Below are 138778 nucleotides of genomic sequence, written 5' to 3' on the forward strand. Positions count from 1 at the left end.
GTATCAAAAGGATAGAGGAGGTAACAAATAAGCTACAAAAACCATCAAAGGAGGTCGAAGATGCATTTATAAACCAATTGAATATATCATAGCACATCTATTAGAAACTATTTACGCATTGTACTAATTATTTGTGTTTTCCATAATAAATTAGCTTCATAATCCATTTTTATGATAGCTACAATTTTGCAATCTCATGCACGTAAGAATTAATGGCCAATCTTAATTTACTTAAACATAATCCTCAAATTCAGAATAATTAATTCATAATATCAAGAATCTATCTACAAATTAAGAGATCTAAAAAGCATATAATTGAAGAAAACTTGAAAGAAAAATGCTATTAGTACAAACAAATGATATCATATGCTATTAATTGATGCACCAAGTGACAAATAATGAATTGTGGATCTCATAAATATTAATAATTCATTAAGCTTTGATGAGGTGCTAAAAATTCAAGTAGTCTAGAAACAGGACTCCTGGATTAGATAATTGGTTAATCAATTGATCCTAACAATCTCATTCATTTTTTCTAATAAGATGGTTGATAGCTTATATTTAATGCTTGGTAGGTCAAGGTGGTTCGTGGTTAGTACCTACGAAAAGTTCTCTTTGGTGGAGGTAAGGATTTTCTGATGCTTAAATAAGTATTTTTTTAGAGAGAAAATACAATAATATTATAAAGAGAAATGCTCTAAAATATATGCAATAGAGAATGAAGATTGTGAACCTTTATTTTGAAGGTTTCATGATAGCGCTCCTTAATCAGATACCCTCCCCTCAAGGGCATGAAATCCAACACCCGGATAGAGTCGAGTCTAAGGTAGAGTGATAGGGCCGTATCCACTCATACTACAATGGATGTCAGAGCACCTCCATTCGCAAGAAGAAGCATTTCTGCTGGCTATAGATTTTATTTCAAAAAGATTTGATTTTTCAATAGTAGCCCTCTCCAATCTTAAAAGAGAGAAGGACTCGTCGGGACGGATGAAAAGCTTTTTTCACATTCACAGGCCCAATAGACTACTTGAAAAAAAAAAACCTATGAGTTTTGTCCTTTTGTGAAGAAATGATATTCAAGTGTAACTTCATCTTCGTGATATTTTGAGTTGTACTGTGAGCTGTATTTCACTTATTTTATCCAGTTAAAAGATGGTGTTATGGCTGACCATAAAAGACTTTACCACATCTAATAATCTTGGTTAGTATAGACTTGTTTAATTAAGTCTATTTGTTGATAAATAATTCATATACGATTTTATATAAAAAAATTTATAGAATTGATAGTGTTAGATTCAATTATCTCTCGGGTCTGGCCAGTGTCGGACCCATCATTGTTATGGCTTGGTATACTGCCAAGCCTAGCACGCCTTCACCAGGACATGCTTATTTTTTTGGAAATTTATACTTGTAAGTCTTTCTTGATCTGGTGTTTTTTAATAAAAATATACTAATAAAAACTTACTAATCAAGCATAAACCGAGTGCTAATCATATAAATTTTTGTATGATTTAATTGTGTATATAACATTGTCAAACTTGAAAACTCCCATGTATACGTACGTGAACCATAAATTGCCAAGTTTCTTACTTCATCAAGGTTCAAAGTAAGTACAAGAATTAATTTTTGCAACCAAAGAAGGTGAAGAATACGAGGAGAAGGAATGAACGCAGGAGGTAATTAGAACTTGGGAGAGAAAAGGAGGGTTTTCACATGGATACAGAAATTTACGGAGAATGTCATTCCTCCAAGCTAGGCCAATCCCAAGCCCAATGGTTATTGACAAATAAAAACTTTTAACCCACCATTATGGAAAACTATGCAAACCCAGCTCATCAAGCACCCATTTTACAAGTGCAGTGACGTGCATTCATTTCAAACTTTCTTCGCAAAAACAAACGAAACGTCACTTCAAGCTCAAAGATCATACCATGTGAAGATCGATAAAGAAATTTCCAAACCATGTGAAGATCATTCTACAACAAAATATTAGTTATGTTTCTAGATTTGTAGGACCAGAGAAAAAAAAACATTTATGCCATGCAAGCACATTTTTTTTATAAAAAATAACTCGGGATATATATATCTGACCAAGAAAAAAAATGTGGTATATAGACTAATTTTATTGAAAACAAAATAGAACTATGGGAATATGAAAAACAAAACAGTTAAAAAACGATGATGAAACTCAGCCAATCAAATATTAAAGAAAATATATAAAAAAAAAAACTCGAGACAACTCGATTTTTTTTAAAAATAAGTGAAAAATCATAAAAAAAATAAAAAAAAATAATGAAGTTCAATTTTCAATTAAATAAATACTGCATAATTAAATTTAAAAAAAAACATGACTTAAAGAAACAAGTAAAGAAAAAATAAAACAAACTCGAGCGAACATCCTTAATCTGGGTTAATTTCGGTCACGAAACTCATTTCTCAATTAATCTAGTGTTGAAAGATTAAATAAAATAAAAACATTAATCTAAAAAAAATTTCAAAGTAAAAAAAAAACAATAAAATTTGATAAAAAAAAATATGAGGATGAAATTGTAAAAATAAAAATAAAAATAAAAATTGATATCAAATAAAATAAATAACAATAAAAACAATGGGGCTATATTTGATAAGTTAAAAAAATAAAAGGGGATGAAGTTGAAAAGGAATTCTAAATTTATAAATTATAAAATAATTTCAAATATCAAAAGATAGAATCAGGAAAAAGTATCAATTTAAAAAATTAGCCAAAGAAAACTCAACAAAAAAATAAAAAATAAAAAGACTTGACATAGTCAGGGTTGTTTAAAAAATGAGTGAGAAATTGTACAAAAAGCAAATAAAAAAAAATGGAGTTCAATCTCTAATTGAATAAATACTAAAGAATAAACTGGAAAAAAAAAATATGAAGTTAAAGAAAGGAAAAAGAAAAACAAAGCAAACCCGGATTACCCTCTAAAACCCATAATCCGTGAAATCTTAAACTTGAGCGCAACCAAAATGCTCAACCTCCAACAAATTTAATGTTGAAGGATAAAACCAGAAAAAAAAATTATCAATTTAAAAGATTTTTCAAAGTAAAAAAAAAATAGCGATAAAAGAATATAGAAAAGATCTGATAGAAAAAAAAAAGAATGATAAAAGTATATTAAAAAAATCAATTTAGAAATTAATCTCAAATAAAATAAATAGCAATAAAAAAAATATGCACCAAATTTGAAAAACTAAAAAATAAAAGGAGGATAAAATTGAAAAAGTATTCCAATTTTATAAATTATCCAAGATTTAAAAAAATTATAATAAAAATGGACCAAGAATGAAGGATTAACAAATTAAAGGGTTGTTCTATAATTTTTAAGGGGCTAGTGCGAAAAGCTAGGAGGAAAGAGAGAAGAAGGAAAAAAAATGATTACTTGTATTTTGAAACACGCGTTGTCATCCCATCACGAAGAAAATTCCTAGAAGATTCAAAAGCCGCCACAGAAAAAGGCTTTTGGTGGCCGAACGACTCTCACTTACTACTCAAAAGGCACAAAGGCTATGTATACACGAACAACTTTTTTTTCATATTTAACATTTATTAAAATATAAAAACACCTCAGAGTTAACTTAATATTACAAAGCAAAAAAAAAATAGTAAAAAAATCAAAAAGCTCTTGTAAGAGAGTTTATTTGATTTTGTTTTTTTAGGGAAATAAAGTTATTTATTTATTCCAAAAAAATAGAAAGATCAAAACACTGATGAGTGAAAGATAATCTATTTTTTTATTTTATGGTTAAATTAATAATTTTATTGTGAAAAAATAAAATGACTAGTCTAACCTTGTATAATTTATAAAAAAAAAACAATTATATCATAGTGAAAATATCACCTTGTTTTTAATGTTTAATTCAAAGATTTCATGGCTTAAGAGCAATTTTATCATTAAGCGAATAGTTTTTTTTTTTTTTTTTTTTGTGTCTTGATGCATTGGTGCATAGTAATTCCCCTTTCCCTCTAGGTATTTTTTAATGTATGATCCACTATAAATTATTGAAATAAAAGAATCTGTGATTTGGTCTTCCGGCTGCTTCCTTTTTCCATTTCAAAAGTTTCCAATCAAGTCGCTCTATTTTTTTCTTCAGGTGGGGATCACTTGCCTAAAAGTTGATTCTAGACGATGAGATGCCACTACCCATAATAATAATAATAATAATTAATAATAATAGTGAGATTAATTAAGATTTACACAAATTAAACTAAACATTCACGTATATTAATAAAAATAATAATAATAATTAGTAGTAGTAGTAGTTGATTGTAGATGATGTTAATTATGTAAACATCTGTTTGGCATGTATCTTCTAATTCCTTGAGTATACCTAATTAAATCGTTTAATTTATACATATTTTCGTGTGTGCTTTACGCAACATTGCATATAAAGGGTGAACATAGGAGAAAAATCCATCCTTCAGTACGTAAAGCATGAAATCATACAATATAGTTTTCTAATGATCGAGATTAAACATTGAATATAGAGCCTGCGTACGTAGATTAATACATTTAATACGTGGAATTAGTTCTTAATTAATGAGATTGGTTTAAGGACTAATTAATTGTAAAAGGAAAAGGAGTTTAATTATGGCAAGACATTTATATTTTATATTATCATATGACAAGGCAGGGTTTGTTCCACATTACATTAAAGTCAAAAGAGCATGTGGGAATCCTTGAGACTTTGATCTTGATCTTAAGACCAAGAATTATTGAAACGTGACCCAAAATGCAACCCTCCTAGAAGTAGTTCGTTAAGCAACTGACCAAACTAGGATTAAAAACAACAAAAACAATAGACTGTAGGTTTACCTGCATGGTAATTAAATACTATGTGTCGTTTTACGTAGAGTTCAAATTCTAGGTATACCATGATAATATTAACTGGGATCGAGTTTGGTAATTTTTATTTTTATATTTTTAAAAAATATAATATTAAATTGATATTTTTTAATATCTTTTATTATTATTATGATGTATTGATATGAAAAATAAAAAAATTATCTAAAAAACTTATTTTAATATATTCTTAAAAGAAAAGTATTTTTTGAAAAGCATGGTGGATCACGTGATAACAAAAGCTAGTCCTAATGTTATTTATATTAATTTCTTTTTTATTTTTGAAAGTAAAGGATATTTTCAAATTTGTTTGTATGTGAATGGAGATAGATAAAGATTCAACATTACTTGTATCCTTAAAAAAAAAAAAAAGGAAAAACAAGGAAGAAGAGGCAAGTGGAAGAGAAGCTGACAAAATATGGAATGTGAAATTATTGATTGATATTATGATAATGATTATTTTTTAAAATATTTTTTTATTTAAAAATATATTAAAATATTATTTTTTAAAATTTATTTTTAATATCATTCTATTAAAATAATTTAAAAATATAAAAAATTAAATAAGAAATGCCGTTTGGTTGGCGATGGAAATGCATAAAGAGAAAAGTCAACAAACAAGCGAAATGGTCAAATAAAGTAACTTCAAACCGTACTGAAACATTTTTTTCCCACGGTTCTCCCTGTCTTAAGCTTTTTAAAAGGACCAGTGAAGGCATAACCAGAAATCATTGAAGCTACTTATAATTATATCTCTTTGAATTTCATCTTTTGCCTATCCCCCCCCCCCCCCCCCTCTCCTCTCACCTCTGTTGATAACAGGTGACTCTCTCTTTCTAAAAGTCTTTTTTTTTATCTTTCTTTGTATGTGCTCTCGTGGTTTATTTTGTTTGACTTTAATTTACAGCCTTTGATGTTTTTTCTTTTTTCTTTTCATGCAAAGTTTTGGATTTTGATATGTTTTTGTTGATGGGTTTTGGGTTTTTGGTGCTTTGTTGGCATTGGTTTGGTGGTTAAGTGAGAAGCAGCAAGGTGTTTAAGTTTTAGCTTAATCTGTATGGTTTTTTATGTCTTTGATAAGTTGATAGATGGAAAGTTCTTCCTTTAGTTGGATAGGCGATGTGGAGATATAGATTTCGGGTTAGTCTTGTGGGAAAAATCGGGTTTATAATTAAGAAGAAGAGAGAAATATGATTATGATGGAAATTATGTGTGTAGTGCTCTTGGCAATTCTGAGTTGAATCTAATCTATTTGTTTGTGATAATTGGTTTGGTGAAATTAGCTATATAATTAGTGTTAGTTTGGTGAACTTTCTAGTTTTGAATTTAGAATTTGGTCACACTCCCACCACTGAGTTGCTGAAATGGTGGTACATGAAACAAATTATGTTGTACTAACTTGAGTTGATGCAAAACCATCTGGAGTATGCAATTCTTTGCAAGTTGTTCTGTTCTTTTTAAAGGACCTGTTCTTGCAGCTTCAGAATGCTGATGTCTCTGTGACATAACTAAAATTAACCTCATCTTTGAGGGTTTTTCTTTTTTTGGTAATATAGGTAAAGAAGTTGTTAAGCATGGGGAACGGGGAATCAACTTTTGATGATCATCAATATGATTTTCAGCAACAATCCCCTTCTTACTCGGAAAGATCGATTGACGATAACTATCAACCTAGGCAGCATCCGGCTTATATAGCTGATAATTTCAACTCGATAGACGATAACTATCAACCTAGGCAGCATCCGGCTTATATAGCTGATAATTTCAACTCGTTGGATCAGGTATGGTTCTTGGTTCATTTATTGAATTGTAGAAGACAACGGATATCATTAAATATTGTTATAAGATTATACGCTACACAACAAAATATGACTGGAACTTTGATAGTGCATGATAGTTCGTGATCAAAACATCTGCTTCTAAAGGTGTTATAAGCAATGATTTTCATTTAACTACGAAAAGTGTGTGAAATTTGTATATTGATTTCATATATTGCTTTGGTGGATAAGGGAATATAAACTTCTGGGGATGGTTTTAACAGCAAGCCAAGTATTTCTTTGTTTATGAGCGTTATTGTCCAAATAGAACATGAATGAAGCCTAATTTCAGCACCTAGCTCAGCACATAACAATGAGTGGCGACATCAGCCTGGGTACTCTCTTATTGAGAGTATTGCACGAAATATAGGACTTTAGCTGACCGATGTTTGGCAATTCATATCAACACAAGCAAGATGACCATTGACCACTGGACAATCTCATCATCAATCTGCTAAAGCTGACAGGTTTTGAAATATCCAGTCTTGCAGCCATTGGGACGTATTTTACTAAGAACTTTCCACAGTCGAATAGTTATAAGTTATTGAAGTCTTTAATCCAAAGCAGATTATATGACAAGCTGATCATTGCTACTGTACAGTACATGACAATGCAGCTATCTTTTTGTACAGTAAACATACTCTTCACTGGTTTACAAGGAGCTTGAAGAAAAAGTTATATAAATAACAAATCAGTAAAAAATCAAGGATATCAGATAGCTGAAAGATGTCATGATAATTGGTGGGAAAATTGTCACACAAACATCTTCGTAGTTGCACATGGCTAAGTATAAATCTTAAGAAAAAGGGTTAAAAAAATAGAGACCGAGTAGCATACCGCTCAGCTTATTTATTACCTGTCTCAATGGAAAAAAAATTAAGCAAAACAAGTTCTGTGTATTCTCAGGTTATTTCTTCCCTGAGAGAAGCTGGTCTTGAATCATCCAATCTAATACTTGGTATTGATTTCACCAAGAGTAATGAGTGGACAGGTGATTCTTCCATTCCATCGAGATCTATTTAATTTCCAATTTCATCATATCTGATAAGTGCAGAAAATATGCCTTTTCCTGATGATATTAGGTAGGCATTCATTTCACCGGAAAAGCCTCCATGCAATCGGTAGCACACTGAATCCCTATGAGCAAGCCATCTCTATCATTGGCCGTACTCTGTCTCCTTTTGATGAAGATAACTTGATACCTTGTTTTGGATTTGGCGATGGTTAGTCTCTCTTTATAGCTTCACTATATGTACCCCTATGTACTAGAGTTTTCATGGATTGGTTATTGATTTATTTCTTATTTACTTTTGGTAGCATCAACACATGATAAGCATGTATTCAGCTTTTATCCTGATAATCGACCTTGTAATGGTCTTGAGGAAGCTCTTACACGATACAGAGAGATTGTTCCACACTTGAAGTTGTCAGGTTCGACATTTTCCTGTTTCCTTCTTGCTTATTTCAAAGTGTGATTTGCATCTTTCTCATTTCTTTCCTTTCGACACCTTGGCTTTAGAGAATGTCATTCATTTTTCTAGTATTGTTAATTCCTCCTTTAAGCTGCTAAGAGGCAATGGAGTCTTGTGAATGAATAAGAAATGGACAATTCCTTATGCATGAGAAGTCTATTTGTTAAATTGTCAAAGGACAAGGACTGAGAATAGCAACCTTCACCCACTTCTGTAGGTCCAACTTCATTTGCTCCAATCATTGATGCAGCGATTGACATTGTGGAGAAAAGTGGTGGACAGTATCATGTTCTCGTTGTTATTGCAGATGGACAGGTTCTTAAATCTCGGTTATATTCATCCCCTTTCTCATCTGCTACTGTGAAATGTGAATGCATTTTGACTTTGTGTTCTTTACAATGCTTGCTGGGTTTTTTTCCCTATATTTAGGTTACCCGGGGTCCTGATACTCCTCCAGGAAGGTTCAGTCCTCAAGAACATGCAACTGTAAACTCCATAGTTGCTGCTAGGTAAAGTAATGGCATCAGTAAGATTGTATGGACATTGTGCTTTCCTCACTGTATTGATGCTTGGCAATTTTATATACAGTAAGTATCCTATCTCAATTATATTGGTTGGAGTGGGGGATGGACCGTGGGATGCTATGCAGCAATTTGATGATAACATTCCTCAACGCGCGTTTGACAACTTTCAGGTACATTTGATATGGCATGTGTCAGGAGAGAGACCCTGAACCTCTTCTTCTCTGCGAACTAATCTTAGGGCATGCTTAGGATTGAGTTTTCTGAAATATATTTTTAAGTGTCTTGGAATTTCAAAACCCGTGGTTTAAAATTGACAAGACAAACCACATGGGATACCAAACTTGCTTTTGTCTTGAAACCTGCTGTGAGTCAAAACCTCACGTGTGCCGACGCATTTTTCTTTTATCCTCGTGCAGTTTGTGAACTTCACAAAAATAATGTCAGACAACACCGAAGCATCAAAGAAAGAAACAGCCTTTGCACTTGCTGCCCTCATGGAAATTCCACTTCAGTACAGAGCCACACAAACTCTTCAGCGTGCAAAGTAAGACAGAAGGTTCGATTTTTAGTTATTGTCGGAAATCAAACCAGGGCGTTCAAGTCTTGAGCTATTTTTCACTTGTGCAGCTACAATTCAGTTGGTGGTCCACACACAAGGCTACTTCCACCTCCTCGTGAAGTGATTGATCATGATAATGCAGTCAAATCAATCCCGCACATGACAAACTTCAAACCAGTTCAACCAACCGCTCCAACAGCTTCAGTGGAACCGGTACCTTTTCCCCTCGATTTTTACCTCCTTCGGATTCATATCTGTACCAGGATTTCGTTTTGATATACAAGTTATACTGTTCTAGGTCTGCCCCATTTGCTTGGCAAACCCGAAAGACCTGGCTTTCGGATGCGGTCATATGGTGAGTGCATTTCCCTTACAATTACACGCCAAATGAACTTATGACTATGGAGATATTGTGTTCACTTTCCTCTTGTTTCTGCAATGAAGACTTGCAGGGATTGTGGAGCAAGCATTTCAGCCTGCCCTCTATGTCGACAGCCCATAACAACACGTCTGAGATTGTTTACTTGAGCCAAACAAGACTCCCTGCGCTCTGTTTACTCCAGAGAGAATGGCAAAGCTTCCACGACAGGGTGAGGTTAGTTGGCAAAGCCGTTAAACATTAGCAGTTCGTTAGATTTAACGTGTAAAATTTTTCTGCAAAATGACCTTTGAGATTAAAGTCTGTACAAAAGTCGCAAACGAAAAAAATAAATAAATAAAACCTAACATTTTCTTGATCAATTATTTATGATACATGTGTAAAATATCAACAAATTTCATTAATTTTTTTCATCATGGTTAATCTGTTCTTTCAGCCTAGTCTTTTGATTGGGCTTGAATTGGAAAGGCGTAGTATTAAAGAACTTGGATGGTAGCTGTAGAAGTAGAACAGCCTCTAGGCCCTAAACAAAAGATGAAGAACAAGGAGAGCTAAGAAGATGTCCCTTGAGGATTGACCTATACAAACACATCGGGCGTTTGCCTTTCTCGCAGAAGAACAATCATTTATCATTCATGGAATCTGAACTTTACTACAATATTGTAATTTTGGAGCAAATAATTTGTTTGCAGATTTGAAATAAACCCATCCTAGTTTGTATGATGTTTTGTCCTCTATTATTATAAGCATCGTCCTAGACAATTATCAGCATTGCTTTCACCCCCAGATTTGTCAATAGTTTCCACTTAACATTTTACTTTCACCACTGAATCCATGCGTTTGTCTGGGAGTGAGAAAGAAAATAAAGTCAATTAATAAAAATGAAGACCAATACAAAATATACATGCCCTACTTCCACTTGTATACAAAATCACTGATATTAATTAATACAAACAGGATTAGAAGGCTATGCCTGTCATACTTGATTGAACCCCCAACAACCGATCACATCTTTCCCTTGTATCCAGCAAAATTGAACCTCGTCATACTCAGATCTTGTTCTTTATGGTGAACGGGAAAACTGATAACAGCTTATCCAGGGACTCTGCACCAAAAGAGTTTCCACGAGTGCAAAACCATGTTGCCAAATTGCCGTCTTGCCCATGAACTTCGGAAAACACCTCTGAGAAGTGAAGTTCCTCATTTTCTTGTGTTATCCTCGTTAAGTTGAGAAACATTCCCGGCACATCTATGATTTTTTAGCAATATTTGACTTTGTTAGGAGTATAAGGTACTAACCTTGTTAGAATGTTAGAAGCTCCATCGATCTAATTGCGTCTTGGCTCCAGCCATATCTTTCTGTGCCTTTTTCCTACGATAAAATATTGGGCAATCCCGGCTGGGTCCAAAAGGGAAAAATTACTTAGAAATAGAATAAAGAAAATACACACACACAAAAAAAACACATTTTCTCTTCTTTTTTAATTTTTCCTGCGGTTTGAAAAAAGAACCAACATACCACAAGGCAATCCTTACTAAAAGTAAAGAGTATGTAATAGTTTTAGAAAGGGAGGAGATGATAAACCTAGTGCAAAGAACATCCTGGTGAAGAGAGCCTTGGCACTCTTGGCACTGTGTCCACAGCCTCCCAAAAAGTTGCTCTAGTTCAGATACTGTAAACAATCCATAATTTCAATTAACAAACACTTTCCTTCAAATCTACAGAGTCATCTCACGCAAAATTAAAGACAATTCAAATGAGATGCTTGCCTTGAGAAACTGATTTGCAGTACAGCTCTGCTTCTCTCCCTTTGCAGTTTGAGCAGAGAGTTCGATCTGAATTGCTGGTCAGCAACACAATTAATTGCATTAGGACTTTCATAGAACCCCAATCACATAATTAGTAGACGCCAAAAACAAAGCATCGGAGAAAATTCTTAAAAAATAAAGGAAAATGATATGATGGGCGTCATTTACATTCACTATGGGACTTGAATTGAGAAGGCGTGTTTTCCTGAAGTTACAAGAATGCCTTCGATAGAAAAATAAAAATGCATCACTGCCTTTCTCCTCCTAGCTTGACAAACAGAATTACTCGAGACCCTTAAATCAGTAACATCTGGGAAATAAATAATGGGCTCCTCAATTTCTTCTGCTAAATGCAAGTTGGTTTATATAAACTCTTTGAATGCCTGGTCCATTGAAGACCGAAATACAAAAGACCCCCTGAATTTTAATTCATTACAGAAGCAAGTCATGTGCTGAAGCACCCATAGCTCCATGAGTGGAATAACAGAAACTTTAGAGACTAGGAAGTACTCCAGGGCCACGCCCATAACAGGAGACTAAGGACATGCATCAACCATGAATTTATGCCAATAGTATAGGCCTTGTGGCGACATAAGGCAGCCAGCTAGTATACTTTTGCAGTCATCAATTCTTAGACATTGAGCTCAATGGAGGTTTGGTTTACTTGGGATTGGGAATGGAATGCGAGTCATTTTCCATTCTTTGTGAGATTCTGTTCAGGTCACCACTTAAAAATTAAAATTCCACACAAGATGAGACATTTTATATCAAATGTGATAAGTTATTCCTTTCTTCCATTGTACTAAAACTCTATTACTAGCAGAATTAGTTTTAAATTGAAGAGCAATATTATTTAGAATTGAATCAGAATCCTATTCCCAATCCATTCCTAATTCAAGAGAAAACCAAACATGGCCCATGGACCTTCCCAAAGTAATCAGGTAGAATTCCCATTGTTAAATCTTTGGGATACACTTTTCTGACAAAATGCTAGACATTCCACTGCCCTATCCTTAATATATGTTCCCAGCTATCATCTTGCACTCTTCACAAAATCAGGCTGACACAAAGAAAAAGGCCACCACCATGTGTAGACCCTGCTAAGTTTAAAATGAAGAACTAAGTTTGCTCCCAACACTTAGATGTGGCTTCAACCCTACCCTCAACAAAATAAAAAAAAAATCTCTGATGGGAAAATAATGGAATGCAAAACTGGATTCCTGTTTTTTATGAAATTATACATACTAGAAGAGCTCTTAGCTCCTGCTATGCATCCAATACACTTGAAAATTGTTCTTACACTGATATGTTTAAGGTTAAAGTGCCAATAGAAAAATGCTCATCACATGCAGAAGATGGGGGGGGATAAATAACAGAGAAGATATAGAAAATGCAAAAAGAAGAGCAATTCAAACATACCTAAGAAGGGTTTTGCAGCCAATGCATGTGAGCTGTTTCTTTGCAAATTTCATAATGCCACCTGTTGAAGGAGTAGATATGGAAATAGATCTTGTGTGACTTCCCTGAAGAAGCTCCTTGCTGGCATTCTTCAAAATGGGCTCAAAAATTCTTAAAAGTGGCTGCAAAGTCAACCCTACTGTTAACATGTAATCTAAACAGATGACCAAAACATAACTTGACTTTAGACTTCAATACACTAATCTAACCTTGCTAATTTGGTTTTCCAGATAGTATTGGGGGTCTATTGGTATGTTATTTTCTAGAACATAGATGGGATCCTCTGATTTCTCAAAAGCCTGATCACCAACGGAGATTAAATTTCATAAACCAGGAAAGTAAAAAGAATTATCTTCCACTGGAAGAAATAGAATACGATAATACAAAGCCACCAGATCAATTACCTTGGCACCTTTTGCACCTTTTATAATGACATAAGGCACTCGATCCCCAACATTTGGAGCAGTGGCAGCATCTCTCTATCAATCACATGCAACATTATGACAGGGTTAAATACAGATGAAACATTTAATTATTAAAAATTTCAAGAACCATAATCTATTTCTTTTTCTAAAGACCAGGATTTGCGATAAATATTAAATAGAGACAGGACACCTACAAAGTTATGTCAGCTGAATGCAAACTTCAGTAACTATGGGACACTACTGTGAGTTAGTAACTCGATTTTTTGAGATATTCATGCATATTTAATAAGTGCGGATTCAATTTGAACAAATAATGAAAGTCCAAAGTTTGGAACCAGATGGAATTTGAAAACTTGTCCGAATCTGGAAACTTTGAACTCAAAACGAGGAAGTGTAAAAAGTTCAGCAGACCCAAAAAGCTGGGTACTTGGAGTTTAGGTTTGCATTGAAAATCCACAACTTCAAACTCATGGATTGGAGAAATTTTGGCCAAAACACTTTGAAAAAACATTTTATCCCATAAATTAGTTTAAAAATATACTCAATTCAACAAAATTTCATAAAAGTGTATCATCTGTAATATGTCCATAATTACACAAGAAAAAGCACCAGCTGCATCAATACACATTCTGATGAAGTAGATAACGGAATCATTAAAGCACCTTGCGCATGCGTTCAGCTAGTTCAACATGAGCTGCCTTTACTTCATAATCATCTCCTGTCTTTGTCAGACCCTGTTAAGCTAAATGCTTTAGTACAAATACAGAATATTGATGTCTTTGATGTTTGATGCTTGATGCTTTAGTAAGGATACAGAAATTCTTAAACACACGTAAAGGCAGTTTAAGGATAACATCAAAAGCCAATAGATGGCACCATAGCACCAAAACAATTCCCCACCTTAGTAATAACCAGAAGTGACAAATCCATGCGATTCATGAGAAGATCTGAAATTGTGTTCTTTACAAATTGAACCGCGCCAGGCACATCTCTGTCTATTAGTATCTTGTGAAGACACTCAGTTACCAGATTTTTTACCAATAGACAGTTGTCCCTTCGAACTGTTTCAATGCCTGTGCATGACATATGACAAATTAAGAGACATGCTATAAACACTTCAAAAGCTTGAACGTTTAGAAGTTCCAATATTCACCTTTAGTATCCATTTTGTCAAATTTGTCTGGATTTGTCCAGAATAAACCAGCATATCGCTTCTTGCTAATCAATAGATATGGATAATAAACCTTCTCAAACTCTAGCTTGATGGGCTTCGCCACACAAATATCCAATAAATAAACAGAAGGCATTAATTACAAAAACAACCCAAAGAAAGAAAAAAAGTTCAATTAAAAGTGCACATGAAATCAGGTCAACAGTTGACTTTAAAAGAAAAAATAAACATGAAAGTTTTCACAACAAACCATCTAAAATAGTAGTAAAGGCACTTCAACATTACAAGCTTATTAGGGAAATCAAAATGCCAACAAAATATAAATCGCCGACAAGAATAATAATTACAAATCCTAAATAGTAAATTCACCAGCTAATCATAGAATACTGAAATCAATAAATTACAAAGAAATAGATAATAACCCTCTTCTTGCACCATATCACCATGAAAATAGGATAACTTACTTTGATGAAAGTTCCACTAATACACTCAGCAGCTTCACGGCCCAACTTCATCGCTGCTTCTACAGTAGGAACTCCAAATTGCACCATAACTGAATCAGTGTCACCATAAATAACCTGAAATTATTAACTTGATCAGATCAGGCTATTACAATAATAAGGTACAGCTAAGGCGCTGGACCCAAATTGAGGCTTAAGAATATACATAAATAGTTCTAATGGTATCAAATGGGGTAAAGAGAAAGTTGGGACAGATAGGGATAAAATCACATATGCAATGATTAAGCATAATTCTTCAAGGAAAATTTATATATCCTTGGTACGTGCTTCATAGGAGTCTCAATATGAATTTAGCTCATTAGAAGATGGATCTTCAATAAAAGAGATGCTAGAAGCTTTGGCATGCCAAAGGTCATGGGCAGCATACAGAAGTGCTACAGGACCAAATATCAAACCCTTAAATTGCAGCAACAACCTGTTGCAATTAAGGTTTGATCAACAACTTGAATGTATATTGCATCAGTGCCCATCACTACATTGGTTTTCAGAGACACCATGGTATTCCCGCCACTTCTAGAGGTAGTATAGGGCAACTCTAGGAGAGAAGATAAGTCTTTTAATCTCAAGCCATGCACATAGTAACATGTCTGTAATCTCAAAGCTTGAAGAACTTTGAGAGAGCCAATCCATACACGTGAATGCATAAACAGGATAAGCTACATGTATATTTGTTTTTTTTTTTTTGCTAAGAAACACGGCAAAAGAACTGATAAAGGCAGGCATTGACCAGTTGAGAGGTGCAGATAAATCTGAGGGAAATCTCTCTACCTATCACAAACCAGCTCATATCTAGCCTGCCATTGTCTAATATAGTTTATCACATTATACACACTGAAGTTCGTGATGGCATACCTCTGCATTGTGTTCGTAGCCCCCTAGTATAGTAAACTTGTCTTCCACAAGTTTTTTTGTGTGTTCAATCATCTGTCGACCTTCAAAAAGCAAACAACTAGTTAAACTGAGTAGAACTAGTAAGCAGTATGCTACTGTTTTTAATCCCAAAAAAAATATGATTTGGAAACACATTTTGTTAGAGTACCATAGCTTGTAACACTTGAGGATATTTCTAGACATGGCAATTGGGCAACTGTAGCTCCTGTAAACCCATAAACAGAATTTGCACTAATCTGAAAGAGGAAAAGATGTCAAAGACTTCAAATTAATTGAAAATAGGTACAGGCTACGGAAGATGCCAATCATCTAATTAATTTGGAGCTTTGTAAACTTACCTTCAATGCCAGTTGGCGACCATCTAGAACAGCCTTCTCAAAGGGATCCTTTGCTTCCTAAAATCATAAAAAATTGTAATAAGCAATAAAAAGTCTGAGTACGTGGTTATTGAAAATCTAGGGACTGTGCAATGGGATAGAAATATATAGTAAAAACTTCTAGCTGCAAGCTAATGCAATTAGAAAGGTGATCACCTTCAAATCTGCTTTTGCTCTTTTTCGAGCAGTTAATAGTTCTTCAAGAATTTCAGGTAGAATTCCCTGAAAGTATATTGTATAACATTCTCATCAATAACAAATTTGGATTCACCAATTTCACTCTTTTTTCATGAGAAAACAAATGCCAGCAACAACAAAAATTCTTGTTTAAATAACTAGTTACCTTCTGTAAATTTGACTTCACAAAAGTTTCACCAGATGGAGTTTTATTGATACATTCAGGTGGAAGGTTCAGTTTGCGAACATCTTCAGGTGTTACCTTCACGAAAACCAATAAAGATTTAAAAAAATTGGCAGAAAACTTGTCATTTAGAATCAATTTTTGGACAAGTTAAACATTTAAAGAAAACAGCTACTGGAAAAAGGTCCAAATGTTCACCAGAGTGCAGTAACATAGATTGTATGCCATCATTATTGATGGATATAGGGATGCAAAATCCAGTGTTGCAATTGGCTTTTCATAGAATCCTGCTTTTGGCTCCAAAACCTGATTTTTTTAACATCCCAAACATTAGCAGAGATATTAAATTCCAAAAGGAGAAGTAAATCACTAAAGTTGGAATACAATACATATACGAAGAACTTAATCTTGTCATGCTAATCTTTCAAAATGGATTGCCATTCTTACAAAAACATCAAAAGCACCATTTCAGATCTAACATGGAATCAGCACCAAAAACTCCAGAGATACACCCAACAAATATTTCTTCAGACTTAAAACAGTTACCCGCCAGCATACCATGAGCTTAACATTATAAATAATAACAGATTGGCAATAGAAATTAAATTATATCAAGCAAGAATGCAAAACAGAACCATAGCCTACCATGATTCACATTTTGCTACAGGCATAGCAAAGTTTTTGAGTCAACTAGTCAAGAACTACAGAAGCAATATAAAGAAAACACACCGGGGTTTCAGGCCTCCAATTCATTGTGAACTGGGAATTTTTCAAATAAGAGTATGTATTCTTCTTCACACAAGCACTGTTAGTCGATACAGCAGCACCAAAGTAACCTATTAATTAGCTTTCAGTCCTTCCATGAATGGAAAGGGAATAAAGAAGGGGGAAGACAAAATTGCATATCCACAGATGAGCATGCGAGGACATCCCAAACACAAGTGAGCCAAGAAGAATATTAAATAGGTTGAAACAACATCAATTATTACACTTTCATAGTTTCAATTAGCCAGAAATTCTATATTAAGCTTTCCTCCTTCACACATTTGAAGTCTTTCTGAGTCAGTTAAATTCATGGCAATACAAGAACAGCAAATAAAGCCCAGGATTAAAAAAAAATTAAAAAACTAGGCAATGTAGATGTTGACTCACAGTTGCGCCTTCATATTTTCCTTGTTCAGATCCTGCCTGCTTGACATTCGGAATAACTAGGTTTTTTTCCTTGGCCTTCCTCAACAGTTGAGAAAGCACCTGAAAACAATAGTTTAAAATTAGCCTGATTAACTTGATGTCAATTAGCAACCCAAAAAAAATCTAACCAACCTAAGGCAGCACAAAATTTTAGTTTGGAGAGGATGATAGGGATAAACAGAGCCATAGCTCAACCAAACTCATAGTGTATGCATGCCTATATAAAAAGGTCTTTCCTAACAGAATCTCGAATTCTTATTCAATGAGCACTGATCAAATTGCAGCATGGTCACCGTGAAACAGAGCTTTTCTCTCCACTTCAATTATAGATTCAAACTTTTATCGTACAAAAGATCTTCATGTGTGATTTTGTAGTGGAAAGTTCTGTTATGAGGTTCTCTTTTTTATACACATCTAGATCAAAGTCCTATGTGCTGAAAATTGCAAATGCATGTACTCTTTTCTTTTTGTATAAAAAATTGAGTATAAATAACATACTCATCTTCCATCTAAGATCCTGCATTCACAAGCCGCATAGCTAAAAATGATCATTAAGAAGTTGTTGTAGCACTGTAATGTTTATCGTAACATGAAATCACCTGCCAATCAAATCATAGTTTTTTACCTTCCCTATGCTACTAATGATATTCATAACTAATAGCATAATAACATATCTCATCAATTCTAACCAGTTTGTAACCATGTTTATGACTACAAAACCATAATGATATTGAAAGTCTATATTGATTTTAAACATGCATTGCATTTAAATTCTGCAGCTGAATTCCTTCTAGCTCATTTTGATGTCCAGTGAAATTATTTATTTTCAATTCTGGAAATTAATTTATAAAAATTACATCATAGAAAAACTGTTCTAACTCCAGTGTGGCAATGCATCAAAATAGCACTACCCTGGTCTAACCTTGATGCTTTGTCCCCTGGCAAGAAGAAAAGAGAGAGGGACACCAGTTACACGGGCCATTTCCACATAGTTGTAAATGAGCATCAGTTTGTCCAAGAGACGCTGTGGGAGATATGCATCCTGAAATTCCAACAAGAAGACGTTAATTATGCAGCGAATGAGAAAAAAAAGGCTTTTTACTTCAAACATGCATAATGTACTAGTCAAGAAAACCACTTAATAACATTCATCAACACTGAGTCCTCCAAAGATTGAGAGAAGGTTGGTTAATGCAGACATAAATATCTTTAGGAAAAGGGAGCTCTTTCTGAATTACTTCTATTCATGACCCATAATGTATTTCAAACCACTTAATAACATTCGTCAACACTGAGTCCTCCAAAGATTGAGAGAAGGTTGGTTAATGCAGACATAAATATCTTTAGGAAAAGGGAGCTCTTTCTGAATTACTTCTATTCATGACCCATAATGTATTTCAAACCACATTAAAGACTACTACCATCACCAGTTTCCCCTAAAAGTTAAATTTAAATCAGTTTTGAAGAATAACATTCACAGAATGCGACTGCAAATATAATTCCTTAAAGTTAACACTGCTCTCAATGATAGAATGCTTTTATGCAATAATAGATCTTTGGAATAGGATGACTTTTATTTAAAACTAGAATTTACAGGAGGAAGAATTACTCTTCATAATGAATGACTTTATTTCATTGGAAGATGGACATCTAAGAATATACCTGTTCACACCTGAAATTTAAATTATCAGCAACTATCTAGAATCTAAAAGAAGATAAAGCTTCATCCTAAATAGTTGAGAAGCTAAGTCCACATGTTGAGTTAAGTTATAGTAATGATGAAAGACAAGAAAATACAAGCTCTCTTGCCCACTTGATGAAAATTATCTCTTCAGTGGGTTTGTAAAAAGATTCACCAACTCCTCAACTGCAGGTAATCTCTAATGTGAATGCTTGTTGTGCAGAACAAAGAAAAACCCAAAAAATGGAAATCCATCATTCAACTGCAATATGACAATCATCTGAATCCATCTCTCAATCACTCAGCATTTGATACAAGCATTTCAATAGGTTAAATGCAATTAATAATGAAGCCAATATGGCTAATACGCCAGAGATTCCGAGTAGAAAGATGGGAAAGAAGAAGTTGTCAAGCCAAACCATGCACCTTTAAACAATATACAGCAAGCCGCCTCCTAGTTTCTGCATTCCCATTCTGAAGATCAGATATTATTGAATGGTGAACATCCTCTTTCTGCATGAGACAAAGTGACATCAGCAAGCTCAACCCCAGATGTACATTTAATTCAATAGAAAGCAAACAAGAAAAAGTTTCATTGAAAGGATCAAATGGATAATGTGTTAAAGGGAAGTAAACTGACACCTTATACAGACTCGGGATAAAAAAAATTGTAAATGAGAATAGGTTTCGTTTTTTTCCAATCCATGCCCGTGTCAGAATCTCGGAAAGAAACATGAACAGCTAAATACCAAAATTAAGGCAGAAATGCTTAGAAAGAGCAAATGGGAAAGGGGGAAAAGGTCAAAAGGTGGAAACAAAACTGATTTTCAGAAAGACAGATTATTCCTGGATGTGTGTACATAATCAAGACAAAATATTGATAACCAAGACAAATCAGTTATAGAAAATCCATATCGAAATGATATCAAGACAAAGATTGACAACCAAGACAAATTCTGTTGAGCTTTATTGAAACAATATCTCAAAAACTTACCTGCTCAGAGAGAAAGTGTGCTGAAACAGAGTTTAATGAATAAGAACTTAGTTTATAATCTCGTTGCATGACCTGGAAAAATGAAGAACAAACATAATTAATTATGTGAGAAAATATGGATAAACTTCTCTATCATACAAACAAGGAAATGGTTCATGAAACAAATATGCTATATAGACAAGACCTGAAGCAAATCAAATTGAACTCTGCCTTCAACTGTAACTTCTTTACTTTCCCTTGTCCCATATTGTCTGTAATACCAGCATGTATAAGCATACCAATCTTTTCATATATGGAAAGAAGAAAGAGATGTAATGACCAGGAGAGTGTAAAGGAGCCATGTGACAGAAACTATAGAAAACGAAAATCACTTTCTCTTTTGAATTTTTCAGCAATCAGTGATAAATGCCAGCAGAATTTACAATCCAACAAAAAAGTTAGAGGCATATATGAGATGGGTATTATTTTCTACCTCTTCCATGCTGAATATATGAGAGAAATTGTTTAGCCTTGCTACTGAGCCCAGGAACAGTTTCTATACACTACTTAAATATCAAGGTGCTATAGTGGAATTAGAAACAAGGGATGACAAGGCTCTCGACATAAAAGATTAAGACCTATTTTTATGTTTCAAAAACAGAGAAAAGGTGTTTCCATTTTCAAAGATTAGTCGTGCCTCATTACTAATATCACTACTGGAGTTGACTTTAAATATTGTTTTCAATTAGATTTAAGAAACCATGCTGTCTGTGTAGTGGCCATTCCAATCAATTAACCAATTCTCATTAAACAAATTATAAAACATGGTAATTATTATAGTGAGTGTTACCTGGATGAAAAGGTCGCATCTTTGATCCGAACCCTGCTGTTCCTGATGCGGCCCAAGACAGGAAATTCTGATATTCCCAAGGTTGCAGCTCTCTATAGATCAGAAAAAAACTACATATTAAATTTAGACAACTGTAGATATTTTAGCAAACATAAACATTAGCATTTGTAACCACAAAAAAAAATCCACAAGTGATCTTTGCATTATGATACAAAATTAGGAAAACCTCCAACCATGAAAATGTGCAAAGAGAGTACAAGGAACATCTAAAATACCTCAATGAGATATGGCAGATCAAATTTGCAGATATTATACCCAATTATAATATCTGGATCAACTTCACGAATAAATTCCTGCGAACAAAACCAGCTTTATTATCATAAATGCATAAACAAAGGATAGCAGAATTACTAGTTATGCTCTTCTTGCAGCAGGTCTAATCATTAAACTGTCACTTGGTATTGTACAAACAGGGCTACACTGATATAGTAGGGTATCATTGGCCATGAAATAGTTTAAGAATGGGTATGGATTGCCAGAGTATCAATCATTAACAGTAGAATGAAAGCTAGCTAGCAATAAACAGCAGAATTAACACCTTCCAAGCTATCAGGACTTCTCTCTCTGTATCAAAAGACATAACATCCACACCAACTATCGGAGAACATGAGTTCAGGGTCATGATATTACGAACAAATGGCTGGTCCTCCCCCTGCAAAGTTACTAGATTTGCCACCTAGAAAAATATAAACAAGTCAGAAACAGTGAAGAAAGTAATCCAATTCAGCAACCAGACTGCTTTACTGAAATAATTAATAAGACAAAGCTAGGAATAAACCTGAATAACAGGATCATGCGTAGGCTCAGGAAAATGGCCTTTGCGACCAGCACACTCTATATCAAAACTCAAAATGCGAAACGGGGCCATTTTTGAGAATTCCCCTTCAGCAGCATGGCTGATCAATTCTGAATATCTGGGAGCATCTATTAAGGAAAGAGTTTTCCATCTTGAAGAGCATAATACAGAAAAAAATACTCAAAATTAGAATATTCTGCAATAAAGGATACAAGCAATCAAACTCCAATTGACAATTTGATAAGCTCTTTGAAGTCTTTTTGTATTTTCCAGCAGGTACTTCAATCCAATTTCCACCAACAACATTGCAGTCAATCATGAAACGGAGAGCAAAGAGGACATTGCTTTCATATGTCATGAAGCTCCTCATACCGAGTCCATCAATCTGTATGCCTTTATCAAGGATACCTGCAAATGATAGGAAAATTTTAACAAGATTGTATCTCCAAATACAAGAAAAACATTAAAGGATCAATGATGCTGTCCATGTATTCTTTCAGAAAAATTTAAGCAACCATCGTATCATAGTTAAGATGTTTACCCCGGCAGCCAGAGACCATCGTTGGCAATGCAACTACAATCTTAAGAAAGGGATGAGATTGCTGCTGCTGATAATACATTATGCTCCTTTTATGCACCAATTCAATTCGTCGCACAAATTTGGGTACTTTAGTGTTCCTATTCACCTCCCTCATCTTCCCCTAAACCACAAACAAAAATGATAACTGGGTGAATCAAAACAACCAAATTCAAACAGAACATACATGATCCAATCAACTGATAAAACAAATTACCTCAAGAATCTTATGAAAATGGGAGATATCATCTGGGTTCATTCCAGGAGGACAGCTGACGTAGAAATAGGGCTCAAATCCATGAACAAGACAGCAAACACTATGTCCTAACAAATACCCAACATATCAACTAAATAATAAATCCAAACAAGCCATAAGTTCACATCAAACATTCTTTTCATGCAGATCTAAATATTCAAGATTTTCCCACTTTCCACATAAACCAGCATTATGCATCTAAATCCCTTCTCTTAAAAATGCTTAACCCTGAGACTCCGAAAAACTAACACATTATCATTATGGCTTCGGCTAAAGCACACTTTTTGACAATTCTACTACATTAAGAACTCAAATAGAATTAAACTTTCGCATTTTTATCATAATTCTTAGAAACAATAAGCAGGAAAAACACAAATTTATGAGCATTAACTTATTTACCTTCTCCAGTAACCCCAAAAATTCTAAGAATAGCAGCAGAACCTGACCTATCAGGCAAAAGTTCTTTATGTGTCTCTCCGATCACGTAATCAATCTCGAGTTGCTGAAATACTAAACAAATCACAGAAACACGAACAAAAACCATAAAACTTTCAACAAATTAAAGAGAAAAACCGTAGTAATCAACTACAACTAGTCACACAACAATCAAACACCAAAATCACTCACTGATACTCTGCGATTGCGACACGTAGCCATCTGATAACTTCGGGCGGGCCCATTTTGAGAGACGAGAAGTAAGGACTTGACGTTCTTTATTGAGATTCTCTTCGTCTTCTGCAATGAGGGTTTCGTCAAGGAAGACGTCTTCATCGAGGAATTCTTCGTCGACGGTGGGAGTGATGGCTTGGTGCTTCACCGCCGGTGATGGGTTCGGTGGCTGTGGCGTTGGCGGTGGGCGTTTTCTGGTGGAGCCGTTTCGGTTCATGGTGGTGTCCTTTTGGGTTTTGGGGTTTTGAGAGAGAGTGAAAATGGAGGGATCGTGACATGAGATTCCCGCCAGTTTTGGATTGGGAGTCTTAATAGAGGATGGCACGTGCAATGCACGTGATTTCGGCTCCATTGAAAGATAAACTATATTTCTGCCCTCGTAGATTCATCAGTGTTACCCTTTCATCCTCGTATGTTAGAATTCCCCAATTACCCATAAAGATTCAATTTTGCTCGTCGCTACAAATATAGCCATGGACAATTCCTTTTCTTAGATCGCTTTTTCTTTTTTTATCTCTCAAATCCGGTGCATTACCTTGTATATCTTAAAAATTCTCATCTAATTTAATTTAAAACGTAATTAAACTAAAAATTAAATTAACAAATTAATTTATTAACAATTTGCTTTTCAACGTTTTCTTTAAATTTGTGTTCAGTTCGGTACAATTTGCTTTAGTTTTCAGCATAATTTATCACAAACAAGAATAGCAAGTTTTCAATTTACATCTTGAATCAAAATTCCACAACTATCATTAGGATATTCAGTTTTTGTAGTGCTTTTAGATATTCTTCTCCAGTATTTGAATGTGGAAACCATTTGGAAAGATAACTGCTGGGAGTCTGCTGATATCTCCTCCCTTGATCACTCTCCACCTAAAATTAGAAGATTGGATCATGTCAATCGGCTTAATTTTTAATTTATTATATGAAGACAGGTAAAGAGAAGAAAAGCCATCGATATATAAAAGAATAAACCGTTCTGATCGACTGGCAACTTCTTTTTATATGTTCTCTAATGCTACCTGTATATATTTTGTGACCAGATGGTGGAGAAAAATGGCCATCTGCAATTTCGAAAATTCAGCTCCAGCACAGAGTCTTTTTAAAGTCCTCGACTATAGATGTTTGAGATGGTGCAGGCTAGATCTGTAAATATTTCCAGCAAGCAGTTCCAGGAATGCTGAGGGGAAATGAAAGTAAGCCATGCAGGAAATCTGCATAAGCTTGTCTCAGGTTCTTTGATGACTTTGATTCACTGTGACTAAACAACATTTTGCTACCAAAACTAAATTCCATCTGTGAAAACAAACCATTTAATATTAAGATCAAAATATTATAAAATTCAATAAATTAGAAAAACCACTTTTTTTTGTTGGAAATTTTTGTCAAATCCAAAACTCAGTGGATCTGATATGTCTGTTAGATCTAAAACACCTGGACTTGGTGGGCTACCAAGTCTTACTTGAATATTAAAACGTTCACAAATCTAACTTTCAATTTTCATTATAATAAACATTTATATTATTTATGAATTGATCCACAGCAATGCGCAGGCCATCTATCTACCAGACTAAAAGAGATGGAATCTGGAATAAATTTACCTTTGCCAGAGCTTCTTTCAGCTCAACACTAGCCTGGCCGCACCAGTAATTCAGATATCATTTTTTCACCATCTGGAAGAAGTTTTACTGTCATACTTCATTACCAACAAGGTTCATAACCAAGTTTCTTAGATACCTGTGTAAAGATCCTTCAGCAAAAAGCATATTTTCACTTCCCAAAATCTCACCAAAGCTCTCTGGGTAACAACATTGAAATAACTTTCCTTCTTGCTGGAAAATGAAACGATTGAACTCCATGATTTATAAAGAAAAATATGATATTATTAATTCTCACTCCATGATTTATTATTTTCATTGCTTGATGTTACATAACTATGGAGAAATATTTTAAATTATTTAATTTTTATTCGTCATAGTATTTTTTCCAGAAAATCATTACAACTCTTTAAATAAAAAATTAAAAAATCCTAATAATATTGGATAGGAAAAAAATAGAATAAAATTAAAATCCTAGAGTTATTACTATTTTTTTAATAAAATAATTATTTGATTAAATAAAAATAACAAATACTAACAAAATCTTAACAGTTAAGAAAGTAATACAATAAATATATTTGTGCAATAAATTGAATCATATATTCAAAGGAATAAATACTTTGAATATATATAACATTGTTATTAATTTATGCATAGAATAGCTTGCTTCAAAGAACTTAAATCCAATTTTAAAAGGGAAAGATTTACGTAAAATTTATAAATTTAGACAAAACTTCTCGAGACTTGGAAAACCAACTTACTATGATACCAATTAACACAACAAAAAATAAAATTTATTATAAGTCAGAACCATTAGTTACCACTAACATTATAACTATAAATAAATACTTCAAATAAAAAAAAACTGACAACCACCATGTTTGAAGCATCAAGTGATCCAATAGGGCGGCGCAGGTGAAGTGATATACAATAATTTTTGTTCTTTGACAAATGTTCTTTTTTACATGTCATTGTCATCATTTTTTATCTTAAAATTCAATATATATATATATATATATATATATATATATTAAATTGACCTATCTAATTCGACCCATTATAGTTTATAATTTAGTAACTTGATTTTTTTTCTCAAAATACGCCAGCAGCCCTTAAAATTTGTTTGTTTTAAGTCACGGGGAAAAAATCAACTAGCCTACAGCGAACCGCATGCCACCTAATATATTAGGTCGAAGGAATCTGCGATGTCTTGTCTCCAAATCTGATCTTGTTTGAAAGGATCCTCCTTGGATAATCATGGACCAGGCATCCCAACGTTTCAAGAAAAATGAAAAACAACCTCTAAACAAAAAGTTTTATGCAATTGCATCATTGAAATATCTCATCATAATCCATGGATTCTCGAATCAAAGCAATTATATCATCAGGATTGAAGATTGAGCACCTAGAGTTTCCTGTTGAATTTAAATTCAGAAAAAGGCCCCTTTGAATGCTCACTTTCAGACCCTTTCAGTGACTCATATTTCAGACAAGTTTTTGAACTACCTCCATCTTTTTTTTTTGTTTGTCTAGTAAAGTAAGGTGGCTGAGGAATTTTGCTTTCGAGCTCCATGGATTGCTTTCAACCTCGAGAAATTGATATGATCCATGTCTATGGATCCCTTCCAAAGTCCAGATAACTATTTTGTTTGTGTGTTTTCCATGCTAGAAAGGCAGCCAAACACGAATATTTTTTGTTTACGTGATCAAAATGTCTCGTTTTCCCTACCTTATTATTACACAGAGTAGGTTTTAGTCTTTCCATGGATGTAAAAATTGGGCAACATCATCATTCTCTTTGCACGCCCATTTTCAAACACTCGAGTGCATCTTTATGAAAAATATATAGTATATACAGGTAGTTTTCGAATAGACCTCAATGGGGTCATCATCTCTATAGGAATATTTGACGAAGATGACCTAGCAAATTGATGGAACTCGGCTAAACTCAAACGTGGGCGGTTTTAAGAAATTGGAAGTGGGTTTCTTGAATCGTTGAGATTAAATCTTGTTTTAGCTAGTAACAAATTAACCATGAATCCCTTAAAATCAAATTAATTTTGAATGGAAATAAAAATGTGAATTTCATCTTGATTAGCATGCATAACTTGAACTAGATATACTATCTAAACCCTAAAGAATATAACTTTATTAGCTACATCCTGAGTTTATTATTTAAAGATTACCGGTTTAAGTCTTATAAACATCAAGGTTACTAGAGATTTATATAGTTTTTAACTTCAAGACCCGTAGAATTAATTAAAGTGTGTACAAGCTGACTCGAAAATTTATTAATAAAACAAGAGAGAGAGATATCATCATCTACCATAAATTTAAAATGAAAAAAGACAATTAATTATTTGGCAATTGTATTTCTATCTCTTGTTATCATCTGTAATTGTTAACTTTGACTGGGACTCGGTGGCTAAGATTTCGCTTTCGTTGCCTTAATTTTCCACAATCATTAATCACCCTCCTAGCAAGAAAGCTTACCTGCCCCTTTATCATCATCACTCCTCCGCCACCGCCACCGCCACCATTAACGAGTCTTGTGTTCCTAGTCGATCATAGCTGAAAAAAAAACAAAATAGGTAGACAGCCACCAGTGCACCTTTATTTTTTAAGGGTATCAAAACTCCACCAGACAGTGCTTGAATTCCTCGAAAGTACTAATTGGAGGCATCTAGATAGGTTGTACCGGTCATGCCCGAAACAGGTTAATTTTTTTCTAATATAAAAAGAAATGTTAAAGTAGTATTAACTTGAGTTAAAATGAATTAATTTGATTAGCATGGTAATTGAGATATAAAATTGAGATAATTGTATATATAAAAATAAAAATAAAAATTACAAAATTGAATGCTCCGTCGTAACCTAATGTCAGATGATAAAATTGAAAAAAAAAATTCTATTTTTTAAAAAATAACGACTAATAAAAAAACCCGAGTCAACACGGGTTAATTAACTTAATTTGTCACCTGCTATATGAAACCGAGATTAAAAAAAAGTTTTTAAAAAAAAACTGGCAAAAAAAGACCGGAGTTACTTAAAAAACACGAAAAAAAAATCAAGTTAAACCAGGTTAACTTGATTAACTCACACTCAAGATGACTCCACATAAAGAAAATTAAAAAAAAAATCACAAAGCTCCAGGGTTAATGATTTAATGTCAGATGATGAAATTGAAAAAAAAATCAATTTCATAAAAAAAACATCAAGAAGAAAAAATCAAGTTAATTCAGGTTGACTCGACTAACTCGCTACTTGTGATATAAGATGAGGATAAACTTATAAAAAGGGAAGTGAAACAAATAACGAAACTTAAGGCCCGATAACACAATGTCAAATGATAAAATTAGAAAAAAATTAATACAGGACCTAAAAAATGCCTAACTTAAACGGGGCTAATATTCAAAATCAATGACTCAGGTCATGAGATCAAGATTATCTTATAGAAAGGCAAACACAAAAAAAATTCACATTGTAAGATTTTCAATCATAAAAAAAATTAAAAATAAAACAAATAGTAATTAAAACAACGAGAACCAAATATGGTATAAAAACCATATAAAAAAATAATTAAGGATTATATTGAAAAACAAAATAAATTAAGAATATGACAATAAAAAAATAGCAATAAAAAAAATAAAAACCATAATTTGACAGAAATTAAATGTCTAGGGAAAAAATGAAAAAAAAATAAATCAAAAAATGATAAGAAGATATAGCAATCAAAACTCAAAAGAACGATCACTAAAATTGGATGAAAAAATTAAAATAAATAAAATGATGAGGAATGAAAATGAAAAAAAAATTAAAAAAAGGGTAAAACACAAAAAAGATAAATAAGAAAAATGATGATTAATTTGGATGCAAAAACTAAATGAAATAAAATATTTAGGGTTGAAACTGGAAAAAAAAAACTTTAAAAAATAATAAAACAAAATAAATAATAATTAAAAGAATAATGATAAAAATAAATGAAAATAGAAACTAGAGGATATGATCAGTTTTTTAAAGGGCTGTCATGAATTTTAATTTTTAAAGCTAATATAAAGGAATAAAAAAGTTATTAGAGCCCGACACACCTCTACCGTGAACATGTGCCTCACAAACACAAAGAGGATAGCACATTGCTCCAAACACTGTCATGGACAACTCATTTTGATCATTAAATAATATTGCACACGTCGTTAGAGAGCGAGGGGTCATCAAGTGCAACTTTTTTGAATAATATTTATTTTTAAAAAATTACCAAACAACCCTTAGACCAACCTAAAAATAACCAAAAAAATAATAATATAAGGAAAATATAAAAATAGCCCTTGAACCAAGCTTAAATTAACTCTATCACCTCACTATTCTTTTTTTTTAGTTTTTTTTTTATAAAAAAAATCAATTCACCATGCGCAAATAGATGGAAAGGACTTCCTGTGCAAGTTTTAATGATTTCTTTCTTTCAAGATACCACCGTAGTTTTACTACGCAAGTAGTTTGAAAAGACAAAATACCCCTTGGACCAAAGTTATTGATTTTTTTGAAGGGCAACAAAATCAATTCACCATGCGTAAAAAATACATGAATCAATAATTTTTTATTAATCAATTTTATAATATCTAGTGAATGCTGAAAAGAACAATTTTACTCCCACTTGTAATTTTTCCTGAAAACAGCAAAATCGTGAATATATTGTTCCGATGAACAATGTATCCTGGATCATACAGAGCTCTTAATGATGGCTTTTAATTATTGTTTTTTTTAATGATCAAGTAGAAAAGTAGGATATCACTGCTGATAAAATTAAGCTAGTAATTAAGTACTCGCCTGTTAGATTTGCTAGATTACGGATTATTTAACTACATCTTCCAAATCCCTTTCTTGAACAGCTCCCACCGATCATACATGGCGTGCAAATCCTAAAAGGATCAATATGCCTCAAATTGCTTGCCCGCCGTGAAAAAGAGTTTAATGATTAGGGAAAGCAGAGGCATAAATTCACAAATTAATAATATATGTGTATATACAAAGCAAAAAAACATATATACAAATGCATTACAAGTAAAAACGGATTCATAATCAAGTCGGTGATATTTACATTAAAGGGAAACAACTGCCGTTTTACTTTTCCGACAAGCAATTCCCAACATATAGCACATGAAGTATTTACATCAGCAGCAGCAGCAGCAGCAGCAGCCGCCGCCCATGATTAATCTTCTTCTTTCACTTTTTTCTCCGATGATGAGGAGTTAGACGAAGAGAATCGGAACGCTGCCTGTATAATCTTCTTCTTGACTGGCCACCGTGCCGGCGGAAGATCAGCAAAGGACGAGGAGGGGTGGCCGTGGCCCTTGTTGGGCCAGGGGACCTGCTTGTTTGGATCACTCATGTCCTCTCTGTCAGTGAGTGTTTTTAATTTTCTTCAGTGTGAAGGAAAGAGTTGTGAGATGTGCGCGCGCGCGTGTATATATAAGAGAGAAACGAGGGAGGTCCAAACTCCATACCGCGCGTGAAAAATATTGTGTCCCTTGATCAAGAAGATACAATGGCTGCAGTGCAGGTGTGTGTACACTTTCCTTCCAATTTACAAGAAAGTGTGTTTCTAGCTTCTAGAATCTAGATGCCTCCAAAAAAAAAGAAACTTAACGTAACAGTTAAGGTTTGAAATTCCTATATCAAAATTTCAAGTTAAAACCTAACAAGCAATAGGAGTGAGGATGGACTATCCTAATCATATAACTCGAGACCATTGAAGTCAAAGATTCAATTTACGTTACAAATTCACATAATTATCTTAATTTTTTTTAGTTTAAGGTGGATGTTCGAGTCAGCTTGCGCGTACCTCGGATGATCCTACAGGCCCTAAAGTTAATAACCATGTAAGCCTCTAGTGGCTATCATATAAGCAACCACATGACTCGAACCTGAGACCACAGAGAAAGCAAACCTCTGAGTCTCAAGTTCTTATCACTGAGTCACCACCTAGATAATTTTTAATTTTTATTTTATTTTTTTTTACCACTGGCCACCGCCTAGTATAAAATATGTTTTTCCAACAACTTTAAACTTAAATGCAATTTGGCATTGAAATTCAATTATTAATTTTTTTTTTTAATTTTTTTTTTTTTAATATTATGATATGAAAAATATTTTTAAAAAAATATTTAGGGTACCCGGTCCAGTTAGTACCCTAAATAATTAATTAATTGTATAATATTACAAGAGTAAAGCCACAAAATTAAACAAGACGAGTGGCCGACTGGGGACCCCTGGCCTTCGCAAGTCAGGTGGGGAGCAGGTGGTGGTCCAAGCCCACAATTAAGATGTACATCAAATCCAAAAAACATGGTGAAAAGATCATTTTGAGATTGGGCACGGTCGAACCGCTTGCCAAGCCATTTGGGCTGCCGCTTGGTGCGGCGGTTCGGTCCTGGCCCCAACGGCTTGGCTGTGGCGGTTAGATTTACTAGCATCATGATTATAAACCGAAGACCCTTGGCCTTGCATGGTTAGGTGATGCACAATCCTAAACCATGAACCAAGTTTCAAGCTTTGGTAGCAGCAGCACTGGCAACGGAATCTCATATACCTGAAATTGACTAGTCCACCCAAGAACATTAAGAAATTACTCATCCAGTAAGGAAAGATTATAACCTTTCCTTTTCTTTTTTGATTAAGATCGGAGAGACAACAAATTCAAAAAGAAAAGAAAGAAAAGCAACCAAAATCTAGGATCGGAAGACAAACTAGATCGTAATCAAAGAGGTGATGACGAAAGAAAAGAAAGAAAAGCAACCAAAATGTAAACTAGATCGTTTACATTTTCCCTTCGTAGTTAGCAAAATCCATAGACAAACACCTAAAATTTTACAATTCACAGTGTGAGCAAGGGCTTTTCAATCATCGAAAGAAGAAGGGGCGCGCCCACCCGGCCCTTTCTTCCCATAAATCCAAAGCCTTCACTTTTTGCCTGGTAAGATGCTTGGTGACGAGAATAAACTCTTGAGTACTAGATTGTTCTTGGTTGTCCCCCTTGGCTGCGGGAGGTTAGCAAAGGAGGAGATGCCATAGCGTTGTCCTGGACCAGAGGTTGGCTTGCTCGGTTCACTCATTTCTTCATAGCGTTGTACGGGACCAGAAGTTCGCTTGCTTGGTTCACTCATTTCTTCGCTCTCTCTACTTTCCTCTCCTTCAGAGTGTTGCAAGAGGGTGATGGACTGAGGTGGGCACTTATTTGAGCAGAAAAGCTTGGCTAAAAAAACAAAAAAAAAACATAAATCGATAAAGAAAGGACCAAGTTGGTGACTGCATTTTATCTAAAAGAACCGACTTTTTTAGTGCCAGATTGGCGGTAGAAAGTCCACATCGCTGACGTCAATATGGTGACGTAAGATAATCAGGAAGAAACTAAGAGGGGGTGGAACTGATTTTAGGTTTGTTTTTTTAAAAGTAACGTGTTAGAGTTTTATATATTTTAGAGCTATTAAAAATTTATTAATTTTAATATTTGTAAAATTAGTTAAAAATATGTATAAATTGGTCCAAATATCTATATTAATAAAAATAATAATTAAAAAGGTTCTGTTTGGTGTCCAAAATCTTGGATGCACATGAAGGAGCATTTTTTTTCTAAAATCAGTCCAATGATAGCCTGCCTTCAAGTTTCAAATGCCCAGCAAAACTCAACTTTCGAGGTTTCTTTTTTTCCCTGCTCTGCTGTAGCAAGGATCAGCCCTTTGAATAAGCGAGGGATTGATAGCTTTCTTTTACTATCTTCTGACTGATTAATAAAAGACCATTCCAGGAGAGCAAACAAGAGGAAGGGGAGTAAAAGTAGCACCGGGATTTCACTCCTCCCTTGGAGTTGCCGCCCGTGGGAACACGTACCGGAGAAGAGGATAATCGCAAAAATCAACGTGGGAATAGCGGTCAAGATAAGTCGTCTATTTTTTTATAGCACGTGATTCGGTCTTATTCGCCGTGATTCGATTAGTTAAGAAAACCCGTAGAATTGATAGAGGCAATCTTGCCATTTAGAATAGAATCTTTTTGCCTACCGGATCCAATTAATTTTTATTTTATTTTATTGTATTGCTTGATAAAAAAAATATAAATATAAATTAAAAAATAAAAAATTCAATTAAAACCCAATATTAAAAAAAAAAATCATACAATCCAGAAAAAAACCCAAAGGGTGAAAAAATTAAAAGACATGTATCAATGATCATGGAGAGAATTATGGATTATCATGAGAGGATTTTGGGATATCCTCAAAAACCCTTTTTGTTTTTCTCTTTCTTTTTGCAATTAAAATGGATACGAGGAAGGAATTGAACTTAAATTTTTCTTATGATACCCACCCAAGACACAAACAGTAATCAAAATGAACAACATGCATCAATGATCGAAGGCCTTTGGATCACACAGAAAAACGTAAATATATAGGAGAATGTATGATCAGTGTGTTTCTTTGCGTGGCTATATTTTTAAACAAGTTGTTGGCTTCTGAAACTATGGCTAATGATGCAAGGGGATCGCCATAGTGTGATTTTGATATTCTCTCTTCAATTATTGAAGATTGCTTTAAGAAATTGTGGCTACAATCTCCATGCTTTAATGAATGCCAAAGGCGGTGAGAGACCAATATTCTCTATATAGTAAACCGGGCTTAGGCCGTGCTTAATTGGATCTAAACCATTTTCTTTTGATGACGATGAGCTCAGACAGGTAGCAAGCTTGACACGATTGTCAATTGAAATAGAATATACAACTCGGCTGGCAGCGGATAAGGATAGAAAGAAGAAGATTCTATCGTGTTGGTGGAAAATGAAACTTGAGCCATAGTAATTTTGCTTAGCCATGGAGTCTTCCATCGGAAAATGTGGCGTAGAACTGTATTTAAATTTGATTTATGTGGAAGATTATCCATGCATATATCATCCTATCTCCTCACTAAAGAAGAGGAAAGATGGATAGAATATTGAAAATGCAGAGTTATTTTCATTTTCCAACTCGCTATGCACAATGAGTGTAAGCCCTCGTAAAACTCAAGGGTAAGATTCTCAATTCATGGACATGCGGAGAAGAAGCAACCCTAATATCTAAAATATTAATTATAAGAAAACAGAGTAGAAACAAAAAGCTGTGCATGATGAATCCTAAGAGAATTACTACGACCTAAAAATGTCTAAAATAACACATCATTAAATTAAATTAAATTAAATTAAATTGGCCCTCCTTCTCAATATCTGCTTATGAAGATTTGAATGCTTGTTCTGGTCAAAAGAGGGGCTTGCAGCCGGCCGATACTCCGGGAGTAACCTCCCTGTATTGTACCTCACACCACAAGCGTTACACAGTGTTTTCGGACCCAGTGGGCCAATCCTCCATTGCGGCGTTTTGTCAATTTGACAATGGGTGCAAATTCTCTTTCGGAATTCATGATTTTCGAGTGCAGAAAACACAAAATCTTTCATCGGCCACGCACGCTGCTTTAATCTCCGTTTACTTCTTGGTTTCTTTTTAGTCATACCAAATTTAAAATCTCTCGATGGAGTAGTTTTTATCTCCTCTTCGGATTTTCCCAAAAAATCCCCAAAATCTTCCAAGAAGCTTAACTCATTGGTTGATATAAACCCATCGAAGACATCAGTAACACACTCTATGGGATCCTGAGGGGCGCTAAGTTCACTGCCTATCCAATCGAAATCATCACTGACATTGCAAACATCATCAGAAGCTGGAAAAAAAAAGGTCAAGGCATATATAAAGAGAGACACCATCGTACAAGTTAATTGTAACAAATTAAAAGGCTTAGGCACATACAGAGAGAGGCAAAGGGATGAATTAGGTTTTAAGGTGTATTTTGTATATATAGGAGAAGAAGAGAAGGGTTTTGAGTGAAGTCCATAAGTATTATGGATATTCATGAACTGCGTGAGAAATTATCTCTACAGAGGTACGTAGACCAACCAATAAAACCTAGAACATATAGTTTTCTAGCAAATACACGAATACGGCTGTGTTAGGCAATTTTGTTTTTGACGAGGTTTTGTCCTTCAAACACTCAACGAGATTTGGATGAAGGAAGAAGTAAAGGAAATCTTCGATTTTGGTGTTTCATTAGCCTGAGAATTCAATTAAAATAAAATTTCAGTCTGTGCACAAAAAGGGTAGTCTTGAGATTCTAAGAATATATATGACGACTATGAAGCTTATAAAGAAAAACAATATAGGAAAAATATGTTAATTATGATTATAAATTCTTAATCTCATGTAATTAACTATGTAAAATTTTCTCTTAGCTCTCATTTGTTTTTAGTGCTGATTGTTGTTATGCATTTTTTAAATGATTAAATCATGGAGTTCCATGCTTTCTCCCATGAGTATATTTATATATATATATATATATATAAAGTAATCGTGTAGCAGATTATTTAGCCAAATATAAAGTTCATATAGAAACAAATTTTGTTGCATATAGCTATAATACTTTTTTATAAATTTATATTTTACTTGATTTATCTACATCTATTGAGTAAACAAGTAAGGTAATTAAGTTTGCATGATATTTGTTTTGTTTTGTATTTTTTTTTCCTCTCTCATGTTATTTTACCTCTTCTATTTAACCATACTCTTCACTACTAAATTTATTAATTAATAAAATTCCCATATTTCATTAAAAAAATCACTACTGGAACTAATTAATATGCGACTACGTAATATGTAACTACTATCTCAGATTCTTTTGTTACACATTATTACAGGGTTATTAACTATTTATGTGAATTGTGCTATGCTATGGGCTTTATTTTTTTAATGTACATTATGGATATTTAAGTGATGATAGTATTTGTAAAAAATAAAAGAAAAAATCAAGTTATTAACTTGATTGGATTCAATAAGATCCATATTGTAATAATTTAATTTAAATCATAGACAATAATAACAGACAAATCTTAAAAAAATATTTGATAATAATTAATTAAAACAAATAAGTTGTCAACTCAAAAAAATAATCACTGAAATTCACTGTTATTTAATAAAATTTTATTGAGATGGTCCAAATCCCACTGTAAAATAAAAATATCACATTGACATTAAATATGACACCACGCTAACTCAAAAGCATAAGACGAAAGCTATTGCGTTCATTTTATATATAAGCAGCTTAAACTTGTAATTACTAATCGATGTGGGATTCTCCATTCATACAGATATGAGATTCTCTATTTATACGTGCAACTCTACAACAAATGCGAGGTAGGCAAATATGCTGGTATCAACCATTACAAATTCACAATCAATGTTTCCCAGCTAGCATAAAAGCTTTGTGGCCGACAGATATAGCCAGTCAGTCTCGCTTCTACAACACTTCAACAAAACTCGCAGGCAATTTATCCACACTTGGTCCTTCGTGTAATTGTTGTCCAAAATCAACAAATAAAATTACAACTCGTTTATGAGCAGGAGTTCCCATCGGTACATAGCTATATGTTCAGTTTATAATCATTTAATTTATGATAAATTTATTATCATAACAAAAGGAAGATTCTAGCTAATATGCAAATTAAGTATATATCACATTTGTAATTGATATCAAAATAAGATACTAGTCTAATAATATATTTTTGAATATATTAAAACAAAATTAAAGAAAAGTACTTACCTTGATTGAGGTTGGCCGGAGCTAAGGGATCTGGCTCTATTGAGGTTTAGCATTTCAGTCTTGGGTGGCATCTCCAATGATGTTCGGCATGCTGTCAACTTGATCTCGCCGTGAAAGCTTCAGGGTTAGACCAAAGGAAGAGAAGGCGTCAGGACAGACAAAATTAGGCCTAAAAGCTTACAAAAAAAGAGCACTAATGGCCCCTTTTCGGAAAGAGTTTTTATTTTACCATTATTCCCTTTTTCTATCTTCTATTGTTTTTCATGTAACTGGGAAGACTAGCGAGACAGACTCAACAAAGGGGAGAAAGGAAATAGATTCAATAAATACCTTAGCCACTCCCTAATAAGACAGAAGGTGGCAGCTATATAGAGCTCCATCTCTGCGCTTGAATGCCCGGCCCTGCAGCAAAGGAAAAGTTCTTTCTCTAAATCGGGCATCCCCTGATTCGACGAGAAAGGATGACCCGATGTTTTGCCCTTCCTCGGCTTAGTGCTGTAGCTGCAAGGGTCTTCAAGTCAAGACTTGCGATTGAAGTGAGCGTTGAGGCCCACGGTCTCAAAGATTGAGGTGAATCATGAAAGCGGCGGGCCCAATAAACTCTCCAATCGTGCACCGAAATGGAGCCCACGGTTCGATAACTCGCTCTGATTTGTCACAAGCAAAGAGTTTTGATTTTAGGAATTAAAAGTTGATAGAATTCCTCTGATAACAGTTTTGATTATCCTCTTTAAAATAAAAATTAAATCTGAATATTTTTAAATTTAAATTAGATAATTTTTTAGCTTAAAAATCTGTTCAAGTGTTATTGAAGAAATTATAAAAAACTGATTTGAACAGGAAAAAATAGTGAAATGAGCTAAAAGAATAATTATTCATGAACTATTGGCAAAAAATATTTTGATGTGAAATATTATTTTACAATGAACCTAGAATTCAAGTTTGAAGACAATTCATGATATTTAAAACTTTTTTTTTCTAAAAACTTTGGTGTTATATTTAATTTTAATTTTTCACTAAATATATCATAAGAAAAACTTATTTCGTTTCGGTAAAATTTTAAAAAAATTTAAGTTTCATCAAAATATTCTAACTAAGAGTTTTTTAAGATTAATTTTTTATTTATCTATAATTTATTTAAATAATATTAATATTTTATATTAAATAACTTATGTTGATATTGGAGATAAAATTTCAATAAAATTTTAATTCAAAAAATAATCGGATTTCACTTTTAATTTTACTTCAAATATGCGCATTAGCCTTGTTTTAAACATATTTTCCAACAGTAATGATTGGAACTTACCATCTGTAAGAATCTCTAAATTGACAGCTACTTTGTTAAGCACACTTGGTGGTTTCGCTTAGGAACCTAAACCTACAGTCTCAAAAGGAGGTTCATATAGCCACGAAGTAAGTACTGGACACTTGAGAAACTTTATTTGGTATTGTGATAGTTTTTATAGTTGTGATTTGAAAAAAATTATTTTATAAAAAATATTTTTGGTTGAGATTGATTTGATACTTATATATGTTTGGTTAAAACTGTGGTTGAAATTGAGGTTAAACAAAAAAAATTTAATGGGTTTGGTGATATATATTAATATTGATGGTTTTTAATTTAACTATTGTAGATTTAACTACTGCTATTATATCATGAAATAAATAATACTTTATATAAAATTTTTTTATTGTTCCATTAAACTGTCTATAATTTCATTACGTACGAAACTCATCCGAGAAGAACTATAGTTTCCATGGTTTTTTGAGCATACAATAAAATTAGGTAAAATATCATTAGGAATAAAATTGGGATTACGATCAAATTCTGCAAAGGCTACGCTATCATGCGATCTTCTTCTAATTTATGTAGTGTCATTGAATAATGTTTAACATTAATTGTTTTTAATAAAACACATTTAAAAAAAAATAGATTTTTTACTCTTCACATGAACAGTGCAAGTGAATAAATTCACTGCACTGTTACGTGTTAACAAATGTCCAGAGTGAATTAATTTACTCTGCACTGTTTACTTAACAAAAGTGAACAGTGTTAGCAAAGTAGGTGTATCTGGCTTCTCCCCGATCTGTGTTTTTGTGCGATTTTCGATGGGTCCCATGAACTAAAAATACTGCTAATCACTTTAACCAAACAATATAAAATTATGGTTTCTTCAAAACATAACCGCTGCCGCATAGACAAACACGGAAAAGTTGTGTCATGATTCATGAAAGCACTTCATAACAAGTTCAAATTCAGGACTAACTACAATGCAATCGTAGCACCAAACAGCAGTCCACCTAAACAAACAGCAATAAGAACTTCAGGAGACGGCAAGAGTGCTATGTTTTGAACTCTGCAATGTATGATTAATTTCAATTGAGTGCTACATCTTGAAATCTGCAATGCATTGCAGCAGAAAAACGAACTTATTCTGAGTCTTCCACGAAGAGCCCTGATGAATTATTTCTGGAGTAAAGAGTGAGTAACTCAACTGACATTTTTTATACACTCCACAGTGGAATCGGTAAAATACTACTGCAAAAACTATTAAGTTATGAACGTTTAACGAGGAGATAATTCAAAACTTAGAGCTTGACTTTTCCTGCAAGCATATATGATTTGTAGTTGACAGTTCTAACCAATTCAGGTCCACCCCAAGCACTCCCAAGCTCCCTCACAACCTCTTCAGACAATAAATTCACACCTTGTTCCTTTGCTGTATTCACAGCAGAAGCTGAACTCAACAACTTCAAAAGTCTCTCAAACGACATCTCCCTTGGCATGTCTAATTCCAGAGGCTGCCCCTCACAACCTACGCCTACACTTTCAAAAGGAAATGGAAGTGTCTTGTAACACTCAAATGCGTACATGGCTTTTGGGTTTTGAAAAGGAAAAGTTCCCTCGTAGAATTTCCTTAATAGAGGATCCATTTCTGGGCTAACTTGGATGATATTGTAACTCCAAACAGCAACCACACCTCCAGGCTTTTTTAACACACGATTGACGACAGGGTAGAATTTTTCTAGATCAAACCAATGCACAGCTGTAGCCACAACAACTAAATCAACTGAATTTTCACCCCCAATTAAGTTCACTAGTTCATCATCAGACATTGATGATGGAGAGTGAAAGTATTGAACTTGGGGATGTTGTATAGCATGCTTTAACTGCTCTTCACTTATGTCAGTTGCAATCACTTGTTTGTAATGCTCTGAGACCTGCAGTGCATTTACAAGGTTGTAAGATACATCATTTATATCAATTTCTATTTTTTCTCAACCAAAAAGTGATGTTTCTATAGAGATAAAAAATCAGGAAGCACATTATTTGGCTAAGTTGAACCCTTCTATAGTGATGAACCCTGTATTAGGATGAAGTTCCTCATCAGAGCCAAACATTGGTAGAATCTGATTTTAGCAATTTCTTTTCAAGGAAATAAACTAACGTTAGTAATTCATATAAAAGAAAAATAAGACAAAAGGTGATGAACTCAAGATTCAAGTGTTGATTTACATCAGAACTTCAAATTAAACCTTGTCACTCCTCAGTCATCACCATCATGAGCACTGCTAGGTTTTCAGAATAATATCATCCTTGATTTACCATCATTAATTCCTCTCAAGCTAGCATTTGATAACTTGGATTGAATAAGATGGGACAACTTTTGCTGCTATGTTTGGCATATATGCAAATGGAACAAGTAAAATGAGCTGAAGTTATTGTGCAACATAAAAGGGTGTTTCTAAGTGGCTGCAAAGAATCAACATAGATCAGATCTCAATATATTTAGAAAGTTTGAGGGAGAAAATACTAACATCAATAGCAGCTTGACCATTGCCTGTGCCAGCATCCCAAGCTAAAGAGTGGTCAGGGGTTAGAGAAGCCAGCATTGAAAACCATTCGCTTGGATATCTTGGCCTCGCATCCAAATATATTGCTGCCTGCTTGTCAAACAACTCTGCCATCTTAATTCTTGAGGATTCTGATAGTATAATTTCTTGTGAATGTTTTAGGGTCTGTTTGAAGGATTTGCCGAATTTATAAGAAAAAACTGATCCTTCTTTTCTGCTGATATATTTATTGTTTAAAGAGAGCAAATTTGACCTGCATTATAGGTCTAGTGCTGATGCATGAATCTGAATAGCAGACTAAAGAAGTGGCCCCGATTTATTCTTGGCTCGATAAAAATAAGCATGTCTTATCATTCTCTGGTAAACGTGGGCCAAATTCCTTGGGATGGGCCATTGTGAGAAACGTGACAAGACCATAACCCCAGGCTAATTTCTCACAATCTTAAATATATTTTTTGCCATCTCACACATATTTCCTGTTCTTTTTTGTCTGTTCTTTCGTTTTATGTATCATCGATGGTTAGGCTCTAGCTCAGAGGAGTTTACTTTCTTTAATAATCCTCTTTATATCAGGTATGAGTGAATCTTGGTCCGATGGTGACTTGAACACAATCAAATAGTTCTATCGACTGACTTGCATGCAAACTTCCTTTGGTGGATTTGAAAAAGAAGAAGCTATCAAGTAGTTATGGTTCACGGAATTGGAGTCATAGCCTGCAATATTCTTGCATGAAGTTGTTGCAGAAACCTTCTGATGGTAAAATTGATGAAAACGTACATGTTTTTGGAGCATGAAGACAAGTCATCTAAAGGGAGGAGGTAAATCTGCTGGCATTCATTGTTTCAGTAAATTCTTCAGCTCATTGAAGCCTGGAAAGAAAAACTCACAGCTTAACTTTTCCAGCAAGCGTAAAAGCCTTGTAGACGACAGACCTAACCTGTTTAGATCCACCCCAAACAGTCTCCAACTCTTCAACAACAGTCTCATGATAGGTTCTCCAAAAAGAATACTTACTAGTATAATATAATGTTAGTAAAAAAGCCAAATAATGATAGCAACATGTTTTTCCAAGTATTTTTCCTTGTTCTTGGGTCTTAAGAAATTTTAAAAAAATCAGAGCAAATAATGATAGCAATTTTGCAGTCCTTTATTTAACATACGAGCAAACAATTGTAAATGTGTAAATGTGTTCTCTATGTAAGCCATTTTATATTTATCCATGTAAGGCAAAGCAATAAAAATACGCTTATCCCATGTGAAATATCAAATATTGCACTAACATGAATCTTATTATTATTTTTTTAACCGTGAGTATCTAATCCAATTTACATGTATCTCGACTAATTTTTCAAGGTCTTGAAATTAATAACTAGTTAAACCTCCAATGATTCTGAGATTTGTGATATTCGACTCCGAGATTTGTGATACAATGATCCTGAGGTTTGAGATATTTAACCCCGAGATTTGTGATACTCGAATTAATAATTTCTGAAGATCAAATTTAAAACCTGACCAGTTAAATTACACCTCCTTAAAGTTAACATGAATTTTTTTTTTTTTTTTTCAGAATACATGTGAATTTTTATATTAATAATAATATTTGTCAAATCATTCATGATTATTTAAAATATAAATCCTTGAATGTCATAGTTTTGAGATTTTAATAATCATCATCACACTCATAAATTTCTTATATTTTTTATTTTATTTGAAATTTTCACAATTGCAAAAAAAATAAATCACTTGATTTGAGAAATTGACAATGACTTATACAAAATGTAAGAGTATAAGTATTTGAATGTAAGGAATAAAATAAAACAAGGACCAAATTGCACAATAAATATTGTTTTTTTGGTCCTTTTGGCTTGGACCCAACTCCTCCTCCAATTCTTTCTTCTACTCTCCCTCATCTTTATATTTTTCCACAACACCACAAATTGAACCCCCAAAAAATGGCAACTCTCTCTCTCCATCTCTCCCGCCTCGCCCGCCACCACTTCCATTTATCTCCCCTTCTCTTCACACCCAAACACCTTTCCATCTCCTTCCCCCGCCGTCGCCACACCCCCGCTGCTTTCTTCCCTCTTTGCTCCTCCACCACCTCCTCCTCCTCCAGCCGCTTCTCAGTTTCAGCCACCACTCCCGCTTCTACAGGTTCTGGAATAACTCAATTTTCCTTTTACCTTACCAAATAATCCTAAAACGTTTTGTTTACAAAGTTTGAACTTGTTATGGGTGAAATGTATGTATTAGTTTGAAGGTTTTAAGCTTCATTTCTTGTGAATTGAAAGCAAAGGCACATGGTTTCTTTTTTTTTTTTGTTTTGTTTGCAGAGAGCTGTAGTGATGGTGGTGGAGTGATCAGTGATGAAAAATATGATGTGATTGTGGTTGGAGGAGGGCATGCTGGCTGTGAAGCAGCGCTTGCTTCTGCTCGTTTAGGGGCGAAAACGCTTCTTCTAACGCTAAATATTGATCGAATAGCATGGCAGGTTTTTCCTTTTAACTTGTGCAACCCCTGTTATTGAATGCCTTACATAATCTCGTTAGTTTTTAGTCAAATGTAACTGAAAGAATCTTGAAAAGAAGAGTTTTTTTTTTAATTCTTTTTTCTTTCTCAGCCTTGCAATCCAGCAGTAGGTGGGCCGGCGAAATCACAACTAGTTCATGAAGTAGATGCTCTTGGTGGTGAAATTGGGAAGGTCGCTGATCGGTAATGCATAAAAATAGTATGTTTACTTGAGAGCTACTTGCCAGATTGTGCGCAACTCTGCAAGTGTTATTCTTTCTTGTTGATGGCGTGACTCACAGTTTAGAGAAATTTAGCTCTATAGGATTAGGGAACTGGAATCATGGGCTTTGATATCTCATATAACTTATAGGGAAGGACAACCTACATATTAGCGGGACTTGATGGGATGCTAGTAGGGGATTACGGTGGGGGAACCCTATTGGTGAATTGGCGGCTATATTTGGTTTCTTTCATGCTGAGTCCTATATCGCAGTGCCAAGTCATTCTAGACTCCTTGGTCATGGTAGAAACCAACCACCTCTCCTTCTTACAAACTTTTCAGTATTGCAACTCTTGATTAATCTTTTTAAGTTCTGCAGATAAGTGACTGTGCCCCTTAATCAAGGTTGAAACTGAATTTAGGCACTGGGAAGGGTAGTTGGTTGGGGAAACATTGTTTTGTTAGCATGAAAAGGTCAAGAAGTGAACAAAGATATTTCAATGAGCCAAGTAAGAAAATGACAGGCACCATATCAGGAAAAAATGAATTATGAGTCTCAGGTTAACACAGGTTATTATTTTCATCATTTTGATGTATTGCTTGTTTTTTTTCCCTTAGGTTATGTTTATTCTCAAAAGTCCTTCATTAATTTGTTTAAAGTGAACTGCCTTAGTGTTAAATATCTGTTTTCTAGCTTCACCTATGAGAGCTTTGTATAACATGCTTCAGGTGCTATTTACAAAAGCGTGTGCTCAACACGTCGAGGGGTCCTGCTGTTCGAGCTTTGCGTGCACAAACTGACAAAAGGGAGTATGCTATGGAAATGAAAAAAATAGTGGAGAGGTATCTTAACAGACTTAGCTTTTCTTATTAGCTATTTGTGCTTACATTTAATAGCTCAAATGTGCCTATACAAAACTTATTCAACCTCATATTGCTAAAATTGCAATGCTGGAAAACCACATCCAATTTTCTATCAATGCACAGAAGTTATCATAGTCTTTATTTCATACTTCCATAAATAGGCTTTGACCAAACCATGGTCAAAATAACTCTTACAATCATGTTCATGATTGCAATGTCACAGAAGCAAGCCATAGCAGGCAATCCATAATAGCCATGGATTCTTAATTTTTTTTTCAATCCAATGATTTGGCTACCATGGGAGTATACTAATACTTTCAATTTTTTATAGTAACTGCTGAAAATAAAATACTAAATTTATTACATTTGTCACTCTATAATGAGTGTGATGGAGGGTCTCGTAGTCATAATAACTTTCAATGAAGATGTACGAATACCTTTGTGCATTTGAATCCAAAATTTTTTTTCACTACAAATCTGCATTTTTCATTTTTTTCAATAATGGATTTATTTTTCAGCACTCTTGCAAATAACTGAATTTTTGGATGCCTCAGCATCTATCTACTGATCTGAGCGATTTGCTTCCATTTCAGCACTCCAAACCTTTCTATCAGAGAGGCAATGGCGATTGATATATTATTAGGAAAGAATGACAATGTGGAAGGTGTTCACACTTTTTTCGGGATGAATTTCTATGCTCCGTCAGTTGTTCTTACAACCGGAACTTTCATGAGTGGTAAAATTTGGGTTGGTAGAACTTCTATGCCTGCTGGAAGAGCTGGGGAGTCAGCTTCAGAGGGACTGACTGAGAACTTGCAATGCCTTGGTTTTGAAACTGATCGATTAAAAACTGGAACCCCTGCACGTGTGGATATTCGTACAGTAGATTTTACTGGATTAGAACCCCAGCCTGGAGACAAAGAGGTCCTTCCATCTAATCTTATGTGTAGGTTCAGTAGATTGCATTCAGCATAATTCGAGATTGCAAATTACCCCTCAAAATTTGGTTTAGAAAACAGATTACAATTGTATAGGTTGTCTTTTTTTACAAATGTACATGGATACGTGTGGTGACTGGTGAAGATGTTTCATTTATTACCAGCATCCTGCCATTGATTCCCACATTCTCTTTTATCAAACTTTGATTCGTATGTATGCAATGCTCACTGCCACATCAACTACATTCATGATACAGCACTTACAGAGGTGCTAGTGAATTGGCTACTTTTGCATGCAGTAAACTGATCGGCAGGTTTTTGATGACGCATAGGGTTCATGTCTCACTCTTTGACACAGACTTCCTCTACCTGAAACAGAACTTTTATCTAAATATAATGGGCCCTGTGAAATCAAAACCTTGTTTGGAAAATGATGATATTATGCCTACTATGTGGTTATCAAGTGTTTAAAGTCATGTTCTGATTGTAAGTTAATGATTGACAGGTACATTGGTTTAGTTTTGATCCAGATGTACAAATTGAAAGGGAACAAATGTGTTGCTACCTAACACGCACAACAAAAATTACCCATCAGCTTATTAAGGAGAACTTGCATGAAACTCCCACTTATGGAGGGTGGGTTGAAGCAAAGGGTCCTCGATACTGCCCTTCCATAGAAGATAAGGTATACATCTGCAGTTAATGTATCCTTCTATATGGTTGCTCTATGTGTCTTTGTTTTTCTTTTCTTTTTCTTTTTCTTTTTCTTTTTTTGGGGGGTGGGGGTGGGGGAGGGGGGGTTGGAAGGTGAAGGAAAAAGTTCTTCTGTCATGGTAGTTCAGTGTCATTGCCTGAGAAAACATTACAATTTTGATCCATTCTTTTTCTATAGAAAAGGAGAAGAGGTTGTCCCTATCTTAGCTCTTAAGATGCATGCATATATTTTATAGAACTTACAGGAGCTGGATTTTAAAATCTGTACAGTTTCTGGACACCAACGACTGTCCTAATTGTATAAAATAAATCAAGATAAATAATTTCTTGTCCTCTGTCATTTTAAATAATCTGAAGTGCCCTGCATATTCTTATTCCTAGGTGTGTCCCCCACCCACCGTGGTGTGGAAAGGGGGGCAAAAAAAGAGATCCTGTAGACAATGAGTGGGACCAATTCGTTGTCAACAGTTTTGTGTATATGACCCCCCTATTCAAATTCACGTGCCTTCTTACATTAATTTAGTGCAGGAGAGTACATGAACACATTTCCTTCTTTGAGGTTTTAATAATTGCAGCTAAACTTTTTCTCTGTTCTGATAGATTATTTTAATATTATTTAAGATGGTTTGTTGGTAAGGTGATTATTTTTGGAAAGTAATTTTTTTTTTACTTTACTTCATTTTGGAGTATAGTTTAAGCATGTGCGAATTTGATTTAAGTTCCTAATGCAATATGCATGTCTATTATCTTTCCCCCAGATTGTTAGATTTCATGATAAAGAGTCCCATCAGATTTTTCTTGAACCTGAGGGTAGAAGTGTGCCTGAGCTGTATGTGCAGGTCTGTACCTATCAACTCTGTTCTTCTGTACTATTACTTTGATGAACAGTTGCCTCTTTGTGATTGAGAAGGATTTAACATTTGGACACGATTTGCAATCAAGTAATTGCAAATTGTGTCTGCATTCTCTAGTGTCATTTTGTGACCTGTTGAGCTTCTGGATTAGCATGATCCTGAAAATGCAACATTCAGGGGAAGATGCAAAAATTTCCCTTGTGGTTTCAACCTGAACTTTGGTGACGAAGTTTTGTTATCTTGCGCCTTAGTATAATTTGGTGTACTCTATTATAAGGACCTTAACACCATTACTTAAGTCACAAGATTGCATAAAAGTTAAACATCTAGTTCAGTTTGCCACCTTATTACCAAATTATGGAAACTAAGGTAAACTACATTGATCCTTGTGTGCAAAAGAAATAAACATTTATCACTGGGGTTCATGTGGCCAAATCCACAGGGTACTGTTTTGCACTTCGCTCATAATGATACCTATTTTACCATTTTGACATCAATTGACTATTTACTTGCTTACAGGGGTTCTCAACTGGTTTACCAGAGAGACTGCAGTTACCACTCTTGAGAACTTTGCCTGGACTTGAAAACTGTTCAATGCTGAGGCCTGCATATGCTGTGGAGTATGATTTCCTGCCTGCATATCAATGCTCAAGGTCTCTAATGACGAAGAAAATTGATGGTCTTTTCTTCTCTGGTCAGATTAATGGGACAACAGGGTATGAAGAGGCTGCAGCGCAGGTGATCTGTCAATAGAGTCAGCTTCTGTCTGTATATTGCTGATGTTATTTATTTCTTGTCACTTGTTGGTAATATATTTTTTATTGTTCCTGGCATAAAATGCAACATTGTTTTTTTCCTCGGGTGAATAATTATATGAGGGTTTTGATTTTTTTTCCTTTTGCTTTCTGTAGGGAATTATTTCTGGTATTAATGCTGCAAGACATTCAGATGGTAAGCCCCTCATTGTTCTCGAGAGGGAAAGCAGTTACATAGGGACGTTGATTGATGATCTGGTCACTAAGGACCTTCGAGAGCCTTACCGAATGTTGACAAGGTAGATTGCCTCTGGAGACTAATTATTCAATTTCTTACAATCATTCCTTTAATGTTGCTTGACGCTTATCTTTGGTAGTATACTATGATATGAAATGCTCATATCTCTGAAAAGCTAATTTCGTAAGTATTTCTCAACCATGGTATAATTATCAGATCATGTTGTCTTGTGCACAAAGATGAAAAGTAGAGATGGTTTTAGTACTATTTGACACCAGGCTATCTCCTTCCAAAAGCCACTTCCTGTACCCATGCTTAACATTCAAGATATAGTTGTTTTTCTATGTAATCAATGAAATAAAAGTGATGGTCTTGAATGTTTAATTTGCAAATACGGTCTTCTATCTATGAACTGCAAATTAATTTCAAGTATGCATTGTTGTCATTTTGTTATACCAAAAATACTGTATTGATTTTTCTCCCTCCTCTTAGCCGTTCAGAACACCGATTGCTTCTTCGATCTGATAATGCTGATAGTCGTCTAACACCTCTGGGGCGTGAAATTGGGTTGATAGATGATAGACGGTGGAAATTATACCAGGATAAGCAAGCTCGAATCTTGGAAGAGAAAAAGCGGTTGAAAACAGTCAGGATTTCAGGTTTGTATTCTTTCATTCCAACAAAGCTGGAAGTAGACAAATATTTTAATTGTGAAATAGAAATATAAATCATACATATTCAAGAATTTCCTAAATGTCCTGTTAATTGATATTAACCTTGAAAATGCTCTCTTGGATAAAAGAGGGGGTGGTAGATGGAGACAGAGAAGCAACCAATATGGAGAAATGGGAGCAAGATACATGACCTTTATTTGTTTCTGGCCAAATGCATTTTTGTGCCTATATTGAATAATTATTCATCCACTAGATTGCAATATTATTGCTTCAAATCAATCTTTAATAACAGTGGACAAGAATCTACACCACGGGGATTTTGGGATTACTGCTGTTCTCTTGTTCAAATTTGGGGATCCAAAACTAATCCGAGACAGAGAGAGGAAACACAGGGTTGTATGAGGATCCAAGTTGACTGCTGTTTCCAATATTACTTTTAGGAGGAGATTTGGCTGCTGACATTACCCGTGTGTCCGGACAGCCTGTGAGGGACTCTTCAACACTGGAGAGCCTTCTAAAGAAACCACATGTGCAATATGAAGTTTTTGATAAGCATGGTTTTGGGAATGAACAATTATCCAGAGCGGAGAAAGAGTGTGTAGAGATTGATATCAAGTATGAGGGCTTCATTATGCGCCAGCAAATTCAACTCCAACAGGTGAGTAATCACTGTTCTCATGTAGGATTAAAGAGGGAATAAATTTTTTTTCTCACTTTTAAATTATTTAGCATGTCTATATACATTTGGTGTGTGTTAATTACTTCATCTTCGCATGTTTCTTATATCTTGTCATATAAATCAAGTGCTTATTCTACTTGTAGATGGCCCATCAACAAAATAGACCACTTCCTGAGGATTTGGATTACCATGCAATGATAACTTTGTCTCTTGAAGCTCGTGAGAAACTCTCCAAGGTTTGTAGCATAAATAATGTCTGTGGACTTCTGACAGGATTTTCTGTATTCACTCAAACTCCTATAGCTTAGTGGATTAAAACTACTCCTGTTAACTTTTTGCTGTGCATTTGGTATTCCGTACACTTTGCCATTTCAATGCCAAGTTCAAATTTAAGTGTTTGTGAATAATAACAAGTTACAATGATATCCTTTTGGTTGTTCCTATGAGAGTGAGAATTGAGATGACGCTCTTGTTTGAAATTGTCCTATATATTCCCACTGCTAGACATAATTTTTTTTTTTGAAATTCTTTAAAAATATGGTTCTGGTCAAATGTAATTTTCAGGTCAGGCCACAAACCATCGGTCAAGCAAGTAGAGTGGGTGGGGTGAGCCCTGCTGACATTACGGCTCTTCTCATCATCATTGAAACCAGCCGAAGGAAAGCTCAGGCACAGAGAAGACACGAGATGCTGACTTCTGTCATGACAGAAACCGATCGTGAGGCCAGTGCCCCTTCACCAAAAACAATAACCTTGTGATGTGTTTGAACAGAGGAGACACGAGACGCTGACTTCTGTCATGACAGAAACCGATCGTGAGTCCAGTGCCGCTTCACCAAAAACAATAACCTTGTGATGTGTTTGAACAGAGGAGACACGAGATGCTGACTTCTGTCATGACAGAAACCGATCGTGAGTCCAGTGTCCCTTCACCAAAAACAATAACCTTGTGATGTGTTTCTGATTACTCAGTGGTTCAGTGCTTATATTCTCTGCCAGTCAGTTATGCCATATATCACACTGCCATTTTTTTAGAGTAGTTCAACAATAGTTGGCTAAAGACCGGGTCTTACTCTTAATGGAGGCCTTCAGAATGATGCAGTGGCAATTTTGATGAACTTGTTTGGTGGCAGGACCTGTGATAACTCGCTTCTCCCCTTCGCTGATGTTGTCAAAATCCAGTGACAGTTGTCCTGCTTCCATTGGCTATTACAGAGTGAAGTCTTGTACCGAAGTTCACTTTTATGAGTTACTCCCATAAGCTGTGCGTGGAAATAACTTTCTAACAGAATATTCATCATTTAAGTTTTCCTTATTCATAGTGTTGTCATCTTAGCAGGCTAGATTTGTTTTGTTATAAATTAATCATACCCCATGTAATTAGTCTGTATTTATTTCTTTATTTTCATCATGGAGGTCCCTCTGAATTGGGAGCTCTCACTCTCATGAACCCGTTTTCCTATGAATTTGGACATTGAACCATTGACAGGGACGAGTGAAGGTAACCGTCTGAGTAGATTACAAGTCCCTCTACAGTCTGCTGGCAGTATATTTGAAAAGTGGACCATGTGAATCACAACTATTCAGTGATGCCCTGTACTGCAAGAAATAGAGGTGAAAAGATGCTAATACAAATGAAACAAAACATCGCATGACAAAAAGAAGCTCCAAGGTATTCCAAGGTATGTTTTTGAGTCGCTTTAATGCACAGGTGATGTATCGAAAGGTTGATGGAGAAGTGAAACCCAGAGTGCTATCTCTGTTTGATTCAAGTCGGACTTGGGAATCTGGGATTGTCTTGTTATTTGGAAAATGATTTACAAACAAATAAATTTTACAAAAATTTCATACAAAATGTCGAGGCAATAGGATGGACATGTTAGCTGAAGTTTTTGTGCAGGTGAGAGGGAATGCTGGGAATAATATGAGGTGATGGAGCATATTGTTGGTGGTGCTAGGTGAACATGATGGTTGAGAATGGAAATTTGGATTGCCTCCAATCGTTGTCGATCATACTTCATTTATGGAGCAGGCAAAGGGGAAGAAGATCTTGAGTTCAAGGTGTGTTCCTATCACCTCAAAAAAGATTAAAAAAACAGAAAAGAAAAGATGGCTAAAAATAGAAATGCTATCAAGTGAAAAAATTAACGAGCCATTTCATCTTGTAAGTAGCACAAATTTTGGGAATTCACAAGCGTGCTCTCATGTAACAACAAGTCCTACCCGATTTTCACTCTCTCGTCTCCCTGTCTTTGGTGTCAATTTTGAATATGTCCACCCTGTGAAAAATCAGACGAAACATCCTCGTTATGCGTGCAATTAACAAGAAGAAACATCAGTGTTCTTCATCATCATCATCTGTCATGAATTCTTCCTTATCCCTGCAAAATCAAAACCATATTCTCTCATTGATCACACATACACCAACATCCCAATGAACAAAAATGGACGAGGATAAAGAGGAAATACTAATCATTTGATCTTCCTGTCCTGTCCGTCAAGTTTCAACATACAAATGCCTGTAGAAGACCCCACTTCCGGGCGCTTATTGATATGGTTCATCTCTTTCTTCATGTTTATTACTGTAGCTGCTGGAGGCAGCTTATTGCTTTTGTATCTTGTCCTCCCTTCAGACCCATCTAGGGCTTGGCTTCCTGTTGCGGGTATAGCCCTGGTTTGCCTGCCTTGGCTTTTTTGGTTTCTTACATGCATCTATCGGTTTCTTTCGCGATTCTTCGGATTTCGGGTTGCTATTGGTTCTGGTGGCGGTGGTGGAGGAGGTGGTCGTGCTCGTGCAAATGTTTTTAATACGACAGGAAATGCAGCAACTAATGGCCAGTCTGGTAACATCGAAACTCAGGGCGATGGAACGCAGGATGAGTTTGAAGGGCCCACGATAACGGTAGAGCAAAATGATAGTGGTGGCAATGGAAATACTGCAATAAAGAGGAATTTATCCTCAAGCAATTCAATCAACAACATGTCTTTTAGATCACATGAGAGTGAATTGCCATTGACCTCATCCATGGCATCTTGATCAATTCATTGAGCTCAGGTGGATTGATCTTATCTTTGGCATGGGATATTGATGAAACCTTCTCAATTCAGTCTCTCTCTTAATCATGGATGCAATATAGGCAATTTACTCATCAATCTTTCATTATAATTGTCTTGAGATTGTTTCAAGAGTTTTGCTGCTTCTTCCCAGATTAATTACTAGGGCATTTTCTTTTTCATCCACTGATTTTCTAGGTGTAGGCATTGCTTCTCTTGCTCACTTCATCTATTGATTTCCTGTCAGAAAAACTCAAACACATGTAAATCTTTCTGCGTTTTGCTATTTTATATTCTGGTTTTTAAACTGTGAATAATTAAGTAATGTTAATACAATTTGTCCATGTTTCACGTCCAGTAATGATATCTTAAGACCAAAACAATTCCATGTTCACTATCTGGCATTTGAAGCTAGAACTTCTTGCATGTCTTGTCAAGCTGTTGAACAAGACATATGCAGGGGTTGGCTACCAAAAGACTCTTCCCTCTGTCTGATGATTAGTTCTAGAAATCCATTCGTAGTCGTAGACATACATTGTGCACAGCTTCTTTCATTTTTTCCCTCTTCAATTATGCCTTCAAAAGATCTGATTTGAGATTATATAATTTTATTGTGTTTTTGGTTTCTTAGGAGGTCATAGGACAGGATCCGAACTCAAGATAGGCTGATAGTTAAAGAAAAGAGTCGGTTTCAAGGCATCTATAATCAATAGATAGCAGACTATGAACAACCGCATCCCTGACCTTATCATTGATGATCATGTATATTTCCCTGGATATATATATAAGACTCAACCTTTAGACATGTGGGTCAAATCCAATGACCCGCTGACCTAGAGCTTAGCCTGAATCAGATCAGTGAAAAAACACGATCCTCTTTTTATTATAACAAACATTGATGATCATGTATGATTGTGTTAGCCCAGATTAAAGACTAATTATGCAGGTCAACCCTCGATCCAGAAAATATATATCTTCTCAAGATACTCTTTTCATGGAGCTCAAGTTTCTGGATAACCTTATGGCAACCTTTTTATCTACATCACCAATAGCTTCAATATAGTGTTTGGTACTGTGTTTTGAAAATATTTTTAAAAAAAATTAAAAGTTTTTTTTTATTTTAAATTAATATATTTTTTATATTTTCAAATTATTTTGATGTATTGATGTTAAAAATAATTTTTTAAAAATAAAAAATAATTTTTTAATATATTTTAAAATAAAACATTATTTAAAAAATAATCGAAATTATACTATCAAAGACACTTTAGGCCATGTTTGTTTCCCGGAAAATAGTTTCCAGGAAACCATTTTCCAAACTTTCCTGTGTTTGTTTGTCATTAGGAAAGTTGGTCAACGGAAAACACTTTTCGGTCAACGGAAAACACTTTTCAGTCAAAGAAAAATTTGGTTTGGTTTCCAGGAAAGTGTTTTCCCTTTTGACTATGTTTGTTTTCTGGAAATCACTTTCCAAACTTTCCTGTGTTTGTTTGCTATTAGAAAAGTTGGTCAACGAAAAACACTTTCTAGTCAAAGAAAAATTTGACTTGGTTTTCAAGAAAGTGTTTTCCTAAAAAATTTGGGCGGAAAACACTTTCCGGAAGTTGTGAAAAATTTAGAAATGTCATTATATGCTGATTATATCAAATTTGATCCTCAAACTCTTGATTGCTATATATAATTTGTTTTAAATATTTATTTTTCAATTTCATTTCCTAAAATTTAATTTTTATATTAACTTTGATCCTTATTTTTAAAATTACTATTTGCTTTTTCCTTATCATTTTTTTATTGAAATTTTTTTATCTATCAAATTTGGTACTCATTCTTTTGATTGTTACTTATTTTATTTGAAATAATTTATGAAATGTTAATTATTATTATTTTAATTTCTTCATCTTTTATTTTTTTTTAATGTTTTAGATTTGATCTCTATTATTTTGATTATTATTTATTTTATTTTAGATAATTTATGAAATTATATTTTTTTTCAATTTCATTCTCATTCAACTTTTTAATTTGTAAGATTTGTTCCTCATTATTTTAATAAACTTGAGAAAAATAAAACATCAATAAGTTATTTTCCAGCTCATTTTCCATGACATAACCAAATACTAGAAAATGTTTTCCAACTTATTTTTCATTACAATACCAAACATCGAAAAATACTTTCCCGGAATTCACTTTCCATCGAATTCACTTTGCAAAAAAAAAAATATTTTTCAACAAACAAACAGGACTTATTAGAAAACATCATTTCATCCTTCATGGATAGCCATCTTCATAGCTCTGGCTGTAATATACCTTGGTTCCAACGCTAAGAATCAAAGCAAACCCAGCATTTGACCTGCATCTATGATCATCAGCGGTACTTGGCTGGATGGATACAAACCCAATAGAACGATCATCATCATCTAAGCATCTATATAGACCTGAAGTACAAGTGAAATATAGAATACTTCTCTACTAAGGAAACAACATCATCCTTGGATGTAAATGCTCTCGTCGATGCAAAAAAATCTTCATTCTTTTACTTTGATACTCGGCTTTCTATGTATATATAAAAAATATTAAATCACTTAAAAAAAATTAAAAAAAAAACATTAAAATAGACTTTAAAAGACATCAATTTTGTGTTTTTTTCTAATAAAAAGATCTTTTAAAAAGCACTTGAATCACAATATTATATAATATTACCATTTAGGAGAGACAAGTTGTCTTATATATTATGGTATTGTAAGATAAAACGAGCTATCTTTATTGTCCAATTATTATAAAAAGCACTTTTTATTTTTATTTTGAAGTTCTTATTTCTTCTTTTGATTTATTGGATGATTCATTTTTATGATTGGATCTTTTGTCTAATGTTTTTATAACATAAAATGTTAAATTCTCTTTAAAATAAATATTTTAGATGGATTTTTTCTTTTATTTTTTGGATTTGGATCTCTTAACTAATACCAATAAATTGAATTCTTAAAATTATTCAAAACAAAACTTAGTTTTAAATGATATATAAACTCATTTTTCTAAAATCACTTAAAAATAAAATCTAATCTCCATCGAGGTATAAATAAATTTAAAAATAATAATGTATTTTTTTTTGTTCTTATCTAGGTATCCTCATACTCTTTTAAAGAATGAGACTAGTTCCGTTTGGAGTTCGTGGTTGTCATTTCTAATAAGTGCGCTTCCTGGAGATTGAACTTGTATTCTCATTCTTGTACGGATATAGCAGTACCTTAACCGCTAGAACAACACTTCACTTACAAAAATAATAATACATTTGAATATCAAGGAAAAAAATATCAAAATTAAATTAATACATCATAAATTAAAAATAACTGATTCCATGCTTTATGTAGAAGTGCTTTGTTTTCCAAAGCCCTAAGAAGCAAGAAAATTAAATCTTAAAAAATCCCAACCTAAGCGGGAAAACCAATTCAAATTTAATTAAATTTATTTTAAACCCAACGGATTCTTTTCTTTCTCTCTTCCTTCCTTCCTTTATACAAATAAATTTCTCCTCCTTCCACTTCTAAAAAACACCCTCCTTTTTCTCCCTCTTCCACTTCCGCTCCTCTCTCTCTCTCTAAACTAAAAATGGCGGATCTTTCAAAAAGCACCAACAAAAAACCAGTTAGTCTGAACCACCGCCACCACCGCCTGCTCCAAGACCTCTCCGCTCCTCCCAAACAACCACAGTCAGCCACACCCTCAGGTCTCTCTCTTCAACTCTTTTTTGTTTTAATTTTACAAGTTTTGATTTATCGGGTTTTGAAATCTTGAATTGATTTGTTTGGTGTACAGAGGAGGACGAGGAAGAAGAGAGTGTATTCAATGTGAAGCTCGAAGGACGACGTCGTTTTTGCAAAGCTGAAGCAGAGGATGATAGCATCCCTAATTTCTGTGGAATCACTGATTTTGATTCTTCTCCTGGTAATATCCCTAAATCCCTATCTTGATTGCCCTAATTATCTTATTTTTAGTTGATTAGCAAAACCCTAAAAAAAGTTTTGGTTTTTGATGTGGGGAAATTGATTTTTTCCAGAAGAGGAGAAGCCTACGAAGGTTAAGATCGAAGGAAGACGGAGACTTTGCAAAGTCTCTTTTGGAGATAATGGGGATGGTGAGAGTAGAGAAGAAGTGAAAACTGATTCTAGTTTTGATGGTATTGCTGATTTTGATTCGCCCATACCGTCCAAAAATGTTGGTGATTGTGACAATAATAGGGGGGTTAATGAGATAAAAGATATTCTTAATGATTTGACCTCAAGGCTTGATCTTTTGTCGATTGAGAAAAGGAGAATGCCTGAAAATGGTAACGTGGTTAAGAAAGTTGATGTGGTTGAATATGCGAGTGCTGAGTCTTCGTTTTCTTCATCTTCTGGCCCATCTGATTCCTCATCGAATGTGAATAAGAATTTTGTGGAGGCGTATGAAGATGGTCATTTGCTGAGCGAGTCTTTCGCTGATGAGGTTGATAGTAAGGGCAATGACATTTGTAAAGGGCTAAAGAAGAACGAATATGGAAGGGTGGATGAAAAGTTAGTCCCTGTGGGAAAATCTATTGCGTCCAATGTTGTAGAAGAGGAAGGCGATGTGCAGATTGTCTCTGACCGTGATGACTATGTCACTAGGGTGGAGAAAACTAATAAAGTTGCTCTAAAAGTGAAGAAAAATGAACCCACAAGGTTCCATGAGAAATTGAGATCTGTAGGACGGTCTTCTTTGCTTAGTCTTCGAGATGAACCAGAGGACAAGGGAGATGACTGTGAGGTTTTGACCAGCAAAAAGGTGGTCAAGAAAGTTGGGAGACCTGATGCCATTGCTAAGTACAATTTATTATCTGATGAATCTAGTGTGACTGATGTGTTGGACAATCATGCAGATTCAGAGGATGATAGTTGCATTACATTACCTGGACCAAAATCTACATACAAATTATCTGGTACAATTGCAAAAATGCTGTATCCTCATCAGCGTGAAGGTTTAAGATGGCTCTGGTCTTTGCATTGTCAGGGTAAGGGTGGAATCTTAGGAGATGACATGGGCTTGGGGAAAACGATGCAGGTAAGGAAGTGTGTGCAATAATTTATGAAGATAGTTACAATGTTAATACTCCACTGCTATATGGATTAAATTTTATTTGTTTTGTTCTGCAGATTTGCAGCTTTCTAGCAGGTCTCTTCCATTCCAAATTGATTAAGAGGGCATTGGTTGTGGCCCCTAAAACACTGCTCTCCCATTGGATTAAAGAACTGTCTGTTGTGGGGCTTTCTGCGAAGACTAGAGAGTGAGGCTGTTTGACTCAAGTCTTTTGAAAGTTCAAATGTTTCTCTTTTACCATTGAAGAAAAGAGGTCTGTTAATGAATACTAATCACCTTTTGCACTTACATGTAGATATTTTGGGACATCTTTAAAAGCTCGGGACTATGAGCTGCAATATATACTTCAGGTTTTACATGTGCTCTCATTGTTTATATTTTTTGTACTTCCAAGTGTAACTCATAACATCCAGACAGTTAATATTTGATACCTGCAGCCAAATAGGAGGAAAGAACACAACTATGTTTTATATTTTAATCTGACTTGTGGACTTGAAGCAAGTTAAATTCTGCTGAAGTTTAAGTTGAAATATGGTACTGACTAATTCAGACATGAGTTCTGTCCAGTTTTAGGGCTGAACTGATTTGTTTGGTTTCTTGGAAGTTTAAATCATATCTACTTCTCTTCAATCTCTTATATGCATCTACCATAACCTTGTTTTTCGAGAGAAATCTTAATGCAATTTTTGGCAGGGTTTCCTGTTATTGTTGATTATCATGGCAAAATTTAACATTTTATTTTTGTCTGGATTCATCTTCTCATTTCAGGACAAAGGAATTCTCCTTACAACATATGATATTGTGCGGAACAACTCAAAATCCTTACGAGGGGATCATTACTTTATCGATGATGAAAGCGAGGATAGTTACATATGGGACTATATGATTCTTGATGAGGTAAACTCTGAAGTTTCAAATTTGGTTTGTATTACACCTGATGTTTTTACATATCGGAATCATGTAGGCATCAATTGGATATTAGGAATCTTTTAATTTTTCTTTGAGGTTTCAACTTTAAAGAGATTGTTAAATTTGTGCTATGTTTCTCCAGGGACATCTCATAAAAAATCCTAGTACTCAGAGGGCTAAAAGTTTGCTAGAGATACCAAGTGCTCATTGTATTGTCATTAGTGGCACTCCCATTCAAAACAATCTTAAGGTATTATCTTTAGGATTCATACTTTTTTTTGCTCTTTCTATAAACTAACACGTGACAGAAAAATGTGGATATTTAACGCTTTAGTCCTGTTACTTGAAATACTTGAAACAGGAATTGTGGGCCTTGTTCAACTTCTGTTGTCCTGGTCTACTTGGTGACAACAAATGGTAATTATTCTCTTAATACTTCAGACTGCTTCAATAAGTTCATGCTCACCTATGGCATCAAATATCGTTTTTTCAGGTTTAAGGAAACATATGAGCATCCCATACTTCGTGGAAATGAAAAAAATGCTTCTGATAGGGAGAAGCGTATTGGTTCAACGGTTGCAAAGGTGCATTTTGTGGGATGTACTGGATTGTGCTTTCTGCATCCTTGATTATTTTCTTTCATTTTTCTTTCACATTATGGTGTTGCATATGAATTGTTGTGGTTATTTTCCCGTGCCATTTTTGCTATATTCTTCTGGTATAGCTAAAATGAAAAACTGTAGAAGTGTGAATAAATGTTTCTGTTGATCCAATTTAGAAATCAGTACAGTTAGGCCTGTAATGAACCATGTTTCCTACTCTAGAGGTTCTTATTTTTGCACTGGTTTCTTAGGCTTTGACTCTCATTCTAGTATTCAGGATGTGTTTGTTAGTAGGGTAACTTTTCTCCTTCTCTACTTATGTTTGGTAGAGTTCTTTGGAGGGAGGGAAGTGCTAAGTTGCCTCTTTGTTTACTCATGAAGGCAACATTTCTATATTGGCCTTTGATTTTGCTCCTTTCAAATGAGCATTGAAACAATACATGACACAAGTTGTGATTGCATTACTTATTGATGAAATTTACTATATGTCTGCACTGTTTTTTGTTGCGGAATAAAATATCTGGAAGTGTTGAAATTGACATGATACTGAAAAATTAACATTGAAGGGTTATCCATGCTTGCTTATATGGATTCTTTAGACCTAAAGATCTTCAAAATGTTGTCATTGTCTTATGTTGTCTGATGAATAGGTTTTATAAGATTCCAAAAGTAATGCACAAAGGTTTTGCCAAGGTACATCAATGATGAGACTGCAGCCTTCTGAATCTTGTTTCTCTAATATTTTTTAATTGATACTTTTTTCAAGAAATGTCTTTATCTTGAACTGCTGTAATGTTCTTTATGTTCATTTGGTGACATAAGTTTTAATGATCCTAAGATATTAAACTAAATGGATTTGTATTAACATTTATTTATTCCATTTTAGTTACTAGGCTGACCATTGGGTTTCGTACTTTGCAACAAACTTGGTTCCTCGTGTCCTTGTGAAAGATTACAGATTATCTAAAATCCAGAAATAGTCAGTCATATTGTTTACTTTACAGGAATTGAGAGAACGCATTCAACCTTACTTTTTGCGCCGTATGAAGAATGAAGTATTCAAGGAAGATGATGCTACAACTGCTAAACTTTCCCGAAAGAATGAGATCATTGTGTGGCTCAGACTAACTGCTTGTCAGGTGTGGTTTGCTGCACATGCCTGAGTTTGTGTTCATATATCATGCATCCAATTAATCATGCAATTGTTTTGCTTGTTGTGCAGCGGCAACTATATGAAGCCTTTCTGCGGAGTGAAATTGTTCTTTCAGCTTTCGATGGCTCGCCATTGGCTGCCCTAACGGTTTTTACTCTTCAACTTTTTTGCTTATGTTTGTTTGAGATGTGCAAAAAGACAATGATTTTCAGTAGAAAGGTGGCACTTAATTCTTATTATTGTTAACCATCATAGGTGTGTGTACTTTGTTGGTTTTGATCAAGGGAGTGTATACATTTAACTCTAGTTCTCATGAACAATTTGTAGTTGAGTTGAGCTGCGGCTTGACTGATTCTATACAAAGAAAAATTTTAATTTTCTCCTGCATTAAAGTGGAAATCTTTTATTATCGTATTGTGAGAAGCTCTGAATTTTTTCCTCAATTACTGTTTCTTTAATTCTATTTGGTCTGTCCATTGTTTTTTGTTCTTGGTTCATATTTGGAAGATTTTTGGTAGCGAATCAATTAGTAAGTTTTAATGAATAGTTTGAATCTTGTTGAAGAATTATATCCTGTGTCACTTCGATATTTTGGTTGCCCTTCTGTAATCAAATAGCTTTTTCCCTGGAGCAGATTCTGAAGAAAATATGTGATCACCCGCTTCTCTTGACAAAAAGAGCAGCCGAGGATTTGTTGGAGGGAATGGAGTCAATGCTAAATCCAGAAGATGCAGCTGTAGCAGAGAAATTGGCAATGCATCTAGCTGATGTTGCTGACAGAACTGACACTGACTTTCAAGAGAAGCATGACAACATCTCTTGCAAGATCTCTTTTATATTGTCACTTCTGGTTAGATATGTCTCAGAATTACTGTTGATGCTTTTGATTTAGTATTTGATCATTCATGCTTAATGCATATGCTGATCTTCCACAGGATAATTTAATTCCAGAAGGGCACAATGTTCTTATATTCTCTCAAACTCGCAAGATGCTTAATCTCATCCAGGTTTGTAACCATGAATCTTTGTTGCTGAGAATGCAATATGGATTGGTTAATTTTCTGATTTTTCACAAATGTAGCTGATTGGATGAGAAAAAACTTAAGGTGTAAGCAAGTAAATAAGTGGGGTGTCCTTGGTATCAGACAAAATTTAGTAACAACATCTTCATTAGCATATATTATTAATTCGAGAAGATCAGCAGATATCAAAAGTTACAAAAAGTTTTCATGGTGTGTATACCCAGGAATTTAGCTTTTCTGTCAATTGCTCATTTCTTATATGTGCCATCCGTTGGAAACTGCAATTACACTCAGTGTGTAGTATTACATGTTTCCTTCTAATTGTGTTTGTTGAAGTATTTTCTAGTTTGGAAAGTAAATTTAAGCCCACATGTAACATGCAAGCTGATGAATTAATTCAATTTAGTATTGCAGGGGAACGTGGTAAATTGTTTCTGTGATTGTTCTGGCTAGATGAACCTAACATATCTAAATCAAAGTTGTGAAACTCCGTCATCATTAATTATGCATGAAAATATCTTTTGGATACATGGACATGTGATTTGTTTTTGCCTTGGATATGCATCGTTGTTGCTTTCTTGCATTATATTTTATTTGAATCATCTATTTATATTTTTCTGTCCTTGTAGCTAGATGAATATTTATGTTTAAAGTAATTCCTGGCCTATTCAAAACTCTGATTTCTAGAGTATTTATATATTAAATTCAAGGATTTTGTAAGTTTTTGTATCTTTTCTTCTTTAATGTTTACGCTTTGGCAGAAGGTGATACATGGCTTATCTTTTTGCTGTGATAGGAATCCCTGGTATCCAATGGTTATGAGTTCATACGCATAGATGGTACAACAAAAGCTACTGACAGAACAAAAATTGTTAGTGTAAGTTTTCTAAAAAGTCAAAACCATTAGACTTTAGTTATTGCATATGAAATATTTATTCAAAATCTTTGTTTTCCTGAACCCAAAAAATAAAAATAAATAAATAACATTTCAGGACTTCCAAGAAGGCAATGGGGCTCCTATATTTCTCCTAACATCTCAAGTTGGTGGTCTTGGTCTTACACTTACAAAAGCAGACCGTGTGATTGTGGTTGATCCTGCTTGGAATCCTAGGTGCTTCCTTAAGTTTATTTCTTTCATTCACTCAGATTCAGCAAACATGAACTGACGATAGGCAAATTTGCTGGTGATTACAAATGGATTTGCCAAAAAATTCAGATATTTTAGGATATATCTTTTACTTTTGCAAACATCAATAATTGTCTTTATCCTTGACGTAAAATGTCCACTACATGGATTACATTTATTTTTCTTTATCTATCATTTTTACTGGCAGCTTGTGGAGTTTATGAATTTTGCATGTTGAAAAATATGTTAAAATGTTTGTGACATCCAGAAATGGCACGATGGTTGCCCTTCTACACACTAAACTTTGGCCTCTAAACTACCCAAAGAACTTTTCAACTTCAACGCGTTTCTGATGTTTCACATACTTTTCTATCATTTTCTATTAAACAGCTGTCCCTTTCTTGCTGCTTCAGTTTTTTCTGTCCCTGTCAGGCTATGTTAAGAATTTTCTTGGTGTAATTCATCGGTCAATTAATATATCTCTCTTTGTAGCACGGATAACCAGAGTGTTGATCGTGCATATCGAATTGGGCAAATGAAGGATGTTGTCGTATACAGGCTAATGACTTGTGGAACTGTTGAAGAGAAAATTTATAGGAAGCAGGTTCAATGCTCATCTCCCTTATTATTTATGGTTGTCATATGGTATGTACATGAGATGTAGTAGCTGTTTTTGAATTGCAAATATTGTTATTGTTTTCATGGTATTTAAAGATTTTAGAGCTGTTTCTGAGTCAGTTCACCAGGTTTCAATACATTTCTTCAAGTGGTTGAAAAACTATATTGCATGTAATTTGTCTGACAGATTGCTTTGGGGAAGGGTTTATTTAGTAGGAAAAGCCTGAAAAAAATTTAAATGTTCCTCTGTTGCAGATTGCAATTTATTTGTAGAATTTTTTTTTAATCTGCTAAGCCAACATTGCATGGTTTCTTTCCAATTGTCCTCTGTATCCATAATAAATGTTTACTTTGGATGTTAGTTAGATGCATGGGTTGAATCATGAATCTTTAAAATTGAAACATTAGTACAATGGGATGAAGTTGACTCCTAAAAATTTCTGTTGTAGATATTCAAGGGGGGATTATTTAGAACAGCAACTGAAAACAAAGAACAAATTCGATACTTTAGCCAGCAGGTATGAGGTTTTATTTGTTGATTTACTGGGATAAATTCCTGGCATCTTTTTTAAGCATATGTACATGTCTTTTAAAGTTAAATTAATTTTTTCAGGATCTTCGGGAGCTATTCAGCCTCCCAAAGCAGGGGTTTAATATTTCCCTCACACAGCAACAGTTACATGAAGAGCATGACAGCCAGCACAAAATGTACTGAGGCCTATTAGTGGCAACTTCATTTCTGCCTACTTATTTTTCTCTCTAATTAGCGAAGTTGGACTGTGTTTAGTTAATATTTGCTTTTGTAGGATCTTTAGTTTTGGAGATCTCTCATCTTTGATCTTCCTCTCACCAAGAAACCCATTACTATTAGTAGTGTTTTTTAAAATTCCTAATAATGTGTTTTTGCACAAGCCTTTTTTTTTCTCTTAAAGAGTAGAAGCTAGCAATTCATTGGCCTGGATCCAAGATAATTAGCAGTCCAGCACCTTTCATCCATTATGATTATGCATCTATGATCCATGCAAAAAAAAATGCAACTTTTGTGGAATTGTTTGGTTATGAATTATTAAATTCCAATGACTTTCTATATGAATTCCATGCCATCTTATCTCTTAATTTGTGTTTTTGTTTCTGTAGGGATGAATTTCTGGAATCCCACATAAAATTCTTAGAGACTCAAGGTATAGCAGGAGTAAGTCACCACAGCCTATTATTCTCAAAGACAGCAACTGTACAAGTTGCACAAGAAGAAGAAGATGAGATAAGGTGAAACTCTGCTCCGTTTTTTCTGCTTTTGGGTACAAAACAATGATACCTCTATTTTTTTCTTTTTATAAACACGCAGTTCCTTGTTTTTATATGTGTGCTTCTTTGCATGCTGTTCTTGCATATTTTGAACTAAGGTAAAATGGAATAAAATTACGTGAATTCTAAACCCCTCTTAGTTTGCATGAATTCTCCTTTGATTCTACTCCAAACAATTCATTGGTTCAAATTATGGAGCTACCAGCTGGTTTATGCATTGTGATAAAAGGCCTGCCATTTTCTTTGCTATAAAATTGGTATCCTGAATTCCACTGATAGTATAACTACTTGGTTCAAATTATTAGTCCAAAAATAGCATAAAACGTTTACTCTTTTTGCCCTTAATTGTAAATCACGCATTCAAACCTCAGGAGTATAAAGGTAGTATTTGTATTTGAAAGCTTTATTCGTGCAAAGCATACTAATCACTATCCTCATTCCATACCTTTTAAATCTGGTGTGGTTTGGTACTCTATTTGTGGGTTCAGGAAAAAGGTATCCACAATGGTGGGAAATTCATCATCAAGTTATTCACTTGAACGTGATGTTGATGGGTATGATCTTTACATTTGATTATGTATTTTAAAAAAGAAACCATCATATTCTTTTAAAGCTATTTAGTGCATGTTATTTAGTTTCTAATATTTGACAGGGCTGTGCATGCTTTCAATCCCAAGGATGTAAATCTGAAGAAGAAAAGCTCTTCCCCAGATAGTGTGGGTAAATTGACAGAATCTGAAATCAAAGAGAGAATCAATCGGCTGTCACAAATACTTGGAAATAAGGTATGATTTAAATGACATGTGAAAAGGCAGATAAAACTATTGCTTCAGAGTAACTGCTCGAATTACAAACATTGAAGGTCGAGAATTGCCATCCAAAACCATATTGAGTAAATAAAATTGAAGGCTGGTATTGGCTTGACCTTTCGTTTTATTTTTCCTTGCTTGGGAGCAGTCGGGTTTTATTCTAACGCTGATTCAATAGCCCAAATTGTTGAATACATTATTTGTTCGTGTTAAATGGATTCAACCCTCCATGCCATCTTCATTTTATGTTACTTTTAAGGAACCATTTCAAGCTGGTTGTGCCTGAATTAAAGTAGAAGCTCTTTAATCGCTTCTTCTTTTCTCAGTTCTGCTTTTCTGTTTACAGGTTACCATTTCAAGGTTACCAGACCAAGGAGCGAAACTACAAAAGCAGATTGGCGAATTAAATTCAGAGCTCAACAAGCTGAGAATGGAGACAGCAACAGAGAGAGAAGGGATCATCAGTCTGGATGATTTAACTGGGGAATTTGAAAGACGATTGAATGTATAGATCATTTTTACTGAAGCAAATGGAGGCAACGAAAGTTGAAAGAATATAATTTTGTTGGCCATACTGAGAATGGCCATATATATATCTTCAACATACAATGCTTTCTGGGCTGGGGCACGTACTTTCTGCTTGCTGTATATTGAATCAAGTGTAATTAATCCATGTCAAATTACGATATAAATTCTGTTTGGGGCCTTGCATGTTATTTTAAGATAACAATGGTGCCCAAAAAAGCGTTGATATTGTTTATAGAACATCTGAAGAGATTGATAAAAATTTCAGTTTGATTATATTATAAAAACTTCAATAAGTAAATACTCATCTTATTTTTAATTTAAACATATATATTTTATTTATTAACATGCATAATAGGAATTTGATTTGAAATTAATTATAAATTTAAATATATATTTAGTATATATGCTATAATCAAAGGCGGAATCAAGGGTTGGCAAGCAAAATACCCCTAAAAAATATTTTAATTTTTTTTTAGTATTTAAATATAACAAGTAATGAGCTTTCCAATAATAAATTATTATTTTACTACTTATCTTTAAATTTAAAATTGTCTCTCCAAAAATAAACAAATAATTTTTTTTAATTTAATTATCTTTTTTTACTGTTTATCTGTCTTTCTTTTCTAGAATCCTAACAAAAAAATATAATAATACAAGCAATGCGGAAAGGTCAAAACAAAGCTGTTAATTAATTCATTGTTTATCAAAACAATGTAATTTGTGATCCAAATTTAAATCTTTTGTTTTTTTTTATGTTTGTTAAGAATTTGATGTGGTTTATATATATATATATATATATATATATATATATAAAATTCTACTATTTTTTTTATATAGATTTACTAGTTTTATCATTTTTTTATTTTCTTGTTATAGTGAATATTGTTTTTTCTAATAAATTGGATATATTTATGGATTTGTTTCGATTATGCTTGAATTTTTTTATGTTTTGTTTTTAATAGAACCGTTAAAATTATCAATTTTTTTTTTCACAAGTACCTTATTATCACAAGGTCCCATATATAATTAGACACGATTTTTCTAGCCAAATTTAATTATTTGAAGAGCACATACTCAATTTGAATTCAGTGTAAGTTTTTTTTTTTAGGAACCAATAATCTCATTTTTTATGTTAGATTTGCTTTTATATATCAGTTTTTTTACATGTAAAAAGTTATACCTTGTTATATTAGTTTTAGCCCCTTCTATTAAATAATCTCAACTCCGCTCTTGCTATAATTTTACTATTTGTTTTTAAGCTTGTAATCTAAATCTGTATATTTTTTAATCTTGATAACGTGATCAAGGTTTTGTATAGACACTCAGGTTGAAAAATAAAAATTGGAGATATAGATTAGTGATATTTACAATTTTACATAGGAAAAGATAAATAAAAGTATAATATCAAAGCAAATTAATTAGCTGCTATAATATTAAAAATATTTGAATCATCATTTGATTATGAACATGTTTAATTAAAAATAATTTTATTTCAAAAAGTACTTTTTTTTCTTTTCTCAGACTTTTCATCCTAATAACTTATTTTTTTTACCTTTTACATTTTTTGAAATAAAAAAAATCAAATTAAATCAAAAACTAAAATGAAATGAATGAAGATTAATTTATAAATAAATGTATAAACACAGGGAGTAAATAACAATTTGTGAAACCACAATGACTAATTAATTATTTTTACTAAACTACAAAGACTAAATTATAATTAACTAATATTTAATTAAAAAAGTTAGATAAGTAGGGGCACCAAATTTTTCATTCTCTATACCCCCCTCCCCCCTCAGTCCTCCAAAATACACTGCATAAATCAAAGAAACATGGCAGTTAGATTACTCTACCACCAACCAACCCTACTCACCTCCTCCACTTCTCTCCTCTCTCTCCGCCTCTTCTCCTCCATCCAAAACCATAACTTCTCTTCAGATAACGATGCTTTCTCTCCTCGAAACGATACCCTTCTCCCTACCCTCCAACCTTCAAACGACGCCGATTTACTCTCCCAAATCCTCCTCCACCACCACAACCCATTCCATGCCATGGAATCATCTCTTCAATTACCCGGAATTTCTCTCACCCCTTCCCTCCTCCACCAAACCCTCCTCCGCCTCCGCCACAGCTCCAAAATCGCCCTTTCCCTTTTCCACCACTCCCTCTCCCTCCCTCCCACCTCAACCGACACTCCATCCACCTCGACCGGCACTTCTACTACCTCAGCCGACAGTTCAGCTGCAACCACTGTCACTTACAATCTTATGATCGACATTCTCGCCAAAGTCCGACAATTTGATGTCTGTTGGCAACTTATAGTTGAAATGGACCAACGTAACGTAAAACCCACTTCAGAAACTTTCTTTGTTCTCATTAGGAGATTGGTTGCTGCGGGACTTACTCGTCAGGCAATTCGTGCTTTTGATGATATGGAAAGTTTTGTTTCTGAGCCTGTGAATGAGACCCATTTTTGTTTCCTGCTTGATACTTTGTGTAAATATGGGTATGTGAAAGTGGGTGTTGAGATTTTTAATAAAAGGAAGCATAGGTTTAGTCCTAATGTCAAAATGTATACAGTTTTGATATATGGGTGGTGTAAGATTGGTAGAATTGATATGGCCGAGAGGTTTTTGAAGGAAACGGGTGAGAGAGGGATTGAGGCTACTGTTGTTACATATAATGTTTTGTTAAATGGGATTTGTAGGAGGGCTAGTTTGCACCCGGAGAGTAGGTTTGAGAGGACGATAACATTGGCAGAGAATTTGTTTGATGAAATGCGTGAGAGAGGGATTGAACCCGATGTCACAAGTTTTTCTATTGTTCTTCATGTGTATAGTCGGGCGCATAAGCCTGAATTGACGCTTGATAAGTTGAAGTTGATGAAGGAGAAGGGGATTTGTCCGAGTGTGGTGACTTATACTTCGGTGGTTAAGTGTCTTTGTTCGTGTGGGAGGATTGAGGATGCGGAGGAGTTGCTTGGTGAGATGGTGAGGAATGGTGTTAGTCGTACTGCGGTTACTTATAATTGTTTCTTTAAGGAGTATATGGGAAGGAAGGATGCAGAGAGTGCGTTGAAATTGTATAAGAAGATGAGGGAGGATGGTTTGGGGTCTTTGGGTTTGCATTCATATAATATATTGTTGAGGATGTTTATGATGTTGAATCGATTGGATATTGTGAACGAGATATGGGAGGATTTAAAATCTAGTGGTTTAGGGCCAGATTTAGATTCATATACAATGTTGATTCATGGGTTATGTGAGAAAGAAAAGTGGAGGGAGGCTTGTAAGTTTTTTGTTGAGATGATAGAAAAGGGATTGCTTCCCCAAAAGGTTACTTTCGAGACACTGTACAAGGGTTTAATACAGTCTGATATGTTGAGAACTTGGAGAAGGTTGAAGAAGAAGCTTGATGAAGAGTCAATAACATTCGGTTCAGAGTTTCAAAATTATCAGTTAAAGCCATACAGGAGATGATGTGCTATTTCCGCACTATGACAGACTTTAATCATTTACTTCTAGAGGTACTCTATTTTAACTACTGACTTCTTTTTTAAGTTTATTATAAGAGTACTGGTTGAGTTATGCTGAGTCATATGAATCTGAATAGTTTGGTTTTAGAATGGTGATTGATTTGCAACACAACATTTTTATACATGGTTGGTGTTGTTACCATATTTATTTAGTATCACTAATTGATGAAAAACATGTAATGTTAGCCATTGGCATTGTTTTTTAATCAGTTTATGTCAATTGATCCTGCTGAACTAATGGATATGTTTTTTTCTCCCCTGAAAATCCTTTTCTGGCCTTTGATTTCTTGAGAAAATTCCTTTCCCTCTCTCCTGCTGTTGCAGAATTGTATCACCGTTTCCATCCCCGTGGTTCTCTTACTGATTTACCCTGCTTATGGACATAATTGGTTTCTCGATTTGAGCTTGAAAATGGAAGGAGTGCTTGGCATACATTTCTCCAGGCTGCTTACTGCATCGGTTTTCAAAGCCTCAGAGCTTAAGCCTCGCCATTTGACAATTGGTAATGTCCATGAAGACAGAAATGGCATGGCAAGGTGCGTGCCACCAGACAAGTCCCGAGAAAAAAATCTTAGCATGTATGAACGAGACAGGATTTGCAAGATAAGTTCTGGTTGATTTCTAGAAGATGACTATCAAAGGCAACAAAGCTAGCAAATCTGGCCGGGGAGTCACCTGAGCTAAGAAAATGCTGTGATATGATTTACTACTGCAAAAGCGCCACGTAGGAGCGCACATGATTTGCATTGAAGGTGCATCTAAGTTCAACAACCTCAACCAGTATCATGAAAAGATGTGATAGTTTGAATAGTTCGTGGTAGTTAGGCTGTATGCTGTTGCAGGAAATATTAATAAATACTTGTACTTTCATCCTGTCTTTGTTTTGCTACAAATATTTACTCCTGTTGATAGCTTTTATTCTGATTCGCAATGATTGATCTTTACATCTATGTGAAGGAAAGAGTTTTGACATAATGAGAAAATACCCCCAATTTTCCTTTTGGTCACTTGATGTTTGATAGCATGCTACTGATATCGAGCAAGAGCAATGGCAAGAACAGCAGGCATGCTAAATAGGAGCCCGAGTTTGAAGAACAAAAGAGCCTATCTAAAGAGGATGTTTGAAGTTGAAGAAACAATCCCACGAAACTATATTAATTTATGGTGTCAAAGTCCGGTCAGAACAAAACTCTTTCCTTTACATAGCTGTAAACGCAGGATTGAAGATTTCAGGAGATTGGGCACTGTAAACTTCTCTAAACTTCCTGTCAAGTATATCCGTTGAAGAAACTGAGGAGAAGAAGATAAGTAGTGCGTGTCAATGACCTCGCCCATTCTTATTGCGCTAACAGACAATGGGCGAAGGTTATCAACTTTTCAATGGAGGAACAAGGAGCTCTTCCAGCTCTTTTCCTGAACTTTACAATGTCCAATCTCCTGAGCTGATTCAATCTTCCCAATTCTCTCATAAGAATATTTCTCTGATTTTCCTCCAAGAAGCAAAGCTTTTGTAGGGACTCGTGTAAACATCTGATTTGCTCAGGTGCCTTAAAACCACATTTGGTGGGAGTCTGGTCGTCAGAATCAATTTCATAACGATACACTAGAAGGTGCCGTAGTCTTTGAAGCATCAGAATCGCCACTGGCAATGGAGTTGCATGGGCATGTTTCAGATCCCGAACAACTGTGAAATCTGAAAATAGAGGAAAAATAATAAAACTATAGTTGATTACAAGCCCATCCCTTTTATAGAACTGGGCTATAGAACCTCTTGATAAAACTTAAGCATAATTCAATCCAATGATCGGATCGAAATTTATAGGTCAGATCTATCACCCTGCAACCCAAGCCTCTTCTTGGGAATCAGTCCATAAACATCATTGAAAGACTATCCATGTAACCTAGTTGTGGTAGATTTACAACTGACTGATCAAACCACCTGCATCAAATTTGTGATGTTCGAAAAACTGTTGATGTGTCTGGTCTGGTTTAGGTAATGATTTGTATTTCTTGAGATGCTTTGAAGACCGAGAAGCCCAATAGGGGAAAGGTTTCACAGAGATGTCATCACCACAAACACAATCACCATTGCAGGATATGTAACATTGTCCAAAGCCTGCATCAATGTCATAAAATGATTTGTCAGAAATAGATCAAACATATATATTAGATATACATACATGGTTAAGTTGATGAAATTATCCACTACATATACCTGTACATCTCGGCCGATGCCAATAACAATCAGAGCCAAAAGGCCTTTTGTATTCATAAGAACTCCAAGAGGAATAGCATCCCGAGCAGAGATACCAAAGGCCTTACAGGCGAGGAAAGAGCTCCAAACCTTGGCCGAGCAAGCCAAGACAACAATCACCACCAACATGAATACATTAGTTTGAGACATCATAAATACTAAGTCAATTCTACCAAGTTGATGAAATATTTTTAAGAATATATATATATATATATATTCCCTCTTTGTTACTATGTGATATTTCACTCGGAACTAAGAGTGTATTTGAGATTAATGCGTGGTTAAGTTTTTTTTTTAGTATAATCTAAAAGAAAAACATGTATTTTACCATATTTTATTTTTAAATTTTATTTTCAAATGTTTGTTTTTACGGTCCAATTAAGTTTTTTAAAAAAGTTAAATTTTTTTACTTCAAATTATTTTCAAATTATTTTTTTATGTATGTTTTAGATTATCTAATGTTAAAAATGAATTGTAAAAAAAATAAAAATAAAAATATTATTTTAATATATTTCCCAACAAAATACAAAATAATTTTTACTATAATATCAAATAAACTCTTAGCTTTCAGTGAGATGTATTTTATATTTTAAGAAGATTGTATTTAAAAAAATAAATTCACCTCACCTTACTTCATTCCCAAACACTAAAATGTTCACTAATCAAATGTTCACTGATCAAAACCAAAACCATTCTGAACTGCAATGCAATTTTTAAGTAGTTCATGCACAGGCACTAATTTTTTATTTTTTTTTATTTGTTTTTAAATTAATTTATTTTTTATATTTTTAATTTATTTTAATATATTAATATCAAATAAAATTTAAAAAATAAAAAATATTATTTTGTTGCCCTTAAAAAAAATATCCTTGCTAAACAGCTCTAAAAAAAGGCAAGATTCAGAAAACAAGTGCTACAGTCAAAAAGAAAAAAAAAGTTTTGTGGTCGATAGAGTAGAATAGTAAAAATTTCAAAAATTGTAAAAAACTGAAACTAATGACAACTGGTAAAGAGAACGTATAGACATTAAACAGTTCAACCAGATATGTATCATTTCATCCAGCTCTCTGTTCAGGCCGTGAATTAACACAGAATAATCACCTCCATACACAAAAATTGTAGAGGTTGGTGGATTTCACCGCTTCTAAGAAATTGACAAGAGAAATTTCATGGGGAATGCACAATTCTTCGCTCTGTTTATCCAAAAATAGTATTTGCACTTTTGCCCATTTGAGATTTTCATCAACTCTTGCAAACATATTCCAAGCTAATATGTTTCAAAACTAGTATAGGAAAAGCCTGGATAGAAATAGCTGATGGCTATTTGGTTGTTTTATCAGCGGATGATGGAGCCTTTTCAACAGACCTGGCGGAGCTGGCACCCTCTTGAGTTTCGACAAGTTTGCGTAGCCTCTCTTGAAGGGCTCGCACTCTGTCCTCGGTTTTGCGAAGCTTTCTCCATCTATAGGTGGCCCATAGGCCTAAACCGCCATATACAACGATGTATGAAGCCCACACATAGGGATAAGTTTCTGCATGCTCTCTGATTTTTCGATATCGTTCTACTGCCATCTGCCCAAAACCAGCAGCAGGGGGGCTGGAAGTTGGCTGATCTTCTTCTCCTTTTTGCTGACTAGCCATTTCTTTATATTGTTTTCTACTACACACCAACCAACATGAAAAACCTCAGCCAACGATGAAAATCTCACCAAGTATTGCTCCATAGAAGAAAATAAACCTAAAATACGTGCAAGTATTGTCAAAGAAGTAAAGCCATCACCTAGAAATGGAATGACAAGGTCAGAAACTGAACAAGTATCATGTCAACGAAAAACAAGAAACAATTTCTAAAACAACCTCCATCACTTTAAACCACAAGAAGGTCATTCTGCTCTTTGTCGCCTTTCTTGCAAAATTCCAGTTAATAACGCTGCTAATTATCTTATGGCATTTCCCGACCTTCACTCAACCATGAAGAAAAATAATTTGAACTTGAAATCTTGAATCGATTTCAATTTTGACAGACTGTAATTTGCTTTTAACCTCAGAAGCACGCACATCTCATCTTGCATGTTGCTCAAGCTAATCCCAAGCTTTGCAAGGCAAGGTCTCATAGCCCCCACTCAACTAATCTATGCAAAAGGGGACGCCAAACCCAAATTTCTTAAATACCAAAAAACAACATAAATAGAAAAAAAAAGTATGTAACCGATTAAAGGGTTTCAGTTAAATAACATCACAATCTGAGCTGAGAGATTATCATACTAAACAGGGATTGTTGAATTTAAAGGAGAACCCAGAAAAGACAGAGATCATTGAAAGGTTGTGATGTGTGTGAGAGAGACTTAGAGGTAAGAAAAGAAGAAGATACCTGGTACTTTCTCTGCGTTTGTATATGATTGAGGGACAGACACCAAATTGCAGAGAAATGGGCTTGTGTTGAGTGAGAGAGATGGAGAGACGGCGAGGCAATCAGGTAAACCCCAACCAGCTGCTGGAGTCGGGCGAGAGGGTTTTAACTTTTACCTTTTGTTTGTTTTTTTATCCTTTTCCTCACATGGACGGGGACATATTTGTAAAATTCAGCTCGGTTTAATGTAAATTCGGATCTTGCTTGATTCAAGTTTTTAATTAAATTTAATTGGTAAAATTTAATTAGCTTGATGAGGTTGTTAATTATTTTGTTCACCAAGCTAAGCCCATCAACAACAAAAAAATCATTTTAATAGAAATGATTGACCTAATAATTACGAGCTAATAAAGTCCATCTAGAATTGATATTTAAATTAGGTTTAATAACTATATATATATATATATATATATATATATATGGATAAATGAGTAAATTATAAATTAGTATTTATCATTTATAAAATCATAAATAATTAAATATTTGTTTGACCAGCTTTGATTATGCTTTATTCATTAGGGTTTGTTTTTTTAAAATATTTAAAAATATATTTCATCTATTAATAAATATTTTCAACTCATTAAAACTTATAAAATATTTTATAAAAATTATATATTCACAATATTATCTAAGAATTTCAACCATCATCACTACCTTCACGCTAATTCATCATCACCCCACCATGATCACGATTTCCAACTCCACCGTTATCTTCTTCAACGCCGCACTACTATACAACCATTATAATTTCACCACTATAATCGCCATCATCATTGTTGTCTCATTTATTGCTACATTGTTTTTCTATCATCACTACCACATCACCATGACCTATGTTACTACAATTGTTCTTATCACTTTCAACATCGTATAATATTCATCATCATTGTTGTTGCCATCATCATCCCCATCCTCACTCACATCATCATCATCGATGTAATTTATTATCATCCTTCTATATTATTCTACTTTTCTCATATTATTATTTATCAAACAATGTAAAATATTTTTAATGTAAAATATTTTTATCTATAAATTATTTTATACAAAACAAACACCACCTTCTTTAAAAAGACAAAATGCCTTCTTTCCTAACCAAAATTTTCAAAATAATTGTCTTTTATTTTATTTTATTTTTCAAGAAACATAAAAACAAATAAAATTTGAAAAATAACATAAATTGAAGCACATTTGTTCTCCCTTCATAAATAATGTATCTAATTGATTATTTTTTCTTAAATACTCATAAAGAAACCCAAATAAGAAAAGAACATAAAAGAAAAGAACTCAATTTATAATTCTAATAAAATATAAATAGTAAAATGAAGGTTATTAGAAAGAAAAAGGAAACCAGTGCTTGGTGTCCATAAAGGAAAATTGGTAGTCATTAAAACACAGCTTAGAGAACACCATCATGTCTTGTGGGTATCCCTCTCCCCTCTCCCCTGTGCCTGTTTTGTTTTTTTTTTTCTCTTCGCAGTAGTTAATGGAGGCTTGACAGTCCTTGACCATCTACTTTAAAGTGAAAGACGCGCAACCTGAATCGCAAGTGATAACATAGCCATATTTCTCTGTCTATCCATGTAGACTGGCTGTGGGCAATTTGCTTTCATCGCCTTCAAAATGGAATCATCACCCAGTGACGGTGAAGTAGCTGTTTTCGCAGACACGGACATGGACACTCACATTTCCATGGGCGTCTCGCTTGATATCACTGTTACTGATTTCAAGAGTAACTTTCTTTCTATATTTTTTCCCTGCCTCTCTTTTTTTATTACTAACATCCTCTCTTGATTTTCAAGAACTCCTTTTTTTTTTGTTGCCTTTCCTTGTTTGGTGCTTAACTTGATAGGTTTTACTGGGTTTTGTTTACCTTTGAATTCTAAAGCACCCCCTTGTGATTTTGCTGTATTGAATTGCGATTGCTCACATGTTTTATTTATAGCTCTTTTTTTTTTTTGGGGGGGGGGGGGGGGGGGGGGGAAGCTGCTGCTATTTCTTATTAATTGTAAAAGAAACAGATTTGTCAGGTGATATCATAGGACTACAGGAGGTTAGATGGTGTTTGATTAGAGTAAATTTCAATAGCTTTTTGTTTCATTAATGCTGAAGGTGAAGAAAGTTATGAATTGCTGAATCAATAAGAATGGCACACTAGAGGGTTCTGAACATGCTAATTCAAGGAGGTTGCTGGGAATATTCTTTTTTTTTTTTGACATATCTGCAACACTGACGAGTGGTCCCAAAGTGGTGATGGCACACTAGAGGGTTCTCTGGTTTACTAACACCTAGAAATGAAGATGATCATGCAACAAGTCAACAACAGCAGAAGCACTTCAAAAAACTCTTCCTCGTTTCAAGAAAAAGAGCAAGGAAAAGAAGAGAATATTTGGTCTCGGTAAGGAATTTGATAGAAGAAGAAGAAAAAGCTCCAAATCTTACTGCCAAAGAGGTCTCTGGTTTACTGACACCTAGAAATCAAGTTAATCCTGCAACCCTTTCCCGCCGAATGGAGACCCACACAGAGAGGCCACAAGAAATAATCTGCTAAAATTAATGATTTCTCAAATACGCAAGTTTATGCCTTGCTACAGTTTGACATTAGAACGCCCCCAGGAACACTGACCTCTCCATTGCTAACAGATCTTCAACTTGGAAGTTCAGGGAACAAGCTAGAAACAACTTCTGCATTTGGAAAACGCATGATGACAGCTGCAAATAAGCTCAGAATTTCCGTCAATAAAATGCAGTTCCAAATGACCCTTAATGGACTGTGCCAGCCATAATCCTTTCCAATACTGCTTGCCCCACCTCGAACCTTTAATCTGCACTTTGCAGGCAGGCCGAATTTGGGTACAGTTTGTTCGTAGGACTGGCTGCTTGAAGCATCAATTTCAAGTCTGCATTCTGATAACTAAAAAGATATATATTTGATAGCAGAAGAATATTTACTTTATCATTCCTTGTTCCTTTAACCTTGATCAGATTAAATGAAAAGCTTGACCCAACCAAATTGGATAATGTTGAATGCCTAATCATCGGGTGAAATTATCATTCCTAATTCTAGTGACTGATAATGGCGTCTCCAAGGGTCCTCGGTTTTTTGAGCTTTTAAGGGGTGTGTGGAAATATTATCATTCCTTTAACTTTTCTCTAGCTTTTCAATAGTTCAAATATTTCGATCTCATTTTTTTAACCATATTTTAGCTCCATTTTTACTAAATATAATATTTAAGTTATTGGAGGAAATTAAATATTTGTTGAGATTCCAAAACTTATCCAATTCACTAGAGATGCTTGCAAATCAATACCCTTTTCTTTTTTTTTTAATCAAAGAAGTGATCTCAAGTGAGAATGAGAGATGTCAAGCGAGTGAAGCGTTAAGGTATTATTGCATGATGTCTACAATATGGCCTCTAGTGTACAGTTTTATCCAGGTGTTTTAAGTAATTGTATAATATTTCTAGTGTGGTCCATTGTATTATTACTCTATGTCTCTAGTGCCAGCATAATAATCTTACCACACATTTTGAGTTATAGTATTAATACATTTACCCGTGCTCCGCAATAAATCAATATTATTTTTTTAAATATAAAAAAATTATTAAAAATATAGATAATGTTTTAAGCTTTTGGATCTAACAACCATACCAGATTTAAGAATTTTAGATATGTGAAATAACAGTTATACTACACCCAAAAAATTTAGATCTAGATCTAAACGATTATATCAGACCCAACAACTTTTCAAATAAAAAATAAAAAATACCAACAGAATGATTTCCTATGATCTTTTTAACATTTACAGCGTGGTTTATAGTATAAATCCTTTATATATACAATATCAACAGAATGATTTCCCGACACTTGGTGAACCTCTTAACATCTACCTACCGTGTGCTCCACAGTGTTTGCAGTTTGCACTGTTATAGTATAATAAAATTATCACCACTGATATCTACAGTGTGGTGGCATGGTGCAGAAGGGCAAGTTTCAGGCATCTTCTTTTCAGCGGCTTCTTTGATTACAAAAAATAAGTTTGAAAAAAAAGAAACATCTTTTTCCTTATTTATTCTTACAATCTCAGAGACCAGAGTTTTCGTGTGCAGAACAATAAGGTACTTTCTGTCCAGTAGCTTGTTTGTTTTCTCAAAGTTTGAGGACAGTGACGCTCCAAGAATCCAGGTACATGATGCTTGAACAAATAGCAAAGGAACATCATATACAACAAAGCAAATAATAAAGGTTAAGCTTTTTCATCCTCAAGGGACAACACCAGCCAACCCAAACAAGTGTTTCAGAGTAAGAAGAACAGAAGGAATCTCGGCTGCACTTCCATACAAATAATGAAGTCCTGCAGAAGATATTTTTAGCACCACTATGTGATGCAAGAAAGCAAAGACACTCGTCTTCGGGTACAGCTTATAATTGAAGAGAGGCTTTACTGTCCATATTCACCCCTAATATTCAGGTGGGAGTTTTGCTATATGCTAAATCATTTTCTAAACTACATTAAGCAATGACCAAGGATTGGAGACAAAACCAGTCCATACACGGTAAAATAACTTTTTAGCCTAGGCGGAGGCAAACCTCTTGCACAAAACCTCTCTTCCAAGACCTCACCAGTGGATTGAACCAAGAAAAGAATCTGAAAAGATGAACCAATACAAGCCCTTGTACATTGAAAAGTTGGCACAAAATGAGATATACTTGCACATTGCTTTCCACTGGTCTATGGTTAGTGGAAGCTTGATGTGCGGCTCCATCTCCCTTGCAAGTAATCTTCTATTGAGACACCTTGCTCGGTGCTGCTAATAGAAAGGGAATCATCCTCTAAATCTAGTAATGCAAGATTAAGATGGGATTGGATATTGCTAGGAAATGTTTCCCCGTCCATGGCATCATGTTCTTCTGATGCACAAACTTGATGCCTTGCCCAATTCTTGACTTCCTCATCCCCTTGGAGGAGCTTCAGAACCTGTAGTCAAACGAAATATTCATGACCACATATTCAATTCATAGAAAGGAGAAAAGGAAATTACAATCAAAGCATTCGGTGAAATTTAACTTACAAGGCTCATTTGTGGTCTCCATTTAGGTGAACGTCTGAGGCAAAGGGTTGCAGCTAATACCATTCTTTCGATGTGATCATCATCATATTCACTACCTAGACGCGGAAGCAATTGGGAAACTTTACCACCCTCAAGAATTGGCTTCGCCTGGAAGCCAGCATCATGCAATAATTAATTACAAAATATAACATCAAGGGCTAATATTAACAAACTGTGAAATAGATTCCTCGGAGAAGGACAGCTACAGATCCTGAGGTTTCTTTAGAAAACCAAAAACAGAAAATACAAAATCATGCATTCAGTTTATCCAATAAGAATCATGTAACTTATAGGAACGAATTATAAATTCATCCCCAACCAACTTGAGAATTCCTGACTTGTTCAACATAAACATATCCATATTGAAAACACAATCTTCTTTGCATTTTCTTTGTGCGCACATTGTCCTGACTTGTTGGTATGGCAATGGATTTTCAAATAGTCCTTTTCTCCCCCATTCATATTAAGAAAAACAAAAACCGTCTCATTACTAGATACTCTTCAGTTCTGATTAAACAAGTATATGAGGGACCTTACCCACATGACAAGGCTCTCCTGGCCTTTTGGATGTTCACTGTTAATTGGCTTTCTACCGGAAAGAAGCTCGAGGAGCACAACTCCAAATGCAAATACATCAACTTTATCACTTACTTTGCCATGCATGAAATACTCTGGAGCCAAGTAGCTGCCACAAAGGGAATACATAAGATATTCAAACTCTAAAATAACTTTGAAAATAGGTACAAAAGATGACTTGCTGATCAAATACTCACCCAAAGGTTCCTGCAACATCAGTGCATGTTGTATGGCAAGAAGTAGAAGCCCAGCAAGCCAGTCCAAAATCTGACAGCTGAAAAGACAAATCAAATTATAGTAAACATAATAAACTGCCAAGAATGAAAGAAAACCTCAAATAAAACCACTGAAAAAGCTTAAGAATACAGCACCTGTGGCTCAAAATCATCTGATAAAAGTATGTTTGAAGATTTTACATCCTTGTGGATCACAGGCTGATCACAGCAATTATGTAAGTAATCAAGTGCCTCTGCTACACCCACAGCCACCTTGTATCTCTCTTGCCAACCAAGCGTGTTCACATCTTTCCTATTACCTAGTCAGGAAGTAGCAATCATGAGTTAAGGGTCACTTCAATGGAGAAAAATGAAATAATCTCATCCGATCCCAAGCAGAGAAAACTTGTACCATGTAGATTCTCTTCCAGGCTTCCTCTTGATAAAAGGTCATAAACCAAGAGTAATTTGTTTTGCTCAAAACAGAATCCAAATAGAGAGATTATGTTCTTGTGATGTAAAGTTGTAATTATCTCAATTTCCGCAATAAACTCTTTTAATACATCTTCAGATGGCTTTAAGATTTTCACTGCCAATTCCTTTCCGTCAGGAAGGCAACCTTTGTAAACATGACTGCTACCACCCTTGCCTATCATATTCTCTGAAAGTTAAAAGTTACAGAACAAGTTAGGGGAGGAAAGACAGAATGTGCTCAAGTCAAAATTAGTGAAGGGAAATTTGGATAAAAAATGAACCAGGAATGAAGTTTGAGGTGGCCATTGCAAGTTCCTCATAGCTGAATAATCTACATGATGATGAGTATCTCTCGCGTAGATTTTTCAACTCTTCCGGGATGCCATTCAAGTCATGGCATGGTGAAATGGGAGTCCAAGCAACCTCAGGCCCCACTGGCACGATTGCATAATTCTCGACTTCTAAATTGGAGTTCTGATCTGCATCTGCTAGTGAAATATTCTGTTTTTGATCTGGATGTACCACAGATGAAGAATTTCGGGTGGGTATCCTAAATACCCATTTAACCACAGACAGCCTTTTCACATGAGCTTTCTCCGAGTGCTGCTGCTTAGGGAAAAGTACCCGGCGAAGAAATGACCAGCCCTGTTTTGACTCCAATGCTTCACTCACATTGGAATCTGAATCCGACGGTGTCTTACTCGTTTGAATTGGTACCAAAGCCCATGAGTTATCATCATTGCCATCCCAACATGACTCCTCCAATACGTGTGTTCCAGAATCATCCGGCAATAGCAATGGCGGAGTACGATTTAGAGAATTCTCATTCTGAGATTTTTGTGAGCATTTTCGACTTTCTTGGTTCAATTTCTCTGCCACCAAAAAATCATTTGCGTCAGTTTCTCAAGAGGGAAAAACTAAGCAAACAAGAACCATTATTTTACTAGAGCACAAGAAAACAAAACTAAGAATTCTCATATGAGCATCATTCTCATTATTGAAACAAATCAAGAACATGAAAACTCCAAAAGACTAAACAATTAAAACCTTGTAAAGGATCATTACTTGCAACTGTTGCTTCTCTCTGGAACAAAATTTTGCCACTCCTAACTGCGTAGACAGAACAACCTTTCGACAATTTTTTAGCACAATACTTTGCTGTTGAGGTTGAAGAGTTGAGCTTCTGACGTGTCTTGGAAGTTCCCACAATCAGCTTAGCAACATTACTTGCTTTTGCTTCCTTTACCAGAGTTTTCCTCACCGATTCACCTCTACACACTTTTAGCTTCAAATCTACCTGAAAAAACACCTCACCCAATTCAATAATCATCCTCTCAATCTCAACAGTAAATATATAATAAAAAAACCCTCCATTTTCCTTGGTGAAAATCAGAATTTCCACCAACGTTCCAAAATTCAACAACAAAAAACATAATTTTCCTCAATTTTCTTGGAAACCAAGCAGGAAAACATCCCATTCCCAAAACATTAAAATTGAGAGAGAAAAATGCTAATTTTGGAAACAAAAGTGAAGGTATGGAACCTGCTTTAAGTTGCAAAAACCTTCATAGACAGCCAACAATGAATCAAATATCTTCACTAATGACAAAACTGATCCAGTCCCTGCCACACATTCTACACCACAACCACCAAAAACCATACAAAAAGATCAACATTTGACAAGAAATAAAAAGAACTCATCAAAGAGAAACACCCAAGGTAGAGACCTTTACCACTGTTACCATTACCAGTTCCAGAATCAAGAACATGAAGCGCAATTACACGGTCACCAGGCTGTGCCATTTTCACAAGTGACCATGTCAAAAGTTCTCTACTTTGTCCATCAAGTTTCACTCCCACCACCAACACTACACCTTCATCACCACCACCGTCGTCTCCACATCCACCGGGGACAGTTTTGTCAGTGCCCATGACAAAGATTCCCACTTTTACTCACTAAAAAATTATTGCTATGGCTTCTCTGTGTGTGTGTCTCTCTCTCTTTCTCTCTCTGTATGGAAATCAGAAAATGAAAATGATCGTGGGCGTCATGTATCTTCTTTCTTATAAAGACTTTTATTATTTTTAACGGTCTGTAAGGGATGTTATTCTGTGCTTCTTAGTGCATGCTTATCAACTCTGTTTTGCAGCCTCAGCCGTTGGATGGAACAAATGGCTTTTTAATGGCTATGATGCTTGTAATCATTGGGATATTCTCGAATCAATTTATTAACTGTATGCTTATATGAAAAATTTTATTTTTGACTTGAACTGTGAGAGAGAGAGATATGAAAAAAAAATTATATATTTTGTTTTCTATGAGATGGATGTGGATGTGACTTTTTCTATCTTGTTTTTTTTACATGTTTATCTTTTCTAACATTATAAATATTAGTAGTTATAAATTGAGTATTACCATAGTTTATATTATATTTTATTTTTATGGATTTTATTAGGGTGGAATTTAATTGTGATAAAAAATAGAGATTTTTTTATTATAAAAGTTTTTTTGTAAGGATATTGATAGATAAATATATTTTATATAGATTGCATTTGCTTAAAGAACCTATGAATAGAAAGGTTAAAACTAAGATGATAACCCAATATGTATAAGCTTGATAGAATATCAAGCTCAGACGATGTCGGTCTACTTTTATTTCAGGCCTAACATATTTAGATTCAGTCATGCACTAGGCCCAAGAGCACATATATCTGGCAAGGCGTCAAACTCAACTCTCTTATGCTCGGCTACATGCTGAGCCCAGACGCATGTAGGTCTGACAAGATATCAGACCCAACTTTCTTGAGCTCGACTATACACGGAGCCCAAACGCTTGAAGATCTGGCAAGGTGCCACACTCAACTTTCTTGGATTCAGCTACTCGCCAAGGCCATGCACTTGTGGGTCTGATAAGGTGTCAAACTCAACTCCCTTCGACTCAGCTAACAACGATCATGCTCAGTAAAAGATACGAGGAGATTAGGTGCTAGGCCCAAGCTCAAACAATACGTGAGAATGAGCACTAGCCACGACCCTTAGGTCCAAAGGGTGTTGGAGGTTGGCACCGAGCGCAGGGAGTTGGGCACTAGAAAATGCCCGAGACTGGGCCCAGGCCACAACACCTCAGCCCTAGAGGTGTAGGGCGGGGTGTCGTATAATGCCCAAGACTAGCTCAGGCTGCAACGCCTAGGCCTAAAGGGCGTCAAGTGTTGGGCCCATAACACAAGCCCGGGGCCAACCAATGCACTAGATTGGGCATAGGGGCGATGCCGAGGCCCTAAGAATGTCGGGCGTGGTGAGTCGGGCACACCGAATGGCTTGGCGAGAGGCCTACACATGCATATATTGTAAACATGGGTTCGGACTAGTAAAAAATTATTAAAAAATACCAAGAAATCCTGTTACATCACATGATAGAAAAAAAAAATATTTGAATTTTTCAAATTTGGATTACATCTATTGGAATTTGCTCCATTGTTCATTGAAAATGAGTCTAAGCCAGCATGAATTAACATGGAAACATATCACACTACCAGACTCCATTATAGAATATCCAAAACCATTAATCAAAGTCAATTTCTTTCATCTAGTAAAAAAATAATAATCACCAATCATTTTTAATAAATGGAAACAATCATGATGAGTGAGGATAGTCGAAAAATGACAATACAGATCTAACCACGAGATTTAAACCTTTAAACACATAAACTGATATGAATTAAAAGTATGGAGGGAAAAAAAAGCTGCCGCCAGAAGAGGCTCTCATGGCAATTAAAAAGTTGCTTTTATGGAAGGTTGGGTTTTTTTTTTTTAGATTTCTTTTTTGTTTTAAAGATAAAATATAAGAGATTTTAGAGAGTATATTTAGGAGGTGTCTGATAATGAGTTTTATTATTTTTTTTTTAAAATTAATATTTTTAGTATTTTTGAATCGTTTTGATGTATTAGTATAAAAAATAATAATCTAAAAACACTAAAAATATTATTTTAATATTTTTTAAATAAAAAATACTTTTAAAAACAGCTATTATTACATTTTAACGAGTAGACTTAATCATGTTTTGTTTGATTTATTCTGTCATAATGTTATGATGTTTGTGAAATTAAACACGTCAAATTATTTGATGCATTAAGTAGAAAGGAGGGTCATTATGCGTAGGCAGCTAGCTAGCTATAATTAAGGCACTTCAAAATTCTAAAAGGATGGAGTGGACTGTGAATTCAAGGAAAGGATCGCACAATATTTACAATACAACCATCAAAATTGCTTGCTTGATAAGGCTTCCATGTTAACCATTTCTTTTCTGTTTTTTTTATTTTTTTACATTTTAAAAATATTTTAAAAAAAATTAAATTTTTTTTATTTACTTTAAACTAATATTTTTTAGTATTTTTTTGTTATACTAGTATCAAAAATTATTTTTAAAAAATAAAAAATATTATTTTAATATATTTTAAAATAAAAAATATTTTAAAAAACAATTACGCTCGTCCGCTGCTCCTTTTCTTATTATTTCTAGCGAATTGATTTTTTTTTTTTCATCAGCAAGCTCTTGTCCATGCAATTGTACGAACCATTCTAGTCCTTTTGCTGACGGGAGAAATTAATTTTATACAATAAATTATCCCTGAAATCAATCAAGATTTGACCATTAATTCAAGAAAATTGAAGAGGGGCATGCATGCAATAAAATGTATTTCGTCACTAAAGAGTATTTATAATTAAAAGAGTACATGTGGTTGTCGATCAAGATGAGACCCATAATACTCTCTTGTTCTTGAATTTATATTAAAAAAAGGATTGGTTTTTTTTTTTTTAATTTGGAGGGTTCCCTGCGTAATAAATGTGGTTTATGCTGGATGCTTGTCACTTTCTGGTAATTTATTTAGGGTTTGTTTCAAAGTTTGTAATTATTATTTTTTAAAGTAATTTTTATTTAGAAATATATTAATATAATGTTGTTTTTTTTTTTTTTTGCTAGTGTTTTTGACACTAGCTAGCAAATTAAAACAATTAAAAAACAAAAAAAAAATAATTTTAGCAAACATCCATATGGGAAAAAGAGATGTTATTCATATGGATTGCAAAATGTTAATTAATATATTGTTAATAATTAAATTGACACTCTTGAATATATCCTAAGGCAAAACAAGTGGAATCAGCAATACGAAGGAGGAGAGGATATGCTCTGATACACTCCCAAAGGAGCCATCTTCTTTTGACCACTACGTACAAGATAAAACAACACTCTTCTTCTTCAACGGTGGAAACATGAGTGGCTCTGCCTTGAAATAATAATCAATGAAGTAGCTCGATCTACAGTTGATATTATTCAGTCAAACGGAATATTTATTTATTTATTTTAAGCAAAAGGAGAAAGAAGCAGTGCCGTGGTGTGTTAAGGAAAAAAAAACGGGAAGAAATGTGGTCTCGTCATGCATTGACTGACCTAACAGGCAACAGACTGGCTGGGAGAAGAGAGCTTCAACGTGCAAGAAGAATAAACCTAATAACCATAGACTACGTTTCGGTGGCAAGAGTTTATTAAATGGCTGTTTGTTTTTGTGGTTGTTTTTACGTTTAAAGCCAACCATGAAAAATAAATATTTGGGATCCCAACAATTCCTACGTTAAAAACACAGGCTCACCATTGTGCTGTTTTCAGGATAAAGAGCTCAATTGTTTACTTATTTAAAAATATATTAAACTAATATTTTTTTATTTTTTAAAATTTATTTTTTATATCAAAAAATACTTTTAAAACACAAAAATAAACAGGATTTATTTCATAATTTGTTGCATTTATAGCGTTTTAATTAAACTTTAATTAATTTAATTATTTGTATTTTTTTGTCATTCCATTAAACATTTTTATATAAAAACCCAAAACTTTTATGGAATTTTTCTATCTCATTTTCAACTGGACATTTCAAGACGTTGTTGAATTTCTTAAATACAGTTGAAAGTGTCCATGAAAATACAAATCATTTTTCATTGTCGTGGTTATGATCTTGACTGCTACTTAATAGACTAATAACATGTTTCCTATTGTGATCCAGCACCGTGCTTTTAAATTTTTTAAAAAAATTTAGTTTTAAATTAATTTTTTAATGTTTTTGGATCGTTTTGATATGTTAATATTAAAAACGAGTTTTAAAAAATTAAAAAATATATAATTTTGATATATTTTTAATTAAAAAACACTTTAAATTTAAAAAAAAATATTTACTACATTCTTAAACAGGCTTTAAATCTAGAAATTTTATGTTAAGAATTCTCTCTCTTGTTAAAAAACTATTTTTAAATTTTTTTTTATGTTCATCTTCCTTATATACTGTAAGTATCTATAATTATAATTTGAGCAGTACCATTATAACTAATTCTATTTAGTCATGGTCACAGTAGACAACTCAAAATTACTAATAACTCAAGCTGGAAAGGTTGGAAAGATGATAATCATACCTCGTTATAACTCTCATATCATATATATCTTCAGTGTTTATTATGTTTCAGCCCGAAGAAAAAATTATTATCAATAGCACATTAATTAACATCAACATGCCACTATATATGTCTCATGAATTGGTCTACATGATGTTAAAATGTAATCTTAATATATTATAACAGAATTATAATTAAAGGGGCTAAGAATGGAGTCAATGATCTACTTAATGTCGGCAGAGATTACAGATGTAAACAAAATAAGAAAGAAAATTAATCCATACTGTCTCTCTGTTCTGTGGATCGACCTAATGCTCCAATTCTGAACATGGAAGAGGCTGTCGAACAAAATATGGAAGAAACTCTATTGTAAGTGACTTCCTTGTGTTTTATGGACCTGAAGCTGCAAAAGTGTTGGTTGCTATGCAGTAGAAGAGTAATTAGGTCAACAGAAGTCTGGTACTAAACAAAACCAAATGAAAGAAATGGCTACTGTTCTTAAAGATAAAGGTCTTAATGAAAGCAATTTAGAAAATGCTTATAAGAGGGATGATAATAAAGTTCAAGTCGAAGTTTGATTCTTTTGTGAATGAGATGAAGGTAAATGGAGAGAATATACAGGAAAGGTATGCAAATCTCCTGGAGAAATTATTCGAAATCAGCGTGAACAGAATTCCATAGCAGTCTTCAAACCAGAAAAAATGGAAGATGGTGGTTTGGGAGAGAATCTGGACAAGTAAGTTACAGTTTACGTGGAGGATGAAAGTTCTAAGAGAAACCTTTTACCCTCCAGGCCTTCATGGTGTGACTGTTGCTAAAAATGTTGGAGTGGAAGATCCAGTTACCAATTCCAAATATTGTTTAAGAAGACCACAAAACGAAGCAAGATAATATAGACGAACACATTCTCCATATGCTTGGATAGGATTTGTCCCTTGTGATAATTTAATGTTATGAAATCATTTTTGAGTTTTGAAAAAAGTGAAAAATGAGCGAAGCAGCCTCTTTTCTAAGGTCATCAATGATACACGGGTGTCCCTTGAGGCCCCATGGGGTGTTCTCTGTGAAGTTGAACAATGGCTCTTCGGTGTGGATAACACAAGTAAGACTTAATTTTCTCGAGTTATCTAAAATCTTATCGAAATCTACAATGGTTTGAAGCCACCACAAATTAATCCATTCGCTTCATCACAGAAATAAAGGACAAAAGGAAATCTATCCCTTTGTTTTTTGGCACATATCTGAATTAGTACAGCTTCGCAAATGATTTGAAGTCACTCAAAGCACATTGACTTTACTGCTGCTACCAGATTTGAGCGCCAGGTTAGGATTTTACGGGACTGTTCAAGAGATTTATGAGAAAATATGAGATTTGAACCTCGATAATCATGAGAGAAGCACACCTCCTCCTCCTTGAGCATGAACATTAAGCGGACTCTCCTTAAATTATAGTCAGCCCTAGTTGATAATTCGTAGTCTTACGAGCACAGCAGCAAGCCACAGAAGAAGGGGCATTGGTGCAGTGACTTCAGTACTGGGGATGCTGAGTGAAGCCTAACGTCACTTTGCTACGGCCACCACCGTCCGCTGCCCATGAATTACGGCATGGTGGTGTCCATGACTTCAACTCTTCCATGTGCCTTCGCTTTTCATTTTCTCTACAAGTACTTGGTGGGTGGGCCTTTCCAGCCAGTAGCCAGCACTTATTTTTGGGTATACAAATAGTAAAATACCGCAAGTGTTGGAGACAGTCTTCCACTTTATTAGCCTTGTATTTGTGGGTTACGTATATAAAATCTAGAAGATCAGTGGCAGGTAGGATTACAAGTGCCGGTACCTGTGCTATGCTGATATGATGTGGGAAGTCAACTAAAACTTGAAAAAAAAAAACATGTTGGGGTTATTAATTTCTTTTTTTTTTTTGTTGGTGATGGAAATTAAATATTAAATATGTAAGTATTTAAAGCTTGATTAGTGTGTTTAATAAAACTAATACACTATGACATGTGTTAATAAAGAAAAAAATCATTAATGATAAACAAAACTTTTTAGAAAAAATTGTGATGCGTGGATTTCAATAGAAAAAAAAAAGGTTATATTTTCCGACTTTGCAACTTTGCTTGTGTGGGATAAAATTTGAGACTAATTTTAAGAGCCATCTAAGAATTAGAGACCAAAGAAAAAATTTATCAAAGAATTAGGGATCAAATTAAAAAAATTAACTGATCAGGGACCAAACCGAAAAAACAACTTGCCCGTGCAATAATGAGGCCCCACCAAATTAAAAAAAATGGTTGTCAGGGAAAAAAACAATTAGCGCATGCAATGCTGAAGCCCCGCCATACTCAAGCGGCGCTTGGGGCTTTGTCGGTGCCTAGCTCAAGGCCTTGTTGGGCAGCACTGGAACCGTTGCGGCCAGACCTGTCTTCCAGGGCAGTGCATGTCGCGATGAGTCGCCGTATTGGCTCAAGTTGCCCTTCTTCTTCTTTTTTCCTTCTCCTTTCCTCCCTTTTCTCTCCCCCTCGGCATGCGTGCAATACCTGTAAGAAAAAATTGTGCTCGTCCACAATAACTGTGAGCTGGCTTGTAAGGTTTAACCTACTGAAAATCTCTAATTTTTAGTAGGGATTTAATGATGAAAAAATCTGGAACCACTTTTAATGATGAAATTAATGGTGCCCATTGTGATCCTCTTTATTATTATTATTATTATTATTATTATGGCTCGCTCAATTTAGATGTCAATATCAAAAAGCTTACGTGGTCCACCCTTGCAACAAGTAGGAAATTAATCTTCTTTTTCAAGCGTAACAGGACACCTCAATTTCAGGTGTTTTTTTTGTCCTTCTGCTCCAAAAGACAGCTTATCTTGTCTCGAGGAAGCTGGGACAGAGTAAAAAACAAGATGGAGCAAACAACTTGGTTGGATCCAATGATTTGCTCATTTTATTGATAAAGGGCTTCGCCTGTTCTAATGATTAATGTTCTACCAGAGGAAAATAATATAAATAAAAAGGAGCAAAGCATTCAAGCATGGAGTTATCATTGCGCGAATCCAAGATTAGATGGAACATGCGCTGGATCCATTACAAGCAAAGAAGAGGATCAATAAAGGCCTTCCTGTGGCTTGGAATTACGGGAATGCTTTGGATAAAATAAATTGGATTTCTTTTATTTTATTTTATTTTTTTAGTGTAAAAAATAGTGGAATAGTAGTGCTGCTCAAGTCATTGTCAAACAAGGGAGACAAGCATATCTACATGTACCGATTGCTCCATTTAGAACAAGTGACCAGCCACGTCACAAAATTAACTAAAATTTAGTTGTAAGTAAATTTACTGGGAGAGAGTGAGATTGAAAGACGAGAAATTAAAGTAAAAAACATGCCAGGAATGAGTGACTTTAAAAAGTTGGGGTAAAATATTATTGTAATACTTATACTTTATAAATTATAGATATTCGATCTTTTTAGCTTTTAAAATTAAAAAAAAAATTTGATCTTAATCTTCAATTTCCTTATTCTTATGTCCCTGATATAAGGGAGACGAAAGAAAGTCATCGAAATCCAGCATTAAAGAAAGGATTTCTATTGACACCGATTTTGACCAACAAAATATTTTAAATTGGTGTTTTTGTTTTGATGAGGGGAGCTCGCATTAGAGGGTTTTTTTAACCTTAAAAAATCCAAGAAAAATATATATGATCTTGGTAATTTTTTTTATTTCGAGTTGATTTCAGGTTTTGAAATAACTTTTTAGGTTTTTAGAGGCCATAAACTGATTTATCAAGTTGGCTATGATATTTTGTAGGTGTTTAGGATAAAAAAAATATTGAAATTTTGTTTTTTAGGTTGAAAAAATCATCAACCCTATTTTTCTGACTACCACTATGCCCCAAAACTAGGCAATAAAGACGACATTAATATTTATATTAATACTTCTTCTCTCTTTTATTTTTTTTAGAGAGACTCTTTTAAATGACAATTATTTTTTTATTATTTTACGTGCATTTGATTTTTCAAGAAGTTTTTTTGATTCATCTATATTTTTTTTTAACCTTTTGTATAGATAAATTTTATTTTTAAAATAAAAAATATTTATTTTCAGATAATATTTCTATTATGTATAGTCTTGCATAATATTTTTTTTACCTTTTATTTTATTCAATCAATTTAATATATGTATATTTCTATTATCGTTTAATTGAATAAAAAAATTATATTAATAAAAAAATTTAGAAAACATAACTAGGTAAATACCCGGTATTACAAGATTAAATATCTTAATCTACATTTGTCTCTCTATTTTTTTATTTTTAGCTATCATTTATAGCTTTTTTTTCATTAATTAATATGTATAGTTCTCAATTTATTTAATTATATATATATACATAAAATTTTTGAATTTCACTTTAAAAAAATTAATAATAAAAACATGTCAAAAAACTTGTGTATATAATTTTTGTTTCGGAAAAAATATTTAACCCGTGCGGGTCAAGTATCTAGTTGACCGTAGCCCATGTTACCTGTATTACATTGTACTGAGAATCAAAACACGTGTCATGTGCCCTCCGTGCTTAGTGTTTGATCTTTGGTAGGGCCCTCAAGCTTTCGTTCATGTGCACTACACGGTTCTGGGCCCACTTCCATGATGGATTTCATCAAAAATATAATTGACTTGCCACTAGCCATAACAGTACATGGGAATATCATTTCCCAAAGCTTAGGGGATGACTTAGATTGTTGATCCAAATTATTATCAATGTTTTTAACATAAAAAAAATATATTGAAGTGCTGTTAATATTTTTTATAGTAAAAAACTATTTAAATCATGTAAAAATTAATTTGATATAACTTAATTGATTTAATGGTTCTAAAAATAATTTTGATATAATTTAATTAAGAAAAACATTCAAGAAAATATCCTTTTATTTAAATAATAAAATGCCAACATATTATAATGATATAAGTTAATTTGAATTAATTTGTTAAATTTATAACTGAAACCATGATAATTTCATATAAAGCAAATTAAAACAAGTTATAAAACTCAATTTTCAATCAACCCAATGGTAAAAAAAATAATTAAAAAAAAAATTCAATTAAAAAAAATCTCAAGTCAACATGAGTTAATTTATCAAATTCATAACTAAAATAACTCAATAGAAAATAAACTAAAACAAATCATAAAATCTAATTTTTAATAATCTGTTTAAATGATAAAATTAAAGAAAAAATACTAATGAAAAAAAAAAAAAACCCTGAATCAATCAGAATAACCCGTTAAATCCATAACTCGTGTCATTAGACTCAATAACTATATAAAAAACAAAACAGAGTAAATCTTGAAGTTAAATCTCTAATAAACCAAATGTTGACCAATAAAATAAAATAAACACTGATTTTTTTATATATATAAAAAAAAAACTGTTAAAAATAAATGGTGTTTTGGGATGTAGTGCACAGTAAAATCACCACCTTTTTATTTTTTAGTTAATTTAATTTTAATTAATCATAATCATTAATAATGCCCCGGAATTATGTACTGTTTACTTAAGGTACTACAGAATAAGCGTAGGGTGGCCCGATCGAGGACAAGCCATAAACTTGCTCTTGTGATTTCAGCCCACAATGGTGAAGAACGAAGTCAATAAATACAGTGTGTAGTGTGTACACTCTATGCGATCATATCTAGAGCATAATTTTACAAAATTACGGCACTCAAGAGCCGAAATGGTAGCAGGTACCAAACCTGTCCTCGACGTACTTGAGCATGTCTCAACTCTTCTTTGAGAGGGCAAGGCATCAGGAACCACGACTGGGGCAAGCATTTGCGAAGTGTGATGGATCACCACACACGAAGCATCTTCTTCCAGATATCGGCTCACCTGTAGCTGATACAAAAGTTACATCAGCTGCACGTCCTGCATTCTGAACACCCCTCCCACGACCGCCCCTCCTGCTAGGGTTAGATGCCGAGTTACTCATATTTGGACGAGGAGCACTTCTTGGGGCAGAGCCGTTGTTGAGGTTATCCTCCCATCTGCGTCGCAGACAAATAGGATACATCATATAAAATATGATGTTTCCGTAAGCAGATGACAGAATAAAATCAGAAGAGGATGAAAGGAGAATTCCGGAACTAGAATACGATAATCCTTCGAATGTTAAATCTTTAACTGGAGAAATTATTGAATACTCGAAGTGTACACACCTCATCCCTGACATTCATGCACAGATGCCTCTCATAAATGAGTCTCGCATGAGTGCTAGAGATGAGTTGTACACATTAGAAGTATCAAGTAATTTCTGCATTAACCAGTCCACTTTAACAATTTTTCTAGTATAACATAAAGAGATATCTAGGTTCAGGTTTACATACACAAAGAAGTTGCATGCTTGTGATGAACATGAATAGAACTTTCTTCCCCTGTTATTTGCTGTGTTAGCTGTTCGCAGAACACATGGCGTTCCACATGTGCTACATGGAATTGAAGATTCTCCTGCAACACAAAGAGCATTTTCAAGAGCAGGTATCAAGGGTACATTAACTCTAACAATCTGCACAAAAAAAAAAGTTAACAACTCTAACAATGGCAAACAGATACCGTACTAAAACTCAATACCACGCATATACAATTTTAATGCTTCCAGAAGTCCATACACTTCTGAGATTACTTTCAATTCACATGCTTAGGAGGAAAATAGAGCAAGCTAGTGTATTCTTAAACCCCAAAAATATAAACAATGGGCGAAAGATGCCCATTCTGAAATTATTCAGAGAACGAAATATAATGCTTCTACCTATATGTTTGCAGTCAACACTTCACAATATTTTGATTTGAACTTGGATTAAAGATTTAATTCTAAAAACTGTGAGGTGATATGGTTCTTCTATACCGCAAAGAACAAGGGAGAAAAAAGTGACATGCGGTTGGGAAGGGGCAAGAGGAAGGGAGAAATAACAATTCCCTCCTACAGCTGTCATTATATATGCCTAAAGCTCAATCCTAGACAAGAAAGGAAATTATAGTCTTCACCAAAAGTAGTAGGATTCGTAGTGAATCACTAGTAAGCTTCCTAGGTCACTGGGTGTGTATGTCAAAAGAATTCTACTAAAGAAAGGAAAAACCACATATATTTGAATGATTAGAAGTCCAAGTGTCTGCCAAATGTGAAATATTCACAGTAAAAGGCAGCTGAAATTCCCTATGTAACAATTATTTTAATTTTGAAAGGGTATAGAGATAGTACGTCAACAACCATATTTGTTATCATAATACAATCTGGTGTGTATTTCTTTGACAGTTAATTTGACCAAAAAATAAAAATTGTCTTGTTAGGAATCTCATTTATGATTTGGAGAAAATAAAAGTTCATGAGTAGTACCATTCTGTTGGTTCATTCCATGAGACTGCACATGTCGAGTGGCTGAAATCCGTGAAGGGCAATCAGTTGAAGCATGCCCTGTTTGATAACAATATATGCAGGGTGCCTGCCTAGAGTTACTTCGTTGGGGGTTGCTGGGTGTTGTAGTGGGTGGTCCGTTGCTGGATGTTGTAGTTGGTGGTCGACCTCTTGCTGCATAATATATTGAATATATAAAGATCAACTCATTTATTAATCTACTTTTTTCCTAACAAAGCAAATTGCATGTGCATGATCATTTCTGTTACATAATCATCCTGTAATTCAAGTTTCCCAATATATTTGACATGTTCTGGAATTCAGTTAAAAAATAGATTTATCCTGAAAGGAGAAAACGAATTCCAAATTAAAATTCCTTATATAAGTATCATTTCAAGGATTGTTAATCTTTCCATTAACAACATTTCTTATCAAGAAGTGAAGCCAGGCACAATTACACTAAGATGGATGTTAAACAAATTCCAAACAGCATAGAACCATTAAATTACATGGAAGGATATCATGTTTATTTCTTGCAGGCACAATTCTAGTTATGGACTTGTGAACATTCATCTTCAAACCTGTAGTCTAATTACTCTACTTCATATGACTAACTAAACATGTTTATGTAACAAATCAAGCTGAACATATATACCCACCTTGAACACGGGAACCGGTTCCACAGATTTCTATCAACTGTCTAAGAGTTTCATCACAACCACCAATGCAACCTGATAACATGTGAAAGAGATTCAACACTGGCAAAGATTGCTAAAAAGCTATGTGGAAGTGCACATGTGCATCCATGAACATCTGCAGAAAAAATTAAATAGCAAATGAAGTTGATGTGTATGAAACCCATTTCAAGAAGCCCTGAAAGACATGCATATGGGGAAGCTAGAAATGGCATTGATAGATGGCATGATAAGGGCATACTGGCTAAAAAGACATCACGAGTGTTAATGTCTATGGCTTTCTTGTATTGATTTGAGTTAAGAGCGCAAATGGATTTTGCATAAACACTCTCCTTCAACACAAGGATGGATTTGAAATAACCTATCAACTTCCATGTAGTGAAATGTCTTTCAATCAAGAATAGGTGATTGGCACAGTTATGTTGGTGCATCTCATATTTTCGTTCCTTCAAATATCAAGGCTGAAATATCACGTGGCAGAAAAACTAATGCTTCTTCAAATGACTGTCAATGAAAGGAGGTGAATCCTTGTGCCAGGGCCTTGTTTTATTGCAGAAAAAATCATATCTTAACTAATACTACGAATAGATGATTGAAACAGTTATGTTGCATCTCATATTTCCGTTCCTTCAAATATCAAGGCTGAAATATCACGTGGCAGAAAAACTAATGCTTCTTCAAATGACTGTCAATGAAAGGAGGTGAATCCTTGTGCCAGGGCCTGTTTTATTGCAGAAAAAATTGTATCTTAACTACTACTACGAAGTTTTGTTCTCTCAGGCCTTTCCAGTTTGCACTTCCTGCCCCTCAACTAATTAACCAGTAGCACTGTGCCTCAAACTATGCCTCAAATAGAAAAGATGACCAAGCAAAAGCACAATCTGATAGTGGGTCAGACAACTATAAAAATGTCATATTACAAGAATAAATTTTAGATATGGGCCCAGCTACGTCTATTAGTCCTTAATAGACCCAGATAGATCTCCATATAAACCTAAGTCTGTCTCTTTCACCAAATCATTGGTGAAAGTCAAGTTCTTCACTTTCTTCTGCATCTAAAAGAGTGTGAAACACTTGTTAGGGATCTAAGTAAATCTCTTTCACCAAATCATTGGTGAAAGGCAAGCTCTTCACTTTCTTCTGCATCTAAAAGAGTGGGAAACACTTGTTCAAAAGCAAAATTGAAGCAAATTTGACCATCCAAATTTTTACCAGATAAATTCAAACTTCAAATAAAACATGATGCAACACAGATCACATTCCTAACGAATCTCCTTATTTATCAAAAGTTTACCAAATATCAAATCCAAACAAAACAATCTGATTTATGTATATATAACCCAAAGCATGTACATCATAGTTTAAGAAAAATCAAAACAAACAATCCCTACAATACCATAGGGTTGCCCTTACCTAAATGGTTGACATTGAAGCCTGGTGGTATTTCAAGCTGGCGGAACTTAAATTGGATCAAGTAAACAGGACCTTAAAAAGGTGCATCAATAATGAATAAGTAAGATCTCAAGAAAGAAAACATCATATCAGCAATAACTTGCTGTAGAAACCCATGTAATGCATGAGATAGCTTATGCCACATGAACACTCAGAAAAGGTGAAATGCTATGATGAAGGAAATAGACTGTACAGAATGTCTTAGTTTCAGATTCAGAGCAAAAAAGCCAAAGGATATATTACATAGAACAACGTCAGTATTTCTTTATAAACATCAAATAATGAAGCTCAATTAGGGTTTGCCAAAGTCCATGACATTTTTTACTTTGGATGGAGATTTTGGGATTGTTTGCATCACAGCAATTTATAGTGCATGCTTAAGATAGGGTGAGTAGCTGAATTTGTCTTTTGGTGAACAAGCACAAATTGAACTCAACGTAAACTTGCATGCAAAACTAGTCTTAGCTACCAATATTGCAGTGACATGTTGCAATTAGCTGTAGAAACCTGGAGTGCAAGAGTTGCAAATATTGTTGGTTATGGTGGCTTCTAAAACAGGTCCAGGGAGCCATACAGCATTCCTGCACTGAAGATGAAACAAACGGATCTTTTAAATATTATAGCAGAAATAATCCTCCAACATACAACAATCATGAATCAGTATTATAAATTAAAAGTTAAACAATTGTGAGTTTAGTTATCAACACAGAAAAAGAGAGATAATCTTTCATTGTACTGTATAAGATAAAAAACACATCCACACAAGCATAGAGCACATTTCTGTCGGCCATGATTTGGAGTAGAACAGAGAGGATTGTGGCAATTACAAGTTAGGCACCACTAAAAGAAGTGGAACAAACAACCTTTGGTTTCTTTTCATCAGTAATTAGGGAGTTTACTTTGATGCGCCTTCAAAAATACAGTTATTTACAATGAATTACAGGTTTTGAGCACAAGTGCACTGACCTGTGGAAAACCCGAGCATCCAACCATGAAATTGCCATCCTGTTCAGAGGGGAAATGCTAGTTTTGTGAGAAACAATGACTTGCTTAAATGTGTTTCTAGAATACCATAAACAGAAGTAATGGAACTAAATACTTAATTACCTCTACTGACTAAAAGTGAAGGTTAACTCAGAAACTGATCTTCATAAATATCAAATACAGGAAAGCATAAGTGGAAAGAAGTTTTGATCATATATACCAAGAAATTCACAAAATAACCATCATTACCCGGTTTTTCTTAAGCACCATATTTGCTTCCTGGCAAAGTCCACATGGCCGAACATTTTCCCCCAACGCGCTACTGTCATCTCCATTCGATCTATCAGATCTGAATAAAAGAAAAAGATATGCTTAATGGTATAGAAACAAATCATCTGTAATACTACAAGCAGGTGAAAGAACCCACCTGTTAAAGAAAATTGCCATGGCTTCCAAGAGTTTTACTTTGTTTACCTTTGCCTGCAAAAGTTTCCAGTTCAGTCAAGAATTGAGAGAAGTGGCATTTGCTGTATATATTGTACAGGGTAATTTGAGTAATCTTTTTCAGAAACAAGCTCAAGTGTTTGAGGAATGAAAATTATCAAAAAAGAACGGGCCAAACACTTGTAAACCTCAACAAAAACAACATATGCTAGATAATGCATTAGAACTGTTCTCGACCAATGATCCCCTTTATAAATCCAACCTGTTTGTTGCATGCAAGCATTTCATACTAGCCTTCATTTAGTAATTACTGTGTCCATCAGATCAAGCATACAACTATCTACAAACTGCAACAGTGAATCACCATGCTAATATAGAAAGGAACTTAACATAGGATTATGAACAATAGTCACAATTTCTTGAGGAAAAGACAACTATAACATGGCCTCCCAACCAAACAGTCATGGAGCTTATGTTCTGTGAATTCCAACGTACATCTAAGAAACAAGCTTTCATCTGCTGCAAGCAAGTTGCCAAAACTTCAGCTTTACTTTTATTGCCCACGCTGACTTCTTTCATATCGCACTCCATCAGTGATCTCAGATTGGGTTTCCAAAGTTCATACCTGAAAGGAAAAATTTATCTTCTCACTTAGGCTAAAAGGATTTTTCCTGTGGAAAAAAGAAATAGAAAAGGAAGTACTCAAACAACAAAATAAGTGTTGAATTTAGCAGTGTAACTAAGCACATAAGCAAAATAACAGCACCAGACCAGCATATCTATTTAACAGAGCATGGAACATCATCAGGATGGCATGCTTCAAAATTTGCATCTCAATTTTTTTGTGAATCTTTACAACTTCTTGCTTTCTTAAGAATCCTCATTCTGCATCGCTCCTAACTGTATATTTACTCACACAACAACAGTGCACCACATACAGCCCCTCCCTAAGCCCCTTGCACACATACATGCACATATTCATGCATTATCATGGCCGCAAAGACATCCAACAGCTGATTTTGACATGCCCGTCAGAAAGTGTCGTTAATATTGTTTCATTGCTGTTGTTAGTTAATCATTAATTTATATCTGATGCACTTTCAGTAGTACCTGGAAAATGTTGCTTTTGATTTTTTCATAGCTTGAAACCAGTTTTGCCACCAAAGTCACAGTCAACCATCTAAACTAGTTAAACCATGGATATTTTAACTGACCATGAATACACTGTTATAATGTCTATCCGATGATGTATTCTTGAATATCAGTTCCCATTTAGGAAGCTGTAGCAACAGGCATACCTGTATGCTACATGGACATCATATTGCAAGTTTGTGCGTGTAGACTATGTATTTACAGAAAGATTTAATGAGGTGGCTTAGAAAAATCATGATATATGATCAATATTGATATCCAGAGTATTATAACAAAAGAATATTAGTGGGTTATCAGGCATAATCACACAAATGCAGGGATTCAAATCTAGATTGTGACTACTGATGCAAAAATGGGGAGAAAAGGTTGAACTATTGAAAGTTAGAGCCATAACCAATCCATCTCAATCCTTCCAGGATCTGCCACTTCGGGCAGGATCAACAACAAGAATAACAGCTTAACCAGGTATTCTAACAAACACAAATTATATCACATTAATCTCTCTGCAACAAGTGGATACCCCCATGTAACCTCCCAAGAACAATTAATTTACAACTCCGAAATAATCAAATGAATAGAGAACAGAGTCCATTCTCCATCACAGGCCAACATTAAAATAAACATTCAGATATCTAACAGTATCTTTGGCAGCTGATAATGGGGAGCTACTTACCCCATGTCATCATATCCCATAACAAGTGCCTCGCCCTGAAATGCATTGAAGTCATAATTAGTAAAGAAACAGTTAACAATTTAAAGGAAATAATCATGCCATCATTTTATCTTCCTTCCATCACTAAGTACCTAAACTGGCTTCTCTTAAATTGTAGTAATGAACAGACTAATAAGCACTTCAAAGATTAAAGATTTGCATGAAGGCTCTAACCAGAGATCACAATTTTTCATCAATAGTAAAATAAGAAGATTCGGCAGGAAAATCAAGCCATGAAAACAGAAAACAAAATCTTTTAGATAGAAATGAACTTACATGGCAGAGGTTTTCAACAAACTCAACACAGAAAAAGATAACTTCAAATACAGCTAAAAGACCTGAGTGACAACTGTAGCATATAAATCTAACCAACTGCCATCACTGACATGACCCCAACTAGTTTTGCACTGAGGCTTATTTTAGTTGAATTGTTCATCACTTTAATTAATTGCTGTTACCTCTCTTCTTTAGATGCCTCATTATAACAGTGCTAGAACAAATGAAAAACACTGAGACAGAAACATCAAAATCAATATATGGTATCAAAATCCTGTTGAATGACTAAAACAAACCTCTTATGTAAAGCAAAAATAAGGAGTTTAGTCAACTATAGAAAACTACCCTTGCCAGATCAACAACCAAGCATGTTTTTGTATTTTTGTCTTGATGCTAAGAAGTTTAAAATTCTAAAGCCAACATCTGGAACTCTCAAATTCGTAGAAATACAACTTTTTTATGAAAGAATGCAGTGATGCAATTAGCAATCCAAAACTATTGACATTGCATTTAGTCAAATATCTTAAAATATAAACTCATACAACGTATTACAAATATCTCAGGTTTCCAACCTGACCGAGACACAAGAACAGTGACAAAAATTGCATGGTTGAACCTATTAGCAGGGAATACTTCCATAATAATTGAGTAGACCAATCAAACACTTTCAAAAGTAAGACTAAAATTTACACCCATTAATGTCTAAAAAGACGGTACTGTAAAGTTTAAGTAAACTTGCAAACATTCAGCCTATCTTCACTCATATCCTAAAAAGTTGTGCCTTTTCATATGTACCAGCACATGAAATAGGAACCTCATACAAGTAACCACAAGGACAAGAAGATTTAAGTAAAGTTACAAGGACAAGAAGATATTGCATTAAGAGATTTAAGTAAAGTTACAAGATTAGTAGGTGAGAAGCGAGTGTTTGCATCCTTTGTGACGTAGAATCGATCAAGCAGCTTTTTAATGTGATCATGCATTGTTGCATCTGTACCAATCCCGGCCTTACAAAAACAAGCAGAGGGAGAAGACGCAATTTTAAAATTATACAATTATGGGAAAATAATGAACTAGCATAGAGAGTACAAAGCCAGAACAAAAATAATTGGAATTCCAGTCTTCTCACCTTGTCCATACAACTTAACAAATCCGCTTCGCTTAAGAGAGGCGGCGGTCTAGTGACTCCAGAGTCCAAAGTCAATGTTGCCGGAATGAACTGCAACATTGTCCAAAACTATAGTATAATTATCTGTAGTTCAAAATATAAAAGAGTTTTATAAAAGAAAGTAAATCCTAACTCCAAATCTTCGACCATCAAACTCTGTCATTTTTCAGTTTAGGCCTTGAAAAAATGACCAACAACTCAACACAAAATTAGTTTCCTGTTTTGTGGGCTTTATGCCCTTGGAAGCACCAAAAAGGAAAAAACCAAAGAAACAGAAATAGAGAAGACCCCCAGGACAACAACAAACCAAACCTGTCCATTTGTTTTGTAGAACTGTTTTTAATAAGAGGAAATGACATTTATACTAAAAAAGCATACTTACAATACCTTTTATTCAAACTTTCCATCTTTCTAATGCTAATGCAGTGGTTAACTCTCTATCAGGCAAGATTTACATCAAACTATTATCTGAATGTTGAGATAGCATCAACTGAGGCTGGCATGGTTATTAAGCATTCAGAATAACTTGTATGACATAGAATGCCAGGCATGGAAGGTGAGCAGTTGCTTTCTATCTCAATTTACCAAAAAAATTTCTAATCTTCTAAATGATGAGATAAATCATGGAAGTGGTGAATGAGGCATGCTATCTTGGACAGAAATCAAGCACAAGTTTGCTTGGCAAATTAGTGATGTTTAAAAGCTGGCTGGAAAATCCATCTCATTGATAGCATATCATAAAAATTATAACTTCATTCCATCAGACTTCTGAAAACAGATACATGGCATATCAAATACTCACAAAAACAGCAAGAAACACACAGCCTACAAATCAGAAAGGTAACGCCAAACCTGTTGTCCCTGGACATAGGTTGGAATCATTGAATCACCCCATGATTCAAAGCGATAAACATCCAAGTAATTTTTCTGGCCATACAAGATATTGTTAGATCCCATATAAAACAATTGCCAAAAAACCTAAAGGTAGCACTATCATAATTTTTTTGAAATACTCATGAACACGTTTATTAATTATGTCTATAGTCTAGTAACCATCAATTGAACTGCCGGTTCTTTGCTTCTGGCTTTATACAAAATTAAGCAGGCTACTTGACTAAGCCATGAAAGCAATTCATTTCATTGTTAAAAATTATATGGTTGATTAGCAACATGCCCCATTGATATCTGGCGTTTATACGCGGGGGGGGGGGGGGGGGGGGGGTCGGGGTCACAGGAATTCAACAGCTACTTTTAGTTTACCAGATCCTAATTTTCTAGAATTGAGTCGTGATTTTAGAAAATGTCTTTGAGAACTCCAATAGCTAGACACAACAATGTGAATCATAGTAAGAGTCAGGTTTCAAATCGCTTTCACACTTGCAGCATAACAGTTCTATGCAATGGCCACAGCTGTCACAAATTTTAGCAAATTGTCTGTAATATGAAGATTTAATAATCTACCTAAAAGTGACAAGACTAGTTGAACATCATCTCCATAGTACAAAGTTTAAGTAATTTAATTAAAAAATAGTATACTAATACATCAAATGATTATATAACATAATTTTCATAAGTAAACATATATGTGCTGCTTTACCTGATTAATTGAAAAAATGTACCAATTTAGTGTCAAACTACACTGCCCATACTAGTGCATGCCTTGATGACAATATTTAACTCTAAATACAGCATCCATTTAAAAATATTAACAGTAAGAATTTACCAAGAAAATCAATTCCAAGTGCTTCTAATAAAAGATAAACAACTGTACATAGAATAAAATAAAATAATCCAAAACAATAGAATTGTAAAATTATAGTGACCACCATAGCCATTATTGTTACATAAGGGACATTAATTCCATGGCAAATATGCAAATGATCTACAATAGCAAAACAAAATTACTAATTGAAACGAAACAATGAGTGCTTATGATTTGATATGACACTACTCACAGCTAATATCACTCTCCCTGATGCAGAAAAGCGTTCACCAGCAATATCAATTTCAACAACAGTTTCTGCCCCAACAGCTGGCTGTGAGACACATGCCAGAAAATGTCGAACAACCAGCTCATACAATCTCTGGAGAAAATGAGAGTAACTAAATTTCAGGAACTCAGTCAAAGTCATAATCACCAAATTGGACCAGAAGGAAAAGAAAGATTGCCAAGCACATGTAGATACAAGTATCAAGAGATGGACTACATGGTGATCTTGACTCCACCGGGATTCTCCAGCTGAAAATTTTGTTGGGTGGATGGGTGGGTGGGCCTTGTCATCATGTCCACCATTACTAGGGTTCCTCCAAAGTCCTGCTCCAGGATCTAACAATCTTTGTGCATACGATCCCCATACAGGATGCTCTTGATGTTCTTGTACAATTGTCTACATCAGGTTGAGTCATAATTCATAAACCAATTGCAACATGAGAAGCTTAAGAGAACTTGTTCAAGTAATAGGTGTCCACACAAGAAAAACTAGGTTACCCACATGCAAATCAGTCCTGGAAGAAAAGCTGTCAGTCTCCGTACGAGGATAACTAATGAAACCAGCTTGGTACAAGTCTTCTGCCACCTATAAACCAAAGAAAATGAAATAACGAATGATTGGCTACAGAATTTTTGGAAAGATTAAAAAAAAATTATTTTGATGCAATTAGACACAAATAGGTTCAAATGGTATATGATTAAAAGGAGACAAAGTGAGACTCCTAATAATTAAAGACACACACACACATATATGTATATATTATACTTGTAATGGATTCTGATAACTAAAACTGGAGAAACAAATCTGGTGACAGTGGTATTATAATTTGAAATACACAACAGACAAACTGCACTGTATTCTTTCTTTTGAAAAGGTTAAGCTACCACTGAACTAACTCGGGCATTGAAGTGCATAATCTGTCATGAATGCACTCAATTGCTCATGTGCATAATCTAGTTCAGTTTCTTGTTCTTTGCAACTTTAACCAGTTGAGCAAATTTAGAAGGAATCTAAAAACTATACAAAGCAGACCCTGAAGTCTAAAACAATAAACAAGATGCAGAATTGCAGGTATTCTTCATAAGATGATATTAAATCCCAATTCCCAAAGGCTAACCTTCATGGTTTGTTCAGAACTCATCCGGAAGTACCGTGAAGCACGTTTTTCAAGCTCAATCGTACTCAAAGGATATGGGGGATACTTCAACTTCTCCTGCTGCTGGACCTTCGTGACCTGATTGGCAATTAGTAAAAAAGAATTAAGCTTCCTAAGAACTGCACTTCAAAATTGAAACTAAACAAGGCACGTGATTTCTGTTACTTACTGTTGCAGTTGGTTCCTCAACACACATTTCATAAAGTATAACAGATGAGGTATAATCAAAAAGATGTCCACGCCTGTGAAACTAAAATATTGTAAGATTTAACCATATATTTCAGGAACTCAAAAGGAAATGATGCATAATGCAGTGAGCCTCCAAAGCTTACATCCAATTGAAAGAAGCAAGGCCTTCATCTGATCTATGAGTACAATTGATAGTCCAAAACTCTTCTGGCTCATGTGATTGTATCTCCCAGTAACGTTCCACAACAAATCCAAGGGTAGGGAACTGCATTCATAGAGGGGAACAATGACCAATTCATAAGCATAAATAAATGATATATGCAAACTTTTCAGCTACCAACTATCAACATACCTGACAAGGCCCATAACTTAGAACAAGATTTCTATCATCTTGAGCAGAATCAATAACAAACCTATCCCTCAACAACATCGTTTGAAACCTAGTGAAAGAAGCACCTATTCGGAGATCAATTTCCTGCAAATGAAAGAAAATCAATCTTGTTTCCCATAATAGAAGAATCCAGAGTATGAACAGATATGAAAAAATACAGCAGTCATTAATTCCCAGCTTTTTTACAGAAAAGGACTCTGCAAAGAGAATTTATCTAATACATAAACATGTATAGTTTCACAGCACAAGATGGCCCGCATTATAGAAACTAACTTGATAGCAACTACAATAAAACTGGAAGATTTCAAGACACTCACTTGCCTAGCGTCCACTGCATCTGAAAACCACTGATTAGGAGCAATAAGATTTTGGGCTGCTTCATGAATATCCCTTACATTTGTAAAACCAAAACATAAGCAAACACAAACTCAAGAAGACATCAACTCGTCACGAAAAAAGAAAGAAGCTTGGCCTTAAAAAAACCTCTCAATTAGAGCCGAAAACCGAGCCCTCCTTATTGTAAGATTTCTATTTACACCTTTACAAACTTCCATCACTTCAAATGCAATGTTCTCTCCTTCTCTATCACAATCTAACCACAAAACAAGCCAGTGACACCTCCTCGCTTCCTCCTCCAATGTCCTTTTGATGTCCAACTTATCCTATCCCAAGAAAAAAAAAATCAAAACACAGCAGGCGCAACTTTGCAGAATACTCCTATATGACTATAAATAGAGCGGGTAGGAGAGGCACCTCAGGGACGTATTTGCGGACGGGAGCGGTGTAGAGATCGGCGGGGTCACAAGAATGCCATTTACGGAATCTATCTTCGAATTCGACTTCCATGAGATGACCAGTGACGGAAGTGACAAGCATGTGGCATTGTTGGCCATTAATGGAGTAGTTGAACTCGAATATCTTGTTGTACCGGGACCGTCCGTCTCTCACTCGAAGCTGATTTCGTGAGAGTATCGTCGCCACCGATTTCGCCACAGAAGGCTTCTCCGCCACGTTCAGAACTTTTATCATCACCGCTTATGGTGGTGGAAATTGGGGATTAAGGGATTTCTTGTTTTTTTAAAAAATAAAATGGGGAAATTTGGGGAAAAGGGGGTTTTCCCGCCGAGTTCTTTCTAGAGGGAGATGTTGCTCGAGTGGGTTTTCTGTTTTATTAGTGGGTTTTATCTTTCAGTCGGGCTTAATGTATGGGCTGGCGTTCAGCCCTTTAAAGCCTTCTGCTCAAACCCGCAACAAAATAAATAAACAAACAAACAAACAAAACATTTTGCTTTCAATATATAAATTATTTATTGTAAAAAAATAAATAAATATATGAATTTATTTGAGGATATTTTTTATTTTCAAACAAAAATAAATAAATAAAAACTTGAGGATAAATGTTAAACTTTTTGTGAACTCTTGAACAGTATAATTTATAAATTATTTGTTTTTTATCCAATCAAAAACTTAATTTATCATAATAGTCTTTATTGTTTGCCCTTATAGCTAAGTGAAAGGATTTGACATAGCTCAGAGACTAAAGTGTTGCTTGGCAATTGGCATCATATATGCTAATCAATATTGACATGCACCTTTCTTAGGGTGCTCGCAAGCTCTCAGCTTAATACTTAGTGCTTGTTTGGGAGTGTAGTTATGATTATTTTTTAAAATATTTTTCATGTTAAAATATATCAAAATGATATTTTTAAAAAATTATTTTTGATATCAGCGCATTAAAACGATCAAAAACATATAAAAAATTAATTTTTAGCAAAAAAAATTAATTTTTGTAGAACGCGATGAACAAACGGTGTTTTAGACTTGATTATTTTGTCAAATAATACTAAATGGAAATCAGAAATGAACTCTTGACCTCATTCACATTCTGCCTTCAAATTCAACGGAAGTTACTTGTATTCATGGGAAAAATCGTGCAAACGACTAGATTTTAATCTTATTACTTGACTAATCCAAAACATGCAAAAAATAATAATTTTTAGCAAAAAAAAATTTAATTTTTGTAGAACACGGTGAACAAACGGTGTCTTAGACTTGATTGTTTTGTCAAATAATACTAAATGGAAAATCAAAAATGAACTCTTGACCTCGTCCATGTAATGCCTTCAAATTCAACAGAAGTTACTTGTATTCATGGGAAAAATCGTGCAAACGACTAGATTTTAATCTCATTACTTGACAAATCCAAAACATACAAAAAATAATAATTTTTAGCGAAATTTAATTTTTTTAGAACACGGTGAACAAACGGTGTCTTAGACTTGATTATTTTGTCAAATAATACTAAATGGAAAATCAGAAATGAACTCTTGACCTCGTCCACATTATGCCTTCAAATTCAACAGAAGTTACTTGTATTCATGGGAAAAATCATGCAAACGACTAGATTTTAATCTCATTACTTGACAAATCCAAAACATACAAAAAAACTTAATTTTTAGCAAAAAAAAATTTTAATTTTTGTAGAACACGGTGAACAAACGGTGTCTTAGACTTGATTATTTTGTCAAATAATACTAAATGGAAAATCAGAAATGAACTCTTGACCTCGTCCACGTTATGCCTTCAAATTCAACAGAAGTTACTTGTATTCATGGGAAAAATCGTGCAAACGACTAGATTTTAATCTCATTACTTGACTAATCCAAAACATACAAAAAAACTTAATTTTTAGCAAAAAAAAAAATTAATTTTTGTAGAACACGGTGAACAAACGGTGTCTTAGACTTGATTATTTTGTCAAATAATACTAAATGAAAAATCAGAAATGAACTCTTGACCTCGTCCACATTATGCCTTCAAATTCAACAGAAGTTACTTGTATTCATGGGAAAAATCGTGCAAACGACTAGATTTTAATCTCATTACTTGACTAATCCAAAACATACAAAAAAATAAAAAAATTTAGCAAAAAAAATTTTAATTTTTGTAGAACACGGTGAACAAACGGTGTCTTAAACTTGATTATTTTGTCAAATAATACTAAATGGAAAATCAGAAATGAACTCTTGACCTCGTCCATATTATGTCTTCAAATTCAACAGAAGTTACTTGTTTAATGTATTCATGGGAAAAATCATGTAAACAACTAGATTTTAATCTCATTACTTGACTAATCCAAAACATGCAAAAAAAATAATAATTTTTAGCAAAAAAAAAATTAATTTTTGTAGAACACGGTGAACAAACGGTGTCTTAGACTTGATTATTTTGTCAAATAATACTAAATGAAAAATCAGAAATGAACTCTTGACCTCGTCCACATTATGCCTTCAAATTCAACAGAAGTTACTTGTATTCATGGGAAAAATCGTGCAAACGACTAGATTTTAATCTCATTACTTGACTAATCCAAAACATACAAAAAAATAAAAAAATTTAGCAAAAAAAATTTTAATTTTTGTAGAACACTGTGAACAAACGGTGTCTTAGACTTGATTATTTTGTCAAATAATACTAAATGGAAAATCAGAAATGAACTCTTGACCTCGTCCATATTATGTCTTCAAATTCAACAGAAGTTACTTGTTTAATGTATTCATGGGAAAAATCATGTAAACAACTAGATTTTAATCTCATTACTTGACTAATCCAAAACATGTAAAAAAAAAATAATTTTTAGCAAAAAAAAAATTTAATTTTTGTAGAACACGGTGAACAAACGATGTTTTAGACTTGATTATTTTGTCAAATAATACTAAATGAAAAATCAGAAATGAACTCTTGACTTCGTCCACGTTATGCCTTCAAATTCAACAGAAGTTACTTGTATTCATGGGAAAAATCGTGCAAACGACTAAATTTTAATCTCATTACTTGACTAATCCAAAACATACAAAAAATAATAAATTTTAGCAAAAAAGAAAATTAATTTTTGTAGAACACGGTGAACAAACGGTGTCTTAGACTTGATTATTTTGTCAAATAATACTAAATGAAAAATCAAAAATGAACTCGTGACCTCGTCCACATTATGCCTTTAAATTCAACAGAAGTTACTTGTATTTATGGGAAAAATGGTGCAAACAACTAGATTTTAATCTCATTACTTGACTAATCTCTTGCATTGAACAGAGGAGCTCGTGTTTATCCATCCATAATTCCACTTGAGAATCTTTAGACTATGCTAGCTATAATACCAGGGCTGCATATTGTTTACTCCGATAATATATCTGTATCTATATTAATTCGATTAGTTTTACTGCTAAAAGTATTTTAATGCTTGATTTTCAACTCCAACGTGGGTGTGGGAGGTTGCAGAAGGCATATAATATTTGGATACCGCATCTGTGAACATTAATTCTATTTATATAAAATTTATTGGCTAAAATTAAAAAAAAAATCCAGTTAAATCTTCAGAAAAGCTAGGAATATGCGAATCGATGTTAACATGTATGATCTTGTTAACTGTAGATGTCTGGGCCAGTTTACGTGCACTTTGATTAATTTCTCGATACCCTGAAGTTAACAACCATATAAATCTTCAATGATTTTAAAGTTTGTCGTACTTAAACTGATGATTTTTGAACAGTTTTGAAGCCTCTCAAGATTAACATCCATGATCTTATCTTTATTTGCAGAGGATGGTGTTAAATAATACAATATACACCATCACCGGTGAGAATTATACTCTTGAAAAAAATCGAAGACCCTTCGTCGAACTTGGAAAAGTACTTGTGTCCAAATTCAAGTCTTTTGAAAAGTCTTTCATGTTCTGCGAAAAAACTTGTTGCGTATAGATTTTTTTTTGGTTTTTGGTGGAGATTGGAGGAAGGTAATCCTATATAAATGGTTTGTGTTATTCTCATAGAGATTTACCTCGCTTAACAGACGTTATTGAGCAAGTATATAAAAAATATGGGCACTGCAGCAGCTTCTTACTATGTGTTTCTGTTTCTCACTCTCTTCGCTACCTTGCAGAGTCCAATTCTAGCTGCAAAAAAGGCAAGCTAGCATGCATTAATATTATACAATGTTGATGTTTTAATATCGATCTTTTGGTACTTCTTGTTACATGATCATCAACAATATATCTTTTTTTATTGCTCTTAAGCTGATAAATACTTGTGTCTGTATGCAGTCTTATGTGGTTTACTTGGGGAGACATTCCCATGTTTCTGAACCTTCTTCCTTGGATCTGGACAGGGTAACCGATTCCCATCATGAACTTCTGGGTTCTTGCATGCAGAGGTGATGCAATATTACATGACTTGTACTATGTGCTATATAGACATGATTCTAATAATGATTTATGTCGCAATAACAGTAAGGAGAAGGCGAAAGAAGCCATATTCTACTCCTACACTCGTTATTTCAATGGTTTTGCAGCAATACTTGAAGATGAAGAAGCAGCTGAAATTTCAAGTACATATCATAAAATTACGATATCTTATAATTAATATGCTTCCTTTCTCGTTTTTCGACATGAAGTTCTTGATAATAATGATATTATTAGATTAATAGTCTTGTTAATGTGTACAGAGCATCCAAAAGTTTTATCTGTTTTTCGGAACCAAATAAGCAAACTACACACGACAAATTCATGGGACTTTCTTGGACTGGAAAGAGATGGAGAGATTTCAGCTGATTCTATGTGGCTAAAGGCCAAATTTGGTGAAGGCGTAATTATTGGAACTCTTGATTTTGGTAATTGATTTTACTTGTGTGTATAGAATGTTTCAACTATCCTTCATCATTCTCATAAAATAATGTTGCTGCCTTCAATTATTTTTGGACAAGGTACAATTACCTTGCATATGGGAGAGAACTTCCATGGATAGCTCTTCTTTAACATTTTCTTGAAATCTATGATGGCACGTAGGTGTTTGGCCTGAATCGGAAAGCTTCAATGATGAAGGGATGGGACCTGTTCCTTCTAAATGGAAAGGGTACTGTGATACAAACGATGGGGTTAAATGCAACAGGTAATTTGATTTCTTTCTAATGACTAGAGCTCCTTTTATTATCTGAACTAGTCTCTCAGAATCCTGTGCAAATCTTTCCCTTCTGCAGCCTAGAGTATATGCTTAGGCTATCCTATAAATAGTTAGATTTGTAACATCCAATTATGTTGTTGTTACCAGGAAATTGATCGGAGCAAGATACTTTAGCAAAGGCTACGAAGCTGAAGTTGGCCACCCACTTAATTCTTCATACCACACCGCGCGAGATTACAATGGTCACGGAACCCACACTCTCTCCACTGCAGGAGGTCGTTTTGTTTCTGGGGCAAACTTGCTTGGCTCAGCTTATGGAACAGCGAAAGGTGGTTCTCCCAACTCGAGAGTTGCTTCATACAAGGTTTGCTGGCCAGACTGTCTGGATGCTGATGTATTGGCTGGCTATGAGGCTGCTATACATGATGGTGTAGATATCCTCTCTGTTTCACTTGGATTTGTTCCAAACGAATACTTCAAAGATAGAACTGCAATAGGAGCATTTCATGCCGTCGAGAATGGGATTCTCGTGGTTGCCGCAGCAGGAAATGAAGGACCTGCTCCTGGTGCAGTTGTAAATGTAGCTCCATGGATTCTTACAGTTGGTGCTAGCACCATCAGCAGGGAATTTCCATCTAATGCCATCCTTGGCAATCACAAACGATACAAGGTTCGGCCAATTAGCCCATATTTTTGGCATGTCCTTACAAATTGTCCTCGCTGACATGAGGTCTAAGAATCTGCTTCATTTCTAAATAATCAGGGCCTCAGTATTAATACCAATACTCAACCAGCTGGGAAGTTCTACCCCTTGATCAATTCGGTGGATGTTAAAGCTGCCAACGTCTCCAGTCATTTAGCGTAACCAAACTGACTTTGTTCTCTAACAAAACTTCACGTGTTCGTTCTAATTTTCTTGATCTCTTAGATTCATCTTTCTTATGTTTGGCAGAAAACATTGTCTCGTCGGATCCCTTGACCCAGTAAAAGTAAAAGGAAAGATTGTATATTGTACTCGTGACGAGGTCTTTGATGGAGAAAAGAGTTTGGTCGTTGCTCAATCTGGTGGCGTGGGGATGATACTTGCTGACCAATTTATGTTTAGTGTAGTTGATCCTATTGCGCACTTCGTTCCTACTTCAGTTGTCTCTGCAGTCGATGGGCTTTCCATTTTATCTTATATCTATAGTACAAAGTAAGGTCTCTCTTATTTGATTCAGAAAATTAGAATTCGTCGATATTTGATTAAATTAAGTCGACGATGTCCTGTACTACTTGTCGTCTGCGATCCTGTGAGTCACTAAGTACTTCTCTTTTCATTCAGGACACCGGTAGCTTATATAAGTGGTGCCACAGAAGTGGGAACAGTGGCTGCACCTACCATGGCCAATTTTTCATCTCCTGGGCCTAATCCGATCACTCCAGAGATCCTCAAGGTGCTTTAACGTGACACTGAGCCGGAAGTGCAAACGATATGCTTCTGACATCTTCATTTAAGGATTTTGAAATGAATGCACTATATTGTTTTGTGACTGCTAATTTTCATGTTACTTCAGCCCGACATCACTGCACCTGGGGTGAATATTCTTGCTGCTTACACAGAGGCTTCAGGGCCATTTCATATAGCAGGAGACCAGCGCCAAGTACTATTCAATATTATGTCAGGGACTTCAATTTCATGCCCCCATGTTTCTGGAATTGCTGGTCTTCTCAAAGCTATTCACCCTGATTGGAGTCCTGCTGCTATAAAATCTGCAATCATGACAACCGGTTAGTACTTTTTTTCTGCTCATAGAAGCTTCGTATTTGTATCTTGAGGTTATTTTTGTATGATGCACTGACAACTTGAGTGGTTGCTTATGGCATTTCAGCAACAACGATCAGCAATGCCAGAGAGCCTATTGCCAATGCTTCTCTTATCGAGGCAAACCCCTTGAATTATGGTGCAGGGCATATCTGGCCTAGCCGAGCAATGGAACCAGGCTTGGTCTATGACTTAACAACTAGAGATTATGTGGATTTTCTATGTTCCATTGGCTATAATTCAACCCAGTTGTCCCTTTTTCTTGGTGAGCCATACATATGCCAGTCGCAGAACAACAGTAGCGTGGTTGATTTCAACTATCCATCCATTACTGTCCCGAATCTCTCAGGCAAGATCACGTTGTCTCGAACTTTGAAGAACGTGGGGACTCCGAGCTCGTATAGAGTTCATATCAAAGCACCTAGAGGAATATCTGTGAAGGTCGAGCCAAGAAGTTTGAGGTTCGATAAGAAACATGAAGAGAAAATGTTTGAGATGACTGTAGAGGCTAAGAAAGGGTTTAAGAATGATGACTATGTGTTCGGAGGGATTACCTGGTCCGATGGAAAACACCATGTAAGGAGTCCTATTGTGATAAAGAAGGCAGCCTCATAAACAACCTAACCTGTTTAATGCATGGGCTAGTAGTAACCCTTTAAAGCCTTCTGCTCAAACCCATGAAAATTGACAGAACAGGAGACGTGGGAAATTAAACCTTAATTCGAGGATGAGTTTTAAATTCTTGTGGGCTGTTGTATGGTATATGTATAGATGATTTGTTTTTTTATTTTTATTTTTATTTTTTTATTGAATAAGAAAACATAAAATTAGTCTTGATCAGAGAAGAGAAGAGAAGAGTTAATTGGTGAAAAAAACCAACCATATTGCATATTTCTTCACCATTATCACAATAGCTTTGTAATTTCCTTGCGCCTCAGGGATGATAATGAATATCATATATATTTATATTTTTTATAGGATAAAAAATTAAATATTCAATATTTTATCTGTTAATTTTTTAGTATTCATCCCCCTGATTAATATATATTTATATACAAAAGAACTAGGAAAAATGAACAACGTCAATCATTGTTCATTGTACTGTTTATTTCTGCTGCAATTTTGTTTCGTTTTTGTTTATCAAACTTTATTTCTTTTCAATCTCATCCTCCCAAGTAATATTATCATGATTTTATGTGTCAAGATTTTTGTCACTTTACATGCTCTCGCATATGTGAAGTTATGAGGAATAGCCTATCATTAAAGCCATGTTTGTTTCTTGAAATTCATTTTCTGAAAAACCACTTTCCAAACTTTCCTGTATTTTTGTAATATGGGATTTTAAGCTATAGTTAAAAAGAGATTCAAAGAATTGGGACAAAAAAAACCCCAATGTTAAAAAGACACGGTAAAATTCATCTTAATCCATGATTTTTTAGTTTTTACATTATTTGGTCTTTATAGTTCTAGTGTTTTATGTTTAGGTCCTAAAATTTTTATTTTGTTTACATTTTAATCACTAAGCATTGAGAAAAGAGAGAGAATGTCATTAAAAATAGAAAAAGAAAAAAAAATATCGATCTTACGATAAATAATTTTTTCTTGTAAAGAGGACTTGCAAGGAGGTTGTTTGTATTCTTCTTCTTACCAAAAAAAGGAAGATCAGGAATAGAGAAGGTTTTTTTTATTAAGTTTAATTTTGGATTTTTAGGCTAATTGAAGGGTGTAATAAAGTTTCTTTGATGATTTTTTTAAAAAATATTTACAAGTGAAAACAAGTTAAAAATTTGATTTTTGGATCCCAAAACTTGGATGTTGACTTTTCAACCAACGAACAAAACATGTTGTGTTACCTAGACTAATGATGTGCATCTCGCTTGTTTTTTTTTTTGTTAAAAAAACATAGTAAATTAATTATAACTAAAAAAACCATGATAAAAAGATAAAAATGCATCCAGACATCAATATTAATTTTTTTTATTTTTAAGGATAATTTAGTCATTATAGTATGCAACCAAAGCAGTAAAAGACCAAAAAGCCCCTGAATCCTAATTTTAATTTTTTTTTATTTTAAGGGCATTTAAGTTATTGCATTGTATATATAAAATATAAAAAGACTATTTTTTTCTCATTCAATATGATAATGGCAAATAAACTTCAAGAAAAATATTTTTTTTGTTTCCAATAACTAGTTAAATGATTTTATTTGAGAAAGATAAAAGTATTACATATATATCAAAATATGAATAGATTTATTCCAATTTTGAATGTATTATTTCACATATTCAAAATAATAATGAATGAACGAGTTATTTAAAAAAAAAAAATCATATAGGAAGTGTGTGCACATTAAAAGAAAACAGAGAGCACCCCGTTCCTCCTGTTTTAACTTGAAAAATTATTTGGGTGTCGATTTAATGTATTCTTTTCAGTTACGAATACTTTTTTTGGTATACTTAAAACAAAGTGATGCACACCATTTACATAGAAACTTTTTATAATCTACTAAAATATTCTCTAATATTTTTTTTTTCTGAAAATGCATATTTTTATACAAGATTAATATTATTATTTTTGTTGAAGATTTATCTTCAGCATCAGTGATCCCTAATCATAATCTTTTCAGTATCAGAGATCCCTGATTATAATAGTAATCCCTGATCATTATTATTTTTAGTATTAGTATTGTCTTAAGTAGATATTATATTATCTTCAGTATCAATAATCACTGATCATAATTATCTTCAGTATCAGTAATAATTTCTTGTGCGGATATGATCAGAGATCACGATTATCTTCAGTATCACTGATCCCTAATCATGATAGTAATTCCTGATCATGTTTATCTTCAGTATCAATATTATCTTCAATAGATTTGATAATATCTCCAACAATTTTTAACTAATAATCATTAATGTAAATATATATCATATTTTATATTAATCAAATGTTTTTTATTAATTAATAATTATTTATAGTTAACATGTCACTAATATTCATAAAACACTTGACTAATAACATGCTAGATGCATTTAATAGCAGGCATTAATATTTTTATTAATTGATTTTCATATAACTTATGAAATAAACTAACGTGATGAAGATTTATATATATTTTATATCACTAAATAAACGAGATTGGCAATAAATTCTCATAATCAACAATTTTTATTTTCTCTCACATACCTATTGATGTAGCATCAGAAAATCAATTGTTCCATAATAAACTTGTTTTTCAGGAAAACTTCAAGTCACCAGTCAAGCTCAATAGCTAGTAACCCTAGACACAACGCTTATATTAATAGCGTGTTTCGCAGTGTGGTTACGAGTGCTTTTCAAATAACTTTTCGTACCAAAATATATATCAATGATGTTTTTTTATTTTTTTAAAATTATTTTTAACATCAGCATATCAAAACGATCCAAAACATACAAATCATATTTAATTTTAGTAAAAAAAAAATTTAAATTTTTTGGGAACGCAGCCATAGCCGCGTTCCCAAACGTTCCCTAAACCTATACGGTTTAACCCGGGATTACGTGCTTGAAAAGCTAACTTTATACGTTAAGTTTTTTTCACAACTTCTTCGACAAGAATAACAAAATTATATGAATTTAATGGCACCCTTCCCTCTGTTGAATTTCTTCATTTTACAAGGAGAATGACTTATGAATTACTTACTGTACATTGTAATAATGAAACCTGACTTGCTTTATGACCGAGCTTAAGGGTCTGTTTGGAAGCGTGGTTGTGGTTGCTTTTTAAAGTGCTTTTCATACCGAAATGCATCAAAATGATATTTTTTTATTTTTTTTAAATCATATTTGAAATCAGCGCATCAAAACTATCTAAAACATATAAGAAAATTAATTTTTTAGAAACGCGGGTCAATTTCAAACGGATAATAAGAATTAAGTTGCGGATCGCATGAGCCAGGTTGATTTAAATTAATTAAAATGATATTATTTTAATTTATTATAATTAAAAAAACTCTATTTTATTTTATTTTAAAAATAAAATTAAGTTTTAACCGAGTTAATTTTTGGTTAATTTTTATTGGATATCTAACTCAATCAGGGAGGCAGGGAGGCGGGTCAACTTATCTTATGTTAAGCCATCAGGCTAGCCGGATCGAATTTAATAAATATGCTGCAAATACCTACATAGAGCCATAGAGTTAACCTTTCCGATCTTTACTTTGTCAATGTGTCTGATTAGAACACGTGTAGAGAGTATTTGAATAAGAAAACATAAAATTAGTTAAAAGGAGATTCAAAGAATTGGGACAAAAAAATACTTAATTTTTTAATTACTTAATTTTTCAAATTAAAAAAAAAACGTGAATACATCATGCTAATGCAAAAAAAATATCCGAGTGGAAAATTTTATTTTAATTAATACGTTGACTAGTCAAATTCAATTAATGTCGTAAACTCGTAATCAATGCACCATGGCGTATGGGACCACTAACACGTAAGAGAAGCAAAGCCTCTTTCAATATTCCACGTGGAGCAATCTGTGGACTAGATTGAGAATCATGTGACGTCATTTTTGGACTAAACCATGATTTTTTCCATGAATGAATATTATCCGACCATCTTCGTAAAATCCAAATGATCACTCACTATAGTATTTTTCTAATAAGGTCTTGTATCAATCAATTCTATATTTGTGTTTTCAATTTTTTAAATAAAATAAAATGAATAAATCTCTAGTCTGGATTAAAAAAAATTTACAGATTTATATAAATAAAAAATTATTTAAAAAAAAAACTAATTAATTTTTCTCTTTAAAAAAAATTAAAACTTGTAGAAATTTGATAAGTTAAAATTAATGAAAATTGAGTTGATTATAGCCAAAGACTCTGAAGAATTAAATCGTGGGAATCCAATTATCCAGATTAAAATCACCAGAATATCTTTATCAAAAATCAATACCACAATCTTTAGTGTCGTCGAACCATAATTTAATTGAAAAGGTGAAAAGTACATTAATTTGTAGGAGTATACCATTACATAACTGCACCGGTTTCTGTTAAAAATTAATTTTTTTTTTGTATGTTCTTGATCGTTTTGATATATTAATTTTAAAAATATTATTTTAATAAAAATTATAAAAACCACAAGTCAAGTCAAATTGGCCAAAAAAAAATGATAATATACATTGACTCCAAGTCAATCACAAAAACCATACGCTCATCTAAAATACTTCCAATCCAAACTCTGCCTTTCATAACACGTTTGATGATATTTATTTTTGACGTTGTAATGATAGTTATTTTTAAAATATTTTTTTAAAAAATATATTAAAATAATATTTTATTATTATTTTAAATTTATTTTTAATATCATAACATCAAAACAATTTAAAAATATATAAAAGATTTATTTTATTTTATTTATTAAAACACAAAATAGAACAATATAATTCCTCACCTTTGAGCTCTTATATATGATAAAAATCTAAATATCCACAAAAATACACAGTCGCATTCTTGAGGTTTGCGCGTGAGCAATAAGCTAATTTACCTTCCAAATTATAATCCTGGAATTTAATTAATCCGGCGGAAACACGTGAATTTTTCTTTTTTTTACGAATACAGGAATTCAAAAATAATTGGCCTGCCTTACTAATTCCCTGAAAAATTAATCTAATTGATCCAAGAGTATTATCACCCCAATAAAGGAATAGATTATCAAAATTGAACGGGTTTGAAATTTCATAATCTTAAGAATAAATTGATCAAATTAAATGATTAACGAACAGTAACAAAATTACTAGTCTTGTTATATGACATTCGTGTTTCAAAAGTGTTTTTAAAAAAATTTAAAAGTTTTTTTTTTTTTTGCTTTAAATTAATATTTTATTGGTGTTTTCAGATAATTTTGATGTGCTATAAAAATGATTTTTTAAAAATAAAAAAAATATTATTTTGATGCATTTCCGAGTAAAAAACACTTTGAAAAACAACCGCAACCACACTATCAAATACGCTGTTAAGTCAAAGATGATGGCTCATGCTCATCCATGTAAATAAAAATACATTCATAAATCCAGTAAACTTGTATGAAAATAAGGATAGAAAAAAAAAACAGTGACCTTTAATTTAATTAATAACAATAATTTGAGGTTAAAAATTTTAGTGGTTACCAGTGCTGTGTGTGAGAAGAAATGATGTTGTCACATGGTCATCCACTAGACAGAAACATGTCTAAAGTTGTTTTATTGGTCTAATTATAATAAAAAGATGTGAAAATATTTAAAGTTGAATACCAACAATATAAATAATAGGTAAATATGTTTGAGATTAAGCATATTTTATTTAACCTTGGGTGCTTTCAAGGTATGATTGCCTGGATGCTTAGTTTAAATTTTTATAGAAGTTTTCAGAGATTATATTATTTAGAATTGTTATAAAATCGCTACTCTAATCGTTAGTTTTTTAGATTTTTATAATCTCATCCTGGAATCCTGATTTTGATAATTTTGATAATTTTCCTTATCATTTTTATATTTTTTGCCTATTTTTTTTATAATTTTTTATTTTTATTTTGTTTTCTAGTTGAGGTTTGATTTCAAGCTTGTTAAAGGTTTTATAAACTTTTTAAATGATTATTATTAGAGAAGAAATAAAACTTGTGAATTTAAAGTTCATATCTCCTGTTTCTCTTGCTCGTTAAAATTATTATATTTTTTATTATTTGTTGTTATTTTTAATTTCTGTGTTAGGATGTAAATCATAGAATCGGTAATCGTTACAGCCACTATCTAAAAATCCAATTTGGAAAAGAAACTTTAAATGGTTAAAAAACAACTTTTAGCAAACTCTTCAATTGAAGGATGAAAGCAGCATTTAAGATTTACTTTTTCTTCAAATTTCAAAGGACAATATTGAATCCATACCTTTTAAAAGATTTATCCTAATTATATAAAAAACATAACTTTAAAAGATAATTCAGTTGATTATGGAGGTTTATTTAATTATCTATTTTTTCAAATTAATTTTTTTGAATACGTCATACTAGTGCAAAAGAATATCTAAGTAGAAAATTCTGTGTTGACTAGTATGTCCAATACCGTTTAAGAACGCGATGCAGACTATGTTTTTAAAAAATTTAAAATTTTTATTTTATTAAAAATTAATTTTTTTGTGTATTTTAGAACGTTTTGATGCACTGATCTTAAAAATAATTTTAAAAAATAAAAAATATTATTTTAATATATTTTAATATAAAAAATATTTTGAAAACAGTAATAATCACACGCTCAGCATGTCAGTAGAGTAGTCAAAGTCAAATTCAATTAATGCCATAATCAAAGACTCATTCACGCACCATGGTGTATAGGACCACTAAACACGTAAAAGAAGCTAAGCCTCTTAAGATATTCCACGTGGAGCAATCTTAGGACTAGATAGTGAAGTGATTTTTGGTCAGGGACGTCTTCTTGGCTTCTACTTTTAGTTCTGTTTCAATATTGGCTGGCCAGTATATCAACAGTCTAGTACTCAAACAAGAAAAGATAGGGTGTGAGGGACGCAAGAAAACAATTAATAAAAAAGTTAAGGACAATATTTAATGAAACCAAAGCTTCAAGGCAATTTCTCCTCTCACCATTTCTCGTTATCAATCATTCTCTCTTGACAAAGATGGACAGCCGACAAGCCAAGCGGAATAGTGGTTTGTGGACTTTGGTTGTTCGGTGGAGAAGGAGATGACTTGACCCGACAGGTTGACACACAACGCAATGCCGATACGAGGAAGTTTCTCTATTCAATTTCCATGCTGTCTGTTTTTTCATTGCCTTTTCTTTTAAACAACCAATCTTTTGTGAGAAACGAAGAATTTGAAACAAACCCAGCTCATCTGTTCAGCTTTGGAGGATATGAAACGAGCCCTTTTTAGTCCTGGTGAATCTGAGGCAAGGGTAGTTCATTTCAGGAGAATCTGAGACAAACCCAGTTTTGCCTTTTTGTACCTCTTGAAGCTATGCATGTTTATTACAGGCATGAGCTGGAGAGTCCGTGGCAGACCAGTCTCACTTTCCAGGTTTGCATCTGCTTACTTTGATTGAATCGATTCGAGAAAGATGGGTTCTTTTGGGATTTCAAGGGTGAGGCAATGTTCTTTTCAGCTTCTGTTGTTAAATCAGCTTGTAGTTGATTTGTTTGGTCCTAATTGTGTTTATAGAATATCTAGTGTTCAGTGATTGTGCTGTTTAGGTTAATATAGTCATAATACAATTTTGAATTGCTTGATAAAGCCATAAATAGTCAGGTGAAGCGGTATGATGCCTGAATTAAGTGATTCATGCTTGCTTCTCGATCTTCCTGATGATGTATTTACCATTATATGTCGGTTCCTATCGACAAGGGACATCTGTACTCTAAGTCTTTGCTGCCGGAGCTTATATGTTCTTGTGGCATCTGAGAAAGTCTGGCTCACCCAATGTGACATGGTAGGAATTGTCCCTCACCGGGATCTGCTGGAGTGGCGGAAGGGCGTGTCATCTTATAGGGCATTATGTCGCTTCCTTGTTAGTGTTAAGCCGTTAATTGGAATCTGGGTTCACCAAAATCCCGAGCTTGGTAATGTAGTTTATGTCATGCCAGGTTTTGTATCTGTTGTTGGATGCCGGATTTTACCTCAGGAGTTAGGTCCTTTAGGTATCGAGGAGGGTCCTATTTTATGGGCACCGGTGTTTGAAATAATAGGTGACCTTGATGGTTCCACAGCATTTTTCCTACATGGAAGAGAGAAAGGGAATGACTATGTTTATCCTGGTTCAGTCAAGTCTGTTGAGAGGAATTGCAATGTCCTGCTGCTTGAGGTTGACCTTAGGCAACAGAAGAGTAAATTATTCCCTAATAAGAGCTTTGCCTATAACTCAGATAGGGAGCTAGCAAGAAATGTTTCTAGGTCACATAGTGAATTGCCAGGGTCACAGAGGATGATCATACAATGTGAGGCTCAGGTGCCTTTTAGCCGCTTGGCTTTCAGCGACAGAAGAAAGTTGATTGAGGTTGTCACAACCCAAGTTGGTCAAAAGGTATCCGATTTGGCAAATAGTCTGCTATTTCCTCGGTTGAGGAATGATGAAGAGAATTTTCAGAAAGATTTGGCACTCTTGTTTGAACGGAGATCAGTTCTTTTGAAAATGTATAATCTTGGTCAAGGCTTCAATTGGAAGGAAGCTCCTGAAGTGCCTTTTGATCCTATGCAACTGCAATTGAGTGAGGTTAGGAAGATTCTTGATCAGTCGAGTGGGTCTCTGAACGAGGATGATAATCAGATGCAGTCCAACACTAAGAGAACCCTTGGTGGGTATTTCAGAGCAAGCATCAGACAGATTTTGGGGAAGCCCCCCTCCATAAATGGTAGCCACACACATTCCAAGCACAGTTGTTCAAGGAGTGAGAGAAAACATGCACCGCTGCATGATTTTTTAAGGTCAGGTGATACAATAGGGTTGGCATTACATGCCACTGTGGTGAGGTTATCTTCTTATCGCGCATGGCCGAATATGCATGACAGCCGGTTTGCCCTATACAAATTACCCATGCGGGGTCCAAGAGCTGATGAAGAATATGCTGGTTTATGGGGAGGGACTTTTGGTTGGCCTCCCGGGAAGCCCACTGAAGACAAGCCTGGAAAGGCTCTGTTCTTTCTTTTGGTCTCTTATGAGGAGTCTGAAGGAAAAAGAAATCTCATTGCTACTAAGATATTAGAAGGCACCCATTATGTTCTGCATCCAAATGGCTCAGCAATGTTCATAGTTAATATTGATGAGCCTTTATACGATCCATTTCCTTGGGATGTTGATGAAAATTCCTTTCCTTTGATCATTAAGCATGCATTTGCAGGGGAGGGTATAGCAAATGGGTATGGTTTCAGATATCCAGGCTCAAAGCCTGGTTCCCTCTTTGTAATTGAAAATGGTCTCCTTGTCTTTGTTTGGAAGGAGTCGAGAACTGTCTTGACCATGCAGAGACTGAACTTACAAGAGCTTTTGAAGAAAGGTGAACGGGTGCCTGCTTTACCTCCCATTAGCAACTTTTCATACTTGACCAAGTCCTATTCAAATGTCTTTACTGGCTTCTCAGCTGCCTCAGCTTGTTTGTCTTCACCAAGGTTGGCCTTCTCTATTCAATGCTTATTTTCATTTTTTTTTGGTAAATAAATATCAAATTGTTTTTTCTTGGTGATTTACATTATCTAAACTGGTTGGTTCCTTCATGTCATTATGTTTTACTGTTCCATTTGTTTATGAGCAATCCACCCTTTTATTTTTAATTCTCCTTCTCCTTAAGTCTTGTGTTTATCTGTAAAAAAGCCGAAGGATACTATGTTAAAGTCACAAAAAAATGTGAAAGGGCATGGACAACTGAGGTGGCTAAAAGAATTAGCTTTGAGTTGTAACATGGTAATGGAAACCATGTTCTGAACTTCTGATTTCTGGATTGATGAGAAACTTACTGTTTGATGGCTGATTAACCAAAATCAGCTTTTATGATTTACATTAGAGCATTGTGTATGTTTCTAACTTTTTCAATGAGACATGGTTTCTAGCATTATCTTGCATCCTATCGTCAGTGTTCACTTCCATGATTCTTGTATGGATATGATGCGTTGATGAAGCTCTCCTGGTGGTTTGACCAATTGTTCAGCGCTATTAATCGTTCAGTACTATTAATTGCTCAGCACTATTGTAATCATTCAACTTTCTATGGATTTCCAAAATCATCACGAGGCCAGTTATCTTAGGGTAAGTCCGGAAAAAATTGAGCCAAGCCTTCTCTATGGGGCCTTAGTTTGGGTTTTAAAAGATATTTCTTTTTATAATTTAGCTGAATTTTAAAACTGTAGTGCAATTATGCATGACTACGTAGGTAGCCTACTGGGTGAAAGGAGATTTTACGTCTTTTCTTGTTTATTTGTTACTGCCGTTGTATCATTGTGCTTTTGAAGACCGGACAAGATGAAACATACAGTCTTTGACATACTATACTCAGTTTCCACTTTCCACCATTGATTTATTTCGTAATTTAGTATGGTGCCCAATCACTCCTCTGTTGTAACTGGCGTGAGTCATCATTCAGTTTGAATCTGGATCATTGTCATTTTCTTTTATGCTCAAGCTTGGACTGTACATCTTTAAGTTCAGAAGTAAGCACATATTTGATATTATTCTGTTTCTTTTGTTTCTTTGCATATGCTGCATCAGTCTTTCTGTGTAAGGCAAGGGATAAGAAATGATTGTAGAAAACTCTCAGCCGGCTTTACCTTCAAGGCAAGGGATAAGAAATGAGTTCGTGTTGAGTTTAAGTGGTTAAACTCTTGTACTTTACTTTCCCTGCACACTGGGTTGATTTCATAACATTGGTTACGGGAAAAGAATCTAGAATGCTGGTTTTGGTAAAAATGTTACTTGGTAAAGTTGGAGAATGATGTGCTTTTAAATAATAGTTCATTTAGTCAAAGCTTCTCAGCTGTGTTCCCTTGTTTCTCGTTGACAGGCAAAGAAACTTATAGGCATTGAAAGCAGAGTCCAAAAACCAAAGGGTTATTACAAATCCATAAAAGCTGAGGTGTCCTCGGTTGCTGAGTTGATGGTTCAACACATTTTCGCTGGTGCCTTGCTGTTGCTCATTGATGGTCAAAGTGATAGTCAATAAACGGAAGGTATAATTAAACGTAAGGTGGTTCTTATGAATCCTATCTTGAGACAAGCATCGAGTAGGATTATATTATTTTTATGACAATAAATGTAAGGTATAAGCCTCTAATATTGCAAGTAAATAATTTGGTGTGTTAATTAATGATTGGTAGAAGGATGAGAGATTGAATAAACTGGCTTGGCAAATGCATTTGGATTGTATAATTAAAAATGGAAATGCTCCATATCTTATATTTTCTGGTTTATCTATTTGTTTGTGAGTGCGTTGTGCTTGTTTCCATCTCATCCAAGCTTTCTGATTCCAAGGCCCTATTATTGTGTTGTTCTTGCATTAATGTCTTGCAATATAGTTTTGAATATCAGATACTAGTTGTTCAAGTTGCAGTTATCCTTGTGATTTGGCCAGTGCCATCAGTTCCAGAGTCTATTTGATATGGACAAAATTTTTGGATTCAAATCCCAGTAAAATAAAAAAAAGAGGGGGAAAAACCTCTTGTGATCAGTAAACTTGGACTTTCCATTGTAATCCTTGAAAGAACGAGTCTCAGGCTCAGCTTTCAACATGCAAGGTTTATTACACGTTAAACTTTAGGATGTTGGAGTAAGGTTGCTGATTCTACTGCATGGTTTACTATTGTGGAATATGAACTGGTATTTTTCATTTGATTCAGAAATTTTACTTTTGTTTCCCGTTATGTCAATAAAATTGATCCAAATTTACCGTTTAATATTGTTTAATATAGTAAATGGTTAAAGTATGTTCAAATATAAACCATGTAACGGGGTTGAGCGATTTGCATATTCCAAAAGGTCTTGGAATGCTCGCATCCTAATTATAAAATTTGAATCGGTTTAGTGGGCTAACTTGAACCCTGAGTTCTAAATTGATTTGAATGGAAAAAAAACTAGTTAAGGTATTGAAACAGTTTAATCTGGTCAAATCCAAGTTAATTTATGATTTGGATAGCTCGAGATAAAACTTAATTTTTAACTTGATTTTTTTTAGAAAAAGAATTTGTCAAAACAATATTATTTTAATTTCTTTTTAAAAAAAATTTAGAATCAACCTAGATTGACTTTCTCTCAATCTATGATATGAACTTGTCCCGAGTCAACCCCCGAGTTGTGGGGGAAATATTGTTCCGTTCATATATTTACATTTCACTTTAGTCATAATTTTTTTTTCTTTTCAATTAAGTTTTTTTATGGTCAAATTGAAGGTCAATTGACTCTGATTTGTTGAGTAATGACATAATTGAAAGATAGGGAACTGAAATGGAAAAAACGACAAAACTTAATGGCACCTTCAAAGTTTGCATTGAAAGTTGATTTTGATCCTTGTACTTCTCAATTTCTTTCTTTTTGATCCCTTTGGTTTCGAGATTTTAATTTGGATATATAACTTCATTTTTCCCATCTCTTTTTAGTTTTTGGTCTGAGAGAGAATAGAGAGTCACGGGATTGTGGTGATAGAGAAAAAAAAAATCTTGATTGACACTAATTTAAACTATTGAAAAGATAATCTTGGTGAGGGGAGTCTCACCTAGATGTTCTTTGTCATTTCCATCGCTTGAAAAGGTAAATCTGAGTTTAAAAAGTTTTATTTATTTATTTTGGGTTGATTTTAGGGTTTTTGGGTCATTATTTGGGTTTTATAGGTATATTTGTTTTCTAGGTATTTTGAGTCAAAACGAGTTAAAAATTGAGTATTTTGAGAAAAAAAAGCATTGGCCTGAATTTTGGTCTAAAACTAGGCCATTAGGTGACACGTTGTCTATCACAGCATGCAACAAGTCGCCTCTTAATTTATTTATTTTTAAAAAAGTTGGCGATAGGTGATCTACCCTTTGAAAAAAAAACTTAGCCTAAGCATATGGACTTGGACTTTTTTAAGCTCGAGCTAACTAGGCCACTCAAGCTAGTGCGCGGTGTCTGGGTCATTTTTTAGATCTGTTTCTTTGTTTGTTATTTTTTCATTCTAATTTTATCTTTCAATTTTGAGTTTTTATTTTTTTATTGGCAAACATTGCATAATATTTTTTTTTCACTTGCTTTTATTCAATCGATTTCATGTGTGTATCTATTTTTATAATCATTTAATTAAATAAAAAAATTGATTCTAATAAGCAAAGTCATTAAACATAGTAAGATAAATGACTCATGTTGTGATATTAATCTACATCTATCTCTCGATTTTTTAATTTAATCTTTAATTATTGCTAATAATTTATTTTTTTATTTATTAATACAAATAATTTTTGATTTTTTTTAATTAAATGCATGTATATACTTCTCCATTTATTATTATGGTTATTTTATGTCAAACAATATATTAAAAAAGTTTGCATATTTTTTTTTTATTAAAAAAAATAATCTGAACCGCGATGAATAACATCAAATAGCCATTTATATTACCACATTAGGTGGATACAAAGACTGTTTTTTAAATTTCTTCAAAGAAAATTATATGATTTGATTTTGATTAACAAATAAGCTGATTAGGGCACCGTTTTACCCGGGAAAGAGAGAATAAAACAAAGGTACTAAAAGTGGTTGATATAACATCATTAACCATTAAAGTAGGAGTACTCAAATAGAACTTACAATAAGTTAAAGGACTAATTTGAAGTTATCTCACACAAAGAAATATCCAATAGAAAAGAATATTCGGATTCTTCTAGGTGGTTCACGAAAGAAAAAACAAAGACAAACCAATTGTATTTTGTGATTCTCGTTCTCTCCTTTGCAATTCCAAGCAAGACACAAACCTCCAATAACTCCGCCATGAGCACCACCGCGACAACCACCACCGTAATGAGAACACCACCTTCTTCCTCCACAACCACCACCTTCCTGGAAAATCTCACCCGGCAACAGCAACAGACCCTAACTTTGCGCTTAAATCGGCCGAAAAAGAAGGTTTCGTGGAAAGAAGGCACTGTCGATAACGAGTATATGCAGAAGAAAAGTTCTAAAATATGTTGTATTTTCCACAAGGAGAAGCCCTTCGATGAGGATGATAGCGATGATGATTGCAATCATGATCATAAATCGGACGGTGCTTGTTCTTCTTCTCAAAACAACGGGGGTGATTGATCGATTTCGTTTTTTTTTTGTGTTATTATAAGTTTAGAAAAAGAAATTCTCTTCTTTTAAGGGTATTGTTGTATGTGCTTAAGAAGGAATTGAGAAATTTTAATTTTAATTTCTTTTTTTGATTGGTGAATTGCCGTGTTATTAACTTATTATAGTGTATCTGTGATAGCTTTGCTCCGGGTTGTTCTTGTGATGCTCTATTTGACAAATAGAAATATGTTTTGTGATGAAATAACATTGCATGAAAATAGTGGAGCAACTGAGATTCTGTTGGCGGATAATCTATAAATTTTGTTTGAGAGAATCAGTAGCTTAATTTTGTATGGATGTTGGGCTAAACTGCCGTATTGCCTCTGAAAAGAAAGCTTGGGGGTTGTTAATGGTTGATTTGACTCAGTTTTATGTGGGTTTGGTGAAACTCTGTGGCAACTGGTGAGGTATCTTGTTTTGGTTTCGAACCCTTTTTGTTAATGTTCTATCATCCATGAGAGTTGAAATATTCCTGTTGTTTGCTTGTTTAAAAATTGCCTTTTCTCTTGACAAAGATGAAGGTATTGTCTTTAGACCCCAGAAAGCTTGTTGCTTGCTTTTGATGTTAGCACCATTTATTAGCAGGATATTGATGTATCCATTATTTCTGTAAAACTATAGGAGAGAGTTAATGTTGGTTTGGTTATTGAAGTTAAGAGCGAGCAACAAATTGTGTGGATGGGGCCAGCCTGAAGGCATTTGAGTAACAAGTCTGTCATTTATGGGAATTCTGAATCCAGGTCAGTTGTAGCTTCAATGTAGCTAAGGTACATGGTACAGATTTATTACCGTGAAGAGATTGTAAAGGAACTTGAGAGTTCATGGGATGGTCTGGAGGAATCGGTTAGACTGTTATCTAGAGCTAATATATGATTTGCAGGAAAAATCAGGTTCTAAGACAATCTGTAAGAACCCCTTTACTCAAGGATGTTGTACCTGTTCTTTTGAACTCAAATCACACCCCTAACCGAGTCTGTAACCTCTTTCTATAGAAAGCAAAATGAGAACTAATTAGGTGTCTGATAGGCGAGTTGTTGAGAAATTAGAGGAAGCGAGGCTGAAGTTTCCCGTCAGAGAAGTTTTTCCTTTATGAAGTTGACGACTTGGATCTCGTCTTAATGCACCAACAGTAGCGAAGTCTTTGGAAAGAAACTTGATATTTAGCAAATCGCGACCATTCTTGGTAGAGATCATCTTGCACTTCCCTCATCTCACAGGTTCTTTTCTTTGTTTGAAACTTGATATTTATCATAGGTAATTCTTCATAGAGATCAACCTTACACTTTCCTCATCTCACACGTTGTTTCCTTTTTTTGAAACTTGATATTTACCATCGGCAATTCTTCGTAGGGACCAACCTTGCACTTTCCTCATCTCACAAGTTCTTTCCTTTTTTTGAAACTTGATCTTTATAAGCCAACGACAATTCTTGGAATGGGCCAACCTGCACTTTCCTCAACTCACAAGTTATTTACCTTTCCTTTTCTTTTCGGCTGGTTAGAGGGTCACTTTTCTGTCACCATTTATTTTCCCTGAAATATGATTAATCCTGCTTAATACTTGAAGCAAAGCTATTAGCGAATACCATTTGTTTTAGGGTAAAACAAGAAGTAGACATACTAATCCTCCAAATTGCAGGCCGCTCTCCTGAATAGGTTTATTTGACCTCCTTGTAAACTCAGACTGCCATAATATATTATACAGTAGTCCTTCGTTGGGTCATCAAAACTTTCACACGCACATAATATACTATCAGAATTCACAAGATTTTACATGGCAGGTTTGTTTGACAAGCAGGCATCTATATATGTGGATGCAAGGCCAAGATATCCAAGCGAATGGTTCTCAATGTTGGCTGCTCTCACCCCTCACCACTGTTTAGCTTGGGATGTTGGTACTGGCAATGGTCAAGCGGCTGTTGGTGTTAGTTCTCTCTGTCTCTTACATTCTTAAACCACAGCTCAAGAAATTGAGACGTGAACAATCTTAGCTCTCTCTTTTAAGTATCTTATACTAATATTTGATCAGACTTAATGAGTCAGCAGTTATCCAAAAAACCCAAGTGACATATACTCCTTAAAATTGAAACAAGACCAGACATTAGATATGTCCTAAGGCGCTCAAATTCTCTACTCTTGACAGGTCTAATTAGTATGATGATTTGGCGTGAATCAGAACTTTTGTTTGACCTTACTTTGTCGTGTTTGTATTTTGATTAGTTCGGAAAGATGGTTGTCATTTTCAGGTGTCGGAGCACTACAAGCAAGTGATAGCAACTGACATAAGTGAAGAACAACTAAAGCATGCCAAACCACACCCCCAAATTCGTTACTTGCATACCCCATTAACAATGTCCGATGATGAACTAGTGACATTACTTGGGGGTGAAAATTCAGTTGATCTCATTACTGTGGCCTCAGCTGTGCATTGGTTTGATCTGGAAAAGTTCTATCCAATCGTCAGGCGTGTTCTGAGAAATCCTGGAGGCATACTTGCAGTTTGGTGCTACTCAGGAATCCAGCTTAGCCCGGAAATTGATCTTCTCTTAAGGACCCACTTTGAGAGGACCTTTCCTTTTCGAAACCCAAACGTCAAGTATGCAGTAGAGTGTTACAAGACACTTCCATTTCCTTTTGAAAGTGTAGGTGTTGGGAGCGAGGGGCAGCCACTGGAATTGGAGATGCAAAAGGAGATGTCTTTTGAGGGACTTTTGAAGCTTTTAAAGTCACTTTCATCATTTAATACAGCCAAGGGACAAGGTGTGGATTTACTGTCAGAAGAGGTTGTTAGAGAATTTGAGAGTGCATGGGGCGGGCCTGAATTGGTTAGAACTATTATCTATAAGACATATATGCTTGCAGGGAAAGTTAAGCTCTGAATGAAAGTGCTTAATACAATAGTGTTTCTTTCTTTAGAGGTTTGAGCAGGATCCATTATACTACAATGCTTGTTTAACATTCAAGAATAAATCAGTAATATTGATGTATCAGTACGTTGCCAATTTCAGTGTGGTACTTGGATGTATAAATATGATGTTGAATTGTTCAACTCCTTTAGTCATAAAATAATCAATTTGGGTTCTTCTGGCTAAAATGAATCCAGTTTGTTTGTTTCACAAGCAGGAAGCAATATACCTGGATTCTAGCTATGCCAGATTATCCTGACGAATGCCTGGTAGGCTATGCTTGCTGCTCTCAGCTCCCGATCGGGATGTTTGTACTGGCAATGGACAGGCAGCTGTTGGTGTTAGCTCTCTTGTCTCCCTCTCTGAATTTCTGTTTTTTTCTTGTTTTCGCTTTAGATGGCAAGGACACACTCAAGCTCGAGAAATGTCTCTATTCTTGCTATATATATCACCACATTACGCCTCCATTGTTAAAACTTATGCTCTCCTGCGTTGTTTGCATCTCAATGGAAGAATTACTAATAAATTAACACGAAAACATTTGATCAATGATTTTTTTTCTTCTTGTTTCAGCATGTTCAGAAAACCATTTGTTTTAGTTTTGGGCTGAGTTTCCCAAGTACATACTATTGTCCCAAGTGGCAATTGCACTGCAGTCACAGGTTCTTACCCCAAGAAAAATGTATGCAAAAAATTTGTTACCGGCAGATCGATTGGCATTATGAACAAGTGATCGGCAACGATCTAAGTGAACACTATGAGATGATGAGCTAGCTTAATAGGTGGTGAAATTCATTCAATCTTTGTTTTCTATGATATTTCCCAGATGCTACAATCTCCTTTGCTAAACCCCATACAATCAAAGATTTGATAAGTAAAAAGAATTAAGAGTATTTGAACTCCAATGCTCTAGAGTTTGGAAGTTGCTTCTTTCTCGGTAATTATGGATTGTGTAATCTCGAATTAATTAAATTCTGCAGGTGAATTGTAAGTTATGTTTTTTTAGTTGATTATTGGAGGTCTTAACCTTCTTCCTCGAAAGAGATGGAATGTTTACAATCTCGAGAACAGGGAGAAAGTTAGGAAAGATAACAAGCTGCTGCGATGCACTGATGCAAACGTATTTATAAAATTTTATTTTTTTTTATATTTTAAAATCATATTAAAAATAAAAAAAATATTATTTTAATATATTTTTAAATAAAAAATACTTTAAAAAATTAATATATTCACAAACACTATCTCCAGCTTCCTAGAAAGAAAATCTTTTTATTTACAAAATTACCATTTATTTAACATTTTTTGGCATAGTTTCCTAAAAACCACCATTTGTCTATATTTTTCCACATACCTAATCTTTTATTATACCATCCGAATTTATTATATGATTCACTTGATATTTTCCATTACTAATCATAAAAAAAAATTAATTTAATTTAATTTAATAAATTACTTTACTATAAGCAAGTTTACTCTACAGTGTATTCTTTATTTTATCTAGATTCTACTTTAATTTTTTTTTATAAGAATTCCCACCTCTAGCAACACAAAAAGTTATTTTCCTTTAAATATATTATTTTCTTCTCACTTGGATTAATATTATGATATTAACTAAGACAGTTATTTTGTTGCTGGAATGAATTTATGATATATATTTGCATGGGTTGGGTATTTAAATGAATTTATGATATATATTTTAATTAAAAAATATTTTTAAACCGCAAAAATAATCTATAGTTAGTCCCAACTGCATCAAATTAAACAACTCTACTTGTTGGGTGTTAAGAAATGCCGTGTCTTATCCTCAGACACTCTCTCTTGCCTTAGGGTTCGAACAGAATCGATCAGCGACTCTAGTGACTGACAGACTTCTCCATTGGTCATCTGTTACAGCTCCCGCGACTCCATCTCTCCACTCACCACCCCTCCATTTTCAATGAAGATGTACGTTTCTAATTCTTGAATAATTTTTTTTTCTTTTTTACTCTGATGGAGTTAATAATAAAGAATTGAAGCAAAAAATATGCAGAAAAAACCCAAATGCAGGTGCCCTAACCAATTTTGAAGTGCTTGATTTTCTAAGATCAAGAGGTGCCTCAAGGGATGTCTCGCGGGTTCTTGCTCCCGTAGCAGCATCAGAATACAAGGTTGTTTTTTCTTATTTAATTTTATTTGATTACTTTATTTGGAATATGATTGCAAGGAATGGCACAGATGGATCTGTATTGCTAACCGCAACTAGTTTGAATTGTGTTTGTTTGATTTTGTTACGTTGTTTTGTTTGCAGGTTTATGATTATTTGGTTGAAACTCCTGCGTGCAATCTAACAAGAGAGAAAATCAATGAATTCTTAGAGAGATGTAAGAAGTACGACCTTGCCAAAGCTGAGCTTCTTAATATTATCAATATTAGGCCTTCTCAAACTGTCGAAATTTACACGGTAATAAATTTGTTATTCTTGCTTGCTCTTTGCTCTCCTTTGCTAACATACAAATTAGCTATCAGGTCTTGTAAACTAAGATTTTGGTGCCATTTTCTCAAGCTGCTTGCTAATTTGCTTTATGCTATTAAAGTGGCTCATAGAGCTGTAAGGTTGTATATGTTGGCCTGAGGGAGGTTTGAATGTTTGAATATGTAGATAGTAGAGTCTTGTGCCATCTGCTATGCCTTGGTGATTGCTTTGCTCTCTTAAAGTTGGAAAAATTTTCAAGTCTAGGAATTGGTGGTTGTGCAATTTCCATCACTCTTAGATAACAGGTTTAAAGTGGGAAATTACTGACAAGGCAGGATAGTATCGAATTCGGCAGATTTATTTACCAAAGCAGAAGTGCTGGATATGGTTTTCTTATATTTAACTGCAAATTCTGTTGATGAAATTGTGATGTATATCGGAGCGGAGGTGAAGAGTATTTGAGTTATGAATGGGAGAGGAAAATGGAATGGAATCAGGAATGATAGATCAGTTTGAAGAGTGTAGAACTCTTACTCAGAAATGTGATTACTTTCGCTAGAGTAAAAATTGAACTTGGCTTTTAGCCTCTTTGCTAATTTTTCACAGCTTAAAAATTCTTATTTTTGTGTTTGTATTTAGTTGGTAGCTTCCAGACTTGAGCTGTAGAATATCATGGGCAAATACTGGCTACATGATGTCCTTGGTTTTGTGGTTTTGATAGTCCTTAAAATGGTCCTTGATGATGCAGCGAATATGACAGTGTTGTTAAATAAATATTCAACCTCTTAATGATCATAGCCTGGGTGAAGGAATTATGCTATGTCGATACTGTCTAATCACCGAAAGATCATAATCTGAAAAAAAAAAAAACAGTGCTGTTTGCTTTCCTGACAACAGCCAATCTCTCTCCCCTTTCTTTGCTTGCATCTGGTTTAAGGAATTGTGGTATCATGGTCAATGATGTGTATTCGACCGAAGTTCACTAGGAAGACAGTTTTGCTTGCTCGCTTGGACAATATTCCCTCTCTCTTCTCTTCTTTTGCCCTTTCTTTTTCTTCTTGTCGAGAACAGGGGTTTCCTTTGCAAGTTCATTAATTATTTACTTCTCTTATACTTGGCAGATCATAGAGGAAATGGATTCACGTTTTGAAATGCCAATCATTGAAGAACTTGTTGAATTGGTTGAAGAGGTTCTGCCACCTCCTCCAGGCCAACCAAAAGCCGAAGGAGGGACTGATGAGAATGAAGAAGAAACTGGAGAAGGGGAAGAGGACAATGATGAAAACGAAGCTGCAGATGAGGAAGAACCGGAAACAAGTTGAGGCCATGTATTAAATCTAATTTTGTTCTTGATATTACAGAGAGTAAAGTGATTTAGGATGCGTAGCAAATGAAGTTAATGAAACTTAAGGAGGTTTTTCTTTCAATTTTCGGTTACTGTATTGAATGGACTGGCTACTGTGGATAGTACATTCAGCCATTTCTTCTTGGTATATACAGATGGAAGCTATGTCATACGTGCAATGTTTGCCAGGACACAGTAATTTTTAGTAAGTTTTTCACTTACCAGTTATCTTAGTAAAAACGTTTTCGGTGTGATTGTACTAAATTAATCTTTCAAAATTATTGCAAGCTCAAAATATATGATTTAATTTGTTATACTTTCCAATTAGAAATATTGTAATCTATTTTTCAGTTTTAACATCTTGTTTATATCTTCATGCAGTCGCTATTTTATTTTTCACAAGATCATTTTTAAACGGAAACAAAAGGGAAGAAAGAAACGCAATTCAATCTGTTTTTTAGTTGGACAAAAAAAAAAAGAAGGTGGCGTTGGTTCTAATTGTGAAAGAGTCAAAACCCAGGTCCTGAAAAGTTATCAGAAAAAGTTTAAATTGCTTCGTTTGTATTCTCTCCACTCCATATTTATGCTTCAAGAATCGAGCCTCTAGCTGTTGAAAAATTAACAAAAAAAAAATAATAATTCCCTTTTCATTAAAAATCCCTTTTCTAGTTGTTTATGCCATTCCATGTACAGTGCATAAATAAGCATATTATGGGGCTGAAAGCAATTTACAGCAGATGAGAACATCAAGGAAAGGAATTTTCATTATGTAGGAGACTGAATTTATCCGAACACCAAATGTATATGCCACATGGTAGATTTACAGCTATGAATAAATCTAATGTGCACGATTGCAATTGCAAAAACAAACCAACACGCGTGCTATTGCAAAGTTTATATCAAGATGAAAAGAATTTGTGAAGTGCATGCTTAGATTCTAGGATGGCCAGCAGCTCCGCAGGCCAGCAGCATTGCTAAAAATGTTTTCCCTCATCATGCTGGCAATGATTCTTCCAAAACTGCAGAGAGATGATGAAAATCGTCAGGTTATTGAATTGCTAGCGCACACGCACTTATATGTAAGGGGGGGACAGAGAGACAATGACCTTTTCTCCTGGTGGAGACCTCAGCTGAAGCAGTTTCAGCATCATCCACAAGAACAGGTGGTTTGGTTGGTACATCAGGAAGGTCCAACTTCTGCTCCTGTTCCTCAGACAGCACTTTAGTGGGCACTTCCGGCCACTCTTGAACAGCCATCTAAACAAACAAAAGTTTATTTTTCAAATAAGAAAAATAAAAGGGAAATACAGACAATTCTCAAGGTTGACAGAGTCAAGACCAAGTAAGAGCATATTGTCTGTTGACAGAAAGTCGCAATAAAATTTACCAGTGCATATACAACCATAAAATTAAAACAAAAAAATGATAATAAGGAAAATTCTGATTCCATTTTAATTGTTCAACTATAAACCTTCCCCTCAAGCAACAAACATACGAATCAACATGTGAAATGTGCACCCATAGCTCCAGGTGCACTATGAGTTTAGATTACTCAAGGGGAGGGCTGAGCTGTGGTCATGGAGAAAGGCAGGAAAAACTTCTGAAGAAAAGCTCATTTACATCTTGGAATGGTTAGATAGGTAAACAAAAAAGACTAAGGCAAAAAAAATTATTTGATGATAGGAGCACAACCTATTATATTTAAGTAAATTTCAATTATTCCCAGTATAAAATGTTTTTGTGGGATTGTCCAACAGTCACCATATACCCAACAGCTTAGTCCTAGCGAAACCATGCATCACCAGTTAACATGTACCCAACAGCTTAGCCCTAGCAAAACCGTTCTTGGGACGAAGGTACTCATCGAAATCCATCACATCTCATTTTTAGCATTCCCAATAGTTGTTGTGAAGCAACCAGAGGATATCATAGTACACACCATATCATGGACCTAGCTAAACAAGAACTGGCCACTCAACTAAGTATATTATAAGAATTTACCATTAATGTTGTGTTTGGTATACGGTGAAGAATTTTGAAGGAAAATGTTAAAGGCGTGAAAAAGGTTTAAGGGGTAAAGTATTAAAGACATGTGGTGGGAGATTGAAAAATTATGAATAATAGTGGATCCAAACAAATATAAATCAATTATAAAAAATAAAAAACATATATCCATGGTCTAGAATGAAAGGAAATGAACTCCTTAAAAACTTCTCCTTCCTCGAAACTTGTACCAAACATTAGTAAAGGGGATGAAAAATTACAAGGGTAAATTTTCTCCCCTTCTAACTCCTACCAAACATGTCCTAAACTTAACAAAACCTCAAATCAAGCCTTGAATTGGAGCTAAATGGTTTCATAGCATGAAGAAATTGAGTGATTTAAACATACATAAAATGTAGAAGGCAGTATAACAAGCATACAATAAATCTCATGAGACAGTAGTGATGTACAAAATTAATCATACCTGAGCTTCTAAGTTCTCAAATTCAGCTAAAATCTCCTCTTCATCTTCTGCTGATAGTTTCTCCCCCAAGATAGCATTAATTTCCTTCAAAACCATTATAATTTTAATACAAATGGAGGGGGAAAAAAAGAGGTGCAGGGAGAAGGAAAACTTGAAAAGTACAAAGGGTACATTAAAAAATAAACACTATTAAAGTCACAGTAGAAGCACATACAAGCATCGAGTTCTGATCATTATAAATGCAGTAAACACATACAAAGTTCTGCACACATAAAAGAGCATCTCTAATTTCTATATGCCAGAAAGGTTATATAAGATTGCAAAGAGTTGATCTTAAAGCAATGTTTTTAGAGATACAACTCAATATTGAATTCCATTCCAGTGGCTCTGAACTACTGTCAACAACTCCTACATGTTTTTAGGTGTGTGCATGCATGTGCAGACACCCATGCATACACGTACAAAAGAGTTTTACACATTTATATTCCTTGGGGATAGATAATCCAACAAAATACAATGTCTAAACAACATGTCAAAGACAGTCTCGAGATAAGTAAATTTCAGTATGAAACTTACATCTTGATAAGCTTTAGCTTCAGCAGTATCATCCATTAGCTTCTGAACATCATCCAGGTTGACCTCACTTTGTATTGCTTTGATTGCATCAGTACCTGACTTTAAACTCTCAAATACAGCTTTCTGCTTGCTGGCCAGCTCAATATCTGCCAACTGAACCAGAACACATATTGTAGAACATCATATAACATTTGAAACCAAACTACATTCTCGCTATTTTTACGCACTTGTTGTTCAACATTAATGAGCCACGTGTCCACTTGCTTCAACAATTCTTCTTGTGTTTTCTTCTTCTTCAACGCTAACAACGCCCTGTCCTTTCTCTTTTCACGAATCAAATCTTTAGCAGCTTGCTTTTCCGCTTCAATCACAGCTTCAAGCTGGAAAATTTTCAATTAAAAAACAAAGTGATAACCACAAATAAGCGATCGTTTCTTCGAATTCAGCAGAAGCCACAACGCACATTTCCATCACAGGACAACATTACAATCTTCCAAAAGACACCAAAAAAAAACTTAGCCATTTCAAGATTTCAAAACTAACCCGTTTCTATAAACCTAAAAATACACTTTATTTGTAGCTCATGGCAAAAAAGCTTGACTTTTTTTTTAGTTAAGAGAAGCAAACCAACAACAAAAAATGGGTTTTTGAAAAAACCAAAATGAAATCCAAACTTTCCCTTATCCTTTTGTTGTTACATAATTTGATAAAGAATATCACATCCCAGGCACTAAAAAAGGGTCAGTTTTTTTTTTTAATTTCAGGGTAATCAAAATTTTGAATATAACTAAGCAGAAAACAATCAAACTCGAAAACCCATTAAATTTCAAGGCCTAAAAAGTCATAAAATGAATTGAATTAGAAAAATGAGAGGGACCAACCTGTTGTTGATATTGGGCAAGCTTCCGTCTTTGAGTCTTGAGCGAGAGAATGGCTCGATCAACATCAGTTATCTTCGGTTTCTTCACAAATATATTTCCCATTTATCAATCTGATTAAAGATTTAATCAGAAAAAAAAATGTTTCGAAGAACCCTCTACAGGGATAATCAATTGAAGGTTTACGATATTATTGCAGAGCAGCAAAGCTTCCTCTCCGATTTTCTAGTTTGTTGTTTGATGCCCAAAATAAAGCCTGTTAGAGTCGAAGTCTTGAAGAGTCCAACGATTTTTTAAAATTATAATTTAACCTTTTTATTTAAGAAAAAACATCTGTTGGAATGTTTGTTTGCCCGGAAAATAATTTTTCGAAAATTAGTTTCTAAAGTATTTTATTTATTATTAAAAAATAGAAAAAATCCTCAATGAAAATATAGTTGGGTGTGTGTATATATATATATGTTTTAGTTTTTAAATAATTATGAAAACTAATCCTTCAAAGCTATCAATACATAATTTTTTTTATATTTTTTTAAAAAAGAACGACATGGAATAAACTCTATTGTTTTTCTTTCTTTCTTTTGAAATTATATAATTATTATCCATGAAAATATGACAAACATTTGACTTGATTTTTTTTAATTTAAAATTTTTATTTTTCATAAAAAAATCCACATTTCTTCCATCTCAAAAAAAGAAAAAACCCAAAATTTGCAGCGCCAACTTACCAAATAAAATAAAAAATATAAAACGGGGGGCAAATTAGGAGACTTTGAACACACGTCCCTCGCATAAAAGGAAGGGAACTGAATCGAAGAGCCAGGTGTCTCCCTCTCTTACAATTCCCCAACAGAAACAGCAAAAAAAACCAAAACCCAGCAACAATGCCTTCAATGGTTTACCAAATTTTGCATTTACACCCCTTAATCTTTCACTACATTTTTCACTATCCAACCCACATCTTTGCTGGGTTTCTCCTTTTCTCTCCTCTATTCCAATAACCAGAGTCCCCCACCTCCAAAGATCACTACTTTGTTGTCTACACAATTCCCATGACATAAAAAAGTTTCA

The 138778-nt window shown here is 34.2% G+C and overlaps 19 protein-coding genes across 43 annotated transcripts in view; 11 read left to right on the forward strand and 8 right to left on the reverse strand.

Moving 5' to 3' along the window:
- Positions 1 to 5543: 5543 nt before the first annotated feature.
- On the forward strand, positions 5544 to 10345 carry LOC7466857 (E3 ubiquitin-protein ligase RGLG3). Of its 2 annotated transcripts, XR_002981910.2 has the most exons (13): positions 5544 to 5693; positions 6428 to 6652; positions 7595 to 7679; positions 7771 to 7911; positions 8006 to 8119; positions 8378 to 8475; positions 8590 to 8669; positions 8749 to 8854; positions 9101 to 9228; positions 9312 to 9456; positions 9542 to 9598; positions 9688 to 9838; positions 10059 to 10345. XR_002981910.2 is itself a non-coding variant. In XM_006382810.3 (12 exons), exons 2-12 carry the CDS (start codon positions 6446 to 6448, stop codon positions 9769 to 9771), a joined length of 1245 nt encoding a protein of 414 aa, XP_006382872.1. In that variant the 5' UTR covers positions 5544 to 5693; positions 6428 to 6445; the 3' UTR covers positions 9772 to 9984. The 2 variants fall into 2 exon arrangements, 1 of the variants encoding a protein (XP_006382872.1); XM_006382810.3 differs by lacking the exon at positions 10059 to 10345 and having other exon boundaries at positions 9688 to 9984.
- Positions 10346 to 10473: 128 nt separating this feature from the next.
- LOC7466858 (DNA polymerase delta catalytic subunit) lies at positions 10474 to 23981 on the reverse strand. 3 transcript variants are annotated; one of them, XM_002307006.4, is made up of 31 exons: positions 23647 to 23980; positions 23419 to 23529; positions 22981 to 23087; positions 22728 to 22887; positions 22399 to 22594; positions 22169 to 22304; positions 21929 to 22066; positions 21606 to 21683; positions 21331 to 21422; positions 20686 to 20752; positions 20502 to 20573; positions 19934 to 20020; positions 18749 to 18868; positions 17788 to 17886; positions 16834 to 16941; positions 16618 to 16713; positions 16431 to 16496; positions 16236 to 16292; positions 16046 to 16133; positions 15859 to 15938; positions 14950 to 15063; positions 14468 to 14582; positions 14215 to 14387; positions 13977 to 14048; positions 13294 to 13368; positions 13099 to 13188; positions 12851 to 13011; positions 11393 to 11466; positions 11208 to 11295; positions 10922 to 11021; positions 10474 to 10805 (listed from the first exon to the last, which is right to left on the reverse strand). In XM_002307006.4, the coding sequence occupies exons 1-30, from the start codon at positions 23903 to 23905 to the stop codon at positions 10934 to 10936; spliced, it is 3267 nt and encodes a 1088-aa protein (XP_002307042.2). In that variant the 5' UTR covers positions 23906 to 23980; the 3' UTR covers positions 10474 to 10805; positions 10922 to 10933. The 3 variants fall into 3 exon arrangements, with proteins under 3 accessions (XP_002307042.2, XP_024457291.1, XP_024457292.1); XM_024601523.2 differs by having other exon boundaries at positions 10474 to 11021; XM_024601524.2 differs by lacking the exon at positions 13099 to 13188 and having other exon boundaries at positions 10474 to 11021; positions 23647 to 23981.
- Positions 23982 to 34368: 10387 nt separating this feature from the next.
- Positions 34369 to 37479, reverse strand: LOC7479153 (GATA transcription factor 7). Of its 4 annotated transcripts, none has more exons than XR_002981860.2 (3): positions 37282 to 37472; positions 36952 to 37068; positions 34369 to 35022 (listed from the first exon to the last, which is right to left on the reverse strand). XR_002981860.2 is itself a non-coding variant. In XM_024601361.2 (3 exons), the coding sequence occupies exons 1-3, from the start codon at positions 37389 to 37391 to the stop codon at positions 34502 to 34504; spliced, it is 723 nt and encodes a 240-aa protein (XP_024457129.2). In that variant the 5' UTR covers positions 37392 to 37479; the 3' UTR covers positions 34369 to 34501. The 4 variants fall into 4 exon arrangements, 1 of the variants encoding a protein (XP_024457129.2); XM_024601361.2 differs by having other exon boundaries at positions 34369 to 34997; positions 37282 to 37479; XR_002981859.2 differs by lacking the exon at positions 34369 to 35022 and adding an exon at positions 35890 to 36695.
- A 1818-nt stretch (positions 37480 to 39297) lies between these two features.
- On the reverse strand, positions 39298 to 41095 carry LOC18099043 (uncharacterized). The gene is made up of 2 exons (XM_006382813.3): positions 40771 to 41095; positions 39298 to 40173 (listed from the first exon to the last, which is right to left on the reverse strand). The coding sequence occupies exons 1-2, from the start codon at positions 40918 to 40920 to the stop codon at positions 39541 to 39543; spliced, it is 783 nt and encodes a 260-aa protein (XP_006382875.3). The 5' UTR covers positions 40921 to 41095; the 3' UTR covers positions 39298 to 39540.
- Positions 41096 to 42723: 1628 nt separating this feature from the next.
- Positions 42724 to 50700, forward strand: LOC18099044 (uncharacterized). 4 transcript variants are annotated; one of them, XM_052453338.1, is made up of 14 exons: positions 42724 to 42961; positions 43141 to 43298; positions 43428 to 43519; positions 44268 to 44381; positions 44996 to 45326; positions 45846 to 46025; positions 46813 to 46893; positions 47428 to 47646; positions 47820 to 47962; positions 48394 to 48560; positions 49016 to 49233; positions 49398 to 49490; positions 49819 to 50006; positions 50104 to 50700. In XM_052453338.1, exons 1-14 carry the CDS (start codon positions 42760 to 42762, stop codon positions 50108 to 50110), a joined length of 2193 nt encoding a protein of 730 aa, XP_052309298.1. In that variant the 5' UTR covers positions 42724 to 42759; the 3' UTR covers positions 50111 to 50700. The 4 variants fall into 4 exon arrangements, with proteins under 4 accessions (XP_052309298.1, XP_006382876.2, XP_052309299.1 ...); XM_006382814.3 differs by having other exon boundaries at positions 49819 to 50700; XM_052453339.1 differs by lacking the exon at positions 46813 to 46893 and having other exon boundaries at positions 49819 to 50700.
- A 1069-nt stretch (positions 50701 to 51769) lies between these two features.
- LOC7466859 (uncharacterized) lies at positions 51770 to 52291 on the forward strand. The gene has a single exon (XM_002306227.2). The coding sequence runs from the start codon at positions 51770 to 51772 to the stop codon at positions 52289 to 52291; it is 522 nt and encodes a 173-aa protein (XP_002306263.1).
- A 3538-nt stretch (positions 52292 to 55829) lies between these two features.
- Positions 55830 to 65805, forward strand: LOC7466860 (protein CHROMATIN REMODELING 24). 2 transcript variants are annotated; one of them, XM_024602415.2, is made up of 22 exons: positions 55830 to 56029; positions 56119 to 56247; positions 56360 to 57381; positions 57474 to 57604; positions 57713 to 57767; positions 58186 to 58314; positions 58469 to 58576; positions 58688 to 58743; positions 58820 to 58910; positions 59933 to 60067; positions 60151 to 60228; positions 60716 to 60931; positions 61017 to 61088; positions 61900 to 61980; positions 62096 to 62214; positions 62722 to 62833; positions 63297 to 63365; positions 63461 to 63555; positions 63985 to 64113; positions 64641 to 64706; positions 64805 to 64937; positions 65308 to 65805. In XM_024602415.2, exons 1-22 carry the CDS (start codon positions 55912 to 55914, stop codon positions 65470 to 65472), a joined length of 3309 nt encoding a protein of 1102 aa, XP_024458183.2. In that variant the 5' UTR covers positions 55830 to 55911; the 3' UTR covers positions 65473 to 65805. The 2 variants fall into 2 exon arrangements, with proteins under 2 accessions (XP_024458183.2, XP_024458184.2); XM_024602416.2 differs by having other exon boundaries at positions 56363 to 57381.
- Positions 65806 to 67279: 1474 nt separating this feature from the next.
- Positions 67280 to 70031, forward strand: LOC7466861 (pentatricopeptide repeat-containing protein At2g13420, mitochondrial). Its single transcript, XM_002306229.4, has 2 exons — positions 67280 to 69015; positions 69349 to 70031. The coding sequence occupies exon 1, from the start codon at positions 67322 to 67324 to the stop codon at positions 68966 to 68968; it is 1647 nt and encodes a 548-aa protein (XP_002306265.4). The 5' UTR covers positions 67280 to 67321; the 3' UTR covers positions 68969 to 69015; positions 69349 to 70031.
- A 685-nt stretch (positions 70032 to 70716) lies between these two features.
- LOC112327656 (cation/H(+) antiporter 15-like) lies at positions 70717 to 71594 on the reverse strand. The gene is made up of 2 exons (XM_052453194.1): positions 71240 to 71594; positions 70717 to 71140 (listed from the first exon to the last, which is right to left on the reverse strand). The coding sequence occupies exons 1-2, from the start codon at positions 71429 to 71431 to the stop codon at positions 71078 to 71080; spliced, it is 255 nt and encodes an 84-aa protein (XP_052309154.1). The 5' UTR covers positions 71432 to 71594; the 3' UTR covers positions 70717 to 71077.
- A 704-nt stretch (positions 71595 to 72298) lies between these two features.
- LOC7466862 (uncharacterized) lies at positions 72299 to 73029 on the reverse strand. The gene has a single exon (XM_024601028.2). The coding sequence runs from the start codon at positions 72917 to 72919 to the stop codon at positions 72599 to 72601; it is 321 nt and encodes a 106-aa protein (XP_024456796.1). The 5' UTR covers positions 72920 to 73029; the 3' UTR covers positions 72299 to 72598.
- A 4839-nt stretch (positions 73030 to 77868) lies between these two features.
- LOC7479155 (protein kinase STUNTED) lies at positions 77869 to 82103 on the reverse strand. Of its 5 annotated transcripts, none has more exons than XM_024600490.2 (10): positions 81813 to 82103; positions 81608 to 81699; positions 81112 to 81361; positions 80346 to 80936; positions 80003 to 80251; positions 79747 to 79910; positions 79573 to 79649; positions 79337 to 79484; positions 78761 to 78907; positions 77869 to 78666 (listed from the first exon to the last, which is right to left on the reverse strand). In XM_024600490.2, exons 1-10 carry the CDS (start codon positions 81994 to 81996, stop codon positions 78427 to 78429), a joined length of 2142 nt encoding a protein of 713 aa, XP_024456258.2. In that variant the 5' UTR covers positions 81997 to 82103; the 3' UTR covers positions 77869 to 78426. The 5 variants fall into 5 exon arrangements, with proteins under 5 accessions (XP_024456258.2, XP_052309337.1, XP_024456256.2 ...); XM_052453377.1 differs by having other exon boundaries at positions 81130 to 81361; positions 81798 to 82103; XM_024600488.2 differs by having other exon boundaries at positions 81798 to 82103.
- Positions 82104 to 92075: 9972 nt separating this feature from the next.
- On the reverse strand, positions 92076 to 105658 carry LOC7479156 (DNA topoisomerase 3-alpha). Of its 2 annotated transcripts, none has more exons than XM_024600977.2 (24): positions 105277 to 105658; positions 105007 to 105185; positions 104841 to 104913; positions 104485 to 104607; positions 104276 to 104397; positions 104113 to 104185; positions 103905 to 104021; positions 103289 to 103372; positions 103004 to 103183; positions 102752 to 102880; positions 101649 to 101723; positions 100758 to 100847; positions 100531 to 100635; positions 99314 to 99348; positions 97984 to 98113; positions 97472 to 97524; positions 97294 to 97393; positions 97027 to 97065; positions 96568 to 96646; positions 96022 to 96093; positions 94573 to 94644; positions 93896 to 94087; positions 92889 to 93009; positions 92076 to 92549 (listed from the first exon to the last, which is right to left on the reverse strand). In XM_024600977.2, exons 1-24 carry the CDS (start codon positions 105550 to 105552, stop codon positions 92312 to 92314), a joined length of 2757 nt encoding a protein of 918 aa, XP_024456745.2. In that variant the 5' UTR covers positions 105553 to 105658; the 3' UTR covers positions 92076 to 92311. The 2 variants fall into 2 exon arrangements, with proteins under 2 accessions (XP_024456745.2, XP_024456744.2); XM_024600976.2 differs by having other exon boundaries at positions 102983 to 103183.
- A 3671-nt stretch (positions 105659 to 109329) lies between these two features.
- Positions 109330 to 113068, forward strand: LOC7479157 (subtilisin-like protease SBT5.3). Its single transcript, XM_002306230.4, has 11 exons — positions 109330 to 109485; positions 109622 to 109731; positions 109808 to 109905; positions 110023 to 110187; positions 110363 to 110465; positions 110625 to 111147; positions 111241 to 111338; positions 111430 to 111672; positions 111802 to 111913; positions 112034 to 112247; positions 112349 to 113068. Exons 1-11 carry the CDS (start codon positions 109399 to 109401, stop codon positions 112894 to 112896), a joined length of 2301 nt encoding a protein of 766 aa, XP_002306266.3. The 5' UTR covers positions 109330 to 109398; the 3' UTR covers positions 112897 to 113068.
- Positions 113069 to 119777: 6709 nt separating this feature from the next.
- LOC7466863 (F-box protein At5g39450) lies at positions 119778 to 124203 on the forward strand. 3 transcript variants are annotated; one of them, XR_002981903.2, is made up of 3 exons: positions 119778 to 122412; positions 123506 to 123571; positions 123798 to 123945. XR_002981903.2 is itself a non-coding variant. In XM_006382816.3 (2 exons), the coding sequence occupies exons 1-2, from the start codon at positions 120569 to 120571 to the stop codon at positions 123811 to 123813; spliced, it is 1860 nt and encodes a 619-aa protein (XP_006382878.3). In that variant the 5' UTR covers positions 119779 to 120568; the 3' UTR covers positions 123814 to 124203. The 3 variants fall into 3 exon arrangements, 1 of the variants encoding a protein (XP_006382878.3); XR_002981902.2 differs by having other exon boundaries at positions 123506 to 123696; positions 123798 to 123937; XM_006382816.3 differs by lacking the exon at positions 123506 to 123571 and having other exon boundaries at positions 119779 to 122412; positions 123798 to 124203.
- Positions 124204 to 126631: 2428 nt separating this feature from the next.
- Positions 126632 to 127184, forward strand: LOC7466864 (protein phosphatase 1 regulatory subunit INH3). Its single transcript, XM_002306232.4, has one exon. The coding sequence runs from the start codon at positions 126743 to 126745 to the stop codon at positions 127052 to 127054; it is 312 nt and encodes a 103-aa protein (XP_002306268.3). The 5' UTR covers positions 126632 to 126742; the 3' UTR covers positions 127055 to 127184.
- A 15-nt stretch (positions 127185 to 127199) lies between these two features.
- LOC7466865 (uncharacterized) lies at positions 127200 to 130132 on the forward strand. 3 transcript variants are annotated; one of them, XM_024600476.2, is made up of 3 exons: positions 127200 to 128301; positions 128865 to 129007; positions 129330 to 130132. In XM_024600476.2, exons 2-3 carry the CDS (start codon positions 128933 to 128935, stop codon positions 129960 to 129962), a joined length of 708 nt encoding a protein of 235 aa, XP_024456244.1. In that variant the 5' UTR covers positions 127200 to 128301; positions 128865 to 128932; the 3' UTR covers positions 129963 to 130132. The 3 variants fall into 3 exon arrangements, with proteins under 3 accessions (XP_024456244.1, XP_052308607.1, XP_002306269.3); XM_052452647.1 differs by having other exon boundaries at positions 127200 to 127605; positions 127706 to 129007; XM_002306233.4 differs by having other exon boundaries at positions 127200 to 129007.
- Positions 130133 to 131741: 1609 nt separating this feature from the next.
- LOC7466866 (uncharacterized) lies at positions 131742 to 133958 on the forward strand. The gene is made up of 4 exons (XM_002306234.4): positions 131742 to 131933; positions 132019 to 132136; positions 132277 to 132429; positions 133563 to 133958. The coding sequence occupies exons 1-4, from the start codon at positions 131926 to 131928 to the stop codon at positions 133761 to 133763; spliced, it is 480 nt and encodes a 159-aa protein (XP_002306270.1). The 5' UTR covers positions 131742 to 131925; the 3' UTR covers positions 133764 to 133958.
- A 568-nt stretch (positions 133959 to 134526) lies between these two features.
- On the reverse strand, positions 134527 to 138079 carry LOC7466867 (vacuolar protein sorting-associated protein 20 homolog 2). The gene is made up of 6 exons (XM_002307012.4): positions 137711 to 138079; positions 137057 to 137209; positions 136830 to 136982; positions 136254 to 136337; positions 134893 to 135043; positions 134527 to 134805 (listed from the first exon to the last, which is right to left on the reverse strand). The coding sequence occupies exons 1-6, from the start codon at positions 137810 to 137812 to the stop codon at positions 134780 to 134782; spliced, it is 669 nt and encodes a 222-aa protein (XP_002307048.2). The 5' UTR covers positions 137813 to 138079; the 3' UTR covers positions 134527 to 134779.
- A 392-nt stretch (positions 138080 to 138471) lies between these two features.
- LOC7466868 (ubinuclein-1) overlaps positions 138472 to 138778 on the forward strand; it is a 15011-nt gene continuing 14704 nt past the window's right edge. For 4 of the 6 annotated variants that reach the window (XM_024600825.2, XM_024600826.2, XM_024600830.2 and 1 more), the window contains exon 1: positions 138473 to 138778. This exon is cut by the window's right edge and continues 295 nt beyond it. The gene's annotated coding sequence lies outside the window, so the exon portion shown is untranslated. The other 2 variants (XM_024600827.2, XM_024600828.2) reach the window with 2 other exon arrangements.

This window comes from Populus trichocarpa, chromosome 5, assembly GCF_000002775.5.
Source record: "Populus trichocarpa isolate Nisqually-1 chromosome 5, P.trichocarpa_v4.1, whole genome shotgun sequence".
Taxonomy (NCBI): Eukaryota; Viridiplantae; Streptophyta; class Magnoliopsida; order Malpighiales; family Salicaceae; genus Populus; species Populus trichocarpa.

Bases quoted from the DNA above. Each gene is read 5' to 3' on its own strand.
- LOC7466857 (XM_006382810.3), top strand. From the start codon at position 6,446: ATGGGGAACGGGGAATCAACTTTTGATGATCATCAATATGATTTTCAG. The intron at 7,912-8,005 runs GTTAGTCTCTCT...TACTTTTGGTAG, and splicing joins TTGTTTTGGATTTGGCGATG to CATCAACACATGATAAGCAT. The intron at 9,229-9,311 runs GTAAGACAGAAG...TCACTTGTGCAG, and splicing joins CAAACTCTTCAGCGTGCAAA to CTACAATTCAGTTGGTGGTC.
- LOC7466858 (XM_002307006.4), bottom strand. From the start codon at position 23,905: ATGAACCGAAACGGCTCCACCAGAAAACGCCCACCGCCAACGCCACAG. The intron at 21,684-21,928 runs GTGTTAATTCTG...TTTTGTTCGCAG, and splicing joins AAGTCCTGATAGCTTGGAAG to GAATTTATTCGTGAAGTTGA. The intron at 14,583-14,949 runs GTAAGTTATCCT...TGTGTGGCGAAG, and splicing joins TTAGTGGAACTTTCATCAAA to CCCATCAAGCTAGAGTTTGA.
- LOC7479153 (XM_024601361.2), bottom strand. From the start codon at position 37,391: ATGCCCGATTTAGAGAAAGAACTTTTCCTTTGCTGCAGGGCCGGGCAT. The intron at 37,069-37,281 runs GTATTTATTGAA...CTAACCCTGAAG, and splicing joins CTTATTAGGGAGTGGCTAAG to CTTTCACGGCGAGATCAAGT. The intron at 34,998-36,951 runs GTAAGTACTTTT...TTGCAATGTCAG, and splicing joins TCCGGCCAACCTCAATCAAG to TGATGATTTCGATTGGATAG.
- LOC18099043 (XM_006382813.3), bottom strand. From the start codon at position 40,920: ATGGCAGAGTTGTTTGACAAGCAGGCAGCAATATATTTGGATGCGAGG. The intron at 40,174-40,770 runs GTTAGTATTTTC...AATGCACTGCAG, and splicing joins ATGGTCAAGCTGCTATTGAT to GTCTCAGAGCATTACAAACA.
- LOC18099044 (XM_006382814.3), top strand. From the start codon at position 42,760: ATGGCAACTCTCTCTCTCCATCTCTCCCGCCTCGCCCGCCACCACTTC. The intron at 45,327-45,845 runs GTCCTTCCATCT...AATGATTGACAG, and splicing joins CCCAGCCTGGAGACAAAGAG to GTACATTGGTTTAGTTTTGA. The intron at 46,894-47,427 runs GTCTGTACCTAT...ACTTGCTTACAG, and splicing joins TGCCTGAGCTGTATGTGCAG to GGGTTCTCAACTGGTTTACC.
- LOC7466859 (XM_002306227.2), top strand. From the start codon at position 51,770: ATGCCTGTAGAAGACCCCACTTCCGGGCGCTTATTGATATGGTTCATC.
- LOC7466860 (XM_024602415.2), top strand. From the start codon at position 55,912: ATGGCGGATCTTTCAAAAAGCACCAACAAAAAACCAGTTAGTCTGAAC. The intron at 62,834-63,296 runs GTTCAATGCTCA...TTTCTGTTGTAG, and splicing joins AGAAAATTTATAGGAAGCAG to ATATTCAAGGGGGGATTATT. The intron at 64,707-64,804 runs GTATGATCTTTA...AATATTTGACAG, and splicing joins CTTGAACGTGATGTTGATGG to GGCTGTGCATGCTTTCAATC.
- LOC7466861 (XM_002306229.4), top strand. From the start codon at position 67,322: ATGGCAGTTAGATTACTCTACCACCAACCAACCCTACTCACCTCCTCC.
- LOC112327656 (XM_052453194.1), bottom strand. From the start codon at position 71,431: ATGATGTCTCAAACTAATGTATTCATGTTGGTGGTGATTGTTGTCTTG. The intron at 71,141-71,239 runs GTATATGTAGTG...ACATTGATGCAG, and splicing joins GCATCGGCCGAGATGTACAG to GCTTTGGACAATGTTACATA.
- LOC7466862 (XM_024601028.2), bottom strand. From the start codon at position 72,919: ATGGCTAGTCAGCAAAAAGGAGAAGAAGATCAGCCAACTTCCAGCCCC.
- LOC7479155 (XM_002307010.4), bottom strand. From the start codon at position 81,996: ATGGGCACTGACAAAACTGTCCCCGGTGGATGTGGAGACGACGGTGGT. The intron at 81,362-81,607 runs GTTCCATACCTT...GTGTTTTTTCAG, and splicing joins GTTTTTGCAACTTAAAGCAG to GTAGATTTGAAGCTAAAAGT. The intron at 79,650-79,746 runs GTGCTGTATTCT...TTGTCTTTTCAG, and splicing joins CAGATGATTTTGAGCCACAG to CTGTCAGATTTTGGACTGGC.
- LOC7479156 (XM_024600976.2), bottom strand. From the start codon at position 105,552: ATGATAAAAGTTCTGAACGTGGCGGAGAAGCCTTCTGTGGCGAAATCG. The intron at 103,184-103,288 runs GTGGGTAACCTA...AACCTGATGTAG, and splicing joins CTTCCAGGACTGATTTGCAT to ACAATTGTACAAGAACATCA. The intron at 97,066-97,293 runs GTAATGATGGTT...CCCTCTGAACAG, and splicing joins TGGTGCTTAAGAAAAACCGG to GATGGCAATTTCATGGTTGG.
- LOC7479157 (XM_002306230.4), top strand. From the start codon at position 109,399: ATGGGCACTGCAGCAGCTTCTTACTATGTGTTTCTGTTTCTCACTCTC. The intron at 109,906-110,022 runs GTACATATCATA...TAATGTGTACAG, and splicing joins AGAAGCAGCTGAAATTTCAA to AGCATCCAAAAGTTTTATCT. The intron at 110,466-110,624 runs GTAATTTGATTT...TGTTGTTACCAG, and splicing joins GATGGGGTTAAATGCAACAG to GAAATTGATCGGAGCAAGAT.
- LOC7466863 (XM_006382816.3), top strand. From the start codon at position 120,569: ATGATGCCTGAATTAAGTGATTCATGCTTGCTTCTCGATCTTCCTGAT.
- LOC7466864 (XM_002306232.4), top strand. From the start codon at position 126,743: ATGAGCACCACCGCGACAACCACCACCGTAATGAGAACACCACCTTCT.
- LOC7466865 (XM_002306233.4), top strand. From the start codon at position 128,858: ATGGCAGGTTTGTTTGACAAGCAGGCATCTATATATGTGGATGCAAGG. The intron at 129,008-129,329 runs GTTAGTTCTCTC...TGTCATTTTCAG, and splicing joins ATGGTCAAGCGGCTGTTGGT to GTGTCGGAGCACTACAAGCA.
- LOC7466866 (XM_002306234.4), top strand. The intron at 132,137-132,276 runs GTTGTTTTTTCT...TTTTGTTTGCAG, and splicing joins TAGCAGCATCAGAATACAAG to GTTTATGATTATTTGGTTGA. The intron at 132,430-133,562 runs GTAATAAATTTG...TATACTTGGCAG, and splicing joins AAACTGTCGAAATTTACACG to ATCATAGAGGAAATGGATTC.
- LOC7466867 (XM_002307012.4), bottom strand. From the start codon at position 137,812: ATGGGAAATATATTTGTGAAGAAACCGAAGATAACTGATGTTGATCGA. The intron at 137,210-137,710 runs GTTGGTCCCTCT...AAAATTTTCCAG, and splicing joins TTGCCCAATATCAACAACAG to CTTGAAGCTGTGATTGAAGC. The intron at 136,338-136,829 runs GTAAGTTTCATA...ATGGTTTTGAAG, and splicing joins AAGCTAAAGCTTATCAAGAT to GAAATTAATGCTATCTTGGG.